General features: G+C 35.8%; 7 protein-coding genes and 1 long non-coding RNA gene across 18 annotated transcripts; 2 read left to right on the top strand and 6 right to left on the bottom strand.

Moving 5' to 3' along the window:
• Positions 1-14213: 14213 nt before the first annotated feature.
• Positions 14214-19881, bottom strand: LOC110793180 (26S proteasome regulatory subunit 6A homolog A). The gene is made up of 10 exons (XM_021998028.2): positions 19432-19881; positions 19177-19293; positions 18029-18136; positions 17530-17721; positions 17248-17439; positions 15633-15751; positions 15404-15491; positions 15201-15320; positions 14627-14767; positions 14214-14531 (listed from the first exon to the last, which is right to left on the bottom strand). The coding sequence occupies exons 1-10, from the start codon at positions 19558-19560 to the stop codon at positions 14454-14456; spliced, it is 1284 nt and encodes a 427-aa protein (XP_021853720.1). The 5' UTR covers positions 19561-19881; the 3' UTR covers positions 14214-14453.
• A 4046-nt stretch (positions 19882-23927) lies between these two features.
• LOC110793179 (uncharacterized) lies at positions 23928-30535 on the bottom strand. Of its 5 annotated transcripts, none has more exons than XM_056843563.1 (13): positions 30286-30535; positions 29027-29164; positions 28824-28905; positions 28597-28673; positions 28391-28506; positions 28179-28296; positions 27425-27541; positions 27159-27250; positions 26585-26651; positions 26415-26496; positions 26195-26286; positions 25952-26095; positions 23928-24208 (listed from the first exon to the last, which is right to left on the bottom strand). In XM_056843563.1, exons 1-13 carry the CDS (start codon positions 30439-30441, stop codon positions 24062-24064), a joined length of 1428 nt encoding a protein of 475 aa, XP_056699541.1. In that variant the 5' UTR covers positions 30442-30535; the 3' UTR covers positions 23928-24061. The 5 variants fall into 5 exon arrangements, with proteins under 5 accessions (XP_056699541.1, XP_056699543.1, XP_056699544.1 ...); XM_056843565.1 differs by having other exon boundaries at positions 29027-29216; positions 30286-30426; XM_056843566.1 differs by having other exon boundaries at positions 29027-29184; positions 30286-30411.
• Positions 30536-31870: 1335 nt separating this feature from the next.
• On the bottom strand, positions 31871-36390 carry LOC110793178 (putative pentatricopeptide repeat-containing protein At5g43820). 4 transcript variants are annotated; one of them, XM_021998022.2, is made up of 2 exons: positions 34313-36390; positions 31871-32249 (listed from the first exon to the last, which is right to left on the bottom strand). In XM_021998022.2, the coding sequence occupies exon 1, from the start codon at positions 36278-36280 to the stop codon at positions 34484-34486; it is 1797 nt and encodes a 598-aa protein (XP_021853714.2). In that variant the 5' UTR covers positions 36281-36390; the 3' UTR covers positions 31871-32249; positions 34313-34483. The 4 variants fall into 4 exon arrangements, with proteins under 4 accessions (XP_021853714.2, XP_021853715.2, XP_021853712.2 ...); XM_021998023.2 differs by having other exon boundaries at positions 31871-32262; XM_021998020.2 differs by having other exon boundaries at positions 34302-36390.
• A 2146-nt stretch (positions 36391-38536) lies between these two features.
• Positions 38537-45890, bottom strand: LOC110793177 (F-actin-capping protein subunit alpha). Its single transcript, XM_021998019.2, has 10 exons — positions 45570-45890; positions 45332-45447; positions 44668-44757; positions 43858-43922; positions 43159-43320; positions 42188-42266; positions 41971-42048; positions 39850-39924; positions 39206-39241; positions 38537-38894 (listed from the first exon to the last, which is right to left on the bottom strand). The coding sequence occupies exons 1-10, from the start codon at positions 45685-45687 to the stop codon at positions 38787-38789; spliced, it is 927 nt and encodes a 308-aa protein (XP_021853711.1). The 5' UTR covers positions 45688-45890; the 3' UTR covers positions 38537-38786.
• Positions 45891-52394: 6504 nt separating this feature from the next.
• On the bottom strand, positions 52395-56424 carry LOC110793175 (protein NRT1/ PTR FAMILY 3.1-like). 2 transcript variants are annotated; one of them, XM_021998016.2, is made up of 3 exons: positions 56241-56411; positions 53567-53729; positions 52449-53469 (listed from the first exon to the last, which is right to left on the bottom strand). In XM_021998016.2, the coding sequence occupies exons 2-3, from the start codon at positions 53705-53707 to the stop codon at positions 53071-53073; spliced, it is 540 nt and encodes a 179-aa protein (XP_021853708.2). In that variant the 5' UTR covers positions 53708-53729; positions 56241-56411; the 3' UTR covers positions 52449-53070. The 2 variants fall into 2 exon arrangements, 1 of the variants encoding a protein (XP_021853708.2); XR_002534630.2 differs by lacking the exon at positions 53567-53729 and having other exon boundaries at positions 52395-53469; positions 56241-56424.
• Positions 56425-71064: 14640 nt separating this feature from the next.
• Positions 71065-74194, bottom strand: LOC130471369 (putative F-box/FBD/LRR-repeat protein At3g56780). The gene is made up of 3 exons (XM_056841438.1): positions 74190-74194; positions 73542-73562; positions 71065-72266 (listed from the first exon to the last, which is right to left on the bottom strand). The coding sequence occupies exons 1-3, from the start codon at positions 74192-74194 to the stop codon at positions 71654-71656; spliced, it is 639 nt and encodes a 212-aa protein (XP_056697416.1). The 3' UTR covers positions 71065-71653.
• A 4514-nt stretch (positions 74195-78708) lies between these two features.
• On the top strand, positions 78709-83344 carry LOC130459699 (uncharacterized). 3 transcript variants are annotated; one of them, XM_056827203.1, is made up of 3 exons: positions 78709-79237; positions 80060-80225; positions 83207-83344. In XM_056827203.1, exons 1-2 carry the CDS (start codon positions 78932-78934, stop codon positions 80219-80221), a joined length of 468 nt encoding a protein of 155 aa, XP_056683181.1. In that variant the 5' UTR covers positions 78709-78931; the 3' UTR covers positions 80222-80225; positions 83207-83344. The 3 variants fall into 3 exon arrangements, with proteins under 3 accessions (XP_056683181.1, XP_056683179.1, XP_056683180.1); XM_056827201.1 differs by having other exon boundaries at positions 78711-79237; positions 83204-83344; XM_056827202.1 differs by lacking the exon at positions 83207-83344 and having other exon boundaries at positions 78722-79237; positions 80060-81569.
• A 21171-nt stretch (positions 83345-104515) lies between these two features.
• Positions 104516-106037, top strand: LOC130459649 (uncharacterized). Its single transcript, XR_008919174.1, has 3 exons — positions 104516-104785; positions 104952-105005; positions 105644-106037. It is a non-coding gene; the product is annotated as an uncharacterized lncRNA (long non-coding RNA).
• Positions 106038-144179: the final 38142 nt, after the last annotated feature.

Genomic DNA, 144179 nt, shown 5'->3' on the forward strand with positions numbered 1-144179 from the left:
CTGGTGTTGGTGGCGGTGTGTGGTGTTGGTTGCGGTGTGTGGTGTTGGTGAGGAAGAGACGGAATGGTGTCGGTGGTGAGGAAGAGAAGGCGTTGGTGTCGGTGGCGGTGTGGGGTGGTGGTGAGGAAGATAAGGGGTTAGCTAGCGGGGCGGTGTGTGGTGGTGGTGAGGAAGAGCAGGGCTGGTGTCGGTGGCGGTGTGGGGTGGTGGTGAGGAAGAGAAGGGGTTAGCGGGACGGTGTTTAGTGGTGGTGGTGAGGAAGAGAAGGGCCCTTCCTTCTTCCTGCCATGGAAGCCAGTTGCTTCCACCTCCACAACTTCACAGGAATTTAATCACCATCTTCATACCCATCAAACAACAACAAAGATTTTCTCTCTTTTCCCAACAAACAATTAGATTAAGATGCAAATTTGATGATTTTCGTTCTCAATTGAGAAATCCCATTGGAACATGGTGGTGATATGGGCTTCCATGGTGCTTCCATGGAGGACAGGGAAGAAGGAAGGGGAGAGAGAGAAAAAAACAAATGAAAAAAATTAAGAAATAAAAAAGGAAAGAGAAAAAATAAAAATAAAAATAAAATAAAAGTTAAAGTTAACGGATAAGTTAACGGAGTTAACGGAAAATAGGCATTTTGGTCATTTTGTGTATTTATACTAAACCTCGGGGGTATTTGGTGCATTCTGGAAAGTTTAGGGGTATTTGGTGCATTAAGGCAAACCTCAGGGGTAATTCATGAAAAATCCCATTTTTTTTTTTGCAAGGTAAGATGAATAGCCCTACCGGGTCGGAACCCCGCACGAGTTAACCCGCCTGGGCTAGCAGGGTAGACATTTTGAGAGTGGGGGGAGTGATAAGGGGAACCCTCCCTTAAAGTGCCACTAGTGGGGATTAAACCCCCAACATTTTGGTTGGAAGGTGAAATCCTTTCCACTAGGCCAAGACACACTTGGTTAATACGATCAATATGTGATACTGACTTATTGGTAGTTTGGTACTAACTTTGGTACTAACTTACTCATTTTTGGTACTAAAAATATTGTATTGGGTGATTTGTGTTCAATTTTATGACATTGCTTTTAAAGAAACTCGGATATCTTAGGGTAGACAAGGAGGTGAGATCTATTCCTTCCCGATAAACTGGTTGGGATGTTTGGTACGTGGGGCAGGCAATGCTCAACAACTTTTTTTTTTGGTAATAAAGAGTAGCTAAACCATCATACATCATATTGTTTGTTATGTTTCTCCATTTGTAGTGGGTAAAATACTACAGCCACAAATGGCCAAAAAACTACGAAGCAAACATGCTTCCAAAAAGTTAGTTTCATTGTTTTTTGAGATATCATCATCTTGGCTTTTCTTGCTATGTAGTCCACCTCCACGAGTTGTTGCCTTCTTCTAAACTTCAACCATAGGTGCCCTTGGTTTTTTAGCAATTCACTGCATTTGCCATACATATTTGTGAGAAATGAAACTGGTGCTTGATCATTGCTGATGTTATCAACTGCTTCTTTGCAGTCAGAGATGATTGTGGTATTCTGCCACCCTTTAGCTATGGTCCATGAGGTGGCCATTAGTATTGTTTGTGCTTCTGCTGCAGTAGCTGTGACAGTAGTAAATGTTCCAGCTATTCCAGCAAGAAACTTGTGGTATTCATTTCTACAGACAATGGCATAGGAGGCAAGAAGAGTAGAAGCACAGAAAGAAGCATCACATTTAACAATAAACTTAGTTAGGATTGGGTTTTCTATTTGCACTGGTTTCCCCTGTGTAGTGAGGGAATTGTCCCTGTTTCCAAACTCATTTGCCAACCATATAGTTTGCTTACACCAAGGAACAATGGACTTATTCTCTTTTTGAAAAACCCAGAGATTTCTTCTGTTCCACAACCTCCAAAGACAAAAAGCAAAAACAGTTTGATTGGGGATATCCTGGTTAGATGGTTCATAGCATTTCAGGTTTTCCAGAATCCATTTTTCAACATCATTATGGAGGTTTTTAAAATTGTCAGTAAACTCAATGTTATTCCAGAACTCAGTGGCTCTAGGGCAGTGGATAAGCATGTGTGCAATATCTTCCTGAGTGTGAGGGCAGAATTGGCAGTTACCATTTGGGATTACATGTCTACTGGCTAGGTGAGAAGCAGTTGGGAGTCTACCCCAAATGGTGAGCCAAAGAAAGAACTGGATCTTTGGAGGGCATCTTGTTTTCCAAACACAACTCCATTTATCATTTGGGTTCATTACTGGGAATTTGTTGTTCCAAACTTCATTGTATGCACTTTTTAGGTTAAACTGGTATAGTACCCGTGCGATGCACGATTTGTGATATGAATATTAAATTTGCTTATCTAAACTTTTACTAAAATATAGCTATAGAAAATTATCATCAAAACAGAGCTTATAGATAATCTTATTATTGAAACTAATGATGGATAGATTTGTTACTGCCTCATTTCTTATCTTATTTATTTAACAAATTCAAAATAAAATAAAATAATGGTATGTAGATAGATTTACGTTATTCCCCTTTCATAACCCATGTCAAACATAAATTTATTCTCATCCGTTCTTTAATTTGATAGTCATACCCACTTAATACTCCCCTACCAACTACATCATTATCAGATCATTTAACACTCACCCCATCATATACCTTATTCATCTAGAGATAACTTCGAAGCGGGGTGGGTTAGTCCCTCAACACCTGTGTCTGCCTAAAATTCGTATCCCCATGCTCGTCACCACGATAGGTATGATACTCATCCCCGTCTAAGCCCCGCCTCGCGGACGGAAAATAAATTAACCCCCCTTCATCACCCGTATGTGTATCCACGCCCGACTCAAGCCAAGCCCTAGACAAATGAATTCAGGATTATTTTGACAAGAGAGTTTTGACCTTTAAAAATTTAAAGTATTTCAGAATTTGTTTCTCTGATTACATTATACTTTGGACACATATCCTAATTAAAACTAATGATGGATAAATTTGTTATTGCCTCATTCGGTGTCTTTTTTTTTTATTAAAAACAGAAAACAAATAAAGGTATACATAGACAAAGTTTTTTTTCATTCTCACTCGTCACATGTGTTAAACCTAGCCCTAGAAAGCCAAACTCGACATTATTTTCTGGTAAGAAATATTTTAATTTTAAAACTCTATTCTAGAGTATTTGACAATTTTGTTGTCTAATTAGATTATACTTTGGACACATATAGCTTAAAGATATTCTCCTAATTAAAACTAATGATGGATAAAATTTATTATTACCCAATTTGGTGTTTTGTTTATTAAGAATAGAAAATAAATAAGGGTACATAGACAAAATTATTTTCATCCTCATGCATCACATGTGTCAAACCTTGCCCTAGACGGTTGGACCCGACATTATTTTTTGGTAAGAGAGTTTTTAATTTTAAAACTCTTTTCATAATTTGATAATCACTTACTACACTATACTTTGGACACATGTACCTTATGGATATCCCCCCAATTAAAATTAATGACGGATAAATTTTTTATTACCCCATATACGTGTCTTATTTATTAAAAAAGGAAAAACAAATAAAGGTAATAAATAAAATTATTTTCATCTATTCAACACATGTGTCAATCATAGTGTTATTCTCATCAACCTTTCACTTCGATAGTCACACCTATTTAATCGTTTTATATTTTCACCATTACCCGATCACTTAATACATACTCTACCATTGCCTTTATTCATCTAGTCACGACTTTGAGGCTGGTCGATGCCTCCGCACTCGTACTCGTCTAAAATTCTCATCCATATCCCTGTCACTCACAATGGGAAAGATATTCACCCTTACCAATCTCCTCGTTAAAGGGTAAAAAATAAAACTCATCCTCGATCTATCACCGACATGTGTATCCATTCTCGCCTCACACTCACCCCTGGACTAACATATTTTTTTTTGTTTTGATAAGAGAGTTTTGAATTTTAAAATTCTACTATAGAGTCTTTTACAATGTAAATGTCTTATTATAATAATTGAGTAAATAAACAAAACATTATATTATGTACTCTCTCCGTCCAAATTTAATCGTTGCAATAGTCTTTTCACGGAGTTTTATGCGATAAATTATTGTAATCTTATATATTATAATTTAATAGAAAAATAGGCATGTTGAGAGAGAGTGGAATTCCTTTTATAGAATCAAGTATAAGAACGAAAAATCAAAGAGCGACATAACTCCACATCGATTTCGTTATCCAAAATTACGCGCAAATATTTTTCATTATATTACAATGTAAAATAAAGGCAAACATATTACCCATCAAATAATCAAATACAAATAAACTAATAATATAAAATGAAACTAAAAAACTCTTAAAAATATTTTTCGTTTAAAAGATTAAGGAACTACTAAATAAAAGGATACATAGAAATTTAAATTTCGAGAAAGAAAAAAAATACAAAGTCATTAAACAATTGTTTTTTCAATAAGCATATTTTACACAACATTGATAAATGCTACTTCAAATATTAAAGTAAAGGTAATTTTTCGTCATACATATCCGCAGTCAATATAAGACACATATTTTAAATAAAAATTGGCAATACATGCAATTAATCATTAATAAATTTAAATTCAATATTTTAATACATGCTAAGAGATGTTAAAATATTTTAAATAAAACGATGTTTTGGACAACCTAGTTAAAATATTTTTATTTTTTATTTTAAACAGATTATTGTCATATTGTAAATAAGTCTGTTTTTTTAGTTAATAATCTTGATTTATACATATTATATTTCAAGAATTAGCCATTATCGATCAACTTTAGAATTTTTAATATTAGATCTCTGAAATAATGTATTTTCCATTAATTAGCCATTATCGATCAACTGTTAACATTTTTTTCAAAACAATCTCATACTCTATTCCAATACCACTTATTATTAGTATATTATGAGTAAGAATTCATAGAATATGTTATTAGTATATCCGAACCCAAAACATAAAGATTAAGGTTGGTGAATCATAAGCGTTGTTGAAGATCATAATTTTGAATAAATCATAATATATAATAAGAATTGGGCGCAGATGTCCAATATCGATACGGCTAGTAATAATTTAACAAATTATTCTCTCTTATTTGGAAAATGAATTATACTGGTATGTTATTATTTTCATTATTAAATTTTGAATAAGAATTTTGAACAATACTACGATATAAGATCGTTCTATATTTAGGTGTAAAAAAATAAAAATAAAATATTAGCAATCTTCGCATATGAAATTTATTGGGATGAGATTAAATACTTAGGTAATAGGGATACATATCATTTTGCAGTTAGTGTTCTAACAAAAATATGTACTTTGTATAATTTAATATATAAGTTAAAAAATTCTTTATGGGTCATACTTTTGCGATGAGTTTATATTATTTTCCATTTCAAATATACTAACTTAGTATATACTAACTTACTAAATTATATAACTTGTAAAATATCATTTTTCCGATGAGATTATTTTTTGCGATGAGATTATTTTTTGTTCTTAGTATATACCAACTTACTAAGTTATATAACTTAGTTTAATTTTCTAACTTAATTACCTAGTATATATATACTAAATTTTATATAGATATACTACTTTCCTAAATTATATCATTCTTTATGTAAAATTTTCTATATAAGCTAGTACAAATATTGATGAATCTTCAACTTTTTATGGATTTTTCCACATTAGTAATTGTTACCATAAAATTCATTAAATTAAATATGACAAAATATTATCTACTCAATTAGTTTTATATTAAAAGAGAGGTGAATCAATGAGTGACATTTGTCATCACCACATTGATTTCCTCTCTTTTTAGTATATTATATAGATATAGATTAGCCATTATTAAAAAAATATCAGCAATAATAATTTACACAAACCATAAAAAGACAAAATCGACAAAAATAAGAAGAAAAAAAAAAAGAATTTTGGAGTTATTTACCTTTTCATCCACCAAAATCAATTCATGAGTGCCGATTACAGTATGGTCCTTGAAATCCGGTTGTTGCCAAAATCTAACAATCCTCACCTTCAATCTCCATGATTCTTTGAGGGGAGTGATGTCTTTTTATCATAGTGAATGCCATAATATTTAGTGTTAGTACTGATAATAGTTGTGTAGAAACTGATAATTTAACCCGAAAATGTGAGTCATTTATATAAGGCTTATAATAATGTAGCATACTCTGTATATTATTATTATGGAATGTATTTTTTGCTTGAAGGTGAATTATGAGTAAATATCTATATAATAATAATCATCTAATATTTCATAACTTATATGTTGAAGAAGTTGAAAAGATGTATAAATTTCATCTCCGGAATATTCTTTGCTGACAAACTTTTGAAGAGCCGAAGATTTTACTGAAGATTTCACAGCATTATACCTAGTGTGATATATTTTCAGCCTTATTAAAATTTTGTTTTAGGTTGTTTCCATTATTATAGCCTAAAATATAGAATAATAGGGCTATAAAATAAGAATATTAGCCTTTATTTAATAGGCCTATTATCCTCACGTTTGACTAAGATGTGAATTTAATATGTTGCTTAATTTTGTTTCCATTGTTTTAAGGTTAAGGGTTGTATATTTTTGCTCATGCGTTTTGTATGAGCTGCATCCGTTAATTACTTATGGGTTCTATATTTTATTAAACAGTCTGATATATCTATATGGGCCCTTTATGAGTTAAGTTTTTGGTAAAAAGATACACGTCGTGGGATATGGCCCCATATATTTTTGGATAATTAGCATAAATTGTGTTATATTAGCCGGCTGTGAAACATTACTTGCTTTTAAAATAAAATAAAATAAATCTATATAATATATTAAAAGAGAGCCAATCAATGAGTGACAAATGTCATCACCACATTGAATGCCATATATTTAGTGTTAGTACTGATAATAGTTGTGTAGAAACTGATAATTTAACCCGGAAATGTGAGTCATTTATATAGGGCTTATAATAATGTAGCATATTCTGTATATTATTATTATGGAATGTATTTTTTGCTTGAAGGTGAATTAAGAGTAAATATCTATATAATAATAATCATCTAATATTTCATAACTTATATGTTGAAGAAGTTGAAAAGATGTATAAATTTCATCTCCGGAATATTCTTTGCTGACAAACTTTTGAAGAGCCGAAGATTTTACTGAAGATTTCACAGCATTATACCTAGTGTGATATATTTTCAGCCTTATTAAAATTTTGTTTTAGGTTGTTTCCATTATTATAGCCTAAAATATAGAATAATAGGGCTATAAAATAGAATATTTGCCTTTATTTTAATATGCCTATTATCCTCACGTTTGATTAAGATGTGAATTTAATATGTTGCTTAATTTTGTTTCCATTGTTTTAAGGTTAAGGGTTGTATATTTTTGCTCATGCGTTTTGTATGGGCTGCATCCGTTAATTACTTATGGGTTCTATATTTTATTAAACAATCTGATATATCTATATAGGCCCTTTATGAGTTAAGTTTTTGGTAAAAAGATACACGTCGTGGGATATGGCCCCATATATTTTTGGATAATTAACATAAATTGTGTTATATAGCCGGCTGTGAAACATTAATTACTTGCTTTTTAAAAAAAAAAATTAATCTTTATAATATATTAAAAGAGAGCCAATCAATGAGTGACAAATGTCATCACCACATTGATTTCCTCTCTTTTAGTATATCATATAGATTTGGGGCCTTTGGACAGTCACAATAGGGGGCATCTTCACCATAGAGGGGAATGTGAATAGCATGGATCCAAGTGATGATGTTAGTTGGTAGGATAAAGGGCAAGATGTTGAGCTTCCAATGCCCATTTCTCATAACAGAGTCTAGCATTCTACTTTCCTCTTCTCGATCTATTCAAAGGGCCATGAATAATGGATCTTAGGCTACCCTTACCAGTCCAGTTGTCATGCCAAAAGTTAATGTGTGTTCCATCCCCAATACACCAGGAGGTGAGTCTATTGAACAGGTCCCACCCTTTCCCCACATTCTGCCAGATATGAGATCCTTTTGAAAACCTAGTTGGATTAACCCTATTGGTAATATACTTGTCCTTTACCAATCTAGTTCCCAAATTATTTCTAGTGTGGAGTTTCCAACAGAGTTTGACCATCTGGGCTTGGTTTAGAATAATTGCTGATCTCACACTAAGTCCACCTAACTCTGAGTCTCTACAAGCTTTTAGCCCAGCTACAAGGTGGGTTTTCGTACTTTGGCTATTTGAATCCCACAGAAAGTTTGCACAAGTTTGGTCTATCTCTTGAAGAGTTTTTTGAGGAAGATACAAGGCTTGCATTGAGTAGCTAGCAATGGAACAAAGGGTGGACTTAATGAGGACTAGCCTACCAGCTTTGCTAAGGCATTTGGCTTTCCATGATGCAAGCTTACTCTTTATTTTCTTACAGATCTCAGAAGTTTGACTCTTAGTTGGTCTTTTATCTGTAAGTGGAAAGCCTAGATATGTTCCTAAGTCATCACTGGGGTTTACATGAAGGGAGGTACAGAACAAGTCCTTCTGGTGTTGACTAGTGTACTTAGAGAAATAGATTTTTCTTTTAGAGTTATTCATTTTCTGACCTGAGCATTCCCAAAAATTCTCTAACACTTCTTTCAAACTGTTCAAGGTAGAAGGTGAGGTGTCCCCAAAGAGTAACAAATCATCAGCAAACATTAAATGAGTGACAGGAATTCCATTTCTCCTTAGGCAAAAAGGTTTCCACTTTCCATCAGAGGCAGATTCTGTGATTAGGTCAGATAGGTACTCCATGCATATTATGAAAATGTAAGGGGATATTAGATCCCCTTGCCTAATTCCCCTAGAAGTCTTAAAGGTGGGGGATGGTTTACCATTGATAATTACTGAGGTGGAAGGGGATGCAACAAAGTTTAAGATTAGGTCAGTTGAATTCTTGTCAAAGCCTTTCCTAGCTAAACAGAATCTAATGAAATTCCACTCTAGTCTGTCATAGGCCTTTTCTAGGTCAATTTTTAGTGCAAACCACCCATTTTCCCCTTTTCTTGATTTCATTGAATGGAGGATCTCAGAAGCTGCTATGTAGTTTACTTCACATCCTCTTCCAAGTAGAAAACTATTTTGATTTGGGGAAATTATTTCCTTGAGGTGGGGTCTGATTCTATTGACTAAGATTTTGGAGACAATATTATAACTAACATTGCACAAACTGATAGGTCTAAACTGCTTAATTGTTTCTGGATGATCAGTTTTGGGAATGATGCATATTATGGTGTCATTTATGGTTTGGGGAAAGGATTTGGACTGAAGCACATTATCTACAAACTTGTAAAGGTCCTGCCACAGGGTTCCCCAATGTTGTTGGTAGAAGTAAGCATGTAACCCATCTATCCCAAGGGCTTTCAAGGGTCCTATATCAAACATTGCTTTTCCTATTTCTTCCACATTTGTGGCATGGTCAATGCAGATGTCCCTTCTATAGTGGTGGGTTTGACAGGAGGGGATGTTGACTTCTGAGGAGAAGAGATTATGGAAATAGGTCACAATATGACTAACCAAGTCATTCCCTTCTATATCCCCACCAACTTCATTCTTAAGTCTAGAGATTTTGTTCCTTCTCCTTCTAATTATGACAGAGGTATGAAAAACAGCTGGTGTTTTTGTCCCCACTATTAATCCAATTCTTTCTTGACCTAGTCATCCAAAAGGCTTCCTCTTGGTCATATATGAGGTTCAACTCCTTGGAGAGTTCCTCATATAATTCCAGAAGATGCTTACTGGTTGGCCTAGCCTCCAAAGCCTTTTGAATACCACTTAATCTAGCAGACAACTTTTTTCTTTTGTGGAAGATATTTCCTATATTGTTTTTTACCCATGACTCCATTGTATCTGAAATGTTACTGAGTTTACTGACAAGATCAGACCCATCCATACTAAGTTCAGCATTTATCATGTTGGCAAAACATGGTTCTGCATACCAAAGGGGTTCCAATTTGAAAGGTTTTTTATTCAAAACATTTTGGTTATTAGTTTGATCAGTTATCAGCTTAATGGGATTGTGGTCAGAAGTTTCTCTGGGGAGAGTGTGGACAATAGTGTTTGGAAACAGATTTAACCAATGCATATTAACCCAGGCCCTATCCAGTCTTTGATAAATAGGATTATCTTTCTGTTTATTAAACCAGGTAAACCTACTTCCTACACAACCAGCATCTACTAGCCCACATTTGGTCATGGTATCAACAAAACGATCAGCTCTATATTGTTTTATGGCATTTTCCCCCAATTTTTCAGAAGGGCAAGTTATTTCATTGAAGTCTCCCATTACCACCCAAGGAAGATTTATATGATTAAACATATCTACCAATTCAGTCCATGATTCTAATCTACTCTTATACTTTGTACTAGCATAGATTGCAGAAAGAAAAAATTTAAAGGGGTGGTTAGTGTTTACCTCAACCACACCATGGATAGCATGAAGGTCCTTTCCGATCAACTGAAAGTTGATGAAGGTTGGGTCCCACATGACTATGATCCCACCGGAGATTCCGTACGGCTCAGCAAGCACATAGTTCTCGAAAGGGGTCTTCCTCATTATTCTTGCAGTGTGTTTGGGGCTGGTTTTGGTTTCGGTTAGGATGAGGATTTGGGGAAGGTGTTCTTTATAGAGGTGGTTGATGTTTGCCTGAAAGCCACGACGGGCAATTCCCCTGCAGTTCCACACGACAATTATCATGGGATCAGGAATTTTGTGAGTTCGCGAGAACTCCTTGTACTTCTTCTGGGTGAGAGGATCGGTTTTGTCTATGAATTCCTGACTCCTCTTGCTCCATAGGATTTGTTTCCTCACCACAAACTCCAGCTCCATTTCGCAGTCTCCCTCCTCTATCTCCTTCACTGGGAGCACCTTGATTTCCACCTGTGGTAAATCCTCCGTTGTTGAGATCACCATCAAAGCATTCGTTCCTTCTCCAAATGTCCCCCTGAGTATGTTCCTCTTGGTTAATTGCCAAGTCTTCCTGACTTGAGGCAGAATTGGAATTGGGTCGCTCAGAAACTCCAGCTCCGGTGGAAATACATTCCATCCCTCTCTTGCTTCCTTGCTGGTCATCCACCATCTCACAAACTTTTCCAAAACAGGGGAGAGTGCCTTCAGTGTTTTGAGATCCGGAAGATGGAAGGGTATCATTATACCGCCTTTTTTGGCGATATTTCCATGTTGTTGTAGGGGGAGTCGAGCCATTGTGGTTCCATCATGAAATGGCGTATCGCCGGTGGGTTGACATCGTTCCACTGAGAAGGGGTTTTGATGGTGAACCTCATGTTGTTGACATGGAACTCTGGGTAGGTCGGAATTGGTGCTTCCTTGCACACATAATGGTTGAGAGAGTGATCTGCGGTGGGTTCTATGATTGGAAATGGAAACTCAAGTGGGAGAGGTTGGAAGGGAAGAATGAACTTGGGGTTGGGTGTGTAACGGCTGTAGATGTAGCGCTGGATGTATGGTGGTGGCTTTGTTAGGTCCGTTTCCTCCGAGTCGCTTCCAAGATCGACCATTTGCTCGTCGAGTGAGTTCGACATTTTTTGGTGGCGGTAGTTTCGTTGGTGGTTTAGGATTTGAAAGTGGAGATTGGGGTGATGAGAGAGAAGGGGAGGGAAGAGTTGTGTTGTTTTGATCTGGGTTAGAATTAGGTTTTACTGTGGATGAGAAGGTGAAAGGTTGGTCATGAGTAACTGTGATTGGCTGGATCTGCGGTGAAGAATGGATGGGTGAGATTGATTCTGTTTGGATGGCGTCGATTGGTTTGATGATGGGTGGTAATAAATGGTGTTGTTGACTCTCCGTGTTTGGTTCAACACGAAAGGGTTTTTCCATGGGTGGGTTTTCTTGACATTGGTTTTTGATAATGGGCTGATTGGTTTGGGCCTTTTCTTTGCCTTTTTTCTCCAGTTGGGCTGAAAGCCTTGTGACCACCTTTTGGACAAAAACCGTGTGATTCTTCAGAAACCCAATAGGTTTTTTTTTTGTCCTTTTCGCGGCTTCCCTTTATCACCTTTCTCTGTTTTCTTCCTGTCAACTTCCTTCCTTCTTTCTGGCACTACTTTTTTTGTATTCTTTTTTGTTTTGTCTGATGTTCCCTTCCTTGAAACATGGATCCAAGGGTTCCCCACTTCTTCTTCTTGTGTGATTGCTTCTGCTTCAGACACGTGTTGCGCCGTATTTTCAACGGTATGGATTGCTTGTTTTTCTTTCTCCGAACTTTCCTTCTCTCTTTCCACAATTCTCCTAGGGCATCTTTCGCTTCCATGGCCAATTGTATTGCAGACTTCACAGAAATTTGGAACTTCATCATACTGGATACTTTGTTTGAATGCTCCTAACCATATACTTTCTTTCCTCTGTTTTGCAAGGTCTAACAAGACTTGAATTGCAAACCTGACTCTGTTTTGTTCCAATGCATTCATGTCTGTTTTGATAAAATCCCCAATTTCATTCGCAATTTTCTGCAGAATTGGAAGGGTGTGGAATTCGATAGGTAGCTCTGGTAAGGATACCCAAACAGGGGCTTTCGAAATTACCGCTTGTGATGGTTTGAAACCTGGGGTCCATGGTTGCACTATTAGCATATATCCCGCAATGAACCACGGTTCATTGGATAAGACTATCTCTCTTGCTTCTTCTGTTGCCATAGAGATGTTGTAGAAGCCTTTGCCTAGGGCAATTAGTTGTGGTTGTTGGTGAAGTTTCCATATTCTTTGAACAGAGGACTTGAGAAACTCAACTGAGAATGATTTCCCAATAACTTTAATAGTGAGGGATCGAACCCATCTCTCGGACAGGAATGTAACTTCTTCTTTCCCCAGACTTATAAATGCTTCCACAGAGGGGTCATAGGTGGGGGGTGGGGCGGTTGCTATGATGGAGGAGATGGAGGACACATTTCCAATTAAGGAGGTGGCGATAGATCGGAAGTGGTGGGATTGGTGGGATTGGTGTTGGAGTATAGCGGCGTATAATTTTTGTGGTTTTTGGGAGCTGGTTGTCGAGGGGTTCTGTTGTGGTTGGAGGTTTTGGTTGCCGGTGACGTTCGAGAACTGTGCTGCTTGAGCGGCGGCTTCTTCGGTGGGATCTGGTGGTTGAGGGGGGGGGTCTCTCTCTCTCTCTCTCTCTAACATTTTTTATTGACTGTGAGTATTTGGATTTTGTCTTTATTAATGCTCAACAACTTGATAAAGTTATTTTCGCTATGGGATGAGACTTTACCGTCTTACTGATGTATGTGTTGATGTAGTACGAGCCTCAGCCCTCAGGTTGTGATGTTGGCCCAATTTATATGAATACGAGATGTGGTTCAAGGAATACAAGTTAAAATATGGAACTTAACAACATGCCTTTAAGCTTAACTCTCTTAATTGAGACTTTGTATGGAAATCATGAAACATCGGTGTCGTGTAAATATATGGTGGTGTACTAACATGAAACATCCTCACCTGCTTTCTAGGATATGAAGAAAGAAGTTATGACTGTCACTCTGTCTTGCCACCTTCACCCACACTTCAAGGCCCAGGAGATACATGAATTAAGGGAGAAATGACTAGCAACTCATAAGTAGGTGACATTTTGAGGAAATGCCAAAAGACTACAAAACTACTAACATTTTGTTTTTTGTTTTTTGACATGTACTAAACAACCCCTAAATAAAATAAAAAAAGCCACTCCAATTGCAAGCTAGTGTGCATTCTGAAACTGTTGATGATCTACCTTTTATACGCTATACCAGTTAAAAACGCTTCATATTCGTCGTATTTCCTTCACCGTCCAAAGCACCATCGATAGAGTTATCCCTTTGAAGCACTTCCACCCATCATCGAGATGGCAAAGAGTGGATCTCCAATTGGGGGTGGAGGGGAGGGAGAAGAGAGAGATGTTTAGAGAAAAAGGAGCTACAATACACAAAGAGAAGGTTGATTCACTTGTACAACTACACACTAAAATATCAACAATTTTGAAGAGGTGTTACAAGTCCTGCAATGCAACGTACAAATCAAAGTAACATAGGCGTTTGTGAAGAAATCCAATATACAATGATAAAATAATAAATAATCTATACGGGGAACTATGAACCAAGGCTTTTCTCGAAATTTTGCCCGTCTAAACATGCATAATATTGTTAAGTTCGGACAAGCAGTGTGGGAAAATATACTTTTCAAAAAACTACTCCAAAGTTATGACTACAGAAACTTATCTTGCTATTTGGCATTCTATCACAATTGTGATCACATCACATGTATGACGCCCTCAGAAAATAAATAATCTCATCAATACACATTGAGCCACCATAAAAACAGCAAATACAACATCTGAGCCACCAGAGTCACCAATATCAAACCTATTTGCAAAGTAAAAACTCAAAAAGAATACAAAAGAGAACTAGGCATAATAGTTCAGTGAGGCCTTCTTTTTGGCCTGAACCTGAATGATCCCCTCATTGAAATCTTCGTGATTAACCTGAAATTTTGGAATTAATTCAGTAAGTGCAACACAGTGCCAGAATGGCAGAAAGTAGAATAAAGAAAGACACAAGGGAGAGAGAGAGAGAGTACCTCTGTTGCGTCTCTACGAAGAGCCAACATACCAGCTTCAACACAGACAGCCTTCAACTGTGCCCCGTTAAAGTCATCTGTGGAGCGAGCCAGCTCTTCGAAGTTGACATCCGGGTGCACGTTCATCTTCCTCGAATGAATCTGCAACAAAATCAGAAATCAATAATTGAAACAATAGAACAAGAGATAAGCTCGTAAGAGCAGGCATAACTATTGTTGATGATTGTTTGCTGTGTGGGGCTCATCCTAAATCGAATCGGCATTTGTTTTTCGTATGTCCATTTAGTGAGAGATGCAAACAAGGGGTTTGTCAATGGTTGGGTATTAGAAATTTGAATCAAGAGTCAGTGGTTACTATGTGGCGAAGATGGGGAAGGAAGCATAAATTTAAACGAAGAAGACAAATTGTATTTGCAATTTAGCTGCCTTGGTCTATCATGTATGGAAGGCTAGAAATAATGCATTCTGGTCTGGTAAGCTTATACGGAGTACTACTTACCAAAAAAATAAATTTGAAACAATAACCTCAGTTTAAGATTTTAGAGACTACTAGGATTATTTCTAGAATGAATACCTGGAGAATTCGCGCCCTGGCTTCCTCAGTAGGGTGAGGGAATTCGATTTTCCGGTCCAGTCGACCAGAACGCATGAGCGCCGGGTCCAGAATGTCGGCCCTGTTGGTAGCGGCAATCACCTGACATGTATACATATTAAGTGAGAAAGCACTTTACCCTATCTATACGTGTCACAAGAAAAGATAAAACTAAATGTATATACCTTAATCCTTTCATCACTACTGAAACCATCAAGTTGATTTAGCAGCTCTAACATAGTTCGTTGCACTTCCCTGTCGCCACTCACTTCACTGCAATGTAACAAACACATAGTCAGCATAAATCACCTTCTTGCATATGACTTTATGACTTGTCGTCACTCTTGGTTTCTGGTATCAGTTTACAGAGAAGTAGTGCACAAATAATTACATAATGGTGACGGAGTTGCTCACCTGTCAAATCGCTTAGTACCAATGGCATCAATTTCATCAATAAATATGATGCAAGGAGCCTTCTCTTTTGCAAGTTGAAAAGCATCACGTACAAGCTTTGCTCCGTCTCCAATGAACATCTAAAATCATTGAAAACAAGAAACTTAGACAACACCTACATTACGCCGTTGCAAAGATGTTAATATCTGCCTAGAATTTAAAAAATGCATCATGCACAACAGGTTTAAAAAATAACTTCAGCCTTTTGTTACAAAACCACAGGTCCACACTCCAAAGTTATTAATAATCAGGAGATTAGCTAGCTGGGAAATTCTTCACGGTCAAAATATCAAGCGATGGAAACACAGTAAACGGGTATCTCAACCGGAGCCACATTAATCAAACAATGTCAATTATTAAAGGAGTTGATATTAACCAATAGAATTCCAATCTAATCTATATCTAAATTAGCCAACATAATCTTAAATTTTAAACTATGAATCTCAGAGGCCAAATTCCCAAAGAACCATTTTATTCCAATCCTTTTCTCACTGCTGGAATGACGCAAAAAGCTAGACTTAAGTCTCTCAAAGCATCAAACAGCCTCATCAATAATGGCCAACGCTTATTAGGCTAGTAAGATGATGAGTTGACAATTTAAAGAAATTTCAAAGCAGATTAAGCCAGTAAATTGGACCAGAACTTGCAGGATATTAATTCATGCCATAGAAACACCAAAACCCAAAGAACAGGTGAAAGGAAAAGTCCCCGAATAAATTTCTGCCAATTATTAGCAATAGGAACTTCTCCTGAATCAAATATCATATAATAGATTAAACGCAATCTTTAATATCTGTCCATCTTTCTTGTCTTATTAACACAACCAGTCTTTCAAGAGTTGGATTTAAATCTCCATTTTAAACTTCTGCCAAGTATTAGCAATAGGAACCTCTCCTGAATCAAATTTCGTATAATAGATTAAACGCAATCTTCAAGCTTTGTCTTTCTTGTCCTATTAACACAACTACAGTCTATTAAGAAGAGTTGGATTTAAATCTCCTGTTTAAGCATTTTCTGACATCCAATACATATACAAATATATCTAATCCAAATGCGAAGTACACCATGATGAGTCTGACCAATGATCTTGTGAGATCCAGACATAATTCATTAGCATGTTTTCAATCATAAATTTTCAACTCATGAAGCAAGCAAGTAAATACAGATAAATATTAAAGACATATCATTTGAAAAACAGAAAAAAGAGAGGGAACAAACATCCGAAGTACAAACTTCACACAATCTTCTCCAAGCAGTTCTAGTTAATCAAAGATTGATACTAGACAGATACAAGTACTACCAGAGACTGTCAACCACCAAATAGTCATATGAAAGAACTTCATGTTAAAGGAAACGATATGGCCACACATAAGGCCAATATTCCCAATCCAAGTCCAAGGAAATGTTAACTAGAAACACAAGCAAGACCTAACAGATAAGTGACTTATTCAAGTAGAGCGTAAGAGTGTAACCAAATTTAATCAGAAGCATACTCTTAAACAGACCATTCAGATTTTTTTTAAACCCTCAAAAAGTCTAAATTTACAGCTTTTAACATGCAAAGCTAAAGGCAAACCTGAACAAGCTGAGGGCCTGCTAACTTCAGAAATGTGGCATTTGTTTGTGCTGCACATGCTCTAGCCATGAGAGTTTTCCCAGTTCCAGGAGGACCATACAAAAGCACTCCTTTGGGTGGACGGATTCCTATTGTCTGGAATCGCTCTTTGTGAGTCATTGGCAAAACAATAGCCTCGACAAGCTCTTGAATCTGTTGAAGCCGAAAATCAATTAGTATCAAGTAAAAGAAAAAAGGGTCATAGTTTTACTCATGGTAAAGGAACACGGGGAAAATAATTGCCTGTTTCTCCAGGCCTCCAATGTCACTGTAATCCTCAGTTGGTTTTTCATCAACCTCCATAGCCTTTACTCGAGAATCATATTCTGACGGCAGTGTGTCCAGGATCAGATAACTATCTTTGTTGACCCCGACTAAATCACCAGGCTTCAGCTTATCAGGATCAACCAGTCCAACAACAGGCAGAAAAATTGTCTGCATATAATCAAAATATTAATGCAAATTTATCAAAACAAGTTAGAAACCCTAAGTGATGCAGCAAACAACTGAAACCCAATAAACACGCTCTTAACATGGACAAATAATTACTTGTTCTGCCACAAAGTGACCACATTGACAAGTATGGCAGATTCAATACCAAAAATTTGAATAGTAAATGTTTCAAGCTCTTTAATCATACAATACGAAGTTCAAAAATCCTAAGAACAAAACAGTACTATGACTAGATGTAGAAATGGCGCCACCGCGCCACAAATTCTAACGACACAAAGTAATAGCATACCTGTCTAGTCGATGTTTTGAGAACAACACACTTTCCTTTTCTTTGTGAGTCAAGATCAATATTAGCACCATCTTCTTCAGCTTCATCTTCTGGATTCATTTCCAAGATCTGTGACAAAATGAAATGTAAAGAACATAAGAGCCTACTTAACCAGAATGGTGTCCATAAAACACATTCAATTCTCAATATTGATAAAATATCATGTTATCTAAATGGAATAAATCTCAAATTAGGGACAGGTTTACGGTAATCACTACTTGAGCAACAAAAGATGTATACATAAATGAAGCCACTGAGACAAATAAGCAAATATAAATAACCAAGACTGAGAGACGAGTGCTCGAATTGATTTACAACTTTGTATGTATAATAATAAACACATAATTTTATGCACTTAACAATTCAGCATAAAGACGAAATTGATAATTGGTTACTAAAACTAGACCTAAAACATGCAAACTTGTGGGAAGTGACACTGTCACAGTCACAGAAATATACACTAATGGCAGATATAAGTCACAGTTCATATTACAGAAAAGCCAGCAACATAGATACTGTAATTAAACTTCAACTTCTGTCAGTACCTTCCAAACAAGAAATGACACAGTAACTTTCAGATACGAACTACAAAGCAATACGCAACAACCAGCAGCCCAATTATCACTTTCTTGCATTATATTAAGCAACAACGTGATACCACATCTCTAATTACAATTCTAAGTAATAATCATTCCACTTGTCATACACAATGAGAGGGTAACCAACCAAGCCACTAGTCCGCAACCTTAACTGTACTTCTATAGAGATCAAACCTAAACTAAAAAGGTGTTTCAAGCAAGCAATTGACATCCAAAATAACAATAAAACAATACAATATATCTAGCTTCTCGAATCCTCCAAGTAACTTAATCATGACCCAAGCTCAATAGAATCGGTAACATCAATTACATTAAATCCCAATCTATCAAGCATAATTTGTTTTCTCAATTCGAGTAGCTAAAAACCCTAATTGTACTTCAAGAAAGTTTATCAATCAAATCAAATTATCATATAATAGGAAGCTTCTGGCAAATATTAAATCAAAATCACTGAAACTCAACAATTCGGAGTATTCACCACCGTCGGAATAGAAACCAGCGAAGTTATACCTCAACAATGTTGCCGACGAGGTAAGGAAGTTGCTTATTAAGCTTGATTTTCTCTTGATTCTCCTTAATCTTCTCCTTAAACGAATCCAATTCTAGAGTCGTCCTCTGCACATCCTCCTATTCAAGCAAAAGCCGCAAAAAATATTGTCAAACTTTTTTCACAAACTTCAAACCCTAAAATGGAAATTCTGCCATTTTCGAGCTAGGAACACTGATAAAACGAAATATAAAGGCAAAAAAGTAAGGAAAGGAAACCTTAAGGATGCGAATCTCGTTATCAAGAATGCGAGAAGCCCTAGCGATGTCTTCAGTGGTCAAATTGGCGAGCTGGTCATCCTGGAAGTTTGGATCTTCCACCATCGCCGTCGCAGATGCCGACGCCATTAAAGCTAAGACTGATTCGTCTGCTTCGTATGAGCTGTAGATGGTGTTTGATGCGGCGGAGAGAGTTGCCGGGGAGTGTGGTGAAGGGAGGAGAGACGGTGTGTTGCGCAAGTAATGAATCTAGTTTATAAGAAGCGACTGGCGAGAGGAGAGAGAAAGAGAGTCGAGGATTAAGGAGTTTGGAATTACGGTCCTAGACTTCTAATTCTTTTTTTTTTTGGGCAACAGCCTCCTAATCCTAGTATGTACTCCGTAATTGAAACGCCCAAATGAGCTAATACGTTTGAGAAGCTCGGGTTTTTCCCCCTAAGTAATTGAACAAGCTTGAAAAAATAATTTGAGGCTCGTTTACTAAATGAGTTTTACTCGAACAATGTCAGGTTCGACTCATTACTCTTTAGGTAGTGTTTGGATGGGAGCATTTATTTCAAATGATGAATTTCAATTCTATTGATTTCAAATTCTGACATTCAATTCCAAATAAGTTGTTTGGGAAAAACAAGAATTATAAATCCGTCATTTTAAATCCCCTTGTTGTTTCAGAATCAAAAGAATTTCATGTAACGCCCCGACCTCTAATTCAATTATTAAAGCGTAATTAGCAGCGGAATTAACCTAATTCGGTCGAGACATTACCCGCCGTAACTCCCTCTTGGGAATTACAAGGCAACCATCATTCATAATCTATTAGAACTCCCAAAATAATACTTCCTCCGTTCCGGAAATATCGCACCATTTGTTTTTTACAATATTCACACTACGACTTTGGCCATTTATTGTGATTTGTACGTAATGAAATTTTATTCATGTGGGGTTATGGTAGATTCGTATTGATATATATTTTCTAAATATTAATTTTTAATTTTTTTTACTTAAATATGATTTGAGATATTAAGAGTCAAAATAATGGTTAAAGGAGTAAAAGTCAACCATGGTGCGATATTTCCGGAACGGAGGAAATATAATAGTCCTCAAAATACAAGTACATAACTTACTAAAAGTCTTTAATTAAACTATTACTACATTAAGCATAAACTAAGTGAACATTATCATAGTAAATTTCCTCGCCACTAATCGTTTCCATTGTTCCCCGCGGTACCTAAAACAGAATACAAAACGGTGAGCCGAAGACTCAGTAACGACTATCCTAGCAGCGTAAATTCATTTCAATTCATTTTATTTAATAACACGGGGAGAATAGAATATAGTAAAACATTTTATAAAGTCCTTTATTTAATTCATTTATAGATTTAGGGTGCACATGCTAGCCGTGGCAAGTATGACATGGTGGAACGTCTTCCACGATGGACCGTTGTCCATAAACATGGGGCCTTGGCCCGAAAACATGAGAGCCTTGGCTCAATGGGCGGATGCCCCATGGGTACATGCATGACCGAGAATCGTAACCTGTGAACATATACTGCCAAGCGGACTAGGTCTTTCACTTTCCTTTATCATGTTTCGTTTAATTTTACATTTTAGCCTTTTTACTTTATTTGAAATAACATAATTCCTTTAGATCATGTGATCAACATAAAGCATTTATTTCTTTCATGGTTTCTTATAAAAACTATTTTATAAGAAATTCACTCAATCATATAATAAGAAATAATTTCATCAAATTATGTTATAATAAATCATTCAGTCAAAACATAATTCATTTCCCGCAATTCAATAAAACATGTCGAAGCATTCAGTTCATAAATTCAAACATATTGTCATGATTTCATAAACACATTTAGAAGGGAATTACGGGTACTAGCAATAGCCGTTACCTTAATTCCGCGACTTTGCTAAGGGATTTTCGTTGGTTCGTTATTCCTGAACTCCGAGTCCAATTTCTTTCAAAATAGTAAATAATTAAATTAGTATTAAATCGGTAAATAATTTTAAAATCAATATTTTATAAATTATAAATTTTATATATATGAAGTTTAATAAAATATAATTTCGAATTTTAAAGAAAATATTATAATTAATCGAATTTTTAATCAAAATACATATATATATATATATATATATATATATATTTTATAACTCGATTTTTCATGTAAATAATATATAAATTTCATTTTAATACTAAAATCTTATTCTCGTAAAATTGATAATAAAACCTGAAAAATAATACACAATTTTATTAGTAAATATGCATTTTATAAAAATTATTAAATCATAAGTATTGATAAATTAGAATCTGAGAATTAGAAATCAGGCTCAACTCACCCAATAAGCCCAAATTGTAAAATGGCCCAATTACTTTGTGGGTTTTAAGGAAATTAAATCAAAACCAAAAATTAGTTTTGGTTTTCTGGGAGCAGGGCACGAAACGAAACAGAGGAAGGGAGGAGGAGATGGACGAGGAGGAGGGAAGAGGAGGGAGGAAGGGAGGTTGGCTGGGGTGGCTCGATGGTGAAGGGCGACGATGATGGCGGTGGTTTGGAGGCGGTGGAACGGCGAGGGAGCGAGAAAATGAAGCACGAAGAGGGCGAAAACAGGGGAAATTCGGGGGTGTTTCCGGGTGGTTTTGGGTGGCGGCTCGCCAGAATTGAGGGCGGAGGTGGTTGGCGAGATGGTGAGGATGACTGGAGCTGGTGGTGCGTGGTGTGGTGTTGGTGCGGTGGGGCGAGGGAGGAGGAAGCAGGGGAGTGTGTCGAGAGGAGGGAGAGGGAAAGGGGTGGTGCGTGCGGTGGTGCTGTGGGGCGAAGGTGGCAGTGGTGGTAGCCGGTGGTTGCAGTGGCGTTCGTTGTGGTGGTTCGGTTCACAGGAACAAGGGGAAGTGAAATTTGGTTTGATTTTTGATTTTGATTTTGGTTGGTGGAAAATTGGTGTTCTGGTTGTTGGTTTTGTAAAGGAAGAAGAGGAAGAGTTCCACTTGAACTTTCCAATGAATATGTGTCAAATTTGAGGGAAAAGAAGAAGGAAGGATGAACTTAGCTTCCTCTTCCTCTGGTTTACGTGGAGAGCAGGAGAAAAGAAATGAAAATGAAACTTTGTTGTTGAGGGCATTTTGGTCATTTCACAAGATTAGGCCAAATTTCAGAAATTTGTTGCTATTTTTAGAAACGACTAAAAATAGAAATGTTTAGTTAAAATAATTCTTAACGAAAAACAAATAAATTTTCGTTTATAAATTTATCGTTTAAAATAAATCGTAAAAACGTTTAAATTAACGGAATTCGATAATTCGTAATTATTTAAAACGAAATCAAGCTAATAAATATTTTTGATTTTAATGAATCAAGTTTAAAATTTCGGGGTATTACAATTAAATAGACGGGGATTAGTAGTGTACTACCTAATAACTAATGACAATAAAATGGAATAATGAATGACCATTACTTTTTTATAACAAAAAGTAAATAGAAAGTTTATTAAGGCTGAGACACATGTCCTCAAAATGGTGTTGCTTACGTGTCATTTAAATGATGTTGATTATGTTTTTTAAATACGATGTATTGATTTGATTTTTTAATTTAATGTTTTTAGTAATTTAAATTGCTCTTTTATTTTCATAAAAAAGTTGATTTGCAAAGGTTGTTTTCTAAAGCTCTTTTATAGCTCGTACGTTCTCGAGCTTAAGTCTGAGCTCCAAATATGAATGAGCAAGTTCAAGCTGAGCTCAATCAAGTATTTTAGTAAACGAGATCAGCTCGAACAAAAAAAAAAGCTCATTCAAGCGCGAACACCAAATTACTTAAAAAAGATTTGCTTGAAAACGCTAATACTAGGATCGATTCAACTCTTTTACAACCCTAGTGGAATTAAAATTATTTTTGTGAGTATCTTTTTAGTCAAGCAAACTCAACGTGTCATAGATAAGGCTGGCCGAATGGTCATGTTGGGTTGGTCATCTGAAAAAGTATTATGTGTCAAACTGACCTTAATAATAAGTTATGGTGCTTGAGCCTACGATCAATCAGACGGGTGCAAATTAAAAGTGTCAAATTTCCGAATATTAGTATGAGTAATACATTAGAATTTCGCAAAATATAAACTAGTAGTTTCAAATTTTTAAATAAATTAAGAATTTGTGTTAGCCAAACTTGGAATAATACAGCAAAATTAGAAAAAAAGAAAAAAAAAAAAAAAGACGTGAAATTGTGATCTAGTTCAATGATATTAGTTAATAGTTATTGATGTTTTCTGCTAATTTTTTTTCTATCTAAGATATGCATTTTTCCACAACATATTAAAACTTTCGTATTATGTATTATATTTATATTATACAAAAAACACGAATAAACTAAGACACTCGTTTCAATTCCATCAAAACATGTGGTACAAAATATAACTTCGTACTCAATTGTACAAAAGTATGAATAAAGTAAGGCACACATTTCAGCTACAAGCCTACATAACAGAGGAAATGAACAAATTTATTAACATTACAAAGTTTACCAAAATAGAAACCTTGTACACAACTTTGTCTATCGTTTTCAACTGTATGTAACAAACATAAAGGAAGACTGTACAATAATACAAAGGCGCAGGAATGCCAGAACTAGAGCTTCCAGTATATCTTGAGTCGGTGCAGAATGCCGGAAACAACAGCCCAAAACAGGATTTCTGCAAAGATCACATATAACAAGATTCCAACTCTCTTTGAATGCCAAACTCCAACAAAAATATGCTTTTGAATCCAATATACCTGCAACATTGTCGATATGTCATTTAACATTACTTGTGTCCTACATTTTGAGTCTTATCTTAAGCCTTTCTAATTACTGTTAAATCGAGGATTCACTTATGTACTTGACTGTAGCAATTCATAGTCACCCAGCAACAAAGACTTTAGCTTTGCACATAATCTCACAATACACTTGCACAAGTTTCGCTAGTTATGAAAACAAAAATGACGATCACATAGAAAACCGGTTTTTTCATGAAATGCCCACGAGGTTTAACGAAATGCACCAAATACACCCGCGTGTTTCAAATTACATAATATACCCCTATTTAAACTTATTTGCACCAAATGCCCCTAGACTTAACGGAAGTCTAACACCGTTAGTCATTAGTTCGAATTAGCCCTTAATTAACTTAATTAATTAATAATTAACTAATTAACTCCATTTTTCATTTTCTTTAATTTTTTTTTTCCTCTTTTCAATCACCTATTCCTTCTCTTCTGGTTCGAGAATCTCAACACCATTAGAAACTGAATTTGAAAATCCCTTAAATCCTCATCCATTGACAAATCCTCAAAAAATTGAAACCTTGAAAACCCAGATTCAATCTTCAAGAACAAAAACCAAGAAGAAGTCGAAACCAGCCTTAAAGACGCAAGCCAAGATCTCTCACTCTTCAAGTTCAAATCCAGTGTCGTCGTTGTGCTCGTTCTCTTCATGGTTTTTGGATTGCTCAATTCATAGTTCGATGGTAAAGCCGTGGCTAAAATCCCATTCGTAACACAATTTATGGAAATTGAAGAACAGACTCAAGAACAATAGAAAATGAATTCGAAATTTCTGAATTCTAATCCTATAATCGAAAATCTAAAAACCAAAATAGAATTACTAGGTTCTCTAATCTCTACTAATCGCTGCTGCTATATCTCATAATTACGATGTTGCTGCTGCTATGTGCGAACAGAATCAAAACAAAAAAAAAAATCCAGAAAGAAGGCAAGGAAAAACGAAGAAGAAGAAGAAAACTGAAGAACGAAAAACTGAAATTCTAGCTACAAAATTAACTTTTTCCTCTTCTCTTCTCTAATTCTATGTGCTGCTGTCCTATACTTCCACCAACATATAATTCGCATTTCTAGAAATCGAATTGAGACAATTTGGGGAAAAAAAATGAGAATTTAGATTGAAGATTTTTTGTACGGGAGTTAGATTGAAGCGGAGCTCGGTGGTGGTGTGGGCGGAGGTCGGTGGGGCGGAAGTCGGTGGTCGGTGGGACGGAAGTCGGTGGTCGATGGTGGTGGAACCAGGAGGGAAGGGGATGGATTGTTGTTGAGCTTGTTGAACCAGAAGAGAAGGAAGGGGGTGAGTGAAAATAAAGAAAAAAGAGAAAAAAAATTAAATTAAAGAAAATGCATAATGGAGTAAATTATTAATTAGGGGTTAATTATTAATCAATTAGGTTGATTAAGGGATAATTCAAACTAATGACTAACGGTGTTAGACTTCCGTTAAGTCTAAGGGCATTTGGTTCAAATAAGTTTAAATAGGGGTATATTATGTAATTTGAAACACGCGAGTGTATTTGGTGCATTTCGTTAAACCTCAGGGGCATTTCATGAAAAAACCGCATAGAAAACAGACTTTAACATGGTTGGGTTAGTTTAGTAGATGTATAGAGCGAGTTGAGGTGCAAAGATCAAAACCAACAACTCCCTTATAATAGTGGATGGAAGAAAAAAGAGGTGATAACTGATAAATAATACCAGTGTATTGTGCGGATCATCATAGTACCACCCATTTATAAATCCTGCAAAAATGCCAGCAGCAGCCATAACGTAGACAAGCATAGCATTCATGCCGATCCACTTGAATGGAAGAAACACGAATTTGACATCGAAAATGTCAACCTGTCATGAATTTAGTCAGAAGTTGGAAGAAGTGGGAATACCGGCAATGGCTAGTCCTGATATGACAGCAGAAGCTTTTGTTAAAGACTTAAAGTTTACCAGCAAATAGAAGGCTGAGAATACAAAGGCCGCTGCACCAGATGTCACACAAACATAGCTCACGGTGTAAAGCTGCTTGTTCAAAGGGATTGCTGATTTAGAGGTAAAGAGATTAATGGAACTTTCAGGGAATAAATAGTCAACATTATTCAATGGATCAACTGAAGTTTCCTGCCCCCTTCTCACCCGACAAAACAAAAAAAAAAGGTATTGGTTTTACCATTGGTGAAATGAAGCAACAATCCTAAAATAAGGAGAGCAAGACCTATTGGAATCCAATGCTTCAGCCTGCCAGTGTGATCCTGTAATTATTGAAGGTTGAAAATCAGCGTAGTGGAAAAGCATCACTCACATCTCAAACAAGCTTTATATTAATATTAGGCGGCCAACCTTAACATGAATAAGCACATGTCCAAAATGAACTCCAATAATTGTTGAAAGTATGGCGGATATCGAGCTTCATTCCATGAGTAAATGTGATACAAAGAAAATTCTTTAATTGCTGAAATTGGTATATATTCTCGGAGATTATAGTAAAAACATGAAGAAAAAAAGGGAAAACAACATTACGTACTTCTTAGCACAACATCTCACTAAAACCATGACAATGGGAAAAACTAAAATGTGCTCATCGAGTGTTCAAAATTGTGCAGAGCTGAGTGTGGTTTAAGGTTAGATTATTTTAACTTATGGGTAGTGTTCTAAACACGCAGGTCAAATCAGTTGTCTGATGAAAATAGTCATAAAATGCGTGTGGTTTTGTGTAAATCATCCAATAAAAAGATAAATACTCTTAATAAAAGCTGAGCTTTGCTGCATTATAGTTGCATGTTGCAATTCAGCAGGTTCAGAAAGGTACTAGAAACCAGATTTTGCAGTACCATATGCGGAGTATTATGTAAGGTCCCCCATCGTTAACATAAGCCTGTTAATATGAAGTCACATGAAATACAACTGTACATACCTCAAAATTCCTTCTGGCTCAAATGGTGCATGACACCAGGAGGGAGCATTCTCCAGAAGAGGCCCCTCGTAAGGAGAGTTTGCTGTGCAAGCCTGCAGTACTTCGACAGTTCGACAAGCACAATAAAAATATCTCTCTCATTAAAAATGTCGAAATGTAACTACATATATGATGGTATTTCTGATACACAATCATGATGGAGTTTTATAGGAAATTAGGACTCATATAGACCATCTAAAGCTAGCATGCTTATGTTCATCACTCACCTTAGATCTCCTCCAAGCTGGATGTTGATACACATGATTAATCCCTAGCAATTTTCTATCGACATATCCAACTGCATTACAAGGAGGATTTAATGTTCCTCTCACACCACACGTGACCTGTGATAGAAATAGCTGCTGTCTTACTATTCAGAAGCGGTATGTGCAGTTCCATAAACATTCTAAAGAATTTGCGAATTTAACAGCAGAAAAAAAGGCATAATGTTCTTACTTGATTCTCATCAGTCTTCTAAGTCAATTTAGTTCGTTGAATAGAATAAACTTTCTAGAATACTAGGCCATAATTATATTTCAACTAGAATTTATTTTGTTCAAGTCCAATACCTAGACGAGATTAAGGGAGTAACACAGAAATAATCGAATGCAAAAAAAAAAGCAATATAAAGATGTCGCTTCATGCTCTTACATCCCACAAAATTAACAATCAAAGGAACAAAATATCTGTATTTTCCTGTGCCTGGTTCCTACAGTTATACCACTCATTATTGATCACACTTAAGTCAACGTCTACACAGGTCAAAATACATATACCTTAAGACCCTAACAAGTCAAGATTAGTCAGATGTTTCCTGAACTTCCCAATGAAAGACATTTTTAATGAAGCGAAAGAGTGCATACAAAAGAATAAATAACGGTAATACTAAATTACTAACTACTATAGTACGACAGTAATTTCTTTCATGTAAATGAATCTTAGATAAGTTAGGCAAAGTGTAAGATATGAATAATGGCTAACATTGAAATGCCTTCCATAATCTGGACTCTCTGCATTCTGCACGGTGAATTGCCAATCAGGGACATATACTCCGTAGAGCAAGGATAAGTAAATAATAAGAATACATGCTCCAACCACCCTATAAATTTAAGATTGTAACGGAACATTTATGTCAGGAAAACCCAAATTTACAGAAGTGCTAACAAAGTTGAAGCAAAAGATCAGATGCGCACCACTGCCAGCAGTATAGCTTAAACACAGAGAATCGTTCAGATAATTGATTTGTGGTTTGAGAGAATTTAGTTGCAATCTCAAGCAACGCTACAACCAGATACGACAGAGCAATTCTCTGAAAAATCACCAGATTTCGGTTCATCAAACCCAACATTTTACTTTCAGAACTTCGGTTTTTTTATATGGAATTATGTGCTAACATCACCTGGAGAATTCCACACCATCTTATTCTTTTCATGTCAACTCCATATGTCAGTTTGTCAGGAGCATGAGAGTACCCTCCTTAAGATGAATAGAAGTTTCTAATATCAGTTTCCAACATTACTTCTTACACTTGATTTTTCTTAATGATGTAAGAACAAAATAGAAATAGAAGGATCATGCACACTCTTAATGTGTATGCAACGTATGGATAGAGGAAGAACAACTGACCTTGCAAGAGAATTCCCCAAAAAAGAAGTTTGAGAGTCCTAAAGATTACTTTTCTGCTAGCCATAAGACGGTCTGGCACCCTCTAATAACGAGAGCAACATACAAAGCACAAGAAAATTATATGTATATATTATTTCAAAGACCCTATTCAAAGCACAAGGAAGCAAGACAAAGAAATTGGCGTATTTCATAATGAAACCAACCTTGAGAGCTAAAGGAATTGCCATGCCAACAATGAACAAGAAGAAAGGCATGACAAAATCAGCTAGGTTGCAGCCGTTCCATGGTGCATGTGCAATCATTGGCCACTCTCCTCCAGCATCATCTACCAAAATCATCAGCTACAATCGATGGTTGGTTACTGAGTCAATAAGGGCCAACAGTTGGTGGTATCTAAACAAAAAGGTTAAAGGTTTCAACTACAATCTAGATTGTTCACACGACAAATGTTTAAACGCGATCTTTCTTCCCAATTTAATCGACTTCACCCTCAAGAGCAGATTAATATACACATCATTAACATCCAAGTGAAGAACCATTAATATTCTCGACAGTAGCAAGCTGCCCCCTTCAATCAGGATATGGGCCAACGAACTTAAATTGCAAGGACATTTTCTATTAAGCAACATGATGTTTATTCAATATATTTGGAGGACAAAATCTTCATTGCATATCAAATAGAAGTTTTTGAAGCAATTCTAACAATACTTTTTATACACCAGATAATCAATATACAGTGTCTATTAACATTATTAGCATGAATAACAAGTGGAGTAAATAACAGGTCTAATGGATGTCAATTTCTTTCAAAACTCGAATGCAATGTAACCCAAATTTTCTTCTCTCACTAAATTGGTTTAGTCATGAAAGAAAAAAACCCCAACACAAATATGGCGAAGAAAGAGTTTAATCACAAATTAAAAGCAATGATTCAACTTGATTTTTTTTTTGATTCCAATGAGCCACAAGGGCAATATAAATTACAAATGGGGGTGGGGGGATTTGAACCTAAGACCTATTGTACACAAGCCCTCGGTCTTAACCACTAGGCCAAGACATCATTGGTAATGATTCAACTTGATGCTATACAAGTTAACAATTTACCCCTCCATTGTCTATGTAGTGATCATTATAACAATAATTGGCACGCAAGTTTAGTTAACTAAGCTGACTAGTTAGCTAATATTACTAACCAGTTAATTCATTAATTGAGCTGAAATTGGGCATAAAAATGAGAATTTAGTTTAATTTTTAATTTATTTTTCTCCTTAATTTGACCGAAACAAGCTATATTCTGATAAGGATTTCTTAATTGAGAAATTTTATGTCAAAAATTTGTCATTATTTTCATGAAATCACTAAGCTAAAAGTATTTACAAATTAGAAGCTAACTTTGACAAAAAAAAAAAAAAAAATCAAATTAAAGCAAGAAGAAGCTAGCTGGAAAGGGGATGAAACATACAGCAACAGTGAAGCCTCTAAAAATGTCAAGAGAATGAACGCGCTTCTTCTGGTGAATATGAACAGCATTTGTTGTATTGGTTGCTTCAACTTCTTCTATATGAATCAGACTTTGCTCCTTCGGCTGCTGTTCTGCTCTCTGGAATACCTCACTCATTTTTGGCTGAGAGCGAGAGAGTTCACCTCCCTTCGACAGAGGTGATAAGTTTAATAATACTCCTCTTCCTTTGTCCTACGGAGTATTGGCAAGACACCGGTTTGGTCGTAATCATAAGCAATACGAAGTATATACAATATACCAAAAAAGTTTTTAGAAAAACGATATTTAAAAAATGTAAATTAAGATAAATCCTACGATATATTTCGCAATAACGTTTGATTTTTACATAGTAAGAATACTTGGTCAAAGTTAATGTATAATATGCTAAAAACAAACTGTTGTAAGTATTCAACAACGAAGGGAGTACTAACTAGACGACACTAAGGTGGCAAATCGATTGTTCGGGTAACTGTTTGTTCAGGTCAGTTTTAGACCAGTTCGTGATTTTGGGTCCGCTTTTTATTCGCTTGCTATTTTTCTGAATATCGGTTCCGTATGGTAGATTTTTATGTGCGTGCACTACAGGGTACTTTTATGTCCATCGGTAAAAATATAAAAGGGTATATAGTGCACCTGGATACACCTTAGATATGTTGGTGTAGGACTCCTAATCCAGTATAGTTTACCCTCCTTCCGTTTCATTTGACCAATTATTGTTAGTGTTTGCTCAAAATGGAGCAAGTTGTCACGGATGGCCTCCCACACCATCACATGTAGCAACAGGCAAGGCAACAAGCATCGTAAGGCAACGCGGTGCATCGCCAAGGGTGGCGGCAAGGTCGTTGGGCACCACTGCACAACCGGACAACGTGGTGTTCCATCGGACATCGGGTCGTGTGGGTCGATGAGGCATCGGGGATGCATCATGGGGCATGGTCGTGGGCGCCGGAATTGGGCGCTAGGCAGCAGTGGTGTGCCTGGGTGCTGGTAGCATGAGGAGCACCCACTCCCTTATAGGTTTATTTTGAATAGGGGGTAAATGTCTAGTAAACACCCACATGACAGTAACGTAATAATGGGTCAGTTGGGGACCAACCGATATTCAAATGGGATGAAACTTTGGGGTCCCACGTATTTTGGCCCAATGAAGATGATGGTCGGGCCAGATTTCGGGTTTGAGGCCCAGAAGGCCAAGTTTTGCAGCAGGTATATCCGGTTATGCACCGGAAGGTTCTAGAGTGCTCTGGATGGGTCTTGAGCACTCTAACTTCGTTGTTTCTTGAAGGTTCTAGCTAGGGTTAGTCTAGAACCTTGTTGTACAGATATTTATAGATACCTCCTTGTATAAAGGGTTCCCTTGGAGGTGGCTGCCCCATTCATCTGTACAATTCAGCCGTGGGTATACAAACTCAAAAATTATTCCATCATGCAAATTCAATTGTCAATGGAAGATATATTCTCCGTTTCTTTTAAAAAATGGAGTGGATCTTGTTCAATTCCATTATTTTATACGTACATCATATAAAAGTATCGTCTTTTCAAATGCTTTGATCTTCTAACATAAACTTCATTTAACTACTCTGATTCTCTTGGAAAATTTCGTTTATGTACATTAACTACTTGTATAAATACCAATAATTTCCAAGTCTATGTACATTAACCTCAAACAACACATCTTTAAGGATTCCAATCATTCCAATTAGCATAAGCTATAAAGAATACAAATCTTAATACCATACAAAAATAGGAGTCACATTTGTTCAAAAAGACGAAGATAACTTTCAGTAGTTGGATGTTGGAGCTCAATCGCCGCTACAAGTGTCATGACCTGAATACCTACTCTGCTCCTTTATCAAAGGCATTGCTTCAGATCACCACATCGATATTGTAGCAAATCTCCTCCTCTCCGAACAAAAGTTTTTTACCTGGGAAATCAAACTTCAGAAATTCAAAAATTGATTAAGCTGTCATTTTTTGACCACACCTCACAAAAAATTGTAATGAAATAAGCAAATCTAATAAATCTACAAAAAAAAAACAATTTTCGACGGGAAAACCATTAAAAATGCGGAAAAGACACAGGGCATACATAAGCCGACAAAAGATGTAGACACTATCCTTTCCGAATGGGTGCGTTGCTTATTACATGCGGCCCTTCAATTATTTTATCCAATAAAAAAAAGTTTTCTTTTGAATTCCAACATAAACATGATAGACCTCCAAACATTGTGCAAGTATTGAAGAATGAATGCACAAAGATCAACATACCCAATTTAAATAAAGAATAGTGAAGGCATTTCACATTACAATAGTTTCCCTCAAGGCATGAAAAGAGAGAGTAACTTAAAACACTTTTGAAAAAACGTAGAGTAATTTACAGCAATTTACGGCTAAATGCTAACATCATGATAAGAGCATAAGCATCGTATAACCAAAAAAAAACCTACAAAATTCACCCCATTTGTAGTAATGTGTATAAAGAATGAAACCGGGGAAGCTATCTGGTCAGCATGTGAACCTATCTCCAAATTTTATCAATCACACAGACACGCTACTACCTGCGACATTTCATCAAGATCATCAATTGCACAAAGGTGAGTCACTTAGATGACTTAGGATGGCAATGTAATGACCTTAGAAAAGACGTCACAAGGAGCACATCTGTATCAGATTTGGCTAAATTGCATCATTCCAGCAAAAACTCCAAGGAGGGCACATAGAATAAATGACAAGACTTCACATATATGATGCAAAAACCAAAGTATTATCCTGAAGAAGGTCAGGATAGAAATTAAATTTACACTGATAAAAAGAGAAATCACAAATAATTTTACTGCTTTGACATATTTTAAGTTAAGTTCTAACCACCATGGATTAAAATACATCCAGTACTTGTCTCTAACTATGGCCATTGGCCAACTAATGACTTGCAGTCAAGGGAAGAATGAGCATCACACATTTTATAACCATTCTCAACTTTCCATAATTCTGATCCAGGAACCTAACCAACAATGCTGAATGACATAAATTTGCAGGTCTTGTATAAGGGTGCTAGGAACTCAATTTTTTGCAACTAATGAAAATAATAGTGTTGTAGAAACTACAAATTTTCAATATACGATGAATGGAAGACATTGCCCAAGATCATGTGAACATTTGTGCAGCAATTATCGCATATAATGCAATGGTTATACAGAGGTTTTCTTTTAAAGGCAACCATTGTAACAGAGAAACCACAATCACAAGTATCATCAACTTTGCAAATCCTAGGTTGTGGTTCCTTTGTTACATTGGTAATCTTTGAAAAACAACCATTGTAAAGCTTTTTCAATAAAGAAGTACAATTAAAAATTGAAAGCCAATAGAGTAAAGTCATTGAGATAAAATGATAAAGGAGGATTCATATGATGACTCACACAGAAATGTGAAACTTTTTCAGGAATTCTAAACTACTTTAATGTGAGACATTGAGGTAGTGATTGCAATATTGCATTCAAAACGCAACATTCCTAAACTATTGAGATTCAAATAAGGACACCTTAGTTTTCATGGCTAAATCTCTACAACATAGCAACTTTAGCAAGTTTCCCCCAACCAAGTTACAAGGTCACTCATCTAGCTTTGGTTATTTTTTATTTTTGTCCTTTTCAGAAATATTGTTTTTGGTATCAGTAAATTTACATACACTCTAGTCTCTGAAAACCCTCATCTCCAAACTTCAAAAGTACAGTCCCCACAGCTTTGCCACTGTTCTACAATTGTGAACAGTAGAAATACTACTAAATGACACATCACCAATCTTGGATCCCTTCCAGAATGTAGAAAGAAATCTTAACAATAATAATAACCTTCAGACCCTAGAGGCCTTAAATGGAAATATAAATTCAAAATCATTTAGTTTAACTCCCTCCCCTAAACAATAATGGACAGTAATAAGACAATAGTATAGGAGAGAATGATTAGTACACACGGATTACCTTAACCTTACCAGTATGATATTGAATGAAGCACGTATAAATAAGATGCAAATTATTTCAAAGATCCAAGCCCTGTCGTTACTGACCACAATATTGTCATCTGCAAAGTGACTTTTAGCAAGAGAATGGCATTGAACATCTATGTGATGCAAAATCATTCGACACTTCCAGAAATAGCCAGCTTAAAAATGCCAGCCATTTGAACGCCAGTATCTCCTAGCATTTTCATTAACACGGGCTTGTTTTATCTTCAGAAAAAGCTTATAAGCCTTCTCTACTTTACCAAAGGACATGAGTTTCTTATTCAGTCTGCTATACATGAGCCTGCTTGGACAAAACCCCATATGCAGAGCCTCCTCCATAACACATACAGCAGTCTCAAGTTGTCCGTTGTTGCACAATCCATTAACAATATACTCATAAACATCCATGTCAGGGGAATGTCCACTCTCCTGCAGCTCATCCCACAACTTCAGAAGCATTCCACATTTACCAAATCGAGAAAGCCTCATAAGCAACAACTTATAAGCAGTCAGTGATACCATACATCCACGTTTTCTAGCACCTTTATAGATCGTCATGGCAGCATGAGGCGGACCATAACTACACAAGGGCTCAATAAAAGAGGTTAACATACCAGTGGTAGGAATGACTCCTTGACGTAACATCTCGTCAAACATTTCAAGGGCATCAGCCACTTTTCGAGCCTTTAGCAATCCACAAATAATTTTTGCATAAGTGTCTATGTCCGGCAGACAATCATTTTTTGACATTTCTTCGTAATACTTCATACTTTCATCAAAATTACCAACAGAGACATAGTTAGTAACTAACGCATTATATACTCCTACATCAGGTTGACACCCTTGATCTTCCATGCTTTTGAAAATCTTAACAGCATCATCAACTTGCCCAGCTCTACCCAAACCTTCAATAAGACAACTATACGTCTTACAATCCGGACAAAACCCATCTTCCACCATCCCTTCCAAACACTTCTCCATTTCACTAACCCTACCTAACTTCGCCCACCCACCGATCACTGTATTGTAAGTCACACAATCAAATACCATTTTCCCCCTCATAGAATTTAGCAGTGAATTTGCAGTGCCCGCATGGGACCGTTTACACACGCACTTCAATAGAACATTGAATTCCTCAGTATCACCCTTCATCCCAAAATCATCCAATTTCCTGAAGATCTCAACCGCTCTAGATATGCATCGAGCCCGGATAAAACTATCCATCACAATCTCAAGTGTTTCGCAATTCATACTAATCCCTTCTACACACATTTCCAAAAACATATCCACCATAAAATCAAAGTACTTCCTCCTCCCCAAAGCCTTAAGAATCACATGATACACCTCTAAATCTCTACCAACACTAGCTTGCTTAATCGCCCAATTAAAAAACAAAACCATAGCCTCACCCCCTAAGTCCCCTCTATCTAAAACCCTAGAAACAACATCAACACTTAATTCTGCAATACCTAAAGCTGCAGTTAAAGCATTCTGAATCAAAGCTTTACCCTTCAATTTCTGGAGAAAAACCCCACCTAATTTATCTTCTAGCGGTAAAAACCCATCAGGGGAAACCCTAATTAGGGTTTGATTTTCAATTAGGGTTTTCACTGAATCGGGTGAATATAAATTTAAAGGGATTGTAGTTGTTCGATGAACTGCTAAAAGATCTGAGAGTTCAGCAAGAACCTTAGATTCGTCAATATTACAAGGATTAGTAAAAGTTGGGTGTTGAACAATACTATTATTTATGAGATTTTCTTCATCTTTTTGTTGTTGAAAGTTGCAGGAAGCTTCAATGGTGGAACATTGAGAAAATGGGGATTGTGAGAAGAGAGAGGATAAAGAGTACCTGGATTGTTTGGCAAAAGCCATGAATCGTTGAGGAGGAAATGCCATGGCGGAAGTTTGTGAGTGAGACTCAGCTCTCCGCCATGGCAGCACCGGCAGCAGCATTCATTGCGTGAGCTGAAGAGGAAGTGGATTGTCCACTCTCCTGGAAAATGTGGAGAGATAAAATGCTGATGCTGCAGAAGGACGGCTGATGAATTATGGTTTAGGTTTAGGCTGCTTTTTTGTAGTACTCCCTCCGTTTCTTTTTGTTGTATCCGTTTCCTTTTTAGTCGTTTCATAATGTTGTATCCACTTAGAATCTTTTCTATTTTTGGACATACATTTTATCCTAAAATACCCTTACACTTCTATCTAATTACCATAATACCTAAAGATTCTACCCATATTCCCACCTAAATTTCCCCACCCATAATATTTAATTAATTTACTTTCCCAACCAAAATTATTTAATTACTTTCCACTTCCCCAAAACCCCCCATCTCTCTCCTCTCACTCCTCTCTTCCCTCAAACTCCATTTCTGAGATTTTTCCCTCAAACGTAACCCCCTCTCACTCCTCTCTTCCCTCAAACTCCATTTCTGAATTTTTCTCTCTCCTCCAAAACTCCATTTCACTCCTCCTCCAAGATCGAATTCAAAGACTCACACTTCTCTCACACGTCTCTCTCCTCCAAAAACTATGTGATTTTCTTCATTCTTCTTCTTCTTCTTCATTTTTCTCCGCCGCAACCACCACCACCACCACACCTCCGCCGCCGTCGCTGCCTCCACCACCATTCTCTGAAAAAAATACTCTATATCAAGGCTTTAGATGGTGAAATTCGACCATAAAAATTCTAGATCTAGAGTTTTCATGGTCGAATTTGACCTCTAAATCTTCAAAATCTTTGAATTTGTGTTCGTTTTTTCTGGGTTCGTTGAATTTTTCTAGGTAATTTTTCTGGGTTCGTTGAATTTTGGGTTCATTGAACTTTTCTGGGTTCGTTGAATTTTTCTGGGTAATTCTTCGATTTTTCTGGGTAATTTTTCTTCAATTTTTGTGGTGAAATTCGTTGAATTTTTTTTCGATTTTTCTTGGTAATTTCGGTGATTTTTTGTTCGATTTTTGTGGGTAATTTCGGTGAATTTTTATTCGATTTTTCTAGGTTAATTTGGTGAATTTTTGTTCGTTGAATGTCGTTGATTTTTGTTTGATTTTTTCTGGGGTTGTTGAATTTTTGTTCGATTTTTGTTTATTTTCGGTGAATTGTTTGTTCGACTTTATGGGTTCGTTAAATTTGTTCGATTAAGGTGAAATTTTGTTGGTGATTTTTGTTCTTGAATAATGGTACTTTTTGTTGGTAATGTTCTTGAATTTTTGTTGGTAATGTTAGTTGAATTTTGTTTGGTAATGTTAGCCCATTGAGGGAGAAGAGAACCTATAATCTGATTTATTATTATTATTAATAAAATATATACCTTTTCTCTTATTTCTTTATTATTTTCTCTCTCTTTCATTTATTCCAATCTCTTACACACAATCATTTCTCTTACACCCAATCATTACACTTATACCCATACAAATCAAGATTCTATTTTTCTTAAAAACCCCCCAAGATTCCAAATGGATACAACATTTAGAAATGGAGGGAGTAATTAACATTGGAGGGTACGGCCATGTTTGTTTTAGCTTAATTTTACTGAACTGGACTAATTAATAATAATAACAAATAAATATATAAAAATAAAAAGTTAAATTTTATTGAACTAAACTGAATCTTTTAAGTTTGAGTAATTTTTGGGTCTATAGTTATGAGAAATAGATTAATCTCAATCTCAATCTCAACTAACAATATCCATAACAAATTTCGTTTTAGGTCTATTTAAACTGATTTAAATTTCAATTTAAGTCAATTTCTATTAATCGAGAAATTTAGTCAATTGTATTCGTTGTTGTCTTTATAGTGTTATGAAGTGGAAGCTTGAATATGCTTGTTTCACCATTGATTCCCAAACGGGGAACATGCATCTACTCTCCTTGAAGTTTGGCGGCGCTTGAGAAACATTTGCTTGAGGAATCTGCCATAGCCATTGTTGAAGTTGCTCCTATAATAGTTTGTTTTCCGTAGCCATTGTGATTTTATATACGAAGTACAACATTTATACTTAAAAGTACAATACTTGTACTTAAAGGTACAACATTCATACTTAAAAATACAATACGGCTATGAGCCTTCTAGTCTCTCTTACGGAGCATATATTAACTCGAATGTCTTACATTTTTTTTTAGGGAAACTTGGATGCCCTCATTCGAAGAGCACCCTTACTAGTCAAAAATAAATTTAGGCGATATGTTTATGGTCCATAATTAGGGAACAAGTTTTAAGAACCAAACAACCCACTTGAGATTGAATTTATCATCATTTTCACACATATGGCATCCGACCAATCAACTATACATCTATACATCAAAACCAAAATTGAAACAAGTATAGCAGTGTCATCGAACAATTAACAAGGGTTAGAATGACAAATTGGATCACAAAGGAAGGAAGATCTACTCTAGAAACTTAACTCATTCACAAAAACCTAGGAATTACTCGTATATACTAGACCAGCCTTGGCATTGCTCACTTCCGAATGGTAAGTTCCTTTGCTATATCTCTTGTTAGACTGAATTGCATAGTGCTGTGCCAAGGAAACAGAGTACGAGTAACTGGTAACTTTCTCCGAAGATCCTGCCATCACCACCAAAGCTTATAAGGTTTCAGAAAGTAATACTTTGCCGGAAAAACATTGCACGCAAAATTTCTTTCAAATTGCACCACCATTACATTACATCCATGATGACCATGATTTTAAATTTTGCAAGTAAGTTGTAACCAAAAGTTTCCATTTCACATATTGACATGTACTCCGTACTTCGCATTCTTTGCTACCAGTATAAGATAACATACTGGAACCTTACAGTAAAGTTTCAGAAGTAGTTGACAGTTAAGGATAGCAATACCAGTAAAAGCAAGAGGCTTGGGTAGAAATTAGAAAATACCTTGAAAGTGGTGTCCGGCAGCTTTAAGTAGGAAGCCTGTAACGAAAAGTAAGCGGAAAAAGATACAGAAAATGTCCATAAGTACACCAATGTTTTGGATCAAGAAGAACAGTTTTATAAGTGGAATGGAAAGGAGGACATCCAACTTCATTGCAATGGCAAGTGCAGTAGATCAAAGAAAAGAGAAAATTCTTTAACATTGGACAGGAACCTTTCCCCTCTTTCACCCTTTGCTTATACCATTCTTTAACTAAGGCTCCGTTTGGTTTGGTGTAAAACGTTTTCAGTGCAAAATGATTTTCCATGGAAAACATTTTTAATGGAAAACACAATTCCAAACTAGTTTTCCTTTCTTTGGTTCCTTAAAAGAAAATGAGAGAAAATTGAGGGGAAGAAGGGAGAGGGAGGTAAAGAGGAAAGGAGGAAATGTGGAAAAGTGGTTTTCCTCCCTTCCAAATGGAAAAGGTTTTTCCACCTTTGAGAGAGTTATGGAAAATTGTTTTTCATCCCTTGCCAAAACCAAACAACGTAAAATGATTGAAAATGGGAAAATCGTTTTCCATGAAAACGTTTTACACTCTACCAAACGGAGCCTAAATCAAGCTATCTGCTAACTGGTACATATACAATCAAATAACCATTACCTCCAGTGCCGCTAAGTACTCCGATTCCTGCTGCCTAATGATGTTGGTTATGGCTAAGGCTGAGTCGTCTGGGTTCTGAAACATGATGGCAATTACTCAGAACACACATAGTTTTAAGAAAGGGTAGAGAAAAAGGCACAGATCAGGCAGATATACTAATAGCATAAAGAACCTAATTCGCTCTTCTTGGGAAGGACATCTGAGAGGGAACATTTCATACAAAAAACTCAAGCAGCCAACATCACTAATAGAGAAACCTAAGTGGGAACAAGCAAACTGACTGATAGGGCCCGGGCAAGGACTCCTTTACACAGTCAATGTAAGTCCACGAAGGCAGTGACGTTGAGGCATGTGAAATTTACAGAATATGGTGGTCATATATGTATGATTCACAGTTTCACATTGCAGCAATCATCTTATATCAATGAAAAAAGAATACCCTATACTAACTGCTAAGCTCACTAGTTACAAACAAGCTGTATAATCTGTCGAATCTTACTTATCCAGAACACTAGTTTCCTTGATGGATAGGCTGTCAACGACTTACCAAAGATAATATGTAACTGATAGTAACTTGATCATGGAAGAGACGCTAAATCTTCAAAGGTGGTTTGGTTAACAGGAATTACATAAGGAAAAGAAGTGACAGGAAAAGGATCACTTTCCCAATTTTTTGTTAAATCACAGCACAGGCTTTGCAAGGAAGAAAAGGAATTAAAAGAGAAGTTTCTATATATATGTGGTACTTAATTTACATCCATAATATTAACAAAATTCAGATGGGGAAGAAAATGACATGAAAGCCTCTCAATTCCAACGCATTAAACCAATGACGACATCATAGAGCCGCTAGTTTTTTCTTTTCTTTTCACTGCATTTTTTATCGTTTCTAATCATCTTAAGAACCAAACAAGCTGATTAGTGTTTGAGCACTACATTGTTCACAAATGATTTATAGTTTAGTTTGTCAGTACAAACTTCACAGAGTTAAGAAGTCCATAAAATAATTTCCAAAATGCAACAACAAATTGCCAACAACTATCTTACAAAAAATATACGAAGAACTTTTTAGGAACATAACTTAAAGAACATTTAACTATTTAAGCAAGGGGGAGGGGGATCTGAAGCAGTACTGTATGCTTATTATACAAAAGCAATATACTGTATAACATAGCTTACTAGGAAGACATATCAGGCGGATAGCACCAAGACTGTTACTTGGCTACACTATCTCAAGTCTCAAAAGTAGCATTGTTGCAAACAGGATAACCAAACAAATTAGTTCCTCTGTTTTCTTTTAGTTGTTTCATTTTGACTGGACACTTTTGCCGACGCTTAACGTTGACCATTCTTATATTTAATTGTCTTTAGGTAAAAAATACGAAAAGTTGATATATTACCATTCATATATTTAATTGTCTTTAGGTAAAAAATACGAAAAGTTGATATATTGAAAATATGCGTTGGGACGAATCTAACAAGACCCAACATGACCATATTTTTCATTACACACATATAACAGACATGGGTCAAAGTTGATCATATGAATAGTACCAAAAGTCAATATGGTACAACTAAAAAAACGGAAGAAGTATACTACAACATTTAAATAAACACAAATTCTTATTTACAAAGGTTGTACAATAAATATTGTACACTAGAGTAAAAGTTAACTCAAAATGCTTAAAAGTCAAGCTTATATATGTAAAAGTTATCTATTTTTTAGTGAATTTTTTTTCATTTTTAATAAAACTTATTTCTTCAAAATCACTAATAAATGTATAAAATTAATCATATAACCATTTAAAATGTTTATCTATCAACTTTTTTTTACTAATATAAAAGTTAATCAAAATTAGGTTAAAGTTACAAGAAAATGAGTAAAAGTTATATTGGTGTACAATAAATTTATTGTACACCTTGTGCGCGCAAGACATTTTGTAAAATAAACTCCTCTAACATAAGCAGCTTCTATTAATCAGAAGAAATCCAAGATTCTCTTTAAGATTCTCTTTAACAATGACAAGAACACCAATTGGTAGGTCCAAAACTACAATGCCCTACCCAGAAATTATTACAATAAATTTGAAATCAAGTAGATGAAAAGAAAAATGAATGCACCTGAAGTAGAGTCGAATCTTTGCATTCATGACTTGCATCCAACTGGACATTTCCCTCCTCAAAGTAATGAGCCCCTACCTAAACAAGTTAAATAGGAATGATTCTCAAAACCCAAAAAGTGGATCAAAATTCGAGATGTCTGTTTCAACTTCTTTTCTCATATAACGGAAAAAAACCCAAAATACCCAAAATCCCAGCTCGAGCAAGTCGCACATACCAGCAATTTGCCTTTTATTTCCACTGACTGATCCTCATCATTGAACTCAATGTTCCATATAGATCTCCAACTTCCGTTGCTGGGCAATACACCAGAGACATTTTAAATCCGTGATTAGATGGAAGATCGATGACCCAAATACAAGCAACGTATAGAATTCATTTGCAACAAATATTCAACTAAAAATTAAATTAAATCCCCAGAAACAAATATGACAAACATAAAGAAAATTAATCATCCCAATCCAACTATAATGCAAATTAAATCTTCAGTTGTTTCTTGAGAATGTGATAACGGTTCATTGCATTCAGGCATTCAGCAATATAGTACTTCCTATGTGTTTTAATACTCACAACATTTGGACTTTTTATACTATCCACACATTATTGCTTTGACTATCGTTAGTGATTTATACGTAAGATAAAACATAGTCACGTCGACTCATGTGGAATCTTGTTAGATTCATAGAAAAAAACACTAGGAAGAAATTAACAGGGGATGTTGAGTGATCTACAGGCTTCTGAAACACTAGGTGACTGGCTGACTGCCAAATGAAATTCAAGACGAAGGTAGCTATTTTTCTTTCCTTGCACTGAAGATAAAGAAATTCCCATTTTGCACCAAAACAAAAAGTTGTATATCTTCTTCAGAAAGATATTCTTGCTTGTAAAACCAACAAAATTTTCCAGAAATAATGACGGTCAGAGTAGAACATGATGCATGCATGCTCCATATATGTATAGATAGCAGCTCACACATGTCTGGGTTTCTGATGAGAAAACTCAGCACAGAGACTCCAGCAACGGAGCACTAACAAGAACTCTGAACCCTGATTTCAAAACACCAGGTGAAAATGTAATTCTAATAGAGATAACAGCTAGAAAACAAGAAAATTATGGGTAAAACCGTAAAACATGAAAAGAAGACTAAGAATAGTAGCTCTTGAGGAAAACAAGTGCAGATGAACTCACCAAAAATTATTGGGACTGAGCCTGGCGGCTGAAATAAGAACGACTAACTCAAAATCAGACCCTGGTTCCTCCACGTCATTTCCCTTTACACAATAAACTGCAGAGATGCCTTTTGGATAAGCTTCACTGGCATATTTCATGATTTCAGCATCCAAAGCACATCTGCAACATAAATTGATCACGGGTCAAGAGGCTGGATAGATATCAGAATGCAATAATGAGAAATGTTTTCCAAACTCGAAACCCAAGCCAGAATATCAGGAGATGCAACTCATCTTTATCAAACTTGAATTGAGATTAGAAAGCCAACCACAAATCTCTTAGTTTCTTAGCTCAGTCAGCTAGATTTAATATTTCAATAGAATATTCAAATAAATGAATCCAGTCCCCGCGAAAAAAATAAGTACTTTAACAGTACATTTTCTTACACATGAGAGGAAAGATCTAGTCAAGTAAACGATCCTACTTATTCACACAGTTCAAGTTCCTGGAGGTGGCAAGTGCCATTAATCTAACAACGGACATGTAACAACCAATTACCCATTCAGCTCTTCATCGCCAACAGCTTTAAGACTATTAAGAAAAAATCTGGTATTAACTAAGTAGCAGCCTAAACTCCAGAAGGCAAGAGTCTAGAGCACGTTGTCATCTACCACAAAGTTTCATATTAGAGACCAAAATACCGAAGCATTAACACACCTGAATTCCTCAATGTAGGAAGATGGAAGTTCCTCGTCACTAGCAGGTCTCGCCTCTGTACAAACCTGAACCAGTTTAGCATGTTATGACATTGATCATAATCCAAATTCCAAACATGTATTACAATTACTAAGTATATAACTCTGATGCAAAAATTATCTAGGAGAAAGTCCAATCCTTTCATCCTTTGTTACTTATAACTTCATCAAACTGGATTAAATATAGTCCAACAACAGACCTCCACCTCCTAACCAGAGAGACAAAACCGGGACGGGGGGTGGGGGGGTGGGGGGGGGGGGACCCTTTGTTACTATCAGACAAGGAATCCAAAGGGTAGTATGAAAAAAAGAACTCATTACAAAGAGCATAGCCATAGCTTAACAGTATAGATTAGTTATATCACAGGCATCCATAAAATAGATACAGAGCAAATAGTTAAAACGGACTCCACAGTCCACACATTCTTTTCAGCAATCCAGCATTTACTATTTTTTTAAGGAAATGACACTTGATAATCCCCAAAACTTCCAAGGAAATTTCGACTTGAGATATAGATTGGTTCTCTTGATCTTTCTTTGTTAGGTATAAGGTGTAGAAAAAGTAGTATTTTTTATAAAATAAAGGCCCCATTCTCTAGTGAATGACAACTAGCTTAACTGGTAAAGTCTTGAGGGATGGTACCTAAGTCCGAGATTGAATCTTATCTAAATCACTACCCTCAACGGCCAAAAAATAGGCCTAGACAGGTTATAAATTCAAAAGTAGGGTAATAGGGTTATAAAAGAGTAGCAAATGGCGGCAAAGACTCACTTGTTTGACATGATCAACAATAGCAACTTGGGCAGTCCTAGGATCAAGATATTCATTATCAGAAACCTCACTGAATGATGAAATTATCACCTGAAACAGAAGCAAGAGGTCATCATCATTCATAGACATGACAAACACAAATCCCAACTCATCACGTAGACATAACATTGTAGCTCCAATATTTAATAATGATGAAATTCACTAATTGACAATTTGACATTGTGTAAACACCAGTACCCTTCAAATAAACGAGTAAGTAAATTTAACTTACGAGGCACTCAAAATGGAAAAATCACCAAAAAAGGAAATAATGTAACCACTCATTTTAAACCAAATTAGTGACATAATATAACATCTCACTCTCATCAAACAAGAAAAGAATCCTAGTAGTTACTTAAAATTCAATATAATCAGACTAATAAAAACTAGCACTAATGTTGTTTAATAAAAACTAGCACTAATGTTGTTTCTGTAAAAAATCTACTTAAGGCAATTTTGTCCCCCCAAAACCATCAAAAAATTTGGCGCAATTTCACAATGCAGTTAAAAAAATCTCTACATTTTTAGTCATAAACCCTATCATGTAGTAAAATCTTCATCTAAAATATATCTCAATCAAGAGATGGAAAAATGAAAAGCTCGAAACGCCAAAAATAACACATACATCAGAACTTCTATCAGGAAATTCGAGACAAATCATGTGAGATTTGTTGTACTGAGGAAACGCCTCCAACGCAGCCAAATTATGCACATTATCATCCTTCAAAATCGTCTTCAAATCTGTTCATCCACCCAACAAATGTGCAAAAATTAACACAAATAATTGCAAATTAGCAAAAACAAATCTCGAACAACAAAAACGACGAAGAAGGAAATTGGAATTTTTTGTCCAAAAATGAGACCTTTGGAAATGTATTGGATTTCGCCGGCGGGAGAGTTCAAGAGGAACCATTTGGCAATCTCAATCTTTTGTTTGGGGTTGAGTTGTTGCTCTGGTTCTGACGAGTCTGCGTCCGCCATGGAAGTTGAGCTTTCTCTCTCAAAAAACGATTTTGTTTTTCTCTCTCCAAATTTAGGGAGGGGTGTCGTTGGTTTGAAGTTTTTGTTGGAGATGAAGGGGAACGTGGTTTGAAATGATTTCAACGCAGAATTAGCGACACTTTCCCTTCCTCTCAGGCTGCTCTTTAATTATTGTGTGAACTTGGATTTGGATGCGACTTCGTTTGTCCGTTTCAATTTTGAAATTAAACTAAATTATTTAAATAGGGAGCGCAATCCAAGTGTGTCTAAAAGTAAATATTTTGTGCCTTTATGCACTCAATGCGCGGATGGTGTAGGGATGTGCATGTAGATTTACGTGCACCTGCACCAAAACGCAAAAATACTTAAATAAAACGTAAAAAACGAAAAAGAACGTAAGTGTAACTAAATGCAGAAATTAATTTCTAAATGCAGAATTTAAAATGGCCAAAATACCCCAAAAAAGTTATACAATAAAAAACTATCAGTTTACTGTAAAATCAAATCGGTAAACATCTTAATTTGTTAATGTAGCTTATTAAATGGGTATTCGATTTTATTGATTTGAACAATTAAAAAACAGACGTATACAAACTAAATAAATAAATAAATTGCATCATAAATTGAATAATTTTAATTTCAATTTCAATCTAAAACCATTCTTTAAAAATATTAGAACGTGGAAATAATCATGTACACTTGTGCTTCAAGAAGAAGAAGTCAGGGAAGTTATTTAATGGTTTATGATGGAAAGGAGTATAAGTATACAGTGGGGAAGTTATTTATGGTTTGTGGTGGAATTGGTGGAAAGGAGTATTGGTACTGGTTTCTAAAGAGTTAGAGCATCTTCAACGGTAAGCTAATTTAGCAATTAGCTTGTCATGCCACATAATATATCAAGCTATTTCCCTTTTTAGTTAGTTGGTACCCCAATGGTTAGCTACTAGCTTGATATTAATGTAGTCATATTTTTCAATCAATGTTTTAAACATAATTTTATTTAATATTATTTCATTGGCCAATTTGTTTCAAGCAAATTAGCTTGTTTAAGCTAATTTGCTTGGCCAAGCTAATTTATCATTTGAACTCCAATGGTCAAGCTAGTAGCTTGGAATTTCTAAAAATTGCAAGCTAGTCCCTAGCTACAACCATCGGAGATGCTCTAAGAATCTAAGAACTACTAGTTAACGATGGCTGATATATTTTATTTAATATTTTTTTTAATGAGGTATAAATGGGTAGTTAAGACATTTCTTATTTGCATAAAGAAATTATTTTCTGCATTTAGAAACTATGTAAATTAGTATAAAGAACATAATAGAGTAAACGAAAAGAACATGCACCAAAACCTGAAAAAAAAACACTAATGTTAAAAAACCAAAGAAAAGATACAAAAAGAACATCATGTGAAAAATACAACAGAAAAACAAAAACAAAATCAAGTATCAATAATATTAGAGCGATTTCCCTAGAAATAGCTAAATCGAAAACTAATTTCCAAATTGCATTGGTTTAAAAACTAATTCCCATGGTACCGTCCACGTAGGATCGGGTAAGAGCTTCGTATATTTTTTTAAAAAAATTCAACATAAAACCGCTAACGGTATTAGCGGTTCATATATTAGAACCACTAACAGGGGTAGCGGTTTATTCTAAAGAACCACTAACAGTGGTAGCAGTTCTTTATGTTAAACCGCTACCACTGTTAGCGGTTCATATTATTATGTCGTAAATTGCGTGAATAACTTTCGCTGGAAAGACATAATAATATGAACCGCTAACAGTAGTAGCATTTCTTTAGTATAAACCGCTACTGGTGTTAGCGATTCTAATATATGAATCGCTAATACCTTTAGCAGATTTATGTTGATTTTTTAAAAAAAAGAATTATACGAAGCTCTTACCCGATCCTACGTGGACGGTACCATGGGAATTAGTTTTTAAACCAATGCAAATTGGGAATTAGTTTTCAATTTAGCTATTTGTAGGGAAATAGTTCATAATATTAGAAAAAAATTATATAACGGTAAAAAATTTAAAAAGAACACAAAATAATTATATAAAAAAAAAAAAAAGAACAACAACTTTTTCATAAAACACAAAGAACAAAATCAAAAGAAAAAGAAAATAACAAAAGCTCGAAATTAAAAATTAAAAACGATAACAAAAAAAGGAAAAAAGAACAAAACACATGAAAAAGAACAACTTTCTTTTTCCTTATCAAACAAAAGAACAAAATGAAAGGGATGAAAAGAACAACAGATCTATGTTCTTTTATTAGCTGTATTTGTTCTTTTCAAACCATTTATTGTTCTAATTAAAAAGGCGAAAACGACGATATTTGGGTGCACTTAAAACTAGATCTATATTTTTATTTAAAGGTATTTTTGTTCTTATCCCACGTATTAGATCTATGTTCTTTTATTAAGTGTTATTTGTGAAGGAAATAATGCCCTTGGTCCAAGTATGCATTCAATGCTAAGTCTAATGAATGCGGTTCAGTATTAATTAATTATGCAAGTTAATAATTCAGTGAGATCAAGTGAACTGTATGCCTAGCTAGAGGCCGCTTCAGTTCAAGGGGAATTAATAATATTAATCCACAACTTACCCTTGACTGAACCCGTAGGGTCACACAAATAGTACGTGAACGAATCAAGTATTTAAGTGAATTAAATACTCCATTTATGGATATTCGGAATCGACATATCTCGGTTCCAGTGGGAGCTGAAATCGTCAAAAGGCAAATTATGAATACTCCGGAAACGATGATATTGCCGGAAACGGAAATATGGATCGTATTGGAAATATAAATATTATCCAAGTCGTAGATGTTGCCGGAAACGGAAACATGGTACGTATCGGAAAATATTATTGGAAATGGAAATATTGCCGGAATCGGAAATATTGCCGGAAACGGAAATATTGCCGGAATCGGAAATATTATCGGAATCGGAAATAAATTCTGGAATCGGAAATATTAAATATTTGTTCGAAACGGAAATAAATTTCGGAATCGGAAATATTAAATATTGTTCGAATCGGAAATGAATTCCGGAATCGGAAAATGAATCGGAAGCGCGACGTACAAAATAAGCATCGGACGAGCTTGCTAGACGCAAGGGCCCAGCACGAAGCCAGGCTCGCGCCTAGCGAAGCCCGCGCAAAGCGAGCAACAACAAAGCAGCAGCCTGGCTAGCAAGGCAGGCCCAACCAAGCACGAAGCAAGGCCAGGCCCAGCCAAGGCAAGGCAAGCAAGGCCGCATGCTGGCAACGCCCTTGCATGGGCCGCGTGCCAGCGCTGCTGGGCCGCGCGCGCACAGCGCCCCTCGTGGGCTGCTCGTGTGTGTGTGTGTTGTGTTCGTGCATGCTACGAATCCTTATATGCTTAGGATTTGTCCGGTTAGTTGTTTTCCTAAATCCACTAGTGTTAGTCGTTTAATTAAACACTAAAATACAAAGGATTAATTTTAATAGAATTCTGAATTAGTAAATTGAATCCTAGTGGATATCTAAATCCAATAATTCCTCCCTATAAATAGGTGATACATAATCACAATTTATAACACATAATCTCAAGTATTCATATAGTTTTAAGATTAAACTAAGCTTAATAATTTGCCAAATAATTAAGTTCGAATAACATAAAACCTTAGACTATATTCTAGTTAATTGAATCTAAGGCGGATCCGAACGTGCTGTGGACTATCTACGGAGGGACTACACTTGGAGTCCTAAACTTGTTCTTGTTCGGTTCGGAGCAGTTAGGGAAGGCACGCGTCACATGTATGTATCCTGAATTATGCTAATTGACTATGTGGCAATTAATTTGGATTCCTGGCTTTATGGTTTTTCCGCATGAAATATATGTTTTATATTTGTCATAACCTAACAATTTGTTCTATTCAAACGATTTTATCTTCTAATTAAAAAGACGAAACGACGATTTTTTGATGCACTTAAAACTAAATCTATATTTTTTTTAAAGTATTTTTGTTCTTTTGCCACGAATCAGACTATGTTCTTTTTTAAGTGTTATTTGTTATTTTCAAACCATTATATGTTCTAATTAAAATGAAACGACAAAATGTTGAAGAACTTTAAACCAGATCTATGGTAATTTATTACTGTTCTTTTCCTATACTTTATGTGTTCTTATTAAGAAAAGAGGACGAGACTACAATGAAGTTGTTGAACTTAAAACCAGATCTAGTTACAATGTTTCTATGTTCATTTACAAGTGTAGTTTGTTCTTTTAATAAATAGTGTTTTAATGGTTTTACTTAAAAACATAAATATGTTCCTTTTAAAATCTTTTTTGTTCTTTTAATAAAAAAAATTACAATAGTTGTGTTACGAGTTAAAATAATATATATGTTCTTTTAAAAGTTGTTTTTATAGTATTAGTATAATTTATTTATTTATTTAAATTCAAAATGTGTTTTAATTTTATAAAAATAATCATTAATTGTATAAAAAAAAACTCTCTAAAAATTTAAAAGAACAATCTATGTTGATATAAATGAACAAAATATATTGATTTAAAAGAACAAACTATGTTGATGACACAGTAAAAGTAAAGTTATGAAAAGAACATTACAATTTGAAAAGAACATTAGAAAAAAGAACAAGGGAGCGCACCTTAAACACTTGATCAACATTTAACAGGAGCATTAATATTTTTAATAAATCTTCAAAAACTAATCTCAATCCTCGGAAAATATCATGCTCTCATGTGATTCTCTTGATTCGAAAACTAGTCAAATTGAACTAGTATTTTTCTTAATTCACTCATTTTTTAACTAAGAAGAAATATTCAGAAGGAATTTTAGAGAGAGAATAAGGAGAAAATGTATTTTTTACTCTTTCGATCACTCACTATCTCACTCTTTCTCTCTCAAAGAATCTCTCTTATGTTGAGGGAATATAAATCCTCTCCTCTTTCTCTCTCTAAAATGTATTTCTAAAATTCTAAAATGACTAATGGTTATGATTCATAAGTATATATATATATATATATATGACCAGGTTCTGGTGAGAACCTCCCTTAAGATGAGAACTACCTTATAATGAGAACCTCTGTGAATCGTTAGATTTAGGTGAAACGAGCGGCTGAGATCTTATCTCGCAAATTAAATCACGTGCGGTTCTTTTCAATCTCCTGAGTGAGCTGATATTTTCTCTCTCTAAAACCGTCATTCACTCAATCACGTTCATTTCTCTCTCCTCACTCAAATTCAAACGCAATCGTCTCTCTCCTCAACCTATTTGCTTGAAATTACACTTCAAAAATCGACAATTATATCTTAATTTTGCGAAGACTACAACGATTTTGAGGTACTTTTACTTAATTCTTTCGATTTTGTTCTTTTTTTAATGTTGAATTTACTCGATTTTTTGCGATTTTTGCTTGAAATTCTGCGATTTTTGCTCGAATTTCTGCGATTTTTTGCGATTTTTGTTCGAGTTTTCCGACAAATGAACAGGTAATTTAACCTAATTTTTGTTTACTTTTGAAGATATTTTGTTTACTTATCAGTATATTAACTGTAATTTAGAAGCAATGTGTTGTTTACTTGTGAGTTTGATTGTGAGTTGATAGTCAGTTTTGGTTCTGGAATTAGCTGATTTAGAAACTGTTTTAGAGAAAATTTGTGTGGAAACTGGAATTATCTGCTTTAGAAGTTGTTGTAGAGAAAATTTGGTGGGTTGTTCAGTTGGTGGGAGTTGCTCCGTTATAATTTTGTTGAACTTAGTGATTATCTAACTCAAAAGTAAAGCAAAAACCGAAAAAAGTAAATATAAATGATCTAAAGTAAACAAAATATTGCTTCAAATTTATTTTGCGGCACTCAGTTCTTTACTCGAATTTGAAAATTCATGCTCAAAATCAGGTATGATTTGAATCTGCAAATTGATCTCAACACTGTTGTAAACAAAAAAAATTCAAAAGCAAACTAAAACTTTATAATATTAGGACTTCTCAAATTTTGTTTTTAAAAGTAAATTAGTTAGCCTCAAAAGTAAATAAATAATTAGTAAAAGTAGATTAATTAAACTAGCTTAAAGTAAATATTCTAAATGATATAAGAGTATGGAAAACATCTCTTTTTCTTCTATACTTGGCTTGATACTGATTTGCTTAATTATATCAGAGTTTGCAAGAGGAAATAAGTTAGCCTAATTATTGTGAGCTGCTGCCCCTGGTGCTTTTTTTTTTTGTTATTTTCTGGTCAACTATGCCAGAATTGACATTTTGATTTGTTAATTGGTTTCTGGTTTTGAGAGCTTGTGAATCAATTAGCTAGCTAAAGACTTAAAGTAAATAAGTAGGAGGTGTTGTTGCACTTGGTGATCTCACATGTTATCTAACTCAAACGTAAAGCAAAAACTGAAAAAAGTAAATAGAAATGATCCAAAAGTAAACAAAGTATAACCAGGTTCTGGTTGGTGGGTATTGTATGTCACGTGAAGCAAGTTGATCAGGTTTACTTTGTGTTATTGGATTCGATTTCAGTTCGGCTTCTTGCTGGTTATTGACCTTAGTTGACTAGGGGATGGTGTAGAGTCTGTTGTTGGTCTGCAATGGTTGTAGAGCTGTTGTAGCTCGCTATTATGTTTTGCAGAGGGTGTAGGTTCGATTCCTACATAGTTTGTCTATAAAAGTACATTAAAAAAAACTCAAAAGTTAATAAAAAAAAAAAAAAACTCAAAAGTAAATCAAAATATCTCAAAAGTAAATCATAAAAACTAAAAAGTATCTCATAAAAATTCAAAAGTAAATCAAAATATTTCACTGTAGACCTGATACAAACCTGTTCAAAGTTGATGCCCTTATTACTACCCTGATCTACTGAACATCAGACCTTTATGGATATATGTGACTTTCGTTGCATTATTAGTAAGAAGTATTCAAAAAGTAAAAAAAAAAACTCAAAAATAAATAATTTAAACTCAAAAGTAAACTAATAATCTTAGAAGTAAATCCGAAAATCTCAAAAACTTATTACAATCAAATAGTTCAAAGTGAAAAATGATCGAGCACAGAGTCATTGACTTTCATCTCTCTACAATATGAAACAAACTATAAGAAAGAAATATATGGCCGGATGTCAAAGTAAAGGTTTTCAACTTAAAATAAAAACAATACAAAAAGTAAATAAAAATAAATAAAAACTAGAAAACTCGGATTATTGGAGGTTAAAGTAAATGTTTTTCAATTAAAAGTAGATACAATAATATAGAAAGTAAACACGAACCTACTTGAGATTTGAACCCACATCTTTTGAAGCTCTACCAGTTGAGCTAGTAGGCTAGTTAAATAAAAGTAAAGTAAAAACCAAATAAAAAAAAGTAAATCGAAATAATTCAAAGTAAAGGTTTTCACATTAAAAGTAAATAAAACAATACAAAAAGTAAAGATGAACCTACATGGCTATTACTGAGATTGTTATGGCCCCGTTTGGGATCCCAAGCCCCCAACCCACATTGTCTTGCATATAGACTAACCGTAAATGCAGTTAGTGTGGCAACTCCCATACAGATACAATTGAAGTAGTTCCACTTGCGTCCTGCAACACCTGATTTAGTCATGTCAAACTGGTTGGCCGCAAATGTCACCACACAAGGCCGAATGCCACCGTTCCCGATAGATGTCAGGAGGAGAGACAAGTATAAGACCCAAAGTTGTTGTGATGATGCTTCTTGGCAGTTCACTTGTGTTGGGCATGGTTGAGGGTGGGGTTTTGGAAGAATTGCTGACATGCTAATGCTGAGCATCCCCTGCAACAAATACAGAGTTCATATGACTGACTAACAAGATGGCATAATATGAAATAGAAAGAACTTCATGGAACAGCGGGAGTAAAGATCGATATACCAGTTGATAGAAGATAGAACCAATTGTAATAGTCCTGAATTGGCTAGTAAAAGTGTCAGCTATTAAAGCACCAATAAGAAGTGTAAAATTAGCAGTGCCTCCAAAATTGGTGAGAGTGTTGGAGGCTTGTACAAGCGGCATTTTTAGCTGTTGGGTCACATATCTGCTATGACAAGAACATACTCTAGTCTATCAGTGTCTCTTGGGGTTATCTAGCAGATAATGCACAGTAGAACATCATCCATGTTTCGACTAGAAAAAAAACAATAGCTATAGAAACATATTATTGTGCAAAGGGTGTCAAGGTACGGTGCGCCTTGTAATGCGGTAGCTATATCAGGTATTCTTTTCTCTTATTTTAAATAGTAGATCAAAACCTGGTAAAAGTAAATAGACTAGGATGAGAAGTAAATCGGTGAAGCTAGTTGTGAATTTTTTTGAGTCGTTGTCATATTTAGCATATTTGGGCTATTAAGGCTTGGCCAATATACTTTGAGTTGAATAATAATTGATAATGAAGATGGTGTGTTGACACAAACAAATAAAGTAACTAAATTGTGCGCAAATAGACTAAATCTCTTCAAAAGTAAACAAAATCTCTAAAAGTAAACAAAATAATAATGAAACTTTCAAATATAGATTTCTCTTGAATATTTTGTGAAAACCTATTAGCTCAAATGGTAGAGCAATGTGCAATTGCACATGGATGTAGGTTCAAATCCTACATAGGTCATAGTATTTAAATCTAGAATGGTAGATAACCATATCGACTGTTGCTCCAGCAACTGATGGAGTTCCTGTACACTCATTTGTGTTTGGTTCTGACCACGACGCTACTACTGCTCTGCACGCAATAGTAGATGGTTCAGGCGAGGCCTTTTCATATATTGAGTCAATCGAGATTATCCAAGACGCCTTTGCTAGAAGCATAGGTGGATTGTTAAGTGTCGTCGCACAACAGATGGAAATACAAGTGGAATATGGATCTCCAGGGGTTGAAATTCAGTCTATCCCATCAGGTAGGCATCGCAACAGTATTGCTGCTAGCGGGCTGCATGGAGTGATATAATAGGTGATGTGTACGCCGAAGAGGAGAAACTGGTCCTGGTGTATTCGTCAGTCCCACCAAATTATTAGGAGACCTTGACATCGAAGTTGTTAGAGGTAAAGTGTTGTTACAAGGACCCACTTTGTAACCAAAACATCATGGACATTGTGAGATTGAAATTGTCGACCACTAGCTGAAAACTTTACACAGGAGGACAGACAGTTATGCCTAGAGGTGGACAAATAGATAAACCGTGTTTCAATAGCACAAGGTATAACTGAGGCACATGCTATGGAAGAAAGGGGAGAGCTAGGTAGAGCTCAAACATTGCTTGAACAATGGAGGTGACAATGATGCAAACAGCTTGTGCACGGGCAAGGGACGCCCTCTGTGAACGATTGGAAAGCGAGGTTAAAGAGATACAAGGGAGGATGAGGAGTAAGTCAGAGTATGAAACAGGAGGAAGAGCTTATGCATTCTAAAGGAGTACCGCGCATTTTTATAACATATAAACTCAAAAGTAATTTAGAAAAGTTCCAAAAGTATTTTCATAACATAGAAACTCCTATTGTTGGAGCATATGGAGACCAAACTAAAGGTTTTTAAACGAAAAGTAAATACTCCGTAAAACAATACAAAAAGTAAAGATGAACCTACGTGGGATTCGAACCCACATCTTTTATGCATTTGCACAATGCTCTACCTATTGAGCTAGTAGGCTAGTGTTATCTGACGATAGAGTAGGAGTAATAAGAATGCAATCATATATTTTACCTTTTGTTCAATTTAAAAGTAGACAAAGGAACACGTAATAGTAAATAGAATTAATTTAGAAGTAAATATCATTAAATAGCAAGAGATCAGTACGTTGGTCATTTCACTCACAAAATAACCCACTGAGCATCAAGCAACATCCTGCTTGAAATGGCCAGCAAAATTGCAGCACTAACAACACAAAAACATAACAAAGGCCAAAGCCAACTAAGGGCCAAGTTCACCAGTGTAGCCTCAAGAACAACAAGCTAACAACAACAACAATCATCCCAGCTTACTGGAATCTAACAAAATGTTAAACACCATCTGATATAAGCATCTTCCTGTCAACAACATCTATAACACACAAATTGCACACAAGATGAGACCTTACTTGAACCATAATGCAGACAGAACATGTACAAGACCCCAGTAAACCAACTGAAACCAGGAATCCTGGCTAAACCAATACAACAGTACCCACCCCCCCTGCAACAACAACACACACAACACTGACAACATATCTGCAGCAAAAACTGAAATAACAACTTAAACTACTTCATATTATTTTATCATTCAAATTTTACCATAAATCTCCTGAAATAAAAAAAACAAAACACATGTAAAAAAACAAGAAAGAATAGTTAAAACCCTAAAAACTGAAATCCTAAAAAAATCAAAATTTGAAACCCCAAATTTAGATATCAAAATAGCAAACAATGTAACAAATTCACAAAAAGAAAATCATAAATTAATTCCAATATGTTCAACCAAACATGAATTCAACCCTAAAGAATCGACCAAATTTCGATACAAATCAGAACTTAAATCCAAAAAATCTGAACAAATTAATAACTGAAGTTCAATAAATACCTGCGCGAATTGAGAGAGATGAAATCGCGAGAAGGTTAAGCAATTGCAGGAACATCGAAAATTTAATACATTGAAGAAGATGAAGTCGGTCGAGAGGATTTGCACGAGGAGAGAGAAACCGAAAGGAAGAGAGAGAAAGAAAACTGAAAATAGGGGATGTCATTCAAGTCGACGAAATTACCAATTTACCCTTATTATTTTGAGTTGGTCGGGCGAGATGATAACCGCTAATTGAATTGATCCGAGGACTGAGATCATGTCTCAGTTCTCATCTTAAGGGGTGGTTCTCACCATATCCCGATTATTTGATGAAAAATAGAAAATGAAAAAATAGGAATTATAATCAAACAAGAACAGAGCAGGAGAAAGGAACAATTCTAAAAAAGTGCATAATGAGAACTATGCACGCGTTTTTATTACAAATTGCAAACTTACCTCCCAAAATCTGATTATCAGCTGCAAAATTCTGATTTGAAGAAAAAAAATCAATTGAATTTGATGTTGAAGCAGAAAAATTAACGAATTTTTGCAATTTTTTACTATCTCTCTAAAAAGCAAAAACCATTTTAGAATACTTAGTTCGCTCTTTCTCTCTCCTCTTCACAGTTTGAATTAAAAAACATAAAATCCAGAAGAATATATATACTCGTAAGAAGAACAATGAATCAAATAAAAACGCAAAAAACAGAGCTGACAAGAACAGAGCCTTTAATGTTCTTTTGTTCAAGGGAATTGTTCTTTTGTTCAAGGAAATTGTTCTTTTTTTCTCGGGATTTAATGAAACACGCGCGTTTTGCATATTTTTTATGTCGTTTTGTTCCCGGTGCACGATGCTCATCGTACACACGCCTGCACCATCCTATTTGCGAGTATACACTACAACTAATTAATTATAAATTCTAACTTTCAAAAAAATCAATTCATTAATGTCGCCAACCTACTTTTTACAGAACCAAGGTGCTTTTGGTTTTTTTTTTTTTTTTCAAAGTTTCTCGACTTTTTAGACAAGTGTGGGTACGACTTTTTTAACAAAACACGCCAGTCGACGTCGCCCCTATTAGAAAGTCGCTTTTCACTACATATGTATATTTGTTATATATTTCATTAATCTACTTGTATAAAGTTTCATCTTAATAAAATTATTACAATAATTGGTTTATACACCCGCGTGCATAGTGAGCATTGTGCACTGATATGTGTGTTTTATGTAGAGTTTTTACCCCCGTCCCTTAGTACTTTTTGATCTCAAATGAGCTCTTCGGAGCGATTTTTAGTACTAATGTGCTCCTTGTAGTGTGTTTGTAGTTTCAGGTTCATCATTGTAGGAATTAGTATATTTTTGTGCATTTCCTACTCATTTGAATCAATAAAAGAGATTATGTACTTTCGAGAGCACAAACATTAAGTTTGAAGAGTTTTGAAGCAAAGCGAATAACGAAGGAAGTACAAAAATGACTATAGTCCACTATTTTAATCATAACTCAAGTTCTACAACTCCAAATGATATAATTCTAATTGGGTTGGATTATAGACTTCAATATCTTTCCAACAAGTGGTCACTCGCCTAATTCCGACGAATAACGAAGGAGATATGACGTTTTGAAGATAGAGGATCGTGCAGTTTCAACACGCGCCCGATCGGGCGGGCTTCGCCCGATCCGTATCGGGCGGTCATTCTGGGCGTTGTTCTGGGCATTTTGCAACCGCCCGATCGGGCGGAATTTCGCCCGATCGGGCCGACTATCGAGCACATCGCCCGATCGGGCGAAGCGTCGCCCGATCGGGCCACGCCAACCTCCAGCGTATTTCGCGATATTTTATTTCCGATTTTGGACTCTATTTTGGGCAAACTATAAATACTAGCCCCTTATATTTTTAGTGACATCTATTATTCTAGTTTTCAATACTTATTTTATTTCTAGTTTTCTCTCCAATTATTCAAATACTTAATTTTTAATTTCAAGTAAAGATCCAAGCTTTATTATTTTATTTGTTCTTCAATTCGGTATTATTTCCTACCTTAATTTATTTTGTTGCTTTAATCATGTTTTCCATTATGCTAATTGCTTTGTTATTTATTATCATGAGTGAGTAGTTTAATTTCTAGGGTTTAGGGGATCCATGAATACATGATTGGGAATATATGTGGACTTGATTATTGATTGATTGATTATAATTTCTATAGCTTATTATTATTGCTCGTCGATTTTGTTCGGCCGGACTATTTTGATTTGAGTTTGATTAACCTTGGATTATGCGCTGAGAGGTATAAATCTGATGTTTTTGGTCTGTGGCTATTAGATAGGAATTATTTCTAGTATGTAGCGAGAGCCCGCTAGTTGTTCTATCCTAAGGAATTCATAAGATTCGAGAGATGCATGTTTTCCTAATTATGATTGTTCATTGATTGTTATTGTCCGTTGTCCAATCCCGCTCTGCATTTATGGTGAACCGTTGCCCTAGATTCCTTTAATATTGTTATTTTCCGATTTGATTATTTGCTTTAGTTTAATATACAAACCAATCCAGCTCTTTGTTACCAGTAGTCTAGATTAGTTAATTAATAGTACAAAGAACATTGTTTCCCTGTGGATACGATCCCTGCTTCCCTTACTATATTTTTAGTTGGTGAACGTTAGGTTTATCTTTGATAGGAGTGCGATTTAGCCTGTCATGCACCCCGTGCAAAACGACATAGTTTTAAGTATTATAAACTTTTCAATTAATTAAAAAAAATTGTAGATAGTCCTTGTACTTAGCGTGGAAGTTGGAACACAAATTTTTTTTGTTAAAATATTTTGGCAGAAGTTATGTAAAAAAGAAGATAAATACTGTTATTAGTATTAAATTATCTACCATAAATTGTAGGATTGATTTTTTTTACTAATACCAAAGAACATGTAGATGAATACCAAGAACATGTAGAGGGATGCCGAAGAACATGTAGAGGAATATTAAAGAACATATAGAAGTATACCGAAGAACATATAGAGACAAATTAAGTATCCACTTAGATTTGAGGGAACAATAATTATCCACTTAGATTTGTATAAATCAATTAGATAATTTTATCTAAGCACTGAATCAGCCAAAATATTTAAAAAAAAAAAATATAATTCCTAGTTTCATGCTGACTAATAACCAACCGTATCTTCCAAAGTACACGACATATCTAAATGATTTTTGTTATTTTTTCTAATTAATTAAAATGTGAATAATGCTTAAAACTAGGTCGTTTTGAACGGGGTGCACAAAAAGCACTGTGCACCCGGATATATAATCCAACTAGATGTGAAGCCCGTGCGATGCACGGATTAGCACAATGTATATTTCCGGCTTAAAAGTTTAATTTGACTGATGATTTTTTTTTTATTGAATAAATATTACGAAATATTTAGATGAAATATTAGCATGATAAATTCTAACTTTGCATTGTTTTTACGTTATATTTTCAAAGTTTATATCTTTATCAAATTCATTTTTACCATTAGTAATACAGAGAATGCATAAACAACGAACTTCGGTCAACTCAAACATGAAAAACAATTCTATGTTATTTCAAAAATTGGAACAATTGTCTGTTGATTATTAATTAATTATTATTTTTAAAAAATTTTAAAACAAAATTTTCCTCTTTATGATAGACTTGTTATTTTCTTGTCTTTCAGTATAGTGATCGTATAAAGAAATAATAAATACGCCATAACATGCAATGTGATCATCAACCAAATATAGACATATAGTGTAAGTTTTTGAGTAACAACTTACGCACTGCAATCCCCTTAAACAACTGATTGGGTAATACACCGACAAAATTGATGACTTGTTCGCCACATATGTGCTGGTGGTGTCGACGCCCGTATTGGATTTTGACCCGAGGACCATTAACAAAGTACTTATTCAAAACAAAAAGTTGTTCTTTATAGACGGAATTAGAGAAAGCTAAATTAGTAGTTATTGATTTTATTAGTACCTCAATATGAAACTATTACTAAGTATTATACTCCGTAATTAGTTTCGTGCGTAAAGTTGTTGAATGAGTCACTGCAACAACAACAAACAACCAGAAAAAGTATTAGAAAATACGAAATATACACTGTATATATGCTTCAACACATAAAAACATGCAGGATTACATGATTATATATTTATGATGAATGAATTAATTTTACATTACTACGATAAAAATGACATAAAACTTATGGGGAAAAAAAATACATGATTTGATACAATTCATACGCAGGAGTGGGGACTATGGGAGAGATAAATTTTGAATCTTCATATTATATACTCCATAACAATTTACTTTTTCTAAAAACTATAATAGTTATCTTTTTGGTAGAATTTTAATGTTATTGTAATTCTATCCCTTAAACTCTTAGCAAAATTTATCTCTTCTTATCTTTTACCGAATTTTTATTTATTTATTTTTATTTTTAATAAATCTAATATATATATATATATATATATATATATATATATATATATATATATATATATATATATATATATATATATATATATATATATATATATATATATATATATATATATATATATATATATATATATATATATATATATATATATATATATATATATAAAGGGGAGTTTTTTCAAGAGATTTTGGAGCGCCACGTAAGATTGTACAGTCACAATTTTATTTTATTCTATATTAAATACTACGTAAAAGATAAAAACGAATGGGGATAAAATAATATGGTTGGATAACTTATCACAAATATCTTTTACAAACTCCTTTACAAAATTTATCTAATTAAATGATAAGTTATAGGTTGACAGAACCACCACAAATATATCATTCTTATATATTATTGTATAAATAACGTAGTATGAAATTAAACCATCCACGACAAACGTAGTTCACAATCAAATCATCTCTATTATATAAAGGAACAGCTGAGGGAATTTCGGTAATAACACTTTTCGTGTCCCCATGAAAAGACTAAAACACCCTTTTATCTTTCACTCTCAAGCCCTTCGTCGTTCACTCGCTACTCCCTCCACCGCTACATTTGGGTTTCCCTTTCAAATCCCAAACCCTAACGTTAACAATTTCGTCCACTCAAATTCCCACCAATACATCTCATTCTCCGCCACAACCGCAACCGCAAATCAACCGCCGTCCTCGAGGTTTCGCTGCTACTGCCGGAAGAGGCGATGGAAAAGGGAGAAGAGAAAAGGAAAAAGAAAAGGAGCAAACGAAGCAACTCTATCACCCCAGTAACTTCAAAGTTCTCGGAAAAAAGAAAAACCTCCACACTAAAAGATTCGGTAAATTCGGATTAAATCTTATGTTCTTATTCGTTTGATCTTTGTGTTATTGAGGTTTTCTAATCATCAATTGGTGGAGATGGAGAAGGAGGCGGCATCTATCGACCCTTTTCAAGTTGAATATCTTCAAAAACGAAACCCTCATCATCATCTAACCAGTTGAGTTTCCCAATTTCTTATTTTCGATTAATTAGGGTTTTAATTAGGGTTTCAATTTTGCTTTACTTATGTCAATTTCGTGTTATGTAGTTGGAATTTTTTTATTGGGTGAAGTTTTTACATAGGCAATGACTTCTTCATCAGGTATGAAACTATGAATATCCTCTCACCGTTTTTTTTAATTGCTAATTTGATTGAAAAATACAATCTTTTGTCAATCAAATGAAAAAAAAATTATATTCTTATTTCTAATTCTTCATGTATTCGGTCAATTTGATTCATTTTCTCATATGGGTATCTCTTAAAAAAAAACCCAATTACTTTGAGTTTATGATTTTTTAGCTGATCAATATGAAATTAGGATATATAGCAATTTGTAAAATGAATGGGATTTTGTGTATTGCAGACTTAAATTCCCAATTGCGGTGGAGTTAAAGGGTCAGATCCAGTACTCTAAGAATTACGTTGATGATACTTACGAGTACAAGGTATGAATTTTGAATTTAATTCAGTACTCTCTCTTTTTTCTTTATGTAATAGAGATTTTGGAATTTCTCTCCGAGGGTCTTATTCTCCTTCAATTCTAATATCAGATTATCCTTGGACCTCACACTTAGGATCCCTCCTAGCTAATGTTAGGGTCTAGGCTAGAGTTCTGATTTCTGAATGTTAAGAGCTCTTACTCTGTTACAATTTGGTCTATTGAATCCTTATGTTTGTGAACTAGCAGTTGGATGAAGCTTTCCGTCATGCTTCTGGAGCTTTTATCTTTTGAAAAAGTTTACACGTTTTTTGCAGCTTTGTTTGATGGTTAATTATGCTGAACACAGGTTGTTGTAGTGCTACTAAGCTACTGGTTTTTGTTTAGGCATGTTGGGTAATCATGGCTTTTGATTTTTGCTCAATTAGTTAATTATGAGATGGAACTCCAAATTTGGATGTATTTCCTTAAATGAACGGTCAATGTAATCTAATAGTTTATATTGCGAATACACAATAGTTAGAAAATGTGTAAACTAATGAGAAAAATAGATTAGTTGTCAGACTCACACTCATTTTCTGTGATATCACCAGATTTTTCTAGCTTTAACAGATGGCTAACCTAGCTTTAAAATTATTGTTCTCATTAGTTCTCGAGAACAATTTGTGATATCACCACAGTCTAATGAGATGACGAAAAGTAATCTGTTATATGTATTTCCTTAAATGGTTTTTGATTTATGCATTTAAACTAAATGTGAGTCTCACCTATGTAGTTGTTGCTGGTAGAATTTTGGTTCAATATGTTATCTAATTTAGTGTATATAGAGTTTGTTGGGTGATTCAGCGTGGCCTAGATGATCCTAGGGCCGCGGCACGTGGAGTTGGAGGCATACAAGCATTGTTATTATTTCTGTCTTTGTTTCTATTTGAAATTTGATAATGCCACTTTCATAGGTACTTTATCAAGCATAAACGTCTAACATGACTATTGTAGTATATTGCACTTATTTATATTGGCTAGGTGATGGACATTGGACAGATTGTCTCTTGCAAAAATTGGGGGTTAGAGAAATAGGCGAAAGAGGAGTAGTAGTCCTTTTCTTAAACTGGATATTGGCTTTGTGGTTTAGAGCTACCAAGTAGGGGAGAAGTTGAGATGAAGGTAATGAATGGAATGGTCCAACAGTCTATATCTTTTACTTTTTGATAAAACAGATGACATCAAAGGTGGCAGTCTGGGAAGTTCCTTCCTCTACTTTGGGGTTAAGGTTGTTATGGACATTAGTTCCATGTTTTTCAAGCAAACAACTTAGTTATTTCTATTACATAAGCTATTGCACTCTTCCAAAAACATTCAAGGAAGAGGATAAAACTTAGCTTCATATGCTTTTATAAGATAGAGATAAAACTAATAAATTTCATTAGTAGGACAAATAGCTATGCATATGCTTTTATAAGATAGAAATTGTAATGTTGCTGGTGTTGAAGGAATAGGTCTAGCACGCAATTATAAACCAGCACACAATATAACCCAGCACGCGATGCTTTATATTTTTAAGAAGTAACAAGCTGTGTTATTTTTTTTAAATGATCTGCATGTATTATGTGCGTTGACATTTGATTCTAGGAAACTGCATTTATTCCCATCATGTTATAGTTTTAGTGTGGATTTATTCCCGTCATGTTATAGTTTAGTGTGGATTAGTGAATTATACGAAAGACCTGACACCTATGCATTTTGTTCTTTTCAGGTTGACCGCGTGTTGCTTTAAAGATGATTGTGGTTGGGTTTGATTTTGGCAAAGAGGAATTGATGTTGTTCTTAATGATCAATCAAAGCGGGAAACGCCATCAATTGTTTGCTTTGGTGACAAGCAGCGGTTTATTGGGACAGCTGGAGCTACATCAGCAATGATGAGCCCCAAAACCACTATTTCCCAGATTATAAAAGATTAATAAGTCGGCATTTTTCTGATCATGAGCTGCAAAGGAGTCTCAAATCCATGCCATTCAAGGTAATTGAGGTCCTGATGGAATTTCCTTGATCAAGGTGCCTGGGAGAAACCAGATAGCAGAAAAAATTTGAATGCAACAGTTGTTGATTGCTGCATTGGAATCCCAACTTCACTGATCTGCAAAAGAGCTATCATAGATGCAACTACAATTGCTGGATTGCATCCTTTGAGATTGATTCATTAAACCACGGATAATGCATTGGCTTAGGGAATCTACAAGACATATCTTCCTGAAAATGACCCAATTAACATTGTGTTTGTGGATATTGGACATTCAAGCCTACAAGTCTGCATTGCTGCTTTCAAAAAAGCCCAACTCTTTCAAGGAAGAGGATAAAATTGATTATTATGTTTTTTTTGGAAAGTTCAGTTTAATTTGTGATATGTACTGTTCATTTCAATTCAATTAACTATACTTGAATTAGTTTAGTTTAGATTATTTCGTTCCAAACTTCCAACATAATAGGGTCTTAGCTTATTATAGAGATTAGTCATGACTCATAAGCCATATGTGCGTACATAATACGTTTTTAAATAAGAAATAAATTTCTTCGAATACTTTCAATGATGTCTAATTTTTTTTAGATGAATTTTGTGAATAGTTTTTTTCTTGCGTATTGCTTGTGATGATTAGTTGTAATAATACGATTTTAATTTTTACATGTATACTCCCGCACGCATCGCGTGCATATAAGACTAGTTCTCAAATATTGTAACCCATGACGTAGGAAGTAATTTTGGTTTACAATGCTGCAGGTGGGATTTGTTCGAGTACAAAGGTGAGTTAATGGAGGAGATGCAAACGGAGCTAGCCTATAAACGGGCCATGAGAACATATTAGTTCCCCTTGATTTGTATGCATTGTATTATTTAAGTTTTGTTGGTTGGTGTATGAATTAGTTTTCTTTCATTTGTACGCATTAAGTTTTGTTGGTCGGTGTATGAATTAGTTTCCCTAGATTTGTATGCAATGAGTTAGTTTCCCTTGATTTGTATGCAATGAATTAGTTTCCTTGATTTGTATGTATTGTATTATTTAAGTTTTTGTTATGCTTGATTTCATCTTGTTTAATTAACTCACGCACATTAATTATTTATTGTGTTTCAGCGTAAAAGTCGATGGTGGAGTATTACGCATATAGGTTGCACACAAGAACAAGTGAAACACAAAATTTAATGCAAGGAGGGTGATTGATGCAACAAGTTATACTGGACTGCTACTGTTCTATTGATGACAAAAGGTTTTCTTTTATACAGCACAACGAACTACAATATAGGTGTGTAACTGCGGTTGCAAGCCTACATGTGTCCATAATATATTCACTGCAAACCCGAGATAGGTAGAATTAGAAGGACAACAGCCGGAAGGTCGCCCCAATATCATGTTGCATCAAGAATTGTAAAAAATATTTTACTTGGAAGCATTCCACTAACTTAACTATCTATGAAAGACATATCTAAATAAAGCTCAAATGTAGTTTTATAAAATATAAAACACAAGTAACGAGTAGGTAATATTGGTTAATCATATTGTTGCAGTGTTAAATACGTATATAGATTGGTCATATTCAAATATATAGGTTCAAAAATTATATAGATACCTACTATGTATTAATTAATTAATTTGAATACATCAGTAACAGTTTGTTACGTTGTGTATTGGACTGAAGAATCAAGTCTGGTTTCTTTAGATCTTAAACTTGATTAGGAGTTGGGGTAGTGATGATCTAACTATAATTAACCTCCTGTTGTTAGATGTAATTTTGATTGATTTTTTTTTTGTCAAACCCCTTATATTTTTTCAATCTTTGATATACTTATCCTCAAATCCGAATATGATAATTACTACTACGAAGAGATAAATTTCGGTAATAGTATAAAAGATACAATTATCCCCTTTTAAAAAATAAGATAGAATTATAAATAGTGAGTTTTTCCAAATGTAAAATACCATAGAGAGTGGATAGAATAGTCAAAGAAGAAAAATAGATAGAATTTGTATTCATATTAAGCTTTAAAATAAAAATCGAAATTAAACTTCTCGAAAAAAGATAAATATTTAAACTGGTAGTTGTGAAATCTACCTCATTACGATAAAGATAAAAAAGATAAATATACGGTAGATGTGATTCCATTCTTTGAGATAGGCGTAGGGGGTGCAAGATGAGTATTTTGTTCTTGGGTTGAATTTGTACAAGGATGACCAGATTGGACTTTATTATGAACCAAATAGAATTTTAGATAAAAATTCTTATAGAATTTTATTCACATTAAACATTTAATATTTGAACTAATTCATATTATAATAGAATTCTACTTACATTAAACCTATATTTTTCTGTAATTATTATTACAAATCCGTGCATTTATAAAACACTTATCTGTATACAATGATATAATAAGACAAATATGTATTTTTCATTACAAATCCGTGCATCGCACGGGCTTCAATACTAGTCTGAAATAATATTGTTATATATTATATGACGTGGAAATCCTACGTGGCGCTCCGAATGCTCTTGAAAAAACGTACTCCCCTTTATATTTATATATATATATATTAGATTTGGCAAATTATTACTAAGATGAAAACTAGGTACGAACGTTACAAAACGTGATATTAAAAACAAGAAGGTTGTGATGACTCTAATTATATAAAATACAAACTGTTAAGGTAAGACGACCAAGTGTGGTTTAAACACGAAGGTTATACTTTAGAGTGTATATCGATCGTCAAAATTCAAGAAAATATCGAGATTCTTATAGACACGCATGTTAGATTATAATGATATATTCAAACTATAGAAGATATATAGAACCGTGAAGAAAAGACCGAGGGTCGTCTTGTGTAAACGAAGGTTAGATTGTAACAACAGTAACATATATCAGGGAATATATGAAATTGTTAAGAAAAGATCGAGGGTCGTCTTGTGTAAAATGAAGCTTAAATTGTAACGATTCTAACATTAGAGAATATATGAATTGTTAAGAAAAGATCGAGGGTCGTCTTGCGTAAAACAAAGGTTAGATTGTAACGATTCCAACATTAGAGGATATATGAATTGTTAAGAAAAAACCGAGGTTCGTCTTATGTAAAATGAAGGTTAGAATGTAACGATTCTAACTTTAGAGGATATATGAATTGTTACGAAAAGACCGAGGGTCGTCTTGTGTAAAACACTACAGGAAATTGTACTATTTGCGAAAGGCCAATAATCGTTGATTAACGACGAGATTTCCTGTCGCGAACCCGTCATAAAATGGGCCGTCGTTAATAGAAAATCCCGTCGTGCATTCGTCGTAAACCCGTCGTCGTAAAAGACATTTGCGACGGTTATTCCGTTCATTGTTTGGTTGTTAGCCCCGTTGCAAAAGGCTTTTGCGACGAGATTTTTGACCGGTCGTAATTAAGTTATCGTTAAGATACAAATCCTTGTAGTGAAACAAATGTTAGATTGTAACGATTGTAACTTTAGATAATATATGAATTATTAAGAAAAGACCGAGGGCCGTCTTGTGTAAAACGAAGGTTAGATTGTGACGATTCTAACATTAGAGGATATATGAATTGTTAAGAAAAAACCGAGGGTCGTCTTGTGTAAAACGAAGTACTAACTAACTTTGAATAATATTTGTTTCTGAAATTTTCATTTTAGTTTTACCATTCGTGGTAAACCTCTGTGCTGCTTAGAAGTAGGAAGATAAATATGGGATTGGATTGAGCATCTGAGACGGGAATTTCTTTTGGTGTTGATCAGGATTTTCAGTTAAAGTGGGAACTGCGGCAGTGGCCTTTTTCCAATTTCCAGGTACTTGACTTTTAATTAATCTCAGGTGCTCATCAAAGTAGTAGTAACTGATGTTAATCTGTGTTCGTATATGCAGCTTCCAAGTGTGGCTTTGGGTGTAATTCTGATGGATAAATGTGGGAGGCGTCCTCTTATTATGGTTAGCACTTAGTACAGTGAAATATCTATCAAGTAGTTAAGAGTTAGGATCTTTTACCAAAATGACTACTTTTACAATTTTATTTACTAAAATGGCTACTTTCAAATTTTATTTCCTAAACTAGCTACTAATTTGATTTTAAAGTAAAAACCAATGAACGATTTGATTTTTTTTAATAAGGAACCGGTTTGGATTTTTTAAAAAGTGAACCGGTTTGGTTTGATTTTTTTTTTTTTTTTTTTTAGAATAATGAAACGATTTGGTTTCTTTTAGGGACTCCCTTTTTTGTATATATATTTTTGGGTTCTTTTTATTTTTCTTATACCAAATTTGATCGACGTTACTAAGTCTGGCCAATTTTCCTAATTAGCTATTGACATTCATAAACCCTAATATTTTTCGATTGAAGATTTCAAGAGGACAATTGATAAGTACTTCGTATGTAGGAGTGCCTGATGTTAATGAATCAGACGCGGTTGAGCTTGATGCTTCTACTGCATTACATTGTGTCAACTTAGAGGAAAAAACCAGGCCTACAACGACCGATATTGTATCCAATTTGAAACGTGCTCTGACCCAGTGTGATGATAGTCATGGTAGTATATCTAAGTACTTTTTTGGTACAAATTATTTTTTCTTTAAAAATACCCTTTGGCTTGAAATTTATGTTTTTTAGTAAAAAGACAATAAATAAAAAATCCCGTTCACTGTGTCTGACTTATATATATGTATAGAAAAAAAAAAAAAAAAACCAAGCCGATTTATTGGTTTTTTTTTGCCTCAAAGTCAAATAGTCATTTTGGTAAATAAATAGTAGTCAGTTTGATAAATAGAATTTGAAAGTACTCCCTCCGTCCCTTAATACTCGCATCGTTTTGACTGGACACGCATGCCTATGCACAACTTTGACCACCAATATCTTTAACTACATATTATAAAAACTTATAAAATTTTAATATTTTGAAAATATATATTAAGATGAAGCCAACAATATATTATATACTAATATTAGTTTTCATATACTAGAAATAAAATAGGGTCAAAGTGAATTATGTGAATAGTGCAAAAAGTCAAAACGGTGCGAGTATTAAGGGACAGAGGGAGTACCTAATTAATTAAAATATCTACGTGGCACCTAATTAATTATCTACGTGGCAATCGAATTTTTAATTCAAAAATATATTAGAAATCTTATTTTTCATTGGCCGAAACCATTAGTAATCCTACGTGGAGCTCTAATAATTCAACAAATATGTATCCTTTATATATTTATATTAGATATTAGATTATTTTATTGATATGATTTTTTTACTCAAATATTACCAAAATTGTCTAATCTATTAATATATACTAAAAGAGACACCAGGAATGACACGTGTCAATTCCTGGTGCGATTTTTTCCCGCCAAAAACCACTTTCCAAAAAAAAATGCATCTGTTTTATTTTATTTTTATTCTCTACTTTTTTTTATAAACTATGTATGGAAAAAAATTTAGTTTATAAATTATGGCAATAATAGATACGACGTAATAATAATTATTCTAAATTGGTAATATTTAATCAAATCGCTATATTAATAATGGAAAATATATTACTCAATATTTTGGTCAAAGTACCATATTAGCATTTTAAATATGCATATTAGATGAATAAATTTAAACGAATATGTTAAAAATGTTATAACTATGCAGTAGTTTGGGAGATATTCAATTAAATTTTTGTGAAAAAAAATGATCAAAATCCGTGCGTGCACGGGATCTAATCTAGTATTGATATATTCTACTCCCTCCGTTCCTAAATAAGTGTCACTTATTGGAAACGACACGGAGCTTAATAAAATTGTGAAGTGTGTAAGATGTAATGATTGAGAATGTTTTTGTTTTGGGAAAGGAAAAATTAGATAATTATTTATTGATAAAGTACAAATAAAAGTGAATGTGGGGATTGAAAAGTGAAAAAGTGTAGAATGTGTAAGTAAAAGTAATCATGATTTATAGAAAAGTGAGAAAAGTGTATGGAAAAGTGTATGGAAAAGTGTATGGAATAGTGGGAAAAATATATGTTCAAAAATAGAAAAGTGACACTTATAAGGGAACGCCAAAAATGGAAAAGTGACACTTATTTAGGAACGGAGGGAGTATAACACTATAATTTTTTCCATACATAGACTATTCATACAAAAAAAAAAAATAGATATGATATTTTAGGAAAGAGGTTTTTGGAAGGAAAATTTTACACCATGAAATGACATGAGAATATTTACTCACCAAATATAAAATATTATGTACATAATAAAATATTATGTAATATATTCTAACATTTCACGTTATAAGGGTTATGGGCTTATGGGCCTTGCGGCGGTAACAATAGTCAATAGGTAGGGAAGAAGAATTGTGTTATCGGGTTGGAATTCCGCATACGAGTTGATTCAGCGCGAATTAACGAACAAGGCATATCAAGCTTATCTTGATGTAGTACACTCAATATTAAAAAAAAATCTTGTTCAGGAAAAAAAAGAGAGCTTATCTTGATGTAGTACACTCAATATTAAAATGGGTAAATGAATCTCTATTATATAAGAGAAGTGTCGACTGACGAGGGTAATTTCGTAATCATACTTTTGGTTAGGATCTTTTACCAAAATGACTACTTTTACAATTTTATTTACTAAAATGGCTACTTTTAAATTCTATTTCCCAAAATAGCTACTAATTTGATTTTAAAGTAAAAACCAATGAACGGTTTGATTTTTTTTAATAAGGAACCGGTTTGGATTTTTTAAAAAGTGAACCGGTTTGGTTTGATTTTTTTTAATTTTTGGTAAATAAAATTGTAAAAGTAGCCAATTTGGTAAAAGATCCTGAGAGTTATGATCATAAAATTCATAAATTACATACAGTAAGGCTGTGAGATAATCTGTCAACAATAATATCGATAATACATGTAGAAAACAAATAAAGTGGTGAATCAACGTAGGTTGTAAAGTTGATATATCGAAGAATTCCATGTTGGTAGTGAATACTTAATGCTAACATATCAACAGTTTTAAACGTAATGAGACATGTTGAAGAGGCCCTTGGAAGGTCGAACAAGGACTTACAAAAATGACATCCCCTACTTAGTCGAGCTTCTTTAGATTCAACCACATCTAGGATATCAACTCCTATGTCAAGCTCTTCTAAAACAGTTGCATTACTCAAAAGGAACAATCCACGTATTGTTATTCTTTTGAGTTTATTCACCAAACAATCATATCTGCTGGTAATTCATGACTTGGTACATACCAACTCACGTGCTCCACTGCAACATCATCATTATTTTTAAACCAATAATGTTGCACATCAAGATTCTTTAAGTTGGGAAAACATTGCAAACAATGCAGCAAATCCTTCCACCAATTCAGACCAATCCCTTCCAAATCCAATGTAAGAGTGGCTAGATTACCAAACATAACTCCATGATTTACTACGTCACAAGTAAGGTAACCAATTATATTAGAGTTTTTCTCTAGTGTTAAGTGAAGATTGTTACTAACATTACACATTCTTCTAACAAACTTGGCCATGTCTTGTCGATAGTTCTTACCAAATCAAGTGATGTTTCCAGTAATGTAGTTGGATTTTGTGAAGGAGGGATGTGCGAAAGATGGTGCAAATGAAGCTTCTTCAAATTAGGGAGTTGAATAGCTACATTTTCAGGCATATCAAACTTAATATCCATGCAAACCAAACTTAAACTTACCAGAGATTTGGTTCTGAACACAAAGTCCGGCACGAAAAGAAAGAATCTAGTTTCCTCATCGGGGAAGTACATATTGATAATCTCCACATCTCGACGGCAAACTTCACGGAAGCATGATACTTGATCTCTTATATTGGTTGTTTTCGAAGAGTTAGATAGAGATTTTAATTCAATATGAAAGTTGTGCAGTTTCAAAGAGGTCAGCTTTATGAGCTTTTGTAAATAAAGGATGTCGTCGTCGTCGTCTTTGCCGGTTTCGAACAAGACTATAAAGCTGGTGACTCCGGTCCAGAGGTGACGCCATCTGGTGGATAAGACGGAGGTAGCAGCAGCGGAATTGATAGGGAGGCAAGAGAGTATTTTCGTCAAAATATCGTCTGAAAGTGAACTTAACATATCTTCTTTCTTCATGCTCATAGACAACAACAAGGTATCAACTATGAACGAAAGGCTTTTTGGAGAACAAAGGTATCAACGAAAATATTCACAAATATTAATTTCCTAATTACCTTATCTTTCTTTAATAATGGGCAAAGATAATGGCTCAACTGTTTATGGAGAATATGATTTTATATGTTTCTCTTTTTCTTTTTATCATTCATAAAACGTATTATTATAAAACACTAGAGACCCTAATAACATAACATCACAACTCTAATAAGCCAGGAAATAACACACTTTTTTTATAAGATAAGGAAACCAATTACCAAATAACTAGTTTGGTAAAAAGTTCGATAAATACATCAAATTTGATCAATAATTAACCAATTTATTTTAGAATTAAATAATTCAATCGTCATATTAGTAAAAATAGTGAATGAGAGTAACTATATACTCCTTCCGTTTCTTTTTGTTCTTTATATATGTTTTCCCTTTTGGTGTTTCAAAATGTTATTTACATTTCCTTTTATATTATCACATAAATGATTTAATATTCCATCCAATTTTGTGTTCAATGATTATTTTAACCAATTAAATTCATTGGGTTATTTTATCTTTTACACTTTTTCATTGGGACATTAATTTTATTTTTCCTCATTTTTCCTATCAGAATTTTGATAAAAGTGAAAACATTATAAATAAACGTAATTTGTCTTGTTTAAATTAAAAAAAAGGGAGGAATCTCAATGTACATTAATGATTCGTTAATAAACGTGTAAAAAGCCAAAGGTAAAGAAAAAAAGAAGTGGAGGAAGTAATGTAAAAAATTTATTTTATTTTAGTAATCTAATCTAATATACATATATAAAGGAGGCATATTTGCTGAAATATTAGAGCGCCACCTAGGATCACTAATGATTTCGGCCAATGAAAAATAAGATTTCTAATTTATTTTTGAATTAAAAAAATTGATTTCCACGTAGATAATTAATTAGGTGCCACGTAGATATTTTAATTAATCTAATATATATTATTATATATATAAAGGAGGCATATTTGCTGAAATATTAGAGCGCCACGTAGGATTAGTAATGCTTTCGGCCAATGAAAAATAAGATTTCTAATTTATTTTAGAATTAAAAAATTCAAGTGCCACGTAGATAATTAAATGACACATGGATATATTTAATTAAATGACACGTAGATAATTAGATAATTAAATGACATATGGATATATTTAAATGCAAACAAAAAAAACTTAGATCTAACCTAAAGTTTATCATTGATACATGAACATGAGCTACGTGTAGTTTATCATATAATGAATTTTATCATTAACAAATTAATTACTATTGGCATGAGCTACGTGTAGTTTATCATATAATGAATTTTATCATTAACAAATTAATTATTGTTGCTTTCCTATGTATACTCCTAATTAGATACATGCACATGAGCTACGTGTAAGCATAAAGACAAATCCTATTAGATAGATACATTGAAAACTACTACTAGATTAATTAGATAAATTGAAAATTCTAATCAAATAATTATTCCAAGTTAAATACTAATACTAATGCACTACAACTCTTCAAGATATGAATTGGAAGTTCTAATCATATTCAAATTTATAATTGATTAAATCCTATATATTGGTCGTATTGTTCAATTCATAACTCATACACAATCACATCTTTTACTTTTAAGTTTGGCTATCAATGGCTACTTCTTTGATCCATGATTTAAATTATTCCAGTAGAAACGACTGAAAAATAAAAGTTTGTGTTTCGCGCTTGATTGATGTGAAGAAATTCCGCAAATAAAATAGTTTAATTAGTTTGGACATGGTCTTCATCGATCTGTTGTTTATTTAGCCCATAATAGTGACAGTATATGGAACTTGCTATCAAGCATACACTTTCATTACACCATGGTTATACCAAAAACCTGCACGCAAGATGGATTCGTGTCTCAGGCAGAACATGTGCATAACAATTGTGACAATGTTCCAATTTGGTGAAGAACTGTTCGAAGTGGAAGCCTCATTGCCTCAATGTACATGTCTCCTTTTTTTTCTACGAAGGAAACAAGGAGAGGCATATAAGATACAACAGGTCACAATTAAGACCAAGTTCAGGGAAAGCACGCAGTTTATCGCTAGCTAGCCCTAGGATGACCTTTCAAGTTCTCGGTCATATTAGATTAGATTTAAGAAGTTTATAATAAAGGGGAGTTTTTTGGAGAGATTTTAGAGCGTCCACGTAGGATTGTCCAGTCACATAATTAAATATTAATTTTATTTTTAAATGATAAATAATGAGATAAAATTAAATATAATAGTAGTCAAATACTGATAAAAGACAATAAGGAATAATATTATCAGTAAAAGTATAGGATAATTATTATCCTAATCAATAACACGTTTTTAAGATAAACTTTATAGGTATTTTAGTTTACACCAAAAACTCATTGCTATAATTCCCTATATAAACAAAGCATCGTCACTTCATCACCAAAAAAAAATTTGAAGCATTCTCAATTGTTTAATTAAGTTCTAAACAAAAATATTAACTATGGGTAAGGGTGAAAATTTTGATGTTCCTGCTTCCGAAAACATGGCCGCATGGCTTCTTGGGGTTAATAACCTCAAAATCCAACCTTACACTCTTCCCGCACTTGATAACGAAGGGCTATTTATGACGGGCTCAAATCCCGTGACAGGATATCTAATTGTATGTGATGAGTTAGTCAATTATGATAATCATCACTACAAAAAAATCATTTTATAGAGACGAGGGGTTTCGTCTCTAAATAGTCCATATCCGTCTCAAAATGATGATTGGAGACGGATTTGAGACCGAAATGGGGCGTCTCTATAGAGAGCGTCTCAAAAAAGTTTGAGACGGAATTTTGGCAAGTCCATTACAAATTTGAGACGAAATTTTTGAAACTCTATATACAATCCCATCTCAATTTTAATTTAGAGACGAAATTTTAGTAATCCGTCTCAAGTTTGAGATGTTTATAGTTTTCGTCTCAAATTTCGTCTCTAATAATCCATAATTTTGTAGTGCATGTTGTTATTTTAATACTTTTACCCCATAAAAAAAAAATAACAAATCATGTATTGATCCGTGCATCGCACGGGCTTAATTCTAGTATTACATATATAAAAGAGGTTTATTTGCTGAAATATTAGAGTGTAGGAAATTTAATGAGTTCGGCCAATGAAAAATAAGATTTCTAATTTACTTTTGAATTAAAAAATTCGAGTGCCCCGTAGATATTTTAATTAATTAATTACTAATATGTACAACTCCATCCAAATTCAAATACTCTAATAATTAAAAATAAATCTAAAATAAAATTTAATCCAAAATCAAACACTAATCTAAAATAAAATTATGGCCAAAGTCAAACACTAATCCAATAATAGAGCGCCGCGTAGGAAATCTAATGGATTCGGCCAATGAAAAATAAGATTTCTAAATTATGTTTGAATTAGAAAAGTTGCGTGCCACATAACTCCATCCAAAATCATACACTCCAATAATTAAAAAATAAATAAAAAATTATATTAAATTTAAAATCAAACACTAATTTAATCTAATATATAAAATATAGTAGTTGTAATAGGAGTTTTATTTTAATTTAACAATTTAATAAAATCGGGCTAAAATCTAGTTTAACATAAATCTATGCCCACTTGCGTGTGGGTGCATGGTAAGAATTGTAGACTTAGGATATAACTCTTTTGGTGTACTACTCTAACAACCCAATCGGGTTTTATCCAATTTGGATTCTTAAAAAAAAATCAAATGATAATGCTATATTAATAAAAACATAATTAAATAAAAAGTTTAATGAGAGATATTTACATTGATCGATGAGATAAATATCAAAAGTTTATGTGTAAAAAAAGGATAAATATAAATTAAAAGGTCTTGTGCGCACTAGGTGTACAATAAATTTATTGTACACCAAGATAACTTTTACCTATTTTTTTGTAACTTTAATCTAGTTTTGATTAACTTTTATATTAGTAAAAAAAACGTTGATAGATAAGCATTTTAAAAAGGTTAAATGATTAATTTTATACATTATTAGTGATTTTGAAGAAACAATTTTTATTAAAATGAAAAAATTTATCATTAAAAAATGAATAACTTTTACCTATATAAGTTTAACTTTTAAACCTTTTGAGTTAACTTTTACTTTGGTGTACAATATTTATTGTACAACCATTGTAAATAAGAATTTGTGAATATAAACACTCATAAACTATTGTGTAAGATCGTCAAACGATTAGATTACTTATTTGATACTAACTAAACTAGTGTATAATAAAATTATAATCTCTATTATATAAAGGAACAACTGAGGTTACTTCGGTAAAATCACTTTTGATGTCCCAGAAAAGTCTCAAATACCCTCAATAACTCCATAACTAAAAACATTCATTACTTTAGTAATTAAAAAAACTGAATATTAAAGCAAACTAATAAATTAGGAAACCAACTTATATGACGCATGGAACTTAAGCAAAACCAAAAAAGTCAACCGAGAGCTTAATAATTTCTACAACTTTCTTACAAACAAGGAAGGAATTCAAATATTATGGAAATAAGCTTTTTTTTTTTTTTTTTTTTTTTTATAATCAAATTAATTCATTGATAAAAAGTCATACGACATCTACATAAAGATTTAAATCTAACAAATACATAACAATTGAATCAAATAAAAACTTTCTTTCACCATAGCTACAATTGTAGTATATCAAACATTCTGTATACCCTTTTTTATATCGCTGTGATTTACAGCCTTCATTGACGAGGGGGGTCTATAGATCTGTTGTAGCCGTGACAAATATGATTTCCGTTTGATTCGTCTGGTTGTAGTCGAAAGATTGACATCCTTTTCGATCCCGCATAAATCTTTACCAAAGAAACAACCTGAACTAAACTAAACACACAAAACTTAACTAAAAACAAACCCACCATAGGGGTACTTAGTACTTACTACACTGAAACAATCAAATCCACCATAGGGGTACTTTTTTTTTTGAAGGTAAAAATTAGTTCATTGATAAAATAGTCATACGACATCACAATAGAAATCAAAACTAACAAATACAAAACAATTTGGATCAAGCAAAATTCTAATCTGGCAAAATCACGATCGTTGTAGATGAGATCTGACAATGATGAATACCCTCTTTCACATCGTTGTTTGATAGAACCTTCAACGAGGGGGTCTTTCGATCTGTTGTAGCTTTGGTATTGAATTAAATCCGATTCAATTGATTGTAGACGTAAGAATGACCTCCGTTGTAATCCCGCACATATCTTCATCAATAAATCAACTTTTCATGCGAAGTTAAAAACATGGCCCCAAACTCTGACAAGGAGAGAGATAAAACCCAATAAATGGGTACAGATAACCCAATAAATGGGTAAAAAATCTCTCCAATAGGGAGAGAATGGAGTTTTTATTCCGAACATGAAATCAAAAGCTATGAAAAACAAGAAAAATGGGGCTTACCATCAACCTAATGGTTGGTGGTAGCCCCTACAAAATTAGGGTTTTGAAAGATGAAGAGAGAAAAGGGCACCATAGGGGTACTTACTACACTGAAACTATGTAGTTTTATTGAAATCTAACGCAAAAACACAATAGAATTGAAAGAGAAGGGGCGGAAATAACCAAATTTTCGAAAAAAATTGGCTATTCCCGCCCTTGAAAACCCTAATTTTTGTAAACCCTAAAAAGAGAGAGAAAAGAGGGAGGGAGAGTTTTACATCTAAAATAGTTTTTATGGAAATAAGCTCATATTACGTAATCCGTCAATAAAAGCAAACAAAGACCCAAAAAAATATTACAATTTCATAAATTGAATATTTGGTTTACCGTAAATCACTCCAATTACTCAAATTACTTTTTGGCAATGATAATTATTATTTTTTGGGTGAAAAACAATCTAATATATATATATATATACACCTAAACTTTACATTCCTTTTCAATTACGTAATTCTGCTTACTCTTTTTTTTTGGTTCAGTTAAATGATAGCCATCTTAATTGTTATGAAATTAAATGTGGCGAATTAATGTGTATGAACAAGGGTGAAAGGTTGTACTCCCTCCATTCCTTTTTGTTCTTCCCATTTCCTTTTTTAGCATTTCTTTTTGTTCTTCCCCTACTGAATCTTTACTATTTTTGGCCATAGTTTTTTTACCAATTTACCCTAAGATTCCCCAATATTTACAAAAAATACCCTAAGATTCTACCATTTCCCACCCACTTTTACCCCACCCACCTTATTTAATTATTTAACCTAACCCTACCCCCCCTCCCTTTATTACCCATCCCTATCTCACAATCCCTCCCTCACCTCTCATTCTGATTTCTCTCTCTCACCTCTTCGGATCTCTCTCTCTCTCTCTTATTTCACTCTCTCTCTCTCTTAAAATTCCTCCCCTGTTCTTGAGAAAACCCTAGGTTTTCCGCCTCTGATCTGGGTTTTCCTCTCCAAATCTCGCAAATCTGAAACGTTTTCGCCGAAAAACGTTCATAAAAATTACTCGGAATCATTTTCCGATCAGATCCCCTCTATTTTTGTCCCCTTTTTGGTCCCTAATCGTCGCTGATCTCTGTTTTTCTGGTACTTTATGGGTTCTTCTTTGTCTAGAACGCGAGGTGATTCTGGGGTGGGAACTTCTGGTCAAAGAATCCCCGATTCCAACTGTGATTGGGGATCCAAGTGCAACTGTCCCAATAACGAGCATTCCTACTCCGCCGAATATAAAAACAATATGTATTTGGCCCAAAAAGAAAATACGAGTACTCGAAACTATTTGGAAGAATGGTTTCGGAAGAGGGAAGTGGAGCCAGGAGAGGAGGTTGAGTCAAAATATGACGATCGGAAACCCACTCCCTCAGATCTGCGTTTTTTCGGTGAAGGAGATTCCGATGAGGTATTAATTTTGATTTTTTGCGATTTATTTAGGGTTATTGATGTCGGTTTTATTAAAATGGTTTGATGAATGTTTGCATGTCTAAAAAAGTGGGATTTGATAAATGTTTGATTTATTTGGAGTATTGTTCATTAAACTCGGATTATTTTCTGGAGTAGTTGCTCTGATTTCCCATTGCATGTGTTAAAAATGCAGATCTGGTATTATTTCGAATTTTTTGGGAATTTTTTGGAGATTTGTTGGATTCATTCGGGCTTTTTATGTTATTCTTTGCTCTGTTTTCTCATTGCATGTTGTTAAAATTGAGTTCTGATTTTATTTTGTGCTCTGTTTTTTCATTGCATGTTGTTAAAAATGAGTTATGATTTTATTTTGTGCTCTGTTTTTTCATTGCATGTTGTTAAAATTGAGTTCTGATATTATTTTGTGCTCTGGTTTTTCATTGCATGTTGTTAAAATTGAGTTCTGATTTTATTTGGAGCTATTTGGAAATTATTTGAAGAAAATCGGAATATTCATGTGTTTTGTTGATCTGTTTTCCCATTGCATGTGGTTAAAAATGGGATCTGGATGTATTTGGGATATTATTTCACATTTTTTGGGTAAAAATGGGATCTGGATGTATTCGGAAAATTAGTTGGATTATAATGGAATTATTGTGTGATTTGCTTTCATTTATCTCATTGCATGTGGTAACCATGGTGATCTGAAATTATTTGGAACTTTATTTTGAGTTGTTTGATTAAATCTGATTTTAATTCATGGTCCCCTGTTATTTTATGATGGCACTAATCATGTTGTTTGTCCCCTATTGATTGCAAGGAACCAAGTGGGTCTGATTCATTTGATCTGGTGTATGTTGGAGAGTGTGAAAATGAGAATGGTGATGCTGTTGGGTCTCCAGGACAACTTTCATCTGGTTATCCCTCCTCAAAGAAAGGAGAAAAGGGAAAAAAATCGGCTTCAGCATCTGATGATGCTTAGATAAGTCTGTCTCCTTTCTCCCTTTTTTCATTTTATTGAATGCTGGCTAGCTGTGGAGTCATAAGGTGGATGCCAACAACTGTGATCTGTTGTTGGCCAGGGGTGTTGTTGTTTGGATGATGATGTTGTGATTAGTTGTATGGATGTTGATGTTAGATATTTTAAGTTATGATATTGATATTGATAATGATGATTGGATGATGGTGTTTCCATATGGTTATGAAATTTTGTGGAATGTTGTCTGTGTGATGAACATGATTTGATGGCTTAATGTCCCCTGTTTTATGGTATGTTTTGTGTATGATAAATATGATGCTTTGGTGAGTTTGAGATTTGATCAGTATAACTATGTTTTGGATTAGTAAAGGCATGAAATGAATATAATTTGGGGATAGGGTTTGAGTTATTTCAGTCCTCTCAGTGTGGCCTGGTGTTGAATGCTTAATGTCCAAGCATATCCCTTTAGGATACAATAATGTCCCTTTATTTATTGTGATCGATGATGAGTCTTTTTTTTGCTGAGGAACAAGTCCAACTAACCACAAATGCTCGTGCTGCCATTAGTATCAGTAATGATATTTCTCGGGCGCTAAGTGTTTGTGGTTTGGAGTTGTTTTAATGATGCTTGGGGACATTCTGAGATCAATATTAGGAGGTTTGTGATCTTCAATGATGTTAGTGTTGATATTCTGAGATCTTTGTTTTGATAATTGTCCTTTAACTTCTTTTGTCGAACGGAGTGAATGTCATTTCACACAATGGAATGTGAATATCAATCATTCCGTTCGGCAGAAGAATGTTAAAGATATGATAGTATTGAAACTACTTGATCAATGATGTGTGTCAATATGTCTGAGAAATGAAACCCTACATGTTAATGATCTGTTTAATGCTTCATGTCCCATGAATCAGTGGAGGTCTGTGATGAGTCTTTCATTTGATGAGGTTCAAACCCTATGTTTTGATCAGTTCATGGTGATCTGATGCATTGTTGATTGTTATTGTTATGCTTGATCTGTGATGAGTCTTTCATTTGCTGAGACTCAAACCCAATGTTCCAATAACACTTGTGCACCATTAGCATCATTGATGCTCTTCCGGAGCTAAGTGTTAGGGGATAGGGTTTGTGTCAATGATGCTTGGGGACATTCTGAGATCTTATGTCAGGTTAGACAGGAGAGGCAATTCATGTCTTGCAAAACATGTATAATGTGTTTCTGATATTCAATGATGTTAGTGTTGATATTCTGAGATCTTTGTTTTGATAATTGTCCTTTAACTTCTTTTGTCGAACGGAGTGAATGTCATTTCACACAATGGAATGTGAATATCAATCATTCCATTCGGCAGAAGAATGTTAAAGATATGATAGTATTGGAACTACTTGATCAATGATGTGTGTCAATATGTCTGAGAAATGAAACCCTACATGTTAATGATCTGTTTAATGCTTCATGTCCCATGAATCAGTGGAGGTCTGTGATGAGTCTTTCATTTGATGAGGTTCAAACCCTATGCTTTGATCAGTTCATGGTGATCTGATGCATTGTTGATTGTTATTGTTATGCTTGATCTGTGATGAGTCTTTCATTTGCTGAGACTCAAACCCAATGTTCCAATAACACTTGTGTACCATTAGCATCATTGATGCTCTTCCGGAGCTAAGTGTTAGGGGATAGGGTTTGTGTCAATGATGCTTGGGGACATTCTGAGATCTTATGTCAGGTTAGACAGGAGAGGCAATTCATGTATTGCAAAACATGTATAATGTGTTTCTGATATTCAATGATGTTAGTGTTTCTGATCTGTGATGTATGTGTTGATAACCTGAGATATTTGATTCTAAACATGTCCCTCACCACCAATCACCAAAGGGAATACAGATCATGTCACATCATTGATTGATCTAGTATCCCCTTTGGTGAATTGGTGGTGAGGTTGTAAATCATTTAGAAACAAATCTGTCAATGATGTAAAACAACTTAACTGAGAGTCAATGATGTTGCCTTGTTCATTGCTTCCTTGTTTTTGCTGCTTTGTTCTTGTTTCCTTACCATTACATCTTTTGGCACATCGGCATCCAATGGGGAAGAATTTCCATCTGAAAATGATGTGATATGCATTCTTTCCATTTGGATGCCGATGTGCTTAGAGATGTGATGTGAAGAAGTTTTTGTACTTATGCCTTGTGATCTGTGATGAGTCTTCATTTTATGAGTGTCAAACCCTTTGTTTTTCAATCAAACTCATGCACCATTAGCATCCATGATGTTTTTCAGGAGCTAAGTTTAATTGGAAAGGGTTTGATTCAATGATTTTTGGGGACATTCTGAGATATTTATGAATCTGAGATATGCCTATTTTACCATCAAATTCACAATTCCCATTTTCACCCCACCTTGGTCTGGCTACTGCTGCCATGAACATGAATTTTGGTATCTTGGTTCTTGAACTTGCACTTCTATGTGGATAGGGTTCATTGTTTGCAAGATAAACTCTCTGGTTTTTTTGAGTCAAATAAAACCACTTCTCATCAATATGAATGAAGTCATACATGCTGTAATAAGTTGGTTCCTGTGGTATAGTGTAATCCATTATTAGTCTGAGTACCCACCTCATCCTTGCCATTTTGCATGCATCTGAAATGCCTGGATGCAAGGGACTTGAGTGTGGCTTAATAATTTTCCTCTTGATGAGCCTCCATACTGTTGTTGGTCCCAAATTGAGCATTCTTGCAAGATCTACAATGCATGTTCTGTCCCCCATGGCTATTTGTGCAATAGAGTCATATGTGACTTGAACCTTTTTCCTGCCACACTTGTGATACTTACTTTCCACCACATATGAATTCATTGCTGCCTTCTGCTTCTTTGCTTTGTCCCATATTGACCCTATGGTTTTTCTGTTGTAATCAAATTCTATGGCTGCATCCCTTATTGTCCCAAACAAAAGAGTTTCTGAATCTGGAATTTTTCTATTCAGCAGGTACACCAAAATTTCAAGCCTCAATTCATTATTTATTCTAGGAGTCCTAGGCTTATGATGATCTGTTCTGGGTGTTGCTGTTTGATGATGAATTGGTGATGCATTTTCTGATGGTGGTGGAAAGTTCAAATCAAAAAGAAATGGTACCTCTTGAAAGTTGGTAGTTTGCTGGTGCCCTTCCCCTTCTACTTCTGGTACTTGCTGTACATATTCAGTGCTGTTTGGTACATCTTCATTAAACCCAATGTCCCCAAAATCAGCAGCAGTATTTTGAGAAGCTTGTACCAAGTCAGCAGCATCATCACCTACCTCTGAGTCAGAATCGGAGTTAATGCCATCGCCTTCATCATCAGAAAATCCGAGGAAATCGTCATCCTCTTGATCTGAAGCCATTAAGTCCCCTGTTTTTTTGCTATTTAATGCTGAATTGAGGAAGAAATTTTGGTGTTTTGCTTGTATTTATTGAACTTGGTAAAAGTCAGATTTTGGTCTTTTGTGGGGGGAAAGTGACCCTATTTATAAAGGGAATTCACTATGTCAACCCCTCAAAAATTTGGAGGGAAATTAAAAATCCCCTGTTTTTTATTTGGGGGGAAAATTTGGAGGGAAAACTGAAATCAATTGTTTGGGCTTAATTTCCAGCCAAAAAAAACGTGAGTCATTGTATGATTAAATCTGATTGGTCCATGTAACAGCTGATGGGTCCCATACCCCATGTGACTGAATTTTTTTTTCTGATTTCTTTCATTACTTTAATAAAATATCTACTTTTCTCCCTATTAATTAAATACTTTCTCTCTCTTTACTTTATTCAATTTCTTACACCCAATCATTATTCTTACACCCAATCATTACTCATATCCCAATACAAACCAAGATTCAGTTTTCTTAAACCACACCCAACATTCTTTAGGGGAAGAACAAAAGGGAATGGAGGGAGTAGAATTTATAGCTGATTAGTATTTTGTCCCAAGAAAACCATCAAGTACATTTTTGGTAAGTATCTTAGAGTAAGGCCAGCCGATGTTTGTGGCGTGGCATGAGGTGAAATAGGGAGAAAAGAAGTGATGACCAAAATAACAATTGTGGCATATCATTTCAGCAGGACATGTGTCCTTTGATAATGGATCAAAAACCCAAATTGCTGACATATCAAAATTACTCCCAAATATTTTCTTTTATCAACGCCTACTACATCCTAACATCAATGGTTGTAAACTCTTTTGATTTTTTTTGAATAACATTAACACTATTTTTTTTTTCAAACGGTAATATCTCAAAAAATACCAAGAAAAAAATTACAAAATTTGTACTAATGACTTTATTTTTTCTTCCTCTATAAAATGAGATCAATATTAAGATACTTTTACAAAAAAAAATTTGTTAACTTTTAATTAAATATTTATCTAATGTCGATTAGTGTTTAATCATAAGTTATTAATTTAATTAAGAATAAGGTTTAAGATATTTTATGCATTTACTAATAATTATTTAAGTTATATGGTGGAATAAAAGAGATATAATTTATGGTGGGGTAGGTTAAAAGTAAGAGAAATAAAATGGTGACCAAAATAAATTGGGCAACCATTGGGAAGGTTTGGACATTGTTGGTCATAGGTGAGTTGAAAGAGTAGACAATAATTGTTTATTTGATGACCAACAAATTTGGGTCATCCATCTATATAATATACTAAAAGAGAGGAAATCAATGTGGTGATGACAAGTGTCACTCATTGATTTGCCTCTCTTTTTAATAATAAAAAAATAATTAATTTTTTTTGAGGGAATTAGAATATTTTATTTAAGGAAGTGTATTATTTATTTTGATTACAAATCCTAAAGATTCTGTTAATAATATACATTCTAAAAAAAAATTCCGGCAAACAAATCAATTATACGGGAATAATATATTTCAGTTCGTATCATATTACGAAATATGTTTTAGCTTATAGTTCAATATCATATTACGAAGTATGTTTTCAAAGTACGGTTTATAAAATTATTCTCTACAATTTAAAGAAACAATTCTTAAATCGTTGGTTGTTATATATTGTTCACCTGAAATATATTGTTGGTTGTTATAAATCGTAAATATTCTTTTGATATTGAATATCTTAAAAATTTACATATAAATGTAAATTATCAAGATCTCATTCTTAAAGTTCATATAATTATCTATAAATAAATAAGTATGTTATTTTTCTCAAACTAAAAATCTGACTACATGGTGCTGACAAGAATACATTTCTCTTTTATTTTCTCATTTTATAATACAGAAAATCATATTACACATAAATTAATTAATAGATAAATTATTGTCATACTAGATTGAATGCATTATATTTCATGGTAACAATGACTCATCAATATGGAAAAGTAATTTTTAAAAAATCAATGTTATACGTACGTAGGAAATTGACACCTAATATCTTAATTATATGGAGTACTACCTAATAAAATTGTATCTTATTATGTATATTTTTCTTAAATAATATATCATGAATATTTTATTATGGAATACAATTTTATGCAATATCTTTATACACAATAATATCATTGACAACATTACTACGTAGTAACATATATACGTACTTATTTAACCCATTATACAATTTTATTGTACATTCTCACGACTTTATAGAATGGAACTGAATATCTATACATATTTTTAAAATAAGAATTATAAACAAGCATCATGTTATTGTTACTAATCATATGTACTCTGTATTGCATAGTAATTTCCTAGAGGGAATAATTTATGTAAGAGTACACAAGATATGAATGCTGAACTCAAATTATTTTTATATTTGATAAAATGTACTACTATAGAAAAACGATTAAATTTTAATGCAAGTTTGCGATAAATTAAAATTAGTTTTCCTTCCCTATATAATATAAGGAATGAAAATATTTTTTGTCTATCAGGGAATAAAAGCATTTTAGCATATACTACTCTTCGTTCTTTTGAGCGCTAATATGTTATTCATATTGACCAAAATCGTGGAATAATCAACAACCGATTTGACAATATAACAATAAGCTGTTAGTAATAATTTGTTAATTGTTGTTTTAATTTTTATTATTAACCTTTTACGAAGTATATAACGGAAACATATCAATAAAATACGAGCATTATATCCAAATAAAGTAACTAATATCTAAGATATTATGACTTTATGAGAAATATTATTCTCAATTGCATGACATTATTATCTACAATATCTCCATATAAATATGTTAAATCATAATTAAAATAAAAAATTTGGTGGAACATATTTAATGGACATTCATCTATCTCCGGCCTGTTTAAACGCGAATAAGTAGTGATTTGAAAAGTGATGAACATTTATACAGATAAAATAATATTCTCCATGGTGACGTGCTGGGTTTGGTTTTGAGTTTTAGCCAATGTAGTTTCTTTCTTTATAAATACAAACCACAAAGTACAACCAATTTTTTAAATTTTATTTTGATCACATAAAAAACAAATGGAATAATTAAAATAAAAAAATTGGTGGAAAAGATTTAATGGACATTCATCTATCTCTGCCCTGTTTAAACGTGGATAAGTAGTGGTTTGAAAAGTGATGAACATTTATACAGATAAAATAATATTCTCCACGGTGACGCGGTGGGTTTGCTTTTGAGTTTTAGCCAATGTAGTTTCTTTCTTCATAAATACAATCCACAAAGTACAACTAATTTTTAAAATTTTATTTTGATCACATAAAAAACAAATGGAATAAAGAAAAATGGAGGTAGGGTGCATTCTTTTCACCTTATTTAAAATGAATTTAAATTTAGCTAAACTTATTGGATTTGGACTTGATTAAATCTAATAGACCTAATGAGACTTATTGGATTTGATCATAACTGATTTCAAAAGAGTAAACTTGAAATAGAGCAAGTAACAAAATGAGGTGGGCAACAAAATGATACGGGTAACACAATAAAAAAAAAGACATAATATCTGAACATATAATTTTTTTTTCAAGGGTGAAGAAAACACATATGTAATATAAGTTATAATCATGTGTTCCGAATATTTCATAATTTTTATAGTTAATAAAATATTTTGTTAATAAAATAAGTTCAACGTTCTCAAAAGTGAGTAGATATACTGCACATTTTATGTAGATTCATATTTAAAATTTAAAGTTACTATGTAAGGTAAAAGAAATTTCGGATAAGATGCATTTGTAGTGGGATAATAACTAGAGATGGCCAACGTGGCGTCTTGGATGGCTCATGAGTGAGTTTGGTGGGTCATGGGGCGGGGATAATTAACACACAAACCTCCGTAGTTAAATCAGGGTGGGTTGAGTCGTGGGTTGTGTCGGAAAAAATGGACAAAGTATATGATGGATCGCGGGTTACATGGGTTGTGGTGGGTTGTGCGTGTCGAGTGGGTCCGATGGGATTGGTGGGTTACGACATGTTTAGGTCAAATGTGACTCCGATGGGCCAGGTGTATTAGGTAGGTTTGGTGGGTTTAGAAGAGTTTTAGGAACTGATCGGTTAGGTGGGTTTAGACGATTTTTTAAGCGTTAAAAAGCTACAAATTTTATATGAATTTAAATGAATTAATATATGTTATTCACATACTCACATAAATGTGGTTAATGTATATTTAAACAATAAAATTAGATTTTTTTAGCATTTTAAACATACAAAATAGTTAAAATTAGAAATGGTTCGGTGGATTGAGTTCGTGTATTGGGTGCGTTGGGTTGGATGGGTCGGGTGTGCCGTGGTGGGCTGTGTCGAGTTCGATAGGGTCGGTCGAAATGGGTTGTGTTGAAAAAACTCGACCCACGACACATTATTTCATTGGTCGTAAGTGGGTCCGACCCACGTAACCCACTATGGGTTGTGTCAGGATGGGCTAGGTCAGACCCGACTCCTGTCCATCTCTAATAAAGACTAACGAGACATGTAACCAAATGGGTACGGGTAACACGATAAAAAATGAGATAGTATAGGATGTTAATTGATTTTTATACATAACATGAAATTATGGGTGACGGGAGTAAATGAGAATGAAAAATCCACTTTTTTTTTCTAAACTAATTTAACTTCACACTTCAAATTAAAATTTGTAAACCGTGCATCGCACGGGTTTTATACTAGTTGATTATACTATTACCATCATGCTCTGTATGTAATCTTTTACAGGTAATTTATCGACTTGATAAGAAAACAATACGTCCAGATTTTCTACCAAAAAGCTAAAATCCAGTTAGATTATTATATGAAATTTGCCATATATGCATATATTCCTTTGAATATATTGCCCAAGGAGGATTCACTGCTATAGTGCTATCCAAGAAAGACATAATACGTTGTATGTCATTGGAGGTTGTTTTGACTGTCGATGCTATCGATCTGTTACAAAGCAAATTTGATGATTCATGGGTTGCTTAGATTTGAGAATGATATTGAAGTTGGGGAAGAATTGTTTTGATGACAACTAAGCCAAGATTAAGGATCGGGATACTTATCGATCATGAGAAAACAAGAAAATGCATCAAGAAAACAAGAAAATGCATCAAGAAACTTGGATAGTTAGATGTTATTTTATATATATATATATATATATATATATATATATATATATATATATATATATATATATATATATATATATATATATATATTTATATTCTTTTAAGCAAATTCATTGTAGTTATTGATAATAATTGGTGATTGTATTTTTAAGTGGTAAAAACACCCTTTTAATGCATATTTGGTACAAACACCCTCTTAATGCATATTTGGTTGTAATTATGAATGAATTAAGCAAATGTAATATTTGGTTATAATTATGAATGAATTAAACAATTGTAAAAACAAAGTAAATACGTTTAGGATAAAAAGATATGATTAAACGAATATGTAAAAGATATAATATGATAAATATCTTTTTTATTTTTTGCTAAAAGATAAAATCAACCAATAAAAAATTAGACTGCAATAATATATATAAAACATAATAAAACATCATTAAATTTACCCGTGCATGCACGGGCTTAAAACTAGTGATAAATATTGTAAACATTATTGTAATACTGTAAACGAGATCATCCCAAAAATCTACCACCGTTCCTCTTGAAGTCACGCTCGATAGTCCGATACATGTAAGTATATTATTCTCCTGAATCATGTAAATAAAATATAAATATAAATTGTCATTGAGATTATAAATTGAACAAAAATTCAAGATGATTATAAATTAGTCTTCGATATTGAACAAATTCGCATCTTTTTAAAAAGTTAGGTAGATTGAATATGTTGTACTAAAGCACTTCCGTCAATTTTTATGCAGATTTTATAATTATTGTTCGTCATTGAAATCGAAAACCACTGTCAAATAACTTCCAAATGATAAGGTAGGTTTGCATTGTCCCATTAAGCAAAAAGTTATTGAACTATTCGTGAATTTTTATTATGAGATGTTCAGTTCACATGTATGCAGGTTCAGTTTTAAGTTCGATAGTCATACCCCCTTAATACTTGCCTCGTTTACCTCATTCACCCTTCAATTATTGTTTTTCTTACACAAGGGAGTATATAAATAAGACTATTTATGATTGAGAATGTTTTTTTTGTGGAAAGAATAAATTTTTAAACAATTACTAAAAAATAATATCATAAAGCTAACCTAGAATGATCTGATGAAATCGGTTATACCATAAGATGACATTATAATTTATTTTGATAACCTAATTAATGGGGGGCAAGTCAACAAAGAGATATAGAGAGATTACAGAGAAAAAAAGAGAAATGAAAAAGTAAAGGAAAAAGAAAATAAAAAATAAAAAATAAAAAAATAATTTTAGCAATTCACCGGGTAATCGGTCTCACAGTTCAAAATTAGAGGATCGTGTTAAAAGGTTGGATTATTAAAAGGTAATCAAAAGATAGGATTAATTTGAACGAACGGTCCAAAGGTTATAAATACAAGTGTAACCGGTTCTGGCAGTTAGTGGGGTTACTATTTCTAGGTCGTGCACGTACCGCCGTACCGCGGGACACCCAACAAGGGAGAGTGCTCCTTGAGGGTTACCGCAAGCTAAAAGAGAAACTATTTAGGTACGGGCGTATGTCCAACAAGGGAGAGTGCTCCTTGAGGACTATCGCAAGGTGGGAGACGTCCCGCAAGGCTAACTTGTCAGTTACCAAGTAAAAAGAAGGTTTTAAGAAAGATAATGGGAACTATCAAAGTTTCAAGTTATAAATGATGTTTTATTGCATTTATGAAAATGTTTTATTATGTTCTATTCTCCCTGATTGCAAAGTAAATAAAATGAATTGAAATGAGTTTACGCTGTTAGGGTAGTATGTTACTGGGCCTCGGCTCACGATGTTGCTTTTGTTTTAGGTACGAAGAAGATCGTGGGATGCCTTAGAGTGAGGATGCAACCATCAAATTCACGATCGATGTTTAATAAAGATAACTATGTCATTAGTAATGAAGGGATATATTAATTAAACTCTAAGTTTGATTTCACGATTTGAGTTAGATTTTTAAATTAACGTTAAACATGTTAGAAATATTTATTAAGGTTTACTTAGATTTCAATGAAATTTTTTAAAGAATTAATCGAAGTGAAGTATAGTTACTGTTACTCAACAGTAGTCAGTAAATGTAAAAGGTTATGTCGCCTTGTATTTCCCACGAGGGAGATACGGCAAGTGACGCTCCGACTAAATTAGGGTTTCCGCTGCTAATTAAAGATAATTAACCTAATTAATGGTGTTTGGAAGTCGGGGCGTTACAGTTTGGTATCAGAGCCAAGGTTCTGGACCATAAGTGCTAAAACTTACGGGTTTTGCACGTAATAAAATTCCATAGGTTTTAAGCGAAGAGTTTCAAGAAATAAGTTAAAAAGAATACGTTAAAATCATGCTAAGTTAAAATGAAATGAGTGTGAGTGATAGGAACGGGGAACGCAACGGGAATGTTTTCTTATTATGATTTGCAGAATTTCTTAGTCTAAATTCAAGAAGAAAAGATTATCTGAAGCGTTGTATCCTTGCGATCAGATCGGCGATGACTTCAAGCGGAAATATTCCTATTGAAGGCACTAGAAACGATAATGATGTTAACGATGGCAATGGTAATCACAAATCTGCATTAGCGCTGGAAGGAATGCAAGAAAGAATTGAAGAATTGCGCAAGGATCCCATTTTCGGGGACACTCCAGGAGAAACAAGCGATAATCGAATGGACTTAATGAGATTGATAATGTCGGAACTTCTGCAAGGAAATCGTCAGAAGCCAAGGTCAGAGCAAGAAGAATGCTCCAACATGTTCAAGAAGTTCGCTTCTCATAAACCCCCTACTTATGATGGCAAGCCAGACCCTACTGAATTTGAGGAATGGATTAGCGATATGGAGAAGTTATTTGATGCAACTCAATGCCCCGAGAAATGGAAGGTCAACTATGCTGTCTTTTACTTGAAAGGACAAGCCAACCTGTGGTGGAAAAGTGTTAAAGGAATCCAAAATGAGCCTGGTTTTGGTTGGGAAAAACTGACGGAAGCTATCCGGGAACAATTTTATCCCTATTCTCTGCAAATGCAAATGGAATCGGAATTTATCAAATTGAGTCAAGGAAAGAAAAATGTTCTAGAATATGCAGTGAAATTCAATGAGCTTGCTCGATTTGCCCCTGACCTGGTGACTACTGATAGGCAAAGGATGAATCGATTTGAAGGAGGATTAAGCATTGAGATCCGTGATCGTCTTTCGAGTTCTAGAATTTCCACTTTCCAAGAGTTGTACGATCGAGCAATTAACGTCGAAAGAATTATCAAGCTTCGAGAAGAAACATATGGAAAACGAAAAGGGAGCTTCGAAGAAAATCAACCGAACAATAAGAAACAAAATGTCAATGTCAGCTATCAAGGAGGGAATAACGGAAACCAAAGCTTCAACAAGAATCGTGGATGCGCCAAGTGTGGAAGATGGAACCATACTGAGAAAGAATGTCGAATTGGTACGCGAGATTGCTTCAAATGTGGTAGCAAAGATCACCAAATCAGAGATTGTCCTCAAATACATCGAGAGCAAGGTGATAGGAGAAACGATGAAAACAAAGGAAATGGTGGCACTACAAATTTCAACCGTAATCCCCCACGTGGAGCAACTTCGAATGGAAGAGTGTTTTTAATGCAAGGAAAAGACGATGACGCAAATGACAATGACGACTTCGCTAGTATGGAGTAAAGAATGAATGATCTTTTGAAAACGCGTGATCGAACATCTAGAAAAAAATGGTCTAAACTAAATGATGGAAATTTTGAAAGTAATATGCGCTAATCAAGTATCAAACTAAGATGTATTACCATCATTAGTTATATGAATGTTATGCTTATGTATGAAATTTCAATTAAAGAATTATGTCTCTATGATATGCTTTATGGATTATGTTTATGCTGACATGATTGTATTTGTAATAATTAATCGTTATATATAGACGCCGTCTTCAATGGAGGTTCTCTTGAGCTCAGACTACGAGATTGTTATAATAAATGACTTTTACAAATTATTTGAGTATTGCAATTGATAGATAAACATTTATTTTCATTATATATATGTTTATATATTTTCAGAATTATAATTTTGCATTAAATGTTACTATTTTTGCTAGAAAATATTTTCAAACAGGATTTCACAAAGTAAAATGGGAGCCTAGTCTACGCTAACAAGTTTGCCCTTTTTTTATGTTCTTTGCTCCTCGATCCTATTTTATGAAATAAAGTGGAGATACGAAAGACGATAGCGGAATGTAATTGACCTTAATGACGATTAAGGATCAATATAAAATTTTGCCCCTTTTGTATTCTTTACTCTTCGATTTAGGTCTCGAGTAGAAGCGGAGTCCTAAAAGAAGATGGCGGAATGAAGGCTAGATATTGTCGGAATTGAAATGAAATCGTGAGATCTTGGTCTTAAAATAAAATATCATATTTTTATCCGAATGTTTTCGATTTTCAACAATCATTTTACGCGTCTAATTTTTAAAGTTTCGAGGACGAAACTTTTTCTAAGGGGGTAAGAATGTAACACCCCACAGTTTCAAAACACGTTTTATTAATATTAATTACTATTATTAGCCTAAAAACGTCCTAATCAATTTTGATCTCTGGAAAACCTATTATTACAACTCCGTATTATTTTACAAACTAACTCTTTAAAAATAAATGTCTTGATTTTTTTATATAATTTTATTTTATTTTATTTTATTTTTTTTATAAAATTAATATAAGTAGTATACGAAACAACCCAAATCTGCGCTCTTTCTTTTCAAATAAAAAAAAAATCAGAAAATTTTCTCTAGTTTGTTAGAATTACGAAACTACCCCTAAGTCAACTCACAAAAGAGGCAAAGTCCACTTCTTCTTCTTCTCCAACTCTGTCGTGGAAGCAGTTCAATAAGGCCACGAATTTCCTTCCAAATGTCACTCAAAAATCAGGTTACTCACCCATTTGAGCTTACTCATCAAGTGCAAAAGCACCCGGTTTAGTTACTTCTCTCACAAAAGCTTCCATGGTTTTCATTTGGAGGTTTTGCAAAACCATTAGCATGAGCTCATGGCTTACGTGATTCCTCTCCCAAACTTCCCTATAAATACTCATGAAATCAGGCCATAAAACTCACCCAACCAAGCACCAAGTCACAGAAAAATAAGCACAAGAAATTAGCTATGTAATTCCCGTAACTATCCCCTGTTTTCGCGCATCACCACCACTGTCACCACCGCGGCACCGCCGCCTATACAACCCACTACTACCATAAGCACCTCCTCTCGTTAACTAAGACAAAGTGAAACCATTGTCCTTTATGTACAAGTCAAGTTGTAACAAACCGTAGCCGAGTCGTGAAGGAAATAATGCCCTTGGTCCAAGTATGCATTCTATGTTAAGTCTAATAAATGCGGTTCAGTATTAATTAACAAGTTAATAATTCAGTGAGATCAAGTGAGCTGAATGCCTAGCTAGAGGCCGCTTCAGTTCAAGTGGAATTAATGATATTAATCCACAGCTTACTCTTGACTGAACCCGTAGGGTCACACAAATAGTACGTAAACGGATCAAGTATTTAATGGCATTAAATACTCCATCTATGAATATTCGGAACCGACGGATCTTGGTTTCAGTGGGAGCTAAGATCGTCACAGGCAAGAAATGAATACTCCGGAAACGATGATATTGCCGGAAACGGAAATATGGATCGTATCGGAAATATGAATATTATCCAAGTCGTAGATGTTGCCGGAAACGGAAACATGGTACGTATCGGAAAATATTATTGGAAATGGAAATATTACCAGAATCGGAAATATTGCCGGAAACGGAAATATTGTCAGAATCGGAAATATTACCGGAATCGGAAAATAATTCCGGAAACGGAAATATTAAATATTTGTTCGAAACGGAAATTAATTCCGGAATCGGAAATATTGAATATTGTTCGTATCGGAAATAGATTCCGGAAATGGAATTTTAATCGGAAGCGTATCGTACGAATTAGCATCGGACGAGGCCTGCCGGACGAAGGCCCAGCACGAAGCCAGGCCATCGCCCAGCAAGCACGCACGCCACAGCCCAGCGCGCACAAGGCCACGCATGCGTGGGCCGCGCTGCGTGGGCTGCTGCTCGCATGCGTGGGCAGCCCTTGTGGCTGCCGTGTGTGTGTGAGTTTGAGCTCATGCGAGATTCCTGAATCTGCAAGAGTCAGTGTATGATTAAATGTCTATTCCTATTGGATAAATTGATTAAGTAGAATTCATGTAGAATTCTAATTCCAATTAATTCGCATCCTACTAGGATTACGATTCCTTTTCCATAACTCTATAAATAAAGGCCTAGGGGTCATAATTTATACACAAGTTTCAAAGTATTCAAAAGTGAGTTTTTTGAGAGAAAATTCAAACACCCATCTTGCCCCAAAAGTGCCGAATTTTCTGAGTACCTTAAGGGCGATTCTAGTTGGTCAATCTTAAGGCGGATCCGGACGTGCTGTGGACTTTCTACGGAGGGACGACACTTGGAGTTCTAAAAGACTTGTTCTTGTTCGGTTCGGGCGCAGCTAGGGAAGGCACGCAACAAAGAGTATGCATCTAAACTATGCTAAATGATTATGTGTAAATAATATGTTTCCTGGGTTAATGGTTGTTTCCGCATGATCTATGTAATGTCATATGTATCATAACCTAACAGTGGTATCACGAGCCCCTTATTATTTTCATAATCTAAATTGCATGAACATGGTTAAATATTACAAATTTGCAAGAATTAAAAGGGGTGATTAATTTTCGTAATTGTTAATTAATTGCAAATTGCGTTTATTTAATTATATGTACGCAGTTTTTCGGCAGTTTCTTCATTACTCATCCGAATTGAGTGATTTTTGTGTCAATTCCGCATGTAAAAGGCATTCTAAAATTTTGACAAAAATAGTATTTTTCTGCCGAACCCAGAATTCTCAAATTCGAAGCCTAACTATGACTTTTCGAAGGTTTTAGTTTTTCGAATGCAAAATTTCGTAAATTTAAGATGTTAAATTAAATATTTGCGATTCCTGTTGATAAATCTTGAATTTTTGATTGACCTACTGCATATGTTTAACAAGTTTGAATGCCTAGTCTTGTTAATTATGCAATCTAATTTGTAATTATGATTAATTTGTTGAAAATTAGAATAATTTAGAATTAATTTGATTTTCATAATTAATTGTAATTTAATTAGAAACCTATGATTAAAAACCACCATAAAAATTGTAAATTTATGATAAATTTTAAATTTTTATGACCTAGACTTGAATCCATAACAATCGGAAATCAATTGGATAATAAATTTTCGATTTTTTCGCCCTAAAATTATGAAATTAATAATATTTATTAATTTGTCATTAATTTTAAATATAAATTTTAAATTTTTATGCGATTCGTTCAAATAACTTGCACGCACGAAGAAATGGACGCTTCGTGTTAGCCTTAAGGGGTGTTGTATAATGCGGGCATGCGACGACGAGCAAGGGAGCTCGTCGCCCGTGCGGCACGAATGCAATGAGCAAGGGCGTAGTGCACGAGCGCAAGGCAGCAGCCCTGCCTTGTGTCGTGTGCCACGAGCAATGAACGTATGGGCATGGGCGAGGGGCGAGCCAAGGCAGTCGCGTGTGGGCAGCAAGCGAGCTGCGCCACAACGCGCGCTGCCTCGCACAAGTGCGCGCAGCCTCGCGCGCAGCGAGCGCAAGCTCGCGTGCCACGAGCGCTGCGCACAGCATCACTCGCGCGCACAGCGCGCGACGTCGCCCGCCCAGCGAGCGATGTCGCGCACCAGCGAGCGATGGCTCGCGCGCGCGCAGCGAGCGATCTCGCGCGCCAGCGAGCGATGGCTCGCGCGCACCAGCGAGCGATCTCGCGCGCCAGCGAGCGATGGCTCGCGCGCACCAGCGAGCGATCTCGCGCGCCAGCGAGCGAGCCAGCGCGCCCAGCGAGCGATCTCGCGCGCGCACTGCGAGCGATAGCTCGCGTGCGATGGGGCGCTGTGCGGAGGCTTGCGTTGGGACAGCAGCAGCTATGCTACGAGCGCATGGGCTGCGCGCACATGGCCAGCAATGGCTGTGTGCGTACGGCCCATGGGCGTGCAACGCGTAGGGTGTTTGCGTTTCGATTAGATCGTTTTGAATGTTTAATTTGAAAATTTCAGTTCACGTAATTTTAATTAATTTTAAAATTAATAATTTGAATTAATTTCTTGGATTTTAATTTTGAATATTATAATTATAATAAATGGAATTTATTCTAATTATTTTACTAAAATTAAAATCATGAATTAATTTAAATGCGACTGAAATTAAATTAAATTTTGGATTCAATTATAAATTTATATGAGCTTTAAATTTTAATTAAATTTGTATGTTTCCGGTTAGACTAGAAATACAATTTTATGTTTAAAATTAGTAAAGCATATGAATTTATTGGTTTGAGTGGGAGCGCTTTTTAGTCATAAACTCTTGATTAGGTCTACAAATCCTTAAGGTTAAAACAACTCGATTAGAATTAATAAGGACTGAATAATTGGTAGATTATTGGTGCCCTTGATTAATTGCTGCAAATGTTTACGTGATGCATAATGTGTTTTACTAACCAGCTATGTGGGCCATTCATGATAATGAATGGGTGAATGGTATATATTGTATATGTACTGTTTTGCAGGTTATGAAGTGACTAGTATGGCCCAAATAGGATAGAAAATATGGTCTGCGTACCATTAATTTGAATGTAATTGGTCTAAAGCACCAAAGTTATTTTTCAATTCAAATATGGTCTGCGTACCATCAAATAGTTGTAATTAGTTATAGCTTATCCTATTTGAAGAAAATGGTGCCTCCCACGGAGATTTTCAAGACGGACTTTGAAGTCAAAGCTTCAAGATGAAGTCGGGCCATACTAGATCACAAATATCTTATGCATGTTTTAAGTTATTTATTGCTTTAAATATGTCTTAAAATGCATGAGATCAAAAGCTTGATTATGTTGCATGATTAAGGATTTTAGTTCACTTAAAATCTAACCAACATAGTAAGAGCCTTAAGTTCCAAACTTAAAAATTGAGTTAAAAGGTGCCATGCCAAAATATACACTTGCTTGGATATCCTTTACATCAATCTAGTAATAGTTTTCGCTCAGCGAGGTGTTACTTATTGGTCCTAAAGGGGCAAGGTACACAAATAATTGTGAGTACATGTTAGTTTTGGTGAAACTCAACGATATAAGTAAGGAGTCCTTTTATGTCGTGGCAAATTCGATAGGTTTACCTAATAAGTTCTTAGACGTACCTATCAACCAAGAATAGTTTCTAGACTATTAGCAAAAGGCTTTTGCTTACCTAAGATGTTCTAGGATTAAGTCGACAAACTGTGCTTAGTTCTTCAATGATTTTAGGATCTTGGAATCATTTTATTCACACCTGCCGGAACACATAACTTGAATAAAATGCTTAATAAACATTGAATTATGCATGTATGCTAGAATTTAAGTTTATTAAGAGAAACTGTGAATGGTTATTTATTTGTTTATTCTTTTCAATTGTAGTTTTTAATATGGCAAACAACAATTCATTCAACATTCGATCAATTCTCGAAAAGGAGAAGTTGAACGGGAAAAACTTCCTTGACTGGCAAAGGAACTTGCAAATAGTTCTTATGCAGGAAGAAAAGGAGTATGTCCTAGATGAGGCAATGCCCGAAGCTCCAGGCGACGGGATCACTCAGGCAGCCCTCAATCGTTGGATTGATGCCAACAAGGATGTGAAATGTCTAATGCTCGCCACCATGAGTGCGGATCTGCAGAAAACGTTCATCAACTCAGATGCTTTCACAATCATCAGTGAGTTGAAGAACATGTTCCAAGATCTGGCTCGAGTCGAAAGATTCGAGACTCATAGGCAAATTCTTGAGACCAAGCTTAAGAAAGGCGAGCCCGTAAGTCCACATGTTCTCAAAATGATTGGACTCATTGAGAATATGAGTCGGCTGGATCAGCAATTTTCTCAGGAAATGGCTATAGACACCATCCTCCATTCTCTTCATAGCGGGTATGATCAGTTCAAACTGAACTACAGTATGAATAGTCTGGACAAAACGCTCACTGAGCTTCACGGTATGCTGAAGACCGCTGAAAAGACGCTCAAAAGTGATAAGCAGGATGTGCTTATGGTGCGTGGGGGCAAGTTCAAGAAATCTGGAAAGAAGAGGAATGCTAAGAAAGGTGGCAACAAGGCCAGCCCAACTAAGCAAACTGGCGCCAAATCTGCAAAGAGGAAGGTCAGTCAACCCACTTCTGAATCCGAATGCTTCTACTGCAAGAAGAAGGGGCATTGGAAGAGAGATTGCTTGAAGCTAAAGGAAGATCAGAAGAACGGAACAGTCGTTCCATCTTCAGGTATTTTCGTTATAGACTGTATACTTGCTAATTCAACTTCTTGGGTATTAGATACAGGTTGTGGCTCACACTTATGTTCCAATCCACAGGGACTAAGAAGAAGTAGAAAGTTAAGCAAGGGTGAAGTCGACCTACGAGTGGGAAATGGAGCACGGATTGCTGCATTAGCTGTAGGAACTTACTATTTGTCGTTGCCCTCCGGGCTAGTTTTGGAACTGGAAGAATGTTTCCATGTTCCAAGTCTTACTAAAAACATCATTTCAGTTTCTTGCTTAGATGCTAAGGGATTTTCCTTTATAATAAAAGACAATAGTTGTTCGTTTTATTTTAAAGAGATGTTTTATGGATCTGCTAGATTAGTCAATGGACTTTATTTATTAGATCACGACAAACAAGTATATAACATAAATACCAAAAAGGCCAAAAAGGATGATTCAGATCTCACCTATCTGTGGCATTGTCGATTAGGCCATATAAACTTGAAACGCTTAGAAAGACTTCAAAGGGAAGGAATTCTAGAACCATTTGACTTAGAGGATTATGGTAAATGCGAATCATGTTTACTTGGCAAAATGACAAAGCAACCTTTCTCTAAAGTTGGAGAAAGAGCAAATGAACTATTGGGTTTAATCCATACAGATGTATGTGGACCAATGAGTACAAATGCTAGAGGTGGTTTCAGCTACTTTATCACTTTCACTGATGACTTCAGTAGGTATGGATATGTCTACCTAATGAAGCATAAGTCTGAATCCTTTGACAAATTCAAGGAATTTCAGAGTGAAGTAGAGAATCAATTAGGCAAGAAGATCAAGGCACTGCGGTCTGATAGAGGCGGTGAATATCTGAGCTATGAATTTGATGACCATCTGAAAGAATGTGGAATTCTATCAGAATTGACTCCTCCTGGAACACCACAATGGAACGGTGTGTCAGAACGGAGGAACAGAACCTTGCTAGACATGGTCAGGTCAATGATGGGTCAGGCCGAACTTCCATTAGAATTTTGGGGACATGCACTAAATACAGCTGCACTCACTATAAATAGAGCTCCGTCTAAAGCTGTCGAAAAGACTCCATACGAATTATGGTTTGGAAAGCCTCCAAATGTGTCTTTTCTTAAGATTTGGGGATGTGAAGTGTACGTCAAACGATTAATTTCAGACAAACTTCATCCAAAATCTGACAAATGTATCCTTGTGGGCTATCCAAAGGAAACAAAGGGGTATTACTTCTACAATACATCTGAGAACAAAGTGTTTGTTGCTCGAGATGGTGTCTTTTTGGAGAAGGATCATATTTCCAAAATGACAAGTGGGAGAAAAGTAGACCTCGAAGAAATTCGAGTCGAACAACAAACTCTAGAGAATGCTCAAGATGACATTCAGGATGAAACTCAGAGACCTTTAGAAGAATCTGGTGAGAATCATGGTCAATCTAGAAATGTTACCCCGCGTAGATCGCAAAGATATAGATCTCAACCGGAAAGGCACTTAGGTATTTTGACGAACGAGAGCTATGACGTTCTATTACTTGAAAGTGATGAACCTGCGACCTACAAGCAAGCTATGACGAGCCCTAGCTCCAAGCAATGGCAAGAAGCCATGCAATCTGAATTAGACTCCATGTCTGAAAACCAAGTATGGGATTTGGTCGATTTGCCAGATGGCTACCAAGCCATTGGAAGCAAATGGGTTTTCAAACTGAAAAAGGACAAGGATGGGAAACTTGAAGTTTTCAAAGCTAGATTGGTTGCGAAAGGTTACAAGCAAGTCCACGGTGTGGATTACGATGAAACCTTTTCACCAGTTGCAATGCTAAAGTCTATTCGAATAATGTTAGCAATCGCTGCATATTACGATTACGAAATATGGCAGATGGATGTCAAAACTGCTTTCTTAAACGGCGTTTTAACAGAAACTGTGTTTATGACACAGCCTGAAGGTTTTGAGGATCCAAAGAATGCTAAAAAGGTATGCAAGCTAAAGAAGTCAATCTACGGATTGAAGCAGGCATCCAGGAGCTGGAATATACGTTTTGATGAAGCAGTCAGTGACTTTGGTTTCATCAAGAACGCGGACGAATCTTGTGTATACAAGAAGGTCAGTGGGAGCAAAATTGCTTTCCTAGTATTATATGTCGACGACATATTGCTTATCGGAAATGACATTCCTATGTTGAACTCTGTCAAGATTTGGCTTGGGAAATGTTTTTCGATGAAGGATCTAGGAGAAGCACAGTACATATTGGGCATCAAGATTTACAGAGATAGATCTAAAAAGATGATTGGACTTAGTCAAAGCACTTATATCAATAAGGTGCTTGATAGGTTCAAGATGGCGGACTCCAAGCGAGGCTACCTACCCATGTCTCATGGAATGACTCTAAGCAAGACTCAGTGCCCAAAAACACTTGATGAGCGTAGACGAATGAATGGGATTCCATATGCATCATTGATTGGTTCAATAATGTATGCTATGATATGTACACGCCCGGATGTTGCGTACGCACTCAGTGCTACGAGCAGATACCAGTCAGACCCAGGAGAGGCGCATTGGACTGCTGCCAAGAATATTCTGAAGTACCTGAAAAGGCACAAAGATGACTTCCTGGTCTATGGTGGAGATGATGAATTAATTGTTAAAGGCTATACGGACGCAAGTTTCCAAACCGACAAAGATGATTTCAGATCACAGTCTGGGTTTGTCTTCTGCCTCAACGGAGGAGCAGTAAGCTGGAAAAGTGCTAAGCAAAGCACCATTGCGGATTCTACAACTGAAGCGGAGTACATTGCTGCACATGAAGCAGCAAAGGAAGCTATATGGCTAAGGAAGTTCATAGGAGAACTTGGTGTAGTCCCCTCCATTAAAGGACCAATAGCCCTGTATTGTGATAATAACGGAGCTATTGCACAGGCAAAAGAGCCTAGACACCACCAGAGAGTCAAGCATGTACTTCGTAGATTTCACCTTCTACGAGAGTTCGTTGAAAGAAAAGAAGTCGAGATAAGCAAAATTGGAACTGATGACAACATATCAGATCCATTAACTAAACCTCTGCCGCAAGCGAAGCACAACTCGCACACTGCAGCTATGGGAATCAAGCATATTGTAGAATGGCTTTGATGTCTCTGTTTAATGTTTTAAAGTTTTAGAGTTTAAATCTTTGTAAAACATTATTGGTTAATCATTCACAATAAATGAAAGGAATTCATTTTTCCATTTAATTTGTGGTTTATTAAATGATGAGTCCCTTCAACTTGACGATATATTCAAGATAGACTGTCAGGACCAGTCCTGTGACTAAGAAATGTCTATCAAGTGAACTTGAATGTCAAAGGTTGAAAATGGTCCCTAATCGGAGTTTTCTATAAAATTGGACGCATAGAAAACGTTAGACGATTAGAATGCAAGATGACTAGTAGTTCTGTTTCTTGAACTATGTGGACATGGCAATGTCATAATCATTTGCATAGATACTTACTTTGGGAAGACTAGTATCGGACAAGACCTATGAAACTTTACTGTAAGAGATGAAAGTCTGTCATAAGTAAATTTCATTAAATTATTAGACACTAAATCCTCAATACCTGAGTGATTTGAGATTACTTGTTTGAGAACTGGTTGCTTTGACGTTGACCAACCGTCGCACCGTAAAAGGAGGCTATAAAGGCAACGCTCAGGTAATCACCTATCAAACGAAGTCTAATCTCAAGATCGCAAGATTGGGATTGTCCTCCCATAAATCGGGATGAGATGCTTAAAAGTTGTACAAGGCCACTCGGAGAGCTAGAAACTGTGAAATGCATGGCCGTGCTCGGATGAATCATAGGCTATGATTATCTGTTTATTTGATCAGTTGAACTCTGAAACCGAGGAACACCTCTGGACATAATAAGGATGACAACTCTTACCTTATGTTCAAGAGCAAGCATCGAGCGACAAAGGAATTAGGAAATGCACACTTGTCCCTAAGGACAAGTGGGAGACTGAAGGAAATAATGCCCTTGGTCCAAGTATGCATTCTATGTTAAGTCTAATAAATGCGGTTCAGTATTAATTAACAAGTTAATAATTCAGTGAGATCAAGTGAGCTGAATGCCTAGCTAGAGGCCGCTTCAGTTCAAGTGGAATTAATGATATTAATCCACAGCTTACTCTTGACTGAACCCGTAGGGTCACACAAATAGTACGTAAACGGATCAAGTATTTAATGGCATTAAATACTCCATCTATGAATATTCGGAACCGACGGATCTTGGTTTCAGTGGGAGCTAAGATCGTCACAGGCAAGAAATGAATACTCCGGAAACGATGATATTGCCGGAAACGGAAATATGGATCGTATCGGAAATATGAATATTATCCAAGTCGTAGATGTTGCCGGAAACGGAAACATGGTACGTATCGGAAAATATTATTGGAAATGGAAATATTACCAGAATCGGAAATATTGCCGGAAACGGAAATATTGTCAGAATCGGAAATATTACCGGAATCGGAAAATAATTCCGGAAACGGAAATATTAAATATTTGTTCGAAACGGAAATTAATTCCGGAATCGGAAATATTGAATATTGTTCGTATCGGAAATAGATTCCGGAAATGGAATTTTAATCGGAAGCGTATCGTACGAATTAGCATCGGACGAGGCCTGCCGGACGAAGGCCCAGCACGAAGCCAGGCCATCGCCCAGCAAGCACGCACGCCACAGCCCAGCGCGCACAAGGCCACGCATGCGTGGGCCGCGCTGCGTGGGCTGCTGCTCGCATGCGTGGGCAGCCCTTGTGGCTGCCGTGTGTGTGTGAGTTTGAGCTCATGCAAGATTCCTGAATCTGCAAGAGTCAGTGTATGATTAAATGTCTATTCCTATTGGATAAATTGATTAAGTAGAATTCATGTAGAATTCTAATTCCAATTAATTCGCATCCTACTAGGATTACGATTCCTTTTCCATAACTCTATAAATAAAGGCCTAGGGGTCATAATTTATACACAAGTTTCAAAGTATTCAAAAGTGAGTTTTTTGAGAGAAAATTCAAACACCCATCTTGCCCCAAAAGTGCCGAATTTTCTGAGTACCTTAAGGGCGATTCTAGTTGGTCAATCTTAAGGCGGATCCGGACGTGCTGTGGACTTTCTACGGAGGGACGACACTTGGAGTTCTAAAAGACTTGTTCTTGTTCGGTTCGGGCGCAGCTAGGGAAGGCACGCAACAAAGAGTATGCATCTAAACTATGCTAAATGATTATGTGTAAATAATATGTTTCCTGGGTTAATGGTTGTTTCCGCATGATCTATGTAATGTCATATGTATCATAACCTAACAAGTCGAAACCTGAAATCACGTAGTCCCTCTCTCTCTCTCCTCATTAGAGCGAGCCACCACCGTCTACCACCACCCAGAAGCTGCCTCCATGAACCTCCGACCGCCTACTCTCAAAACAGTACCACTCTTGTGCCGCCTCACACGCAACCCATCTTCCTCCTTGTCTCGTGCTTCTCTGTTTCACGAGACCAAATTGGTCTTGAAACCAATTCCCCCAATTGGAGTAATATAGTATACTGTACCTAATATCCAAAAGTCAACCTTTGCTTCCTTTTAACCACCAAATAAAATGAGTAAGTTTGCTTTGCTTGGATTTTTAGTAGTTTACGCATTAGTGTATTTTCAATGATTATAAAATGGTTTTAAAACAATTACTACATACGTACTAGCTAAATTGCATTATTTTTTTTAATAGCTACTAATTAATAATTTTCATCTTAAATTATAAACTATAAATAGTGCTGAGCTCGGGAGATACGGTACATTGAACAGGAAGTACAAACTACGGTTGAGGTAACATCTATTGTTAACACCCACAATCCCCTTATGAAATGTGTTTTGATGAGATTATGAAATATGTTTATAATGATATGTTTTTATTGGATTGTGGGATATGAAATGTGTTTATAAAGTATGTTTTATGATGATTATATTCAAGCATGTTTATGTATGATTTTATAAGAACGATGTCTATGAGTTAATAATAATAAGATAAGAAACATGATAAATACAAGTGTAACCGGTTCTGGCAGTTAGTGGGGTTACTATTTCTAGGTCGTGCACGTACCGCCGTACCGCGGGACACCCAACAAGGGAGAGTGCTCCTTGAGGGTTACCGCAAGCTAAAAGAGAAACTATTTAGGTACGGGCGTATGTCCAACAAGGGAGAGTGCTCCTTGAGGACTATCGCAAGGTGGGAGACGTCCCGCAAGGCTAACTTGTCAGTTACCAAGTAAAAAGAAGGTTTTAAGAAAGATAATGGGAACTATCAAAGTTTCAAGTTATAAATGATGTTTTATTGCATTTATGAAAATGTTTTACTATGTTCTATTCTCCTTGATTGCAAAGTAAATAAAATGAATTGAAATGAGTTTACGCTGTTAGGGTAGTATGTTACTGGGCCTCGGCTCACGATGTTGCTTTTGTTTTAGGTACGAAGAAGATCGTGGGATGCCTTAGAGTGAGGATGCAACCATCAAATTCACGATCGATGTTTAATAAAGATAACCATGTCATTAGTAATGAAGGGATATATTAATTAAACTCTAAGTTTGATTTCACGATTTGAGTTAGATTTTTAAATTAACGTTAAACATGTTAGAAATATTTATTAAGGTTTACTTAGATTTCAATGAAATTTTTTAAAGAATTAATCGAAGTGAAGTATAGTTACTGTTACTCAACAGTAGTCAGTAAATGTAAAAGGTTATGTCGCCTTGTATTTCCCACGAGGGAGATACGGCAAGTGACGCTCCGACTAAATTAGGGTTTCCGCTGCTAATTAAAGATAATTAACCTAATTAATGGTGTTTGGAAGTCGGGGCGTTACAATAAATAAGACTATTTATGATTGAGAATGTTTTTTTTGTGGAAAGAATAAATTTTTAAACAATTACTAAAAAATAATATCATAAAGCTAACCTAGAATGATCTGATGAAATCGGTTATACCATAAGATGACATTATAATTTATTTTGATAACCTATGTAAAGATATGAGAACAATAATTGTGTAGTACTACGTAATAGACTAATGGTGTTTAATAAAAAATACAATATTTTTTTATCTAAAGAATTAAACACTGCACCCTATACCTTTTTAGATGTTTTATGTGACACTAAACACTACCTTTATCTCTTAATCATAATAGATAATCCCTCAAAATCGGCGCAAAGCTAATGGAATTCTTTCATTGTTGATAGATCGATTTTATTTTAAGGAAATTTGTGATAGATTTTTATTTTATTTTTAAACGTGAAGTCAAGTCGTACTATAACTATCTCATGTATATCTTCAAAGTATATATTAAATCATCCATCACCCCAATTAATTCTATTTTCATCAAATCGTGCATTTGTTTTTCAATGATTTCACTTTCTTAAATATTATTTTATTATTTCGCCCTTTCTTTATTATGACCAATTGCAAATATTTGTTGTGTTTTATGTACTAATTGTATATTTTTCATCTTTTTTTACATTGAAGGTGGTGCTAGTTCCTTTTCAAAGAAACAGGGTGTAAAGATAGGTGCAGAATGAGATGATTACTTTTTCACCACAAAATAAGTCCGATCATGCTAAATTAATATTTTGATGGGTTTGTTTCTATTTGCTTTCATATTTGTGTATAATTTTTAGGATTCATACTCTTCATGTCTCTATACATTCTTAGTCGCTTATGTCAAGTCCAATCTCAATATTGAAAAATGGTCTCCCACTGTATTTTGTTCATGTTGATGCCTTCAGAAGTTAATAATCTCTATATGTACTATAAGAAAAATCAATTATCAATATATAATTTATTAATGATTTTTAGTTTTGTGTTTTTTTGTTACTAATGTCAATTCCTTTTTGCAGCATCCTCTAACAATTCCACAAAGAAAATGAATTACAAGGTTAATATAATGTTGTACAACTAATAATTAAAAGTAGGGGTGAGAATATTTCTATGTGTTCTCGTGCAACCTCCAATATTAAGTTTTTAGAATTCATCGAGAATATCATACAGAGTAATTTTTATGGCACAAATGTGATGCGAGTAGTGGTTGATAAGATATTATTTTATTTTATTTGATACTCCTAATTTGTTGTTATTGTTCATATTTCACTCCTAATTATAATTTAATAAGTTTTAATTATTTTTAGATTTAGAATTTGTTGATATGTTGCTCTGTTGTCATAATAGAAAACTAATCCCTTTATACCCTATTAAAAAAATTAAATTTGAGAGTTGCTTGAGAGAGCTTAATTGGTCATTCTTTTGTAAATTGTATCAAACAATTTATTACAGGGCATTAAATTAAGGGAATAATAACGAGTTAGGCATCACCGACAAAACCTCTACTATATATCCCACATAATACCTAAGTACCTCACAACGAATTAGGCATCACCACCACCAAGCACATATCCACATATTTGGTAGATTTTAACTTTACTTATATGGAGTAATTGGTAGACTTTGAATCTGATTATGAAAAACCTGAAGTACTATTATAGTTAACATAAAATTTACATTATACTGTAAATTAGTACATAATTGAAGAACTTAAAGTACTACCATGTAGGTAATTAGATCTTTATATGAAAATTGAAAAAAATCCAGAGTATTGTTCTTTATAGATCACACGAGATAATAAGTTTATGCAAAGTACTTAATTTAGCTAAACTATTCTAAAATTTATGATTTTTTATTTTTATTTTGTTAGATCATTAGACGAAGCTCAAATTACACTTTCAAATAAAACTCTTTAGAAGGTATTATTTGAATGTATTTCTTTTTATAAGGATGAGTACGAGATAAATATATAGAGTATTAATAAGTTTTAAGATATATATTTAAAACTTTTGGTTAACATATAAAAATAAGTTTGAGATAAGATATACCCTTAAGTCATAAGATCAATATTTAAGACAATAAAAATATATTTTAAAATTTCAATTAAAAGAAATCATAATTTAAGATAATATATATTTTGTATTTAGTCATAAGATAAAGTTTGAGTACAACGAGACACAATTTTAGTTATATCTCGATCAAAATGAATACAATTCCGTGCATCGCACGGGCTTAAATCTAGTTAAAAATAAATCTAAATTAAAATTCAATCCTAAATCAAACACTAATCTAATTTAATATAAAATGCAACAGTTGGTATTATATAGGAGTTTTATTTTAACTTAACATTTTAATTAAATTCGTGCATCGCACGGGCTAAAATCTAGTCCTACAATATATGGGATATATAAAACCTTGTACTTCTAAAACAATGAATCATCCAGTATAAAAAAACATATATGAATTTTTAATAAAAAAAACCTATGCTCCTGAAAGTAATATCCCCATCTCCCTCAAAATACAGAATTTTCATAGCTTTAATCCCGATGATACCAATGAAATCTTTTACCTAATGATTACAAATTCCACACTTCCACAACAAACGGAAAAACCACAGCACCTCCCAGCAAACACAAGGAAATAAGGCCACAACAAACTCAAGCTGCAATACGTATTGAGAGAAATACAGTGAATCATTACACTTGATCAAACCGTAAAACTAACAAACGGAGGCCATAGACAATATCAGAGGAATACAAGTAATGTAGCTGAAGAGCAGCAGTGTTACATGAATGAATTCTGGTCAAAACAACGCAACCAAACATCAGCAAACAAAAAAAAATTTAATCTACTGTCAGATGTTCAACATCACAACAGAAGCAACCAATGTAAATTCACACTAGTGATATTCTGAACCAGGACTGCTCCAAACTGTTGCAAGGAATTACCCTATCGTGTCTTCAAGATCAGCAAGTGGGGTTATTTGAAGGTTTAAACCCTTCCTCTTGCGAATACTCAACACATGGGATGTTGCCCTTGAAGTTGGGTCAAAAGGGTCATGATTGATCACCTCCCAGTGATCAAAGTTGAGCTGCAAAGACGCCATTCCAGAGGTTGCTGCGTTTATATCACGCCATATACCAAACGATTCAACAATTGGCAGATATGCCCTGATATTGTACAGGGGGAATTAGTTCTCTGCATTTGTGAGAACACCTGTCCACGATGCTCGTTAAGGTAGTAGCACACACCCTCAAGGGCTTATGTTGGTGCTAGGATCTCAGTGAGATACACTGGTTCCATGAGTCTTGGTTTCACAGACAATTGTGAGGCATACAAACTTCTTTTTGCGGCTGAGAGGATTTGTCCTCTCCCTCTGTGATGGACATCTGCATGCAGATGTCCATCACAAAGGTCGAAACACACTCCTCTGAGCTTCTCTTCTGCTAAGACCCCTCGGGCTGAAACCGATTAGAATGCGCAGCTAACCATCTCTCTAATTTCACTCATCTTACCCCATTTGCACGCGTCAACCAAGAGGTTCGGACCAAAATCTTCGAGCCCAAATGCCCATATGTTACGAGCTAAAATCTAGTATGTTAATATTCCAATCTTTAACCCTTATAAAAGCCACAATTACAAGTTTGGAACAGTAAAATGACATCCCCACCCCTCAATTCCTTCTTTGAAAAACAAATATTTTTCTTAAGAATAGTGGATTAATGGTTTTACCCTTCCCTACTCCATTTACGCTTATGCCCTTCTTCTTTCCTTTTTCCACGTTTAAGCTTCATAATATCATTCATCACCGACCCACACAAAACTGAAAGAATAATGACGAGCTTCACCAACCCAGAAAATTCTCCTCCTCTCTCGTTTTCAATTTCCCCCAATAGCAAAACATTCTCCTCTGAATTTATGATTGAGAATGTTTTTTTTGTGGAAAGAATAAAGTAGATAATTGTTCAAAAATGGAAATAGGACAATGATGAATTGTTTGATTGGGGAATTTGAGGGTACTATCTCCAGTCTTATTTTGATGGACTTGAATAACATAACAAAATTGCATTTTTATCAATTGTACAACATTTGTGAGAGCCCATATCTCTCACTTATCTCTCTAGTAGAACCCTTGTTTCTACTCCTTATGTTTTGTGGAGCTCTCTTGATTAGCCCACCTCTTCACTGATGCACATACAACATATTTATAGTTGTTGTATCCTAGTTTCTAGATTTTTCTACACTTGTCTAATATTACATATTACATATTTTCACATCACATATGTAAGATACTTCTAGATACATCATCACTTGATTATTCATTACTCATCTAGATTTTTCTAGAATAACCTCTAATACTCCCCTTAATCTATAAAAATCTTGTACTTTAAAATCTTAAATATGTTGATGCACCTGTCATCAGCAACCTGACCATGTATTGAAATTTATTTTGTTAGCGCCTATGTCACCAACTATCATCGACAATTTGCTTCTTCTTCACATCTTGTAGATCTCTTCAATTCTTTGTGTTGGTACCCTTGTCACCAAATTTCTCCCCCTAATCTTAACTTTCACATGTATATAATATACTAAAAGAGAGAAAATCAATGTGGTGATGACAAATATCACTCATTGATTGGCCTCTCTTTTAATATAAATAATTAAGTTAAAAAAAAATAAAGCAACAAATATTTTCAAATCCAATAATATCAAGAAATGGACTATGTTAAACATCAGAACCATATACCTAGGTGGGGCCTTTTGGACCTATACATATTTGACATTATCGATCATATATGACACATGTCACTTCCTGGTGAAAAATTTTCCCGCAAAAAACGTTTTTTCTAAAAATATATCAATTTTATTTCTTTTGTATTTTCTATCCGTTTCTATAAACTGTTTATGTATAGAAAAAAAATTGGAATATAAAATATGAAAAATAATCCCGTGTGTGCACGAGATTTAATCTAGTAAGCATTATACACTTCGTATAAGGTACTGTATGAAGATTTATTCAAAACATATGGTTCATATTTAAAATGTTTTTCTAATTCCCTAACAAAGAAAGACTGACTTACATAATGATGTCACAGCGAAAACTTCGACGATCCAAACGAATATTTATATAGGTTAAAAGTATTGAATTTATAGAAAAACAAAATGAACCCTAACCTAGAAAATAGGATAAGAATCCGGCCTAAGACCAGCCCCGGCTCTGAGGGTAGGCGGGGAGTGCAACCGCCTAGGGCCCGGGGGTAAAGAGTGGCCCAAAACTAAAATTTGTACTGTATATTAATACAATATTAAATAAACGCGCTTTAGAACAAAAGATCACCCTTAGCTGAGTGGTAAGGTGTTTTCACGTATGTCTCCATAAACTGGGGTTCGATTCCGCGCCCAGCATTACTTTAGTTCTTTTTTTTGGCAATTAAAGTAATTTTATTACCAAAGGGAGAAAGTTAGGCAAAGCCTTTACAAGACTGACCTCAAGGCCAACAAAGCCAAAGAAACCAAAAGCTAACAGAGACTCCTAGCTACAACTTAACTTAGTTAACAAATCACTAAGATCAGTAGGAGCTCTAGCAGCCACTCTAAACACAACCTCTCTAAACAAGACATTAGCTCCTTTACAACGGTTGTTAAACAGTTTATCATTCCTATACAGCCACAGAGTATAGGTGCATTCTGAGAAGAACATGAGCAACATTTTGTGTCTTCCACTGCCTCTCTTGCTACTTTTGATCATCCATTAGAGCTCACTTGCAAAGCTAGCAATAGACCTGCTAAAATGAAGAAGGTGTAACACCTTCTGCCACACTTGATTAGAAGTAGGACACTTGAAGAATAGGTGATCCACAGTCTCCTCAGTTGACCCACACAACCGACAGGAGTTAACATTTATCCCTTTCCACTGCAGCAATCTGTCAAGAGTGGGCATTCTATTCCACAGAGCCAGCCAAAGAACAAACATACTCTTAGGTGTGGCTTTGTTGTTGCAGACAATTCTTCTCCAGGGAACCTTGTTATGGACTCCATTCAATTTCTGATACATAAGCTTAATGGAACAAGCTCCATTCTTGACAACAGCCTGCCACCCTCCAACAGACTCAATGAGATGCCAACAACCAAAGATCTTCTTAAGTGACCAAGACATGGTACTAGGACAATGGAAATCAGCAACATCCCTACCTTTCATATAATAGCTATCCACCCATCTCACCCATAGCTTGTCTTTTTTATTGGTGATAGCCCACAGTAATTTGCACACTGCTGCTTTGTTCCAAACTTCCATATTTTTTATATTTCATCCACCTGGACACCTAGGGAGGCACAGGTTTTTGCCAAGAAACAATTGCTTTCTTGGAAGGTGAAATATCACCAGTCCAAAGAAAGACTCTGCAGTAACTCTGAATTTCTTTGATCACCCTTTTAGGCAACACAAACAGCTGACACCAATAAGACTGCAAGCTAAGAAGGATAGTTTTCACTAACTGCAGCTTGCCAGCATAAGAAAGGTATATAGAAGTCCAAGTTTTAGCTCTAGCAAGCACCCTCTCCACTAAAGGCTTACACTGTACATAAGACAGTTTCTTTGTAGTCAATGGCACACCTAGATATCTAAAAGGAAATCCACCAGCAGGAATTCCTAAAGAATTAAGAATTTGCTCCTGAACTTCACTAGTAACACCCCCCACATAAATGTTGCTCTTATCCAGATTGGCCTCAAGACCAGAAGCTTTAGAAAAGAGTTGAAATTTCTGAAACATCATGGTTGCAGATGTTAGATCACCTCTACATAATAGTAGAAGATCATCTGCAAACATCAGGTGGGTAACATCTAATCTCTCACACTTAGGATGGAAGTTAAAGTCTGGATCAAGCTTTAATTGCTGCATGTGTCTAGTCAAATATTTCATTCCTAGTGCAAACAGGAAAGGAGACAGGGGATCACACTGTCTTAAACCCTTTTTAGCAGGAAAAGGCATACAAGGCTTGCCATTAATAAGGACACTGTAGGAGACAAAAGAGAGGCAAGAAAAGATCTACTCAAGGAACAAAGTAGGGAACCCCATTTCTGCCATAACACTTCTTAAGAAACCCCATTCAATGGAGTCATATGCTTTCTTCAAGTCAACTTTGTTCATGCATCTAGGAGAAAGGGTTTTCCTAGTATAACCTTTAATTAGCTCTGTAGCAAGCAAAATGTTATCAGAAATATGCCTTCCAGGAATGAACCCAGCTTGGCACTCATGAACCACACTACCAACAACTCTTTGAAGTCTAGCAGTCAGAAGTTTTGAAATGATCTTATACAGTACTGTGCAACAGGCAATAGGCCTAAAATCCTTGACCTTTGAGGGGTTAGGGATCTTAGAAACTAGAGTAATTGCAGTGCAGTTTACCTATTTAAGAAGACTCTTCTGGTTGAAGAACTCCTGAATAGCATTATAGATATCATGCTTTACCACTGACCAGGTTGATTTAAAAAGCACAGAGTTCAGCCCATCAATACCAGGTGCCTTGCTATCATCAATACTGTGTAAAGCTGAGTCAATTTCCTGAGTAGTCACTGGATTGCATAGAAAGGCTCTTTCTTCACAGCTAAGAACAGTTCCACTTCTCATAACTGGCACATCAATCAATGGAAGTTGAGCAGCACAAGAGCCAAGCAGCTCAGAGTAGAACCTAATCACTTCATTCTGAATGTCACTGGGTTTCACTAGTTTGTTATCATTTGGATCATCCAGCACTGAGATTCTATTGATCCTGTGTCTTTCTTTCACTGCTGCAAAAAAGAATTTATTGTTGGAGTCTCCATTATGCAACCACTGTAATCTTGATTTCTGCTTCAAAGCTGATTCTTCAATTGCCAACCATTTTCAAAGATTAATAGAGCAATTTTGTTCCATAACCAAGAGGGGGCCATCATATATCAGGGAGCACTTTGGGCTGGTTTTGGATGACATCAAGCTCTAGTCTACTTTGATCATTTCTCTCCTGGATACCCTTAAACTCCTTGCAATGAAGGTGTTTGAGCTTGTGTCTGATCATTTTGAGTCTATGCCACACTGAGAACATGGCATTACCAGGAGGTGTTTCCTTCCAACATTGTTCCACTATACCCATAAAATCTGGATGATCAACTAAGTAGTTGAAAAACTTAAAAGGCCTACCACCCTTGTTATCATCTGCAAGACAGTTAATGAGGACTGGACAGTGATCAGAAATACCAGAGTTCAAGTATTCAGTGCAAACCATGCTCTTTTTATCCATCCACTCTACATTTCCAAGACACCTATCAATTCTACTTTTTGTCTTAGTGCCATCTCCACCTTTGTGCCTGAAAAGAAGTGACCAGTACTCTTCAACTCAGAGAATGCATACTTATCCACAAATTCCCCAAAATCCTTAATCTCAGCCAGGGTTACTGTTGTCCCATTAGCTCTATCTTGAACATCTAAGATAGTGTTAAAGTCACCAGATAGCACCCAAGGGCAGGTGCCAAATTTAGAGTACACATTTCCTAATTCCCTCCATAATGCTCTCTAGTATCTATGGTGTGAAGTCCATAGATTTCTCTAAAGAAAAACTCAAAGTCCCCATGGATATTATAAACTGAACAATGAATGAATTTCTCATCCTCTTGCTCCACTGTAAGTGTTACAAAATCAGGAATCCACCCAAGCCAAATTCTTCCTTTATCACTAAAGCTATAATTGTTGGCCCAACACCATTTTCCACCAAACTTATTCATTATTTCTTGAGATTTTCTACTTTTAACCCTAGTTTCCAGAATTTCCATCACTTTAATATTGTGAGTATGAAGGAGTTTTTTATATGTTCCAAGTGCAGATACTGACCATTATTGGACAGGTGGTGGATCAGGTTCCTCCTCCTGAATCACCTCAATTGTGTGCACCTCCTCCTCATCAGATACCTCCTCATCCAACACACTGAAGTGGTTATCAGTAGTAGCTGTAACACCCCTATTTCTTGTCTTTTTTGTAGCTACTCTCCACTCAGCATCAGTACCAAAGTAAGCAACAACCACAGTAAAATGCAAAGGTGTGGTCATTTGAGCAACAGGGGCAACTACTGGTTGTTTTGGAACCATACTTTCTTCACTGGTGGATCTTTCTTCTTTGCTTGCACTTGCCTATGCACCACAGCAGCACAATCATGCCCTGACATCTGACATTTATGACAATATGATGGTTTCCAATCATAAGTCACAGAATGTTTAAACTCCTTACCATGTGCATCCTCAATATAGACATAATCAGGTAAAGTAACAGTTACATCCATTTCCACTAACACTCGAGCAAATGAGACTCTCTGCTATCTAGAGGTACAATCATCAGCACATAGTGGGACTCCTAGCAAACTTGTAATTCTATTCAAGGAATCACTGCTCCAACAATTCAGGGGAAGATTAGGAAGTCTAATCCACAATGGAATAACTCTAAGAACCTCCTCATAAAAGTTAAACCCAGGTGCCCATGGCTTCAAAATGATAGGCTTGCTGAAAAAGTATAAGGACCACCCCCAATGATCATATCCCTGTCTCCAATAGAGGTGAAATAGAGGATAAAATAACCATCATCATGCAAGAACACAGTTGGGGGTTCAACCTGGTTCCAGTTAGCTGTAATGAAACGTTTGGGTGTATCACCCACTACATACATCACTAGGGAAGAGTTCCATTTCTCAGTCTATTTATCCACTTCTTCTTTCTGCATCTGTACCAATTTCCTACCATTCTTAACAATAGGTGAAACAAATTGAAGGGAAGCTCCTTTACCTGTCAGTGGTGAGCGATAGAACAAGCTAGACCATGTATTTCCTTGAGCAGGCATTGCAGCAGGAGGGGGTACACCATTGGTATCACCAGATCTACCCAACCCAGAATTTCTTCCTGCAACTGTTTCCTCCAATCTGCTAGACAGATCCTGAACCCTTGCAGCACATTCATATAGAACGCATCCCCCCTCTTAGTGTTTGATGGTTGCTGCTCCAGCAAACCCTCATTGTCATTTCTCTGAGTTTGGGGTATAGGGAGACCCAACACTCTATGATAGTCCTCAATAGTGTTATAAAGCTCAACTGAGATTAGCCCTGCACTGGGATGCACAAATGGAGACTGAATCATCACCATTGAAGAATCCTGCAAAGTTGGAGTTGCCAACAAACCCTGATTTTGAGTTCCTAAATTCCCCTCTTTTGTGCTATTAGAAGTGTTAGTAGTGTTTTCACAGTGTTTGGGAGTGTTTCCACCACCAGCCGCCGGCGTAGTGGCCGTCGTTTTCTTCTTTCTGCCCATCGATGGAGGTGTCGTACGAAAGAAGTAACCCTAAACGTACGACATGGCCATGAGAGAGAAAGTTTTTACTTTAGTTCTTTTATTTTAATAACTCTCCACCCTTTGTTTTGTTAATTAGTTTTAACTTTTAGTTTTTTTTTTTTTTTTTTTTTTTTTTTTTTCAAATTCTCTTCTATTTTGAGGAATTTATTTTCTCATTTATGTGCTTATGTTCATTTTTAACTTATTAAAACTCCCATGTTACGTATATAGTTCTTGACATCTAGTTTAGCTTTTAGTACTCAGTTATAATTCATATAATATTTAGGGATGAGCTGTACGAGGGACTATGAGTCTATCTTAGATAGTACTGAAAAATCAAATTTCATACTTTAATGAAAACAAGAGTAAAAAACTACCATTATAAAGATAATAATACTAAAATAATCTTATTTTTTTCCCAATGGTTAAACAATATATTCTATTATAGTAGATATATATCATCTCGAAAGGAGCCATAATCCCTAATTTCGCCTAGGGCCCCCAAAAAGTCAGGATCGGGCCTGCCTAAGACCCACTAAACTCATGCTCTTCTAATTCTATGGAACTACCTTCTAGGTTACTCCGTATTATAAATTTAATAAATACAACAGTAACCTATAAGGCTATAATGCATGGTATCTGAATAACAAAGTGATAAACCATGTAACTAGTGTCGCAATACGCATATTTGAAGGATAGGATGTAGATCCCAACTGATAAGAAATCTGGCTACTTGGAGCAGTGCTCCTGACATTAGATAATTGCACTAAATATTCACAGTACATCAAGAAAATCAAATATTAAAACATTAAGCACAAATGTAATCAAGAAAAGAAAATGATATGAAATCAGGAAAAAACATTAAGCACAAACAAGAAAAGAAAATATGTCACATAGAATTGCGAGTAATAAACCACAGGATTTAAATTCAAAAATTCAAAATGTGAAGAAACTTGAAGAAATTTCTTAAAGTTTCAATTTTTCTGTAGAATATTGTTATGTTTTGAGAGCAAATCTGCTCTTTTGTTTTGTGGTTTTGTATTGATTTTAGCACTGTGGCTGCGCTCATAAATCTCTAGGGATTGTAACCTAGTACCTGGACTATATATATGCAAAGGTGGCCATACATGTGAGAACACCTAGCATTCCAGTTGTACAGAAAACAACAAGCTTACAGCAAGCATAAGAGGACAAAATGAAAAAAACAAAAAGGAATCCTATGTGCTAAGCAACACAATAAGGACTAATCATTCTATTCTGAATAGTTGTTGATGTGAATATTTCTTCATCCCCTCCTCAAGTTGGACTTGTATATATGGTATAAGTCCTAACTTGCCACAAAGAAACTTGTGCTGCTGCTCAGACAATCCTTTTGTCATGATATCTGCTAATTGAAGAGAAGATCTAACAAAAACAGTACTGAGGAATCCATTCTCCATATTTTCCCTAACATAGTGACAATCTTTATTAAGGTGCTTAGTCCTTTCATGAAAGATTGGATTTTCTGCAATATGCATTGCTGATTTATTGTCACAGTATAAGGGAATGGATTTGGGAATTTGAACCTGCAACTCTTCTAGGACACCATCCACCTATACCATTTCACTTGTAGTTTGAGACATGCTTCTGTATTCAGATTCACATGAAGATTTTGAAACAGTCTTTTGCCTTTTAGTTTTCCATGAAACTAAAGAAGCTCATAAGAAGACACAATATCCAGTCAAGGACCTAGAAGTAAAAGCACATGATCCATTTTCTGCTTCATAATATGCCACCAAGTGTTTCTGTGAGTTGCTAGGATAGAAAAATCCCCAATCAGGTGTTCCTTTTAAGTATCTAACAACATGTAAGGCGGCATGTCAATGTGGTTCCCTAGGGAAACCCATGAATTGGCTAAGTTGCTGAACAGAATAAGAAATATCAGGTCTACTTAGATTCAAGTAGAGTAATTTACCAATCAGTCTTCTATATCTCTCAAGATCTTCTAAGGCTTCACCACCTTCAGTGGACAACTTAACATTTGAGGGGAAAGGGGCTGCACCAGCTTTCCAATCCACCATATTTTTATGATGCAAAAGATATGCAACATATTTCCTTTGATTAAGGAGAGTTCCTCTTTCACTTCTGGACACTTCAAGACCTAGAAAAAGTATCTCAACTCACCTAAATCTTTCACTGTGAATTCTGCATGTAAATCTGATTTGAGAGTCTTGATGTATTCCTCATGATCTCCTGTTATCAGGAAGTCATCTACATATACTAGCACTATGCAAAATTTTCCATACTTCTCTCTATAAAATAAAGAATAATCTCTGAAAGTCCGATAGAAATCCCTAAGCTTGAGGAATTTAGTCACTTCCACATTCCACTGTCTTGAAGCCTATTTTAGACCATATAGACTTCTTATCAGCTTACATGCCTTCCCCTTTGGAACTTTGGTATATCCCTTGGGTGGCTTTAAATACACCTCTTCATCTAGAAATCCGTGAAGAAATGCATTATTTATGTCTAACTGGTGTATTTTCCAGTTCTGAATTGTTGCCAAAGCAATCAGAATCCTGACAGTTGCAAATTTTGCAACTGGTGAAAAAGTGTGCTTATAATCCTTTCCCTTTTCCTGTTTGTCTCCCCTTGCAACGAATCTAGCCTTAAGTCTTATGACATTTCCATCTCTGTCTTTCTTCACAGTGTAGACCCATTTCGAGTCTAAGATTTTCTTGTTTGGGGGTAGCTCACAGAACTTCCAAGTACCATTCTTTTCGATTGCCTTGAATTCCTCATTCATAGCTTGTCTCCAACCTTCTTCCTGAGCAGCTTGATTATAGGTATAAGGTTCTATGATCTTCATTACATTATTAAAGGAAATAATGTAATCCTCACTGTGTAGACACCTACTTTTGTCCCCATTCCCGCAAGGGAAAGGTTCGATGATGAAAGCATAAAAACTCCACTTGACAACGCATCTCCTATAAAATAAACGAATCTCGATTCCCCATTTCATTTCACCCGAAACCAGCTATTTATGGAAACCTGCTAAAAATAGTAACTGCCGTAAAAAAGTAGCTTCTAAAAGTGGCAAAATCATAAAAGATAGAAACCTGTCAGAATTAGGTGTTGCATTCCAACATAAATCCTAAATGAGATAGAAAACTGCGAGAATCCTATTCCTAAAAGGATTCGGAAATAAGAGTTTACATATTAATTAAAATCCTAACGAGCCTAGAGTTCGTAACGGGCCCAGACGCATTCCGTCACAAATTGATACGCGCTAAAAGACTCAAATTAATCTCAAACTCTACGGATTTTAGAATCCGAATCTGACTAAACAAAGAACTGCCCAGACCCTATTTTCAACGCCTGGCTCTGGGCGCCGAAATCTTCGGCGCCCAGGCCTGGGCGCTGAAAATATCTGGGTACGTTTCTTTTCCTAATTCTTTGCGGATTAGAACTCTGCAATTCTATCTTTCCACGAACTCTTCCCTATAAATAGACCCCTAGTTTCGACGTGAAACAAGACACAACAACACATAATATATTCTGAGTATTGACTCTAAACCCCTTAGCCTAAGCCTCTCGCTGCGAAACTGTTCACGCGTTCTGTCGCAATCGATCCATAAATCGAACAGAACGTATCCTGTCCCATAATCGAGATTCGTTAAATAAAAAGGAGAAATAGCAAAGTCAAAGTGGTTAGTTTTCTGAGAACCCTGACGCACCTCTCAAAGGTGCGTCGTAATGTGTCCCTTTTCGATGATTTAACTGCTTTCCTCGCCCTTTTTATGAACTGTTAAACTAACCTAATATGATTGTTCTATCACGCCTAATAAATATAATATTTTTGGGAAATCGGATTATCATGCTAGGTCCCTTAATGCTATTTAAATCAGATAATCACGATCGAATTAGTATTATATGTTGCATATTGCTAAAATCAATTCAGATTAGTTTAATAGTTAACGCATGTCCCTTCAATTATTTATGCTGAGCTAGTAAGGATATCCTGCCTCTGGAGTTATCGACGAGAAAATTACTCCTCTCGGTAGTTACAGTCCCCCGAACCCTCAATCTCTACCTTGCGGGTGTATATTGAGAGATCCCCACACCAGGGATCACAAGGGAACCTACGGCCGTCGTGGTCAAACATAATTGCACTCCCTTTATGTCACGATAACCGGGTTTTGTCAGTTTTTCTCATTGTCGTTAAAAATTGAATGGCGACTCCTATATTACTAGTCAATTGGGTGTATACTCACAGGAAATCCAATTACACTTGATTGAATAAAAATAATCGTCACACCCACGAGGGACAGGTCACGCATTAGCCTCGCGCTTTTTCGACCCCCTCACAGTGGCGACTCCCCTGGGGATAGTGAAGGAAATACTCGTGCTTGTAGGTAATCAAAATAGCCGAAGGGTGAAACGATCCTACCCCGCGTTTATTTCCCCATCAAGTTGGGACGACTTGAAAATCAGCATATTAATGTGAACGGGCAGAACATCATAACGAATCTCGGCTCCCTCGGGAGTTGGGACTAAGGATACCTTTTTTCGCCAATAGGGGGGTGCATACGCCGCACATGTTTCCCACTCGGTACTTGTGCAGGTAGTACACCTATCCCGAACCCAATCGCTCGCCCATTAGGTCCCTCTCGCCTGCATGCCCCCTTGGCTTGCACTTGCGGGTTGGCCTCTTGAGCGAAATTCGTCTGTTGAAGACACTACCTCGACCGGGGCATGTGTTGGATCTACGATAGAAGCGGTACCAAGCCAGGCGCAAATAAACTACCCATAGAAGCCTATCATAAACTACGTGGCATATTTAATTTTCAAATCCATGTTTTGTAATGTAGTTATGTGTAGCGAAATATGTGATTGTGTGTGACAAACTATCCTAGAAAACCAACGACCTTAAAAACTTCCCAAACATTCATAAACCAATTTACCAAAGAGTTATACCGAAATACGTGTTCCGCAAACCCGAATGATCGCCACAAAATAAGCGACGCTCGGGATGGCCTGTAACGAATCCCACAAACGCTGTCGTGCGTAAAGGACGTTATTAGGCAAGCACGCAAATCGAAGTCGCATAAACAGAAAACAGAAAACGAGAACCAGCCAGGGACGCATTTTCAACGCCCCTGGCTGGGCGCCAAAATTTCTCACGCCCACTGCTGGGCGCTGAAGTTGCTGCTTGACTTTCTGGTCAGGCGCAGCAGCCTCGGTACCCAAGCAAAAAGAAAGTACGTAGCACAAAAAATGTTCATCAAAAGAATTGCTACGAGGGCGTAAGAAAAGCACTCGATTTCAAAAGGTGACTCGCGAAAAATTAATAACTCTTTGTGTCGTCGTTAGGCCTCCTACGACGGCAATGCTCGGCACTAAAACCGAACATGCTAACAACTATGAATGTCACACAGGCAAGTGTTTCGAAAATCCAAAGAATGACCAAAATAAAAAAACACCCCAAAAAGTGTACCGACAGAAGAAAGAGCGAAAAAGTGAAAAACCAATTTAGAGAGTCGAAGTCTAGACTAAGTAATGCTTGAAACTTTGGGAACCTAAACTTTAGCTTATCTTATGCCTAGGACCGGTCCTGCCACTTGGTGCCGATCAGGGAATCAACGGCTAGTGCGTCTCAAAGATACATCACCAAGTCTAGCAACTCCAAGCTCCGTCCTTCGTCTCTCATTTCAAGGATCTCCACCTCCCCAACCTCGATTCGCACCTCCAAACATGTCCATCGAAGATTTGCGAGACCAGATGGTCCAAATGACCCAACTCATGGGCCAACTGAAAATGGAAAATGAAGCCTTAGCGGCTGCGCAAGCCAAAAATGACCTCGAAAATGAGAAGAGGATCGAAAAAATGGTCCTACAACAAACCATGGGGAGCAAATACTTCTCCCTCGAGCCTGAACCTTTTTCTGGCAAATTACCAGAAAAGTTCAGTTCATCCGACTTACCAAAGTTCAAGGCCACGGATAACCCCCGTGATCATCTACTGAGCTTTGTGAATACCATGAACTTGAAAGGCGTGGACAAGTCCATGTACCTACCTGCCTTTCCTTTGTCCTTGGAACCTGTGCCGCTCAAATGGTACTATCACCAGGACCCTAAGCTCTTCCCCACTTGGGAAGACTTTGTCAATGTCTTCATCAAGCAATACTCGTCGAACATGGATTTCCAAGTCACCATGCGCGAGCTGGAAGTTCTCTTCCAAAAGAAAAATGAGGGTTTCACAACCTACTTTGCTAGATGGAGAGACCAGGCGGCCCAGCTAATCAATAGGCCTCCCGAAACAGAATTGGTCCAAAAATTCATTGATAACTTAGACCCGGCTTACAGACAACACCTTAGGTACCTGGGACTCGACACTTTCAAAAGGGTTTATGATGTGGGAATAAAAATCGAGGACGACCTCGCCAAAACCATACAGAGCAAACCTGCATATAAGACCAACACCTATAATCGGGGTAACACACCCCAAACCCAAGAAGTCCATGCTGTAGAAGAGGCTCCCGCCCGAAGATACCCTGTAAGATGGGTCCGAGACCGAAAGTTTGCCCCACTCGGGTCAACTTTGGTACAAGCCTTTGAAAGACTAACCAATCAAGGAAAGTTGAGACCTATAGGCCCCACCCGCGACCCTCCTGTCAAAAACAAATATTGGGTCGAAGGTACTTACTGCAAATTCCATCAAGGAAATGGGCATGACACTGAAAACTGCTGGTATCTAAAACATACGATCCAGGACATGATAGAGGATGAAGTAATACCTCTCCCTAACGTTGGCAAGCCCAACAACAACAAGAGCCCACTCGGCTCTTGTCACATCTCTCTCGACCAACCAGAGAATTTCGACCCCACGGTGTATATTACACCTCAAGGTGCACCACTCGCTGTGGTACCTATGGATCGAATCGAGAGGGAAGTGTGCGGTGTGTGGAACGATGATGCTGAAGATATTTACCTATCTCAAGTCTCGGGCCAGGACCTCTTCACTGAAACTTGGCCCGGGTATGCTCTCATTGACACCACCCCTCAGGAGCCCGAGGTCGACAACCTCACCCGATCCGGAAGGATATACCAACCGGATATTCACCCACCTCCTATGGGCGACATCCCGGTTAGGCAAACTCCTGAGAACGGGCGGCACGCCACCGTCGCGGAAGTCATTGAAAATCCTCTCCTGAAACAACTGAAAAGAACCAAGGCTGAGATTACCATCTTGGATCTTATGTGTACTTCAAAGGAACATCGCGAAAAGCTTATTCGCTCACTTGACCTCATCTCAGTACCCACAGATATCACACCTGACTCATTGGTTAGCCATGTCACGAGAGATGCCGGAGAAAAAGCCATAGTTTTCACTGATAAAGACTTACCCAAAGAGGGGGGTGCTCACAATAAAGCCCTTTACTTAGTGGTTGGATGCAAAGGACAAAACATCCCCCTAGCGCTCGTAGATAATGGTTCGGCGGTTAATGTCTGCCCATTGCGAACCGCCCATTGCTTGGGGCTAGGAAGCGATGACTTCCAAACCTCCTCACAAGGGGTACGAGCTTATGATAACTCCCGAAGGCCTGTGTTGGGAAAAATCAACCTTACCATACAAACTGGGCCTGTGGCACGCACCACGGAGTTTCAAATAATTGACATCAAGCCCACTTTCAACCTCCTCTTGGGGCGACCTTGGCTCCATGTGAAGGAAATAATGCCCTTGGTCCAAGTATGCATTCAATGTTAAGTCTAATAAATGCGGTTCAGTATTAATTAACAAGTTAATAATTCAGTGAGATCAAGTGAGCTGAATGCCTAGCTAGAGGCCGCTTCAGTTCAAGTGGAATTAATGATATTTAATCCACAGCTTACTCTTGACTGAACCCGTAGGGTCACACAAATAGTACGTAAACGGATCAAGTATTTAATGGCATTAAATACTCCATCTATGGATATTCGGAATCGACGGATCTTGGTTTCAGTGGGAGCTGAGATCGTCACAGGCAAGAAAAGAATACTCCGGAAATGATGATATTGCCGGAAACGGAAATATGGATCGTATCGGAAATATAAATATTATCCAAATCGTAGATGTTGCCGGAAACGGAAACATGGTACGTATCGGAAAATATTATCGGAAATAGAAATATTGCCGGAATCGAAAATATTGCCGGAAACGGAAATATTGTCTGAATCGGAAATATTATCGGAATCGGAAAATAATTCCGGAAACGGAAATATTAAATATTTGTTCGAAACGGAAATTAATTCCGGAATCGGAAATGTTAAATATTGTTCGTATCGGAAATGAATTCCGGAATCGGAAATTTAATCGGAAGCGTATCGTACGAATAAGCATCGGACGAGGCCTGCCGGACGAGGGCCCAGCTCGAAGCCAGGCCATCGCCCAGCAAGCCAAGCCAAGGCAGCGCCCAGGCCTACCGCAAGGCAGGCCCAGCGCGCGCCAAGGCCGCGGCTGCGTGGGCCTCGCTGCGTGGGCTGCTGCTCGCACGCACGCGCATGGGCGGCCCATCGTGGCTGCCGTGTGTGTGTGTGTGAGTTTGTGCTCATGCACAATTCCTAAAACGTGCAGAGTTCGGTTAATGATTAAATTCCTAATTCTATTTGATAAATTAATTAATTAGAGTTCTTGTAGGATTCTAAGTTTAATTAATTCGTATCCTAATAGGATTCCAATTCTCTTTCCATACCCCTATAAATATGTGGCCTGGGTTCACAATTTATAACGAGTTTTCAAGTATTCAAAGTGAGTTTTTGAGAAAAAAATTCAGTCACATATCTTGCCTAAAAGTGCCGAAATTATTAGTACCTTAAGGGCGATTCTAGTTGGTCAATCTTAAGGCGGATCCGGACGTGCTGTGGACTATCTACGGAGGGACGACACTTGGAGTCCTAAAGACTTGTTCTTGTTCGGTTCGGGCGCAGCTAGGGAAGGCACGCAACAAAGAGTATGCATCTAAACTATGCTATATGATTATGTGTAAATAATATGTATTCCTGGCTAAATGGTTTTTCCGCATGATTTATGAATTGTCATATGTATTATAACCTAACAGTGGTATCAGAGCCTCTTATTATTTTCATAATCTAAATTGCATGAACATGGTTAAATATTACAAATTTGCAAGAATTAAAAGGGGTGATTAATTTTCGTAATTGTTAATTAATTGCAAATTGCGTTTATTTAATTGTATGTAGGCAGTTTTTCGGCAGTTTCTTCGTTACTCATCCAAATCGAGTGATTTTTGTGTCAATTCCGCATGTAAAAGGCATTCTAAAATTTTGACAAAAATGGTTTTTTTTTGCCGAACCCAGAATTCTCAAATTCGAAGCCTAACTATGACTTTTCGAAGGTTTTAGTTTTTCGAATGCAAAATTTCGTAAATTTAAGATGTTAAATTAAATATTTGCGATTCTTGTTGATAAATCTTGAATTTTTGATTGACCTACTGTATATGTTTAACAAGTTTGAATGCCTAGCCTTGTTAATTATGCAATCTAATTTGTAATTATGATTAATTTGTTGAAAATTAGAATAATTTAGAATTAATTTGATTTTCATAATTAATTATAATTTAATTAGATACCTATGATTAAAAACCACCATAAAAATTGTAAATTTATGATAAATTTTAAATTTTTATGACCTAGGCTTGAATCCATGATAATCGGAAATCAATTGAATAATAAATTTTCGATTTTTCGCCCTAAAATTATGAAATTAATATTATTTATTAATTTGTCATTAATTTTTAATATAAATTTTCAAATTTTTATGCGATTCGCTCATATAACTTGCACGCACAAAGCAATGGATGCTACGTGTAACCCTTAAGGGGTGTTGTATAGTGCGGGCATGCGACGACGAGCAAGGGAGCTCGTCGCCCATGCGACACGAATGCAATGAGCAAGGCCATGGTGCACGAGCACAAGGCAGCAGCCCTGCCTTGTGTCGTGGGCTACGAGCAATGGACGAATGGGCATGGGCGAATGCAAGGCACGGCAGTCGCGTGTGGGCAGCAAGCGAGCTGCGCCACAACGCGCACTACCTCGCGCAAGCGCGCGCAGCCTCGCGCGCAGCCAGCGCAAGCTCGCGTGCCACGAGTGTTGCGCCCAGCGTCGATGCCTCGCGCAGCAAGCGCTGGCTCGCATCAAGCGAGCGCTGGCGAGCGCGCACAGCGAGCGCTGGCGAGCGCGCACAGCGAGCGCTGGCGAGCGCGCACAGCGAGCGCTGGCGAGCGCGCACAGCGAGCCCTGGCGAGCGCGCACAGCGAGCCCTGGCTCGCATGCAGCAAGCGCTGGCGAGCGAATGCAGCGAGCGATGGCGCGCGCGCAGCGAGCACCAGCTCGCGCGATGGCTTGCGAAGGGTAGAAGCAGCAGCTATGCGACGCAGCGCATGGGCTGCGCGCATATGGCCAGCGATGGCTGTGTGCGTGTGGCCCATGGGCGTGCGATGCGTAGGGTGTTTGCGTTGCGATTAGATCGTTTTGAATGTTTAATTTGAAATTTTCAGTTTACGTAATTTTAATAATTTAAATTATTTTCTTGGATTTTAATTTTGAATATTGTAATTATAATAAATTTTATTTATTCTAATTATTTTACTAAAATTAAAATCATGATTTAATTTAAATACGACTGAAATTAAATTAAACTTTTGGATTCAATTATAAATTTATATGAGCTTTAAATTTTAATTAAATTTGTATGTTTCCGGTTAGACTAGAAATACATTTTTATGTTTAAAATTAGTAAAGCATATGAATTTATTGGTTTGAGTGGGAGCCCTTTTTAGTCATAAACTCTTGATTAGGTCTACAAATCCTTAAGGTTAAAACAACTTGATTAGAATTAATAAGGACTGAATAATTGGTAGATTATTGGTGCCCTTGATTAATTGCTGCAAATGTTTACGTGATGCATAATGTGTTTTACTAACCAGCTAAGTGGGCCATTCATGATAATGAATGGGTGAATGGTATATATTGTATATGTACTGTTTTGCAGGTTATGAAGTGACTAGTATGGCCCAAATAGGATAGAAAATATGGTCTGCGTACCATTAATTTGAATGTAATTGGTCTAAAGTACCAAAGTTATTTTTCAATTCAAATATGGTATGCGTACCATCAAATAGTTGTAATTAGTTTTAATTATAGCTTATCCTATTTGAAGAAAATGGTGCCTCCCACGGAGATTTTCAAGACGGACTTTGAAGTTAAAGCTTCAAGATGAAGTCGGGCCATACTAGATCACATTTATCTTATGCATGTTTTAAGTTATTTATTGCTTTTAAATATGTCTTAAAATGCATGAGATCAAAAGCTTGATTATGTTGCATGATTAAGGATTTTAGTTCACTTAAAATCTAACCAACATAGTAAGAGCCTTAAGTTCCAAACTTAAAAATTGAGTTATAAGGTGCCATGCCAAAATATACACTTGCTTGGATATCCTTTACATCAATCTAGTAATAGTTTTCGCTCAGCGAGGTGTTACTTATTGGTCCTAAAGGGGCAAGGTACACAAATAATTGTGAGTACATGTTAGTTTTGGTGAAACTCAACGATATAAGTAAGGAGTCCTTTTATGTCGTGGAAAAATCGATAGGTTTACCTAATAAGCTCTTAGACGTACCTATCAACCAAGAATAGTTTCTAGACTATTAGCAAAAGGTTTTTGCTTACCTAAGATGTTTTAGGATTGAGTCGACAAACTGTGCTTAATTCTTCAATGATTTTAGGGTCTTGGAATCATTTTATTCACACCTGCCGGAACAATAAAATCGAATAAAATGCTAATAACTTGTTTGAATTGCATGATTGCTTTAATTTCAAGTTATTATTCATGATAAATGTTTAGACTTTGCATGCTTCAATGTATGTTTTAATTATTGTTTATAATTAAATATCTTGCACTGCAATAAATCCTTTTAGAAAGGTAACAGTAAATTTCCTTGATTGGTAATGAATCCAAGAACGATTCACGGAAATGAGAGAAAGTGAGCAATTTAAAATATACGTTTCTTATAGCGACTTTTATGGTTGTTTTCGAACATCAAAGTCGAATGGCAAACCAATTGGTGCTTGTGAATTCAAAATACAATGTAGTTTTGAGATCATAAAGCATTGAGCTTAAAACGCTCAGCTTTACCAATGGTTAACAACCTAATATCTTTGTCCATTTAATTCTCGAATGAGTCTAGTCCCTAGACATTCGAATAGATCGATGCTTAGAGAACTTTAGAAGCTTCTGGTAAGATCATCTAGTTGAAACAAAATATTCAACATAAATTAAATGGTAAAGAACCTTGTTGGGGTGACATTGGACATGTCTAACAAAGTATAAAAGTCAACACTAAAGAATTCAATTCTTAAGACTATAATAAAGGGTACAAGAAATAGGAAAACGAGGAACAAATGAAAGGAATTTACGATTCCGTTTCTACCTATAAGTTTATGTTTAAAGAGAAGTGACCTAGCAATCAAACTTCCTTGGTATCATATACCGCTTGAGGTTCTTACTTCGGTAATAACTCAAACAATGAAAGCTAGGATACACTAATGACCTACAAGTGGGAAATGAAGCATGGCAATGCTACATTAGTTGTAGGGTCATCTAGTTTGTTTAAATCCTTTCAAAGGCTGGAACTTAATGGCTATTTTGTTCCATAATCAGCATACCTAAATTTCTGCTTCAAACACAGAAAGACTCACATTCAAGAAAAACAAAAACAATGTTTGTTTGTTTATTTGAATGAAATGGTCAATTACAGGTTGAGTCAATATGCTTGATTAAAACAAACAACTCTTTAAAGAACTTTACTAGGTTCAAATCAACCCCTTGATTTGAGTTCCATTAATCTTTGGCATTGTTGCTTAGACCATATCAACAAGTTAACATTCATAAGCTCTATTTTGATGGACTTTTTGAAAGTTGGTTGATTTCTAGATCAACTTAAGACAAGCTAGTCTTACTTGTTGAAAGTAACAAAGAATATGAACTATTGTTAGAACGCCTAGACGATAGAATTCAAAGCTAAAGAAAGGTTTTATGACTTTATTATTTCACATGGATTTGAGTGAATATAGGTTTATTTACTCAAATGTGATATAAGTTGAATCTGTTTGGCTAGTTCAAAGATTCAGAAGTATAAAATCCACTTGGCAAGAAATCATAAAGATCTAGTTTAGATCATGTTGATGATTACTTGAGACCAAATATGATCATCAATGATTGTGTGTTGTAATTTCACAATCTAGCTCCATAAGATATGGCATATCTACGTTGGAATGATCGAAGTCAATTAGTACTTGATTCGATCAATGATGAATCATAAAGACTTTTCCTATAATTTCTAAAACAAAATGCTCAACTACCACCAAACTAAACCAAATTCGTCAAAGCTATTGAAAAGTAATTTCAGAATATCTTTTCATAATATATCTAAAGAGTTCCTAAACTCAGTGGGAGCTTAGTGTTTGTTATTCAACAAACTAAGGCCCAAGTATAGATATATGTTTCATTGTGATTTATTCAAATGAGACACAAGGGTATTGTTTCTACCACGAATTTTTGAGAACATAATGTTTGTTTGCTCGAAATAATGTCCTTTTGGAGATTCGTTTCCAAAATGACAAGTGGGAGAAAATAGACCTCGAAAGTTTTCGAGGCGAACAACAAAGATAAACGGACATTCCGGAGGCTTTTCGAAGTGCTTCAGAAAATCCGAACTAATTCTTTAAGGACTTTAGAAGTGGCTTTAAAGAATAGACATCTCTTAGAAGACTTTACAAGTGCTTCAAGGAGAACAGAATATTCAAAGGACTTTCAAGTGGCTATTGATATTCTATTGTTTGATGTTCTATACCCAAGTAGGCATAGAGTTCAAGTCACTGGAACTATGAGATTCTTCTATTAGATAGTAAAGAAACATAGAGTTCTGGTCAATGAAATTATGATATTCTTCTATTAGATAGTGAAGAAACCTACAACTTGCAGTCAAACTATTATCATGTAAATTAATGAGTTTGTGACCTGTAAGAAAGCTATGACGAAACCCAAATTCCCTAAAATGGTTAGAGGCCATTTATAGACTCAAATGTTTAATGGTTAGAGGCCATAAAACATACTCAATGTTTTGATGAAAAAATTAAAATTTTGTTGATTTGCAAGAATAGTTTCACACCTATTGGTTGCAAGTTTGTTTCAAGGATAAAAACCATCAAACATGAAATTGTGTTCACACACAAAGCTAGATTAGTTGCTAAAGGTTACAAGCAAATTCATGACATGGATTGTGTTGAAACCTCATGCATAATCGTAATGCTCAAGTCTATATTCAAGCAATGATTGCATATTGGTACATATAGCAATTGGATGACAAAACGTATTCCTCAATCAAATGTTGGAATAAACTATGTACATGGTATGTCATAGGATTTGTGGATCCAAATAAATGCTTGAAAAGAAAAGCTAGTTTATAAAATCTAAGTACAGATTTAAGCAAGCAATTGGGAATTAGAAATGTATTTTAGTGAAACTAATAAGTATTTTAGTTTCATAAAATGTACATGATTCTTATAGATATATAAGAAGTTTAGTGGGAGTACATAAAACTTAATTGGTCCTATGTGTATCACACACATATCTCTCTATTGTGAAATAACATTCAAATGCTAAATACTTAGATTTGAGATTATTCATCAATGACGGACCAAGGCGAAACTTAGTTCATACTGGGTACTAAGATCTATTTACAAAGATCTTATAATATTGTTTTGGATGAAGTAATGGCATTTACTAAATCAAACACGAAAGACTCCATTGGAGATATTCGACCCATGTGAATAAATCTAAGTAAAGAATGTTTGAACTATGTATAAGCATTTACTAAGTTAAAACATCAAAGGATCTAAGTGAGATTCTTCACCTATATTTTATGTCAAAGAATTTAGCTGGATTCAGTATCTACTGAAATTGAATGAGCTAAAGTTACATGAATAGAATTCAATTGAGAATTATTCTGCAAAAGAATTTATCATGTATGATATAATATGTGGATCGCCAAAAACGTATCGTATGACTTTAGGCATGACGAACATATACCAATCTCTATTGATCTAAGTGAAGATCAACTAGATTGAGATCAAGAATACTTATGGTACTTGAAAAGGTACATAGGAATAGTTCTTGATTCAAGGAAATAAAGATATGATAAATATTGATGCTACACGCATAAACACTGGCAAAGGGATCAAGCAAGACCCTTTGGAGTTAACCATTGATAAGGACGAGCTATAGAGCATCGTGTTTTGAAATGGCAACATGGATTGGAGACCATGAGTTGTTGCGTGGGAAATTAAATATTAATTTCTATGTTCTAAGATACAACTGGAAAGTCTTCCACATATCTGTGAACTGCTTGGATAAGTAAATCCAAACAAAGCATCACTAGCAACCTAAACAGTTGAAGTAAAAGTACTTATTGCCTAAGAAGCAATAAAACAGGGTTGTTTGTTTATGTTAAAGAGTTTCTTCACTGAACTTGGGTAGATCATATGTCTTCTGACTTGATGGTTCTTCATTGCAAGATGCGTAGAACTACTCTTGTAGCTAGAAGGAATAGATCACAAAATAAACACACTCAAAAGATCTTATCATCATATCTCGAAGAACATTCGATGAAAGGATATTAAGATTGGCAAAGCATGATAACTAAACCTATGCAACAAGTGAGAAACAACACTCACATTGTGGCACTGGAAATCAAGCATAGCTTTGAATTCCATGAACTGTTTTAAAGATGGGTTTGAGGCCCATGGTTATAAAACATTGGGGTTGAACATTTATCATATATGAAATGTGTTTTCATATTCCATTTAATCTTGGTTTAGTATTAAATGATGAGTCCCTTCAATTTGACAATATATTCAAGATAGACTGTCAGGACCAGTCCTGTGACTAAGAAATGTCTATCAAGTGAACTTAAATGTCAAAAGTTGAAAATGGTCCCTAGTCGGAGTTTTCTATAAAATTGGACGCATAGAAAACGTTAGACGATTAGAATGCAAGATGACTAGTAGTTCTGTTTCTTGAACTATGTGGACATGGCAATGTCATAATCATTTGCATAGATACTTACTTTGGGAAGACTAGTATCGGACAAGACCTATGAAACTTTACTGTAAGAGATGAGAATCTGTCATAAGTAAATTTCATTAAAAATATTAGACACTAAATCCTCAATATCTGAGTGATTTGAGATTACTTGTTTGAGAACTGGTTGCTTTGACGTTGACCAACCGTCGCACCGTAAAAGGAGGCTATAAAGGCAACGCTCAGGTAATCACCTATCAAACGAAGTCTAATCTCAAGATCGCAAGATTGGGATTGTCCTCCCATAAATCGGGATGAAATGCTTAAAAGTTGTACAAGGCCACTCAGAGAGCTAGAAACTGTGAAATGCATGGCCGTGCTCGGATGAATCATAGGCTATGATTATCTGTTTATTCGATCAGTTGAACTCTGAAACCGAGGAACACCTCTGGACATAATAAGGATTACAACTCTTACCTTATGTTCAAGAGCAAGCATCGAGCGACAAAGGAATTAGGAAATGCACACTTGTCCCTAAGGACAAGTGGGAGACTGAAGGAAATAATGCCCTTGGTCCAAGTATGCATTCAATGTTAAGTCTAATAAATGCGGTTCAGTATTAATTAACAAGTTAATAATTCAGTGAGATCAAGTGAGCTGAATGCCTAGCTAGAGGCCGCTTCAGTTCAAGTGGAATTAATGATATTAATCCACAGCTTACTCTTGACTGAACCCGTAGGGTCACACAAATAGTACGTAAACGGATCAAGTATTTAATGGCATTAAATACTCCATCTATGGATATTCGGAATCGACGGATCTTGGTTTCAGTGGGAGCTGAGATCGTCACAGGCAAGAAAAGAATACTCCGGAAACGATGATATTGCCGGAAACGGAAATATGGATCGTATCGGAAATATAAATATTATCCAAATCGTAGATGTTGCCGGAAACGGAAACATGGTACGTATCGGAAAATATTACCGGAAATAGAAATATTGTCGAAATCGAAAATATTGCCGGAAACGGAAATATTGTCTGAATCGGAAATATTATCGGAATCGGAAAATAATTCCGGAAACGGAAATATTAAATATTTGTTCGAAACGGAAATTAATTCCGGAATCGGAAATATTAAATATTGTTCGTATCGGAAATGAATTCCGGAATCGGAAAATTAATCGGAAGCGCGTCGTACGAATTAGCATCGGACGAGCTTGCTAGACGAAGGCCCAGCACGAAGCCAGGCCCACGTCCAGCAAGGGAAACGCGCGCCACAACACGCCAGCCCAAGGCTGCGCCAGGCCCACCGCAAGGCAGGCCCAACGCGCGCCCAAGGCTGCGGCAGTCGTGGGCTGCGTTGCTCGAGCTGTGCGCGCGCGCGCATGGCGCCCCTCGTGGGCTGCTGTGCGTGCGTGTGTGTTTGTGTTCACATACGAAACCTAAAACGTACAGGATTCGTTTAATGATTAAATTCCTAATCCTAAAAGATAAATTAATTAAATAAGAGTTTCACTAGGATTCTAATTTAATTAATTCGTATCCTAGTAGGATTCCAATTCTCTTTCCATACCCCTATAAATATGTGGCCTGGGTTCACAATTTATAACGAGTTTTCAAGTATTCAAAGTGAGTTTTTGAGAAAAAAATTCAGTCACATATCTTGCCTAAAAGTGCCGAAATTATTAGTACCTTAAGGGCGATTCTAGTAGGTCAATCTTAAGGCGGATCCGGACGTGCTGTGGACTATCTACGGAGGGACGACACTTGGAGTCCTAAAGACTTGTTCTTGTTCGGTTCGGGCGCAGCTAGGGAAGGCACGCAACAAAGAGTATGCATCTAAACTATGCTATATGATTATGTGTAAATAATATGTATTCCTGGCTAAATGGTTTTTCCGCATGATTTATGAATTGTCATATGTATCATAACCTAACACCATGACTTAGGAGGTGTGGCTTATACCTTGCACCAAATGGTTAAACTTAACCATAACGGGGTAATACTAGAAATCCGCGCCCCTCCTCTCGACGTCAGTTGTACTATGGTTGGAACAGCCGAAACTGCAGATGACCTTTATGGGTTTCAGATGGAAGAAGCAATCCAGTTCATCGAAGATTATGATCCAGCATTCCTAGACCCGCATGCGTCCCGAGTCATCCCTAGAATGCTGTTGGCTCAAGGTTATTTCCCAGGAACACCATTGGGCATAAGGAAGAAGGAATGCACATTCCATCCTTTTCCCAACAAATCTACTCCCTTTGGCTTAGGCTATGAACCAACGGAGGAAGATATTGCTGACCGCCTATCTAGGCTACGCCTTAACAAAGCCAAACAAACCACCCTCCTTCCCCCATATCAAAGGACCCTTAACGGGATGTTTGTTCGGGAAGGAGAAGAACACCCATGCTGTGATTTCCCTGAACCCTTCGTTCAGGATGGCCTGCTAAAACCCGGATTTGAAATTTTCCATGACTGCCACACCTTGGATGAGGCACCCCACCTCACCAAGACTAAAACAGCTGAAATATTGGACAACCAGGCTCTATGGACATTGTTTAACGAATCGAGGCCTATGGAGAACGAGACTGTGATAACTACCCTAGCATTACAAGATGAAGGTTTCGATCCAACCCGGTTAATCTCTCCTGCATCAACACTAGAAGAGGTCGGGAACGGATGGGTGAAGATATGTCAGTGGGTCAACGCAAAAGGAATGGAATTCAAGATGAGTACCGGTGAAGGACCAAAGTTTTATGAGACTAAACCCCAGGCTTGAGCCACATAGGGCACCATTAGTAAAAAGCGCCTAGTAGTTCTTTAGATTGATAGAAAAAATAATAGAGACTTTAGATGGTCCTAAGGCCCTTTAGTATACGGGTCAGTTTTATTTCAGTGTGTTTTCCTTACTTTCCAAATCAATAAAGGCGTAATATTTCTCCTAAAATTTTTATTCTAACACTAAATAAAAACCAAATGTACTTGCAAAATAAAAAAATAAAGAAGCGGCCCACTATAGGCCCAACAAACAAAGCCCACTCGGTTTTGAAATAATGCCATGTGAACCAGTTCCCGAAACCCACAAAATAAACCACACTATCCCATCCTCAAAACCTAAAAAGCCAACCAATGTCATCATGAGAGCCAACCCATGCAACCCAAAATCAAAAAGAAATCAAAAATTTAAAACAAATGCAAATGTTACCAAAAAATAAATTCATAAAACGTAGAATCCACCAACAGCTTTCACATAAGATTCCATCATACCCTCCACAAATATCTTCATAAGTTCCGCACCCTAACTCCATTTTCAAAACTGTTTTGAGTCACCAATAGAAAAAATTAATCTGGACAAAAATGCGTTTCACGCTAACAGTAAAAAAACCTCCAAAACAGCCTCAAAATTAACTTTAACTATGAAGCAAAATATCAAGGCACAAAAAACGAAATAGAAATAAACGCAAGAACATGTGAAGCAAAACGTCAAAATTGACCGCCCAAGTTATTTTCAGCGCCCAGGGCTGGGCGCCGAAATTTCTGACGCCCCAGCCTGGGCGTTGAAACTCTCTGCCTGCCAAAAGTTTTCCTTTTTTCGAAAAGTGCTCGTCATTTTATCCGCACACAACGGAAAAATAACGAACACTTGGGGGTTACAGTGCGTATCCAAATAGGTTTACCAACAAATTGGTCGAATTTTACGCAACCTATGGAAAACGGCAGATGAAAATAATGGCAAATACTTCACTCATTTGACCGATTAAGTAATATGTTTCCACTTCAGGACATATCTACCGAGATCCGGCATACTAGAACTTATTCTAAAGCTAAGAACTACGCGCGACCTGATTCTGACAAGATACGTAGGCAATCCTTACCAAGGATTCGGTCCAAATAATAATAATAAAAATTATATTCTTTGTGTAAAAAAGTGTTAGACATATAAACAAAATTGAATGGGAACTAAAAATACGCCTTTATAATAAGAAGAAAAACAAAGTGCTAAGAATAAAAACAAACACAACTGAAATAAATAAAGGGCACCTACACCCTAGCAAGAACTACACTACTCTAGTTCTTCCGGATCATCAAATAAAGTCTTGTAGAGAGCAATGTTCGCAGGATCCACCCCCACAGTCTTCTACGCTGCCCCAATATCAATCTCCATAAGAACCGGCTCTTGGACACTAACTTCCAAAGATGCCAAAGCTTTAGAAACATTCTCAGTTATAGCCCGCTCAGCCTCAAGGGCACAAACAGTGGTGGGAGAAGGATTACTACCATCAACCGGACTAGCCACTGTTTCTACAGGCGGCTGAGCCTTCCTAACCCATACATTGTTCCGGCGACGATCTCCGCGAGAGCTTGCATTTCTTTTAACAACAGCAGGCCCCTTCATGTTAGGCACCTTTTTAGGCCTGACACTGGAACGGGGAAGAACTTCCTTTCACTTTCTATCAGGACGAGCTTTCACAGTCTTAAAACTATAGGTACGAGGTCTGGCAGAATCAAGACCCTCATACTTAACACGAATACGAGGTATCAAAAGCTCAGTCGGCTCCCCATTACGAGCCTCGGTCCTCACATCCTTGTCATCGGAACTCATCCACAACTTATAGTTTTCAGAAAGACCCACAAACCCATTTGTAGCTACAGCCCAACGCGGGAGACCATCATAATACCTAGCCCACGCTAAGACCCGTGTTTGAGCAAAGGTCGCTACCTTAGGTGGTACCGTATCAGAAAAGGGGATAGTCTGCCTTAAACCATATTGACGCATGACTCGGTAAGGGAAAATATAAATGGGAAAAGATAGCCCCAACAAAGAAATATAAGCCGATACATCAGACCCCCCCTGTCATAGTAGTCAAACCCCACCATGGTACCACCCACTTAATAGAACAAATGCCATAAGTAAAAAAGGAGGTCCATTCGGCCTCGTCCTGGCCTTGGTGCAAGTATTTTCGGTTACCCAAAGCTATAGGGCGATAATGTTTAGGATCGGCAGGAGCTTCCAAAAGTCTAAGCCGTTCCGCAAGCCAAATCTGCAAAAACAGGTACGATCGAATCAAAAGAATGAAAAAAAAAGGGGGGGCTCCTAGGGCGCAGTTTCAACGCCCAGGACCAGGCGCCGAATATTCCAACGCCCAGCCCTGGGCGCTGAAACTCAGCCCCAGGCAAAAGAAATATATAAAAATGGCGTATGTGTGCGCAAAGAAAAAAATAGATTACCTGCAGTAATAGGGGGCTTCCCTTAAAAATTTCGGATTTGGCATCCTTCTTCAGCTCATCCGCACTCAGCAAAGTCTCCGCAACAACTAACGGCATAATAGAATAGCAACTTTCCATCTGGCTAATCAAGGGGATCAGCCTTATGTCACCGAACTCACCATTATCATTCGACAGCAAATAATGATTCAACAAGCAAAATACAAGGGCTCGAATGTTCAATTTTTGTTCGGTCATATTCTTACTAGGCCTAAAATGATGTTTTACGAGTTTTGCCAAGTTAACCTTATCGTCCACAACAAGTTCAGCAAACATGTTATCATCTAGCCCTAGGAAAGTCCTTATGGTTGTTTTACCCTCTTCAATAGTGCCAGGGGTAATAGGAGTAGCATTAGTAGGATAACCAAGGATCGCAGCAAATTCATCAGGCAAAGGACATATTTCATTGCCCCGAAAGGAAAAAACATGATGATCGGAGTCCCAAAAGTTTAGGGCAGCATGCAAAAAATTATAATCAATATTAATTTGTTGTAAGCCTAAAAGTGCCTCTAAGTGGTATTCTTTTAACAAAGCTTTTTCTGTGGGAGTAAGGGCTCGTAGCCAACGCCTAACAGTCCGTTGGAGTGAGAAAGTAGGGATCGACATGGCAAAAGCAGTAAATAATTAGAGCACAGCAAAAAAAAAAGAGAGAAAGAATTTGAGAATGGTGGAAAATAAGGACGTACCCAGCCCCTATATATAGCTGAACGCACCCAATAAACATCCTGATCCCATTCGGAGACGTGCTTAGAAATCCGAAAATCAAATATCACCAGGAAAGAAGTTTCAGCGCCCACCTCTGGGCGCCGAAATTTTTAACGCCTGAGCTTGGGCGCTGAAAATGCAGCCCAAGGCCCAGATTTCACAAAAACACGGAATAGGAAAGGACTTAAGACCGTGTTGCTAAAACACGAGGCCCTATTACAAGTAAGATCAAGCTCAAAGCACCTTTAGCTCCCAAATAAGCAAAAAATAATAATAACATTGAAACTTGGTCGAAACTTAGACTCATCTCAGAAAACGCTCATGTACACTTTTCAAAAAAAGCAAGTTAAATATCATGGTCATTCTTCGAAACACCAAAAATATGTGTCGTCAAGTCATTGGTTTTCCAAATAGAAAATGTCTGTCTGTCAAAGGGATAATCCGGGCCAAGCCAAAACCGGATGTCGTCTGAAAGCTAAAGTCGCACTCCACGGCTTCACTAAAATAGCACACTAGTATAGGAGGTCGCTCGCACATACGAGCGTGACCCCAAACATGATTACAAGACGCAAAAAACAACCAACGAGCCCCAACACTTGGGGGCTCGCGAAAAGTGGACTCCAACAAAGAGTGCGCAATCAAAATCACATTCCCAGACTGTGCCACGCACCATAACATGTTTGGATATCTCAAAAATATTGATATACAATGTGGACCCACTTATAGGACACGTCTAATCAGGAAATATTACGACCCACCAACAGGTTGTAATCACAAAAAGCCCTTCTACATGGGCATAAGAAATTCAAAATGGGCTCGCCCACCCTCAGCGGGCGGGGTCTGCGTCACTAGCCGCGCAGGTCCTCAGTTTTCGAAAGAAATAAAATCTTCAAATTTAAAATAGGCTCGCCACCTTCAGTGGGCGGGGTCTACGTCACAAACCGCGTAGGTCCTTATTTTCAAAAAATTTTAAACAGATTCGTCCACTTCTATCGGACAGGGTGTCCACCCTCAGCGGACAAGGTTCCCCACCTTCAGTGGGCGGGGTCTACGTCACAAACCGCGTAGGTCCTTATTTTCAAAAAAAAAATTTCAAACAGATTCGTCCACTTCAGCGGACGGGGTGTCCACCCTCAACGGACAAGGTTCGCCACCTTCAGCGGGCGGGGTCTGCGTCACTAACAGCGCAGGTCCTTAGTCGCTGCAGCGATAACTTTTACCGAATTTTCCTTCGTTTTACTTCCTATAAAAACAAGGGTACTGGATTTTCCTTCGTTTTACTTCCTATAAAACAAGGGGGTTTTCTCGTTTAGCCAGCCCTGAAAATGAGAATCTTTAAAAACGTTTTACCTCGTGATTGGGCTTGGTCAGGCCCAATTACACTTTACAGCTTTATTTTCGAAAACATCTGTAGTTACTCCCAATGACAAAGTGAGGGGGTTTCTACGCACCTTTAGATCCTTCCAATGACAAAGTGAGGAAGTTTCTATACTATCAGTTGACAAATCCCAATGACACGTGAGGGATATGTCGACACTTCAAGTGATTACCCTTAAGTCAAATGTTATCACTCGGGGGCTCGTGAGACCCTCGCAAAACAGGTCACATACACCATGGCTTGTGTGACGCACTCCGTCTAATACTTTGACCATCGTCTTACTCCAAGACTCAGTCAAAGTGGGGGCTAACTGTAGACACCTACTTTTGTCACCATTCCCGCAAGGGAAAGGTTCGATGATGAAAGCATAAAAACTCCACTTGACAACGCATCTCCTATAAAATAAACGAATCTCGATTCCCCATTTCATTTTGTTAGGTTATGATACATATGAAAATTCATAAATCATGCGGAAAAACCATAAAGCCAGGAAAACATATTATTTACACATAATCATTTAGCATAGTTTAGATGCATACTCTTTGTTGCGTGCCTTCCCTAGCTGCGCCCGAACCGAACAAGAACAAGTCTTTAGGACTCCAAGTGCCGTCCCTCCGTAGATAGTCCACATCATGTCCGGATCCGCCTTAAGATTGACCAACTAGAATCGCCCTTAAGGTACTACTTATTTTCGGCTAAATGGGCAAGAGATATGGCTGATTTTTCTGCTTAAAAATCCTAGCTTTGAATACTTGAAAACTTATGTATAAATAATGACCCTAGGCCCTTATTTATAGAGGTTTGGAAAAGGAATTGGAATCCTATTAGGATACTAATTTATTTAATTAGAATCCTGCTAGGACTCTATTTAAATAAACTTTATCTAATAGGTTTAGGATTTAATCTTTTATCGAATCCCGATAGCTTTAGGATTCGCACACGAGCATCTCACGAGCACCGTACACCCGCGCAGGCCTTGCGGCCCACGCTGAGCGCACAGCGCTCGGCCCATGCTACTGTCCGCGCGCGCCCATGGCTTCGGCTGGGCCTGGCTTGCGTTGGGCCTGGTCGAGGCTTTGGCGTGTGTTGCTGATGCGTGTGGCTTGCTGGGTGATGGCCTGGCTTCGTGCTGGGCCTTCGTTTAGCGAGCCTCTTCCGATGCTAATTCGTACGATACGCTTTCGATTAAATTCCCGATTCCGGAATTTATTTCCGATACGAACAATATTTAATATTTCCGATTCCGGAATTAATTTCCGTTTCGAACAAATATTTAATATTTCCGTTTCCGGAATTATTTTCCGATTCCGATAATATTTCCGTTTCTGACAATATTTCCGTTTCCGGCAATATTTTCGATTCCGGCAATATTTCCATTTCCGATAATATTTTCCGATACGTACCATGTTTCCGTTTCCGGCAACATCTATGACTTGGATAATATTTATATTTCCGATACGATCCATATTTCCGTTTCCGGCAATATCATCATTTCCGGAGTATTCATTTCTTGCCTGTGACGATCTCAGCTCCCACTGAAACCAAGATCCGTCGATTCCGAATATCCATAGATGGAGTATTTAATGCCATTAAATACTTGATCCGTTTACGTACTATTTGTGTGACCCTACGGGTTCAGTCAAGAGTAAGCTGTGGATTAATATCATTAATTCCACTTGAACTGAAGCGGCCTCTAGCTAGGCATTCAGCTCACTTGATCTCACTGAATTATTAACTTGTTAATTAATACTGAACCGCATTTATTAGACTTAACATTGAATGCATACTTGGACCAAGGGCATTATTTCCTTCAGTCTCCCACTTGTCCTTAGGGACAAGTGTGCATTTCCTAATTCCTTTGTCGCTCGATGCTTGCTCTTGAACATAAGGTAAGAGTTGTCATCCTTATTATGTCCAGAGGTGTTCCTCGGTTTCAGAGTTCAACTGATCAAATAAACAGATAATCATAGCCTATGATTCATCCGAGCACGGCCATGCATTTCACAGTTTCTAGCTCTCCGAGTGGCCTTGTACAACTTTTAAGCATCTCATCCCGATTTATGGGAGGACAATCCCAATCTTGTGATCTTGAGATTAGACTTCGTTTGATAGGTGATTACCTGAGCGTTGCCTTTATAGCCTCCTTTTACGGTGCGACGGTTGGTCAACGTCAAAGCAACCAGTTCTCAAACAAGTAATCTCAAATCACTCAGGTATTGAGGATTTAGTGTCTAATAATTTTAATGAAATTTACTTATGACAGATTCTCATCTCTTACAGTAAAGTTTCATAGGTCTTGTCCGATACTAGTCTTCCCAAAGTAAGTATCTATGCAAATGATTATGACATTGCCATGTCCACATAGTTCAAGAAACAGAACTACTAGTCATCTTGCATTCTAATCGTCTAACGTTTTCTATGCGTCCAATTTTATAGAAAACTCCGACTAGGGACCATTTTCAACCTTTGACATTCAAGTTCACTTGATAGACATTTCTTAGTCACAGGACTGGTCCTGACAGTCTATCTTGAATATATCGTCAAATTGAAGGGACTCATCATTTAATAAACCACAAATTAAATGGAAAAATGAATTCTTTTCATTTATTGTGAATGATTAACCAATAATGTTTTACAAAGATTTAAACTCCAAAACTTTAAAACATTAAATAGAGACATCAAAGCCATTCTCCAATATGCTTGATTCCCATAGCTGCAGTGTGCGAGTTGTGCTTCGCTTGCGGCAGAGGTTTAGTCAATGGATCTGATATGTTGTCATCAGTTCCAATTTTGCTTATCTCGACTTCTTTTCTTTCAACGAACTCTCTTAGAAGGTGAAATCTACGAAGTACATGCTTGACTCTCTGGTGGTGTCTAGGCTCCTTTGCCTGTGCAATAGCTCCGTTATTATCACAATACAGGGCTATTGGTCCTTTAATGGAGGGGACTACACCGAGTTCACCTATGAACTTCCTTAGCCATATAGCTTCCTTTGCTGCTTCATGTGCAGCAATGTACTCCGCTTCAGTTGTAGAATCCGCAATGGTGCTTTGCTTAGCACTTTTCCAGCTTACTGCTCCTCCGTTTAGGCAGAAGACAAACCCAGACTGTGATTTGAAATCATCTTTGTCGGTTTGGAAACTTGCGTCCGTATAGCCTTTAACCATTAATTCATCATCTCCACTATAGACCAGGAAGTCATCTTTGTGCCTTTTCAAGTACTTCAGAATGTTCTTGGCAGCAGTCCAATGCGCCTCTCCTGGGTCTGACTGGTATCTGCTCGTAGCACTGAGTGCGTACGTAACATCCGGGCGTGTACATATCATAGCATACATTATTGAACCAATCAATGATGCATATGGAATCCCATTCATTCGTCTACGCTCATCAAGTGTTTTTGGGCACTGAGTCTTGCTTAGAGTCATTCCATGAGACATGGGTAGGTAGCCTCGCTTGGAGTCCGCCATCTTGAACCTATCAAGCACCTTATTGATATAAGTGCTTTGACTAAGTCCAATCATCTTTTTAGATCTATCTCTGTAAATCTTGATGCCCAATATGTACTGTGCTTCTCCTAGATCTTTCATCGAAAAACATTTCCCAAGCCAAATCTTGACAGAGTTCAACATAGGAATGTCATTTCCGATAAGTAATATGTCGTCGACATATAATACTAGGAAAGCAATTTTGCTCCCACTGACCTTCTTGTATACACAAGATTCGTCTGCGTTCTTGATGAAACCAATGTCACTGACTGCTTCATCAAAACGTATATTCCAGCTCCTGGATGCCTGCTTCAATCCGTAGATTGACTTCTTTAGCTTGCATACCTTTTTAGCATTCTTTGGATCCTCAAAACCTTCAGGCTGTGTCATAAACACAGTTTCTGTTAAAACGCCGTTTAAGAAAGCAGTTTTGACATCCATCTGCCATATTTCGTAATCGTAATATGCAGCGATTGCTAACATTATCCGAATAGACTTTAGCATTGCAACTGGTGAAAAGGTTTCATCGTAATCCACACCGTGGACTTGCCTGTAACCTTTTGCAACCAATCTAGCTTTGAAAACTTCAAGTTTCCCATCCTTGTCCTTTTTCAGTTTGAAAACCCATTTGCTTCCAATGGCTTGGTAGCCATCTGGCAAATCGACCAAATCCTATACTTGGTTTTCAGACATGGAGTCTAATTCAGATTGCATTGCTTCTTGCCATTTCTTAGAGCTAGGGCTCGTCATAGCTTGTTTGTAAGTCGCAGGTTCATCACTTTCAAGTAATAGAACGTCATAGCTCTCGTTCGTCAAAATACCTAAGTACCTTT

Source organism: Spinacia oleracea, chromosome 4 (genome assembly GCF_020520425.1).
Source record: "Spinacia oleracea cultivar Varoflay chromosome 4, BTI_SOV_V1, whole genome shotgun sequence".
NCBI lineage: Eukaryota > Viridiplantae > Streptophyta > Magnoliopsida > Caryophyllales > Amaranthaceae > Spinacia > Spinacia oleracea.

Excerpts from the sequence above, each read along its gene's own strand:
- LOC110793180 (XM_021998028.2), bottom strand. The coding sequence starts at position 19,560 with ATGGCGTCGGCATCTGCGACGGCGATGGTGGAAGATCCAAACTTCCAG. Across the intron at positions 19,294-19,431 it reads ACGAGATTCGCATCCTTAAG|GAGGATGTGCAGAGGACGAC; the intron begins GTTTCCTTTCCT and ends TTGCTTGAATAG. Across the intron at positions 17,440-17,529 it reads TTGGAGGCCTGGAGAAACAG|ATTCAAGAGCTTGTCGAGGC; the intron begins GCAATTATTTTC and ends CGGCTTCAACAG.
- LOC110793179 (XM_056843563.1), bottom strand. The coding sequence starts at position 30,441 with ATGAGTGAGGTATTCCAGAGAGCAGAACAGCAGCCGAAGGAGCAAAGT. Across the intron at positions 27,542-28,178 it reads ATTATGGAAGGCATTTCAAT|GTCACGTGTGGTGTGAGAGG; the intron begins GTTAGCCATTAT and ends TTTCTATCACAG. Across the intron at positions 27,251-27,424 it reads CAGCTTGGAGGAGATCTAAG|GCTTGCACAGCAAACTCTCC; the intron begins GTGAGTGATGAA and ends GAAGTACTGCAG.
- LOC110793178 (XM_021998022.2), bottom strand. The coding sequence starts at position 36,280 with ATGCTGCTGCCGGTGCTGCCATGGCGGAGAGCTGAGTCTCACTCACAA.
- LOC110793177 (XM_021998019.2), bottom strand. The coding sequence starts at position 45,687 with ATGGCGGACGCAGACTCGTCAGAACCAGAGCAACAACTCAACCCCAAA. Across the intron at positions 45,448-45,569 it reads AATCCAATACATTTCCAAAG|ATTTGAAGACGATTTTGAAG; the intron begins GTCTCATTTTTG and ends GTGGATGAACAG. Across the intron at positions 43,923-44,667 it reads TTGTTGATCATGTCAAACAA|GTTTGTACAGAGGCGAGACC; the intron begins GTGAGTCTTTGC and ends AAACTGGTTCAG.
- LOC110793175 (XM_021998016.2), bottom strand. The coding sequence starts at position 53,707 with ATGCCGCTTGTACAAGCCTCCAACACTCTCACCAATTTTGGAGGCACT. Across the intron at positions 53,470-53,566 it reads GTTCTATCTTCTATCAACTG|GGGATGCTCAGCATTAGCAT; the intron begins GTATATCGATCT and ends TATTTGTTGCAG.
- LOC130471369 (XM_056841438.1), bottom strand. Across the intron at positions 72,267-73,541 it reads TCATGTTCATGTATCAATGA|ACTTTCAGACGATATTTTGA; the intron begins TAAACTTTAGGT and ends TATGTTAAGTTC.
- LOC130459699 (XM_056827203.1), top strand. The coding sequence starts at position 78,932 with ATGGGTTCTTCTTTGTCTAGAACGCGAGGTGATTCTGGGGTGGGAACT. Across the intron at positions 79,238-80,059 it reads GTGAAGGAGATTCCGATGAG|GAACCAAGTGGGTCTGATTC; the intron begins GTATTAATTTTG and ends ATTGATTGCAAG.